Source organism: Cotesia typhae, unplaced genomic scaffold, assembly GCF_013202065.1.
Source record: "Cotesia typhae breed Kobodo isofemale line unplaced genomic scaffold, CoteBio_Ctyphae contig_27, whole genome shotgun sequence".
NCBI lineage: Eukaryota > Metazoa > Arthropoda > Insecta > Hymenoptera > Braconidae > Cotesia > Cotesia typhae.
The window spans coordinates 2214866-2359044 of NW_027423733.1; the positions used below are offsets into that span (position 1 = coordinate 2214866).

General features: G+C 32.4%; 9 protein-coding genes and 1 long non-coding RNA gene across 14 annotated transcripts; 8 read left to right on the top strand and 2 right to left on the bottom strand.

Moving 5' to 3' along the window:
- Nucleotides 1–205: 205 nt before the first annotated feature.
- On the top strand, nt 206–953 carry LOC141525685 (uncharacterized). The gene is made up of 2 exons (XM_074240247.1): nt 206–385; nt 603–953. The coding sequence occupies exons 1-2, from the start codon at nt 206–208 to the stop codon at nt 951–953; spliced, it is 531 nt and encodes a 176-aa protein (XP_074096348.1).
- Nucleotides 954–1018: 65 nt separating this feature from the next.
- On the top strand, nt 1019–5777 carry LOC141525686 (ATP-dependent DNA helicase PIF1-like). Its single transcript, XM_074240248.1, has 5 exons — nt 1019–1037; nt 1125–1646; nt 1815–2192; nt 2253–2435; nt 5569–5777. The coding sequence occupies exons 1-5, from the start codon at nt 1019–1021 to the stop codon at nt 5775–5777; spliced, it is 1311 nt and encodes a 436-aa protein (XP_074096349.1).
- Nucleotides 5778–20970: 15193 nt separating this feature from the next.
- Nucleotides 20971–21468, top strand: LOC141525687 (uncharacterized). Its single transcript, XM_074240249.1, has 2 exons — nt 20971–21030; nt 21151–21468. Exons 1-2 carry the CDS (start codon nt 20971–20973, stop codon nt 21466–21468), a joined length of 378 nt encoding a protein of 125 aa, XP_074096350.1.
- Nucleotides 21469–22751: 1283 nt separating this feature from the next.
- On the bottom strand, nt 22752–25390 carry LOC141525688 (uncharacterized). The gene is made up of 4 exons (XM_074240250.1): nt 25201–25390; nt 24990–25096; nt 24162–24834; nt 22752–22874 (listed from the first exon to the last, which is right to left on the bottom strand). The coding sequence occupies exons 1-4, from the start codon at nt 25388–25390 to the stop codon at nt 22768–22770; spliced, it is 1077 nt and encodes a 358-aa protein (XP_074096351.1). The 3' UTR covers nt 22752–22767.
- Nucleotides 25391–30289: 4899 nt separating this feature from the next.
- Superdeath (Suppressor of ER stress-induced death) lies at nt 30290–47358 on the top strand. 4 transcript variants are annotated; one of them, XM_074240320.1, is made up of 8 exons: nt 30290–30485; nt 31718–32090; nt 32814–33127; nt 43224–43382; nt 43449–43748; nt 43841–45481; nt 46888–46969; nt 47051–47358. In XM_074240320.1, the coding sequence occupies exons 2-8, from the start codon at nt 31731–31733 to the stop codon at nt 47207–47209; spliced, it is 3015 nt and encodes a 1004-aa protein (XP_074096421.1). In that variant the 5' UTR covers nt 30290–30485; nt 31718–31730; the 3' UTR covers nt 47210–47358. The 4 variants fall into 4 exon arrangements, with proteins under 4 accessions (XP_074096421.1, XP_074096420.1, XP_074096418.1 ...); XM_074240319.1 differs by lacking the exon at nt 30290–30485 and adding an exon at nt 30566–30588; XM_074240317.1 differs by lacking the exon at nt 30290–30485 and adding an exon at nt 31152–31243.
- LOC141525733 (uncharacterized) lies at nt 33237–42943 on the top strand. The gene is made up of 3 exons (XR_012478892.1): nt 33237–33758; nt 33837–35677; nt 42804–42943. It is a non-coding gene; the product is annotated as an uncharacterized LOC141525733 (long non-coding RNA).
- A 9292-nt stretch (nt 47359–56650) lies between the features above and the next one.
- Nucleotides 56651–57103, top strand: LOC141525778 (histone H2A). The gene has a single exon (XM_074240402.1). The coding sequence runs from the start codon at nt 56713–56715 to the stop codon at nt 57088–57090; it is 378 nt and encodes a 125-aa protein (XP_074096503.1). The 5' UTR covers nt 56651–56712; the 3' UTR covers nt 57091–57103.
- Nucleotides 57104–57521: 418 nt separating this feature from the next.
- LOC141525777 (uncharacterized) lies at nt 57522–59526 on the bottom strand. Of its 2 annotated transcripts, XR_012478900.1 has the most exons (5): nt 58924–59526; nt 58642–58848; nt 58214–58571; nt 57897–58105; nt 57522–57828 (listed from the first exon to the last, which is right to left on the bottom strand). XR_012478900.1 is itself a non-coding variant. In XM_074240401.1 (4 exons), the coding sequence occupies exons 1-4, from the start codon at nt 58950–58952 to the stop codon at nt 57992–57994; spliced, it is 708 nt and encodes a 235-aa protein (XP_074096502.1). In that variant the 5' UTR covers nt 58953–59526; the 3' UTR covers nt 57522–57991. The 2 variants fall into 2 exon arrangements, 1 of the variants encoding a protein (XP_074096502.1); XM_074240401.1 differs by having other exon boundaries at nt 57522–58105.
- On the top strand, nt 59355–65467 carry LOC141525689 (uncharacterized). Its single transcript, XM_074240251.1, has 7 exons — nt 59355–59386; nt 59468–59532; nt 60035–60230; nt 60337–60688; nt 63013–64075; nt 64195–64613; nt 64687–65467. Exons 1-5 carry the CDS (start codon nt 59355–59357, stop codon nt 63103–63105), a joined length of 738 nt encoding a protein of 245 aa, XP_074096352.1. The 3' UTR covers nt 63106–64075; nt 64195–64613; nt 64687–65467.
- Nucleotides 65468–109542: 44075 nt separating this feature from the next.
- LOC141525818 (uncharacterized) lies at nt 109543–111095 on the top strand. The gene is made up of 2 exons (XM_074240462.1): nt 109543–110177; nt 110235–111095. Exons 1-2 carry the CDS (start codon nt 109908–109910, stop codon nt 110955–110957), a joined length of 993 nt encoding a protein of 330 aa, XP_074096563.1. The 5' UTR covers nt 109543–109907; the 3' UTR covers nt 110958–111095.
- The last annotated feature ends 33084 nt before the right edge of the window (nt 111096–144179 follow it).

Here is a 144179-nt window from a genome sequence, read left to right on the forward strand (position 1 = left end):
TTAAAGGAAACCCAAACAGGAGAAGATGGATCTCCTAAATATCGTCGGCGATCTCCTGAAGATGGTGGAGTAACAACAATAATAAATGGAATTAATATAGACAATCGATGGGTGGTACCGTATAACCCTGTGTCGTACATTCAAAGCTCATATAAATGTTGAAGTTTGCAACTCAGTGAAATCAATTAAATATATTTGTAAATATATGAATAAGGGATCTGATCAAGCAGCATTCACTGTTGGAGATCTTGATGAAGTGACAAAGTATGAAGCAGGACGATACATTAGCACTTCTGAGGCAGTTTGGCGAATTCTGAGTTTTCCTATTCACGAGAGATTCCCTCCAGTTATGCATCTTGCTGTACATTTAGAAAATGGTCAACGAGTTTTTTTTAATGAAAATAATATACTCAATCAGATCAACAATTCCAAAACAACACTTATGGCTTTTTTTGAACTCTGTAAAGTGGACAATTTTGCGAAAAAATTATTATATTGTGAAGTTCCAGCTTATTATGTCTGGAGAAAACACCAGTTTCACAGAAGAAAACAAGGAAAAATTGTGCCAGGTTATTTAGGTATAAAAAAAGATCATGTTTTAGGCAGAGTGTATACTGTCCGTCCTACCAATACTGAATGTTATTACCTCCGTCTTCCATCCAAATGACTTTGGACCGAATGAAGTTCGCGGTCCAGAGTCATTTACGGCTTTAAGAACTATAAAAGATGTAATCTATCCTATATTTCAAGAAGCTTGCAGAGTAATGGGATTGCTCGAAGACGATGCTCATTGGGATCAAACTTTAGCAGAAGTCTCAATTTCTGATTCATCTTACAAAATACGTGAATTGTTTGCTGTTATGTTAGTTTTTTGCCAAGTTGGAGATCCGATTAAATTATGGGATAAATATCGAGATAATTTCACGGACGATATTAAAAGACGAATGAGTTGAATTCGCGAAAACTCTGGTTAGATCTTGATATTGTTTACAATCAATGTTTGATTAATCTTGAAGATATGGTCATTGCTATGTCAGGTAAGACTCTTTTACAATTTGGACTCACTTCACCATCTCGAGAACAAGAATCTGTTATTATTAATCAACAGTATTTAAATTAATTAGCTTATGACACTGCTAAGTTAACCGAAGAAGTGATAAAAAGTGTTCCGATACTGAATAAAGAACAGAAAGAAGCATATGAATCTATATTGAATAGTGTCGTTTCTGATTCTGGACGATTGTTCTTCCTTGATGCTCCTGGTGGAACGGGAAAAACATTCTTGATTAATTTGTTGCTTGCGAAAATTAGAAGTGAAAAAAGTATTGCTATTGCTGTTGCTTCTTCAGGAATTGCGGTTACTTTAATTGACGGAGGCAAAACAGCTCACTCGACATTTAAATTACCTCTTGAAATGAATCATTCTGATAATATTCTATGCAATATTTCTAAGCAGAGTGATATGGCTCACGTTATCAGAGAAGCAAAACTGATAGTATGGGATGAATGCACTATAGCTCACAAAAATGCTATTGAAGCTCTCAACAGAACTCTTAAGGATATAAGAAATAGTGACCGAATAATGGGTGGAATAACTGTTCTTTTAGCTGGTGACTTCAGACAAACTTTACCTGTTGTACCACGAGGTACATGTGCAGATGAAGTCAAAGCCTGTCTCAAATCCTCAGTTTTATAGCCTCATGTTAACGTACTGTCTTTGAAAATTAATATGCGCGTTCATATGTAACATGATGATTTGAGAGCAGAAGAATTTTCAAAGTTACTCATTGATATAGGGAATGGACAAATTTCAGAAGTTTACGGACGAATAAGTATTCCGGATAACCTAGGTGATATTGTTGATGATTTAACTACATTAACTGATAAAATATACCTAGATATCAATAAAATTGGAGTTAATTGCTCTTCATGGCTAAAAGAAAGAGCTATTCTGACTCCAACGAATGATTTAGCAAATAGCATTAACAACTTTCTTCTGGAAAAGCTATCAACTAATCAAATGAAGTATAAATCTATAGATACAGTCGTAGAAATTGATGATGCTGTCCATTATCCTGTCGAGTTCTTACATACACTCAATCCATCCGGAATACCATCTCATATTCTCAATCTTAAAATTGGAACACCAATAATGTTACTGCGCAATTTGAATCTTCCAAAACTATATAACGGTACCAGACTACAAGTGAAAAATTTACATAAAAATATTATTGAAACTACAATTTTAACAGGTAAACATGAAGGAGGATTCGTATTTATTCCAAGAATTCCTTTGGTTCCATCTGTCTACCATTTCAACTTCAAACGTCTACAATTTCCTGTTAGGGTTTGCTATGCTATAACTATCAATAAAGCGCAGGGGCAGAGTTTAAAATTAGCTAGTGTAGATTTGAGACATGATTGTTTTTCTCATGGTCAGTTTTACGTGGCATGCTCAAGAGTCAGTTCACCGGACAACTTGATTATTCTTCAACCAGAAAAAAAGACGAAAAACATTGTTTATAAGGAAGTTTTAAGTTTGTAACTGTATAAAACTGTTAATTTTATTCATTGATAAGTATTGAGTGATTGTTATATTTGTGTTCATTACGAGAAATAAATTTTTGTAAAAAGTAAAAGCTGAGTTTTTTTTGTGGTGTAGGCCTCCTGCGGATTCCGCCACGTTACATAACGGGGACGCATCCCTATACACAGTACTTCATGGGTGATGCGGAAATCTGTGTATGACAAATACATTGACTGGTACTATTTTTCCTGACTAAAAATTTTAAAAATTCACTTCCTTTATCGATAAGAAAATATACATTTTTTTAGTTAATATAAGAAATAAAGATAAAAATTAATAGTGTGCCCAGCGAAGCGGGCGGGTGACTGCTAGTATATATATATATATATATATATATATATATATATATATATATATATATATATATATATATATATATATACATATATATATTTTTTTTCTCTGGTAGTCTGTTTTCCCAGGCATTTTAACGCTCACATCATCACTACTATAAAAATTTTAAATTTTCTGTTGTTCACTTTCAGATAGAGATCGGCCTAGCTTAGATTTAGGTGTTGCTAGAATTCCTACAGTTTCAGATAGGTTTTTTGCAACCTGAACCATGTGTCTTGAACTGTTCATTGTTTCACAAACTTCTCGTTCACTCCATTCTAGTGGAAATAGAATTAAGATTTGAATTTTTTTCAATTTTTGACGTATTCTTATCATTAAACAACTTTTAAACGATTAATTAAGTCATTAAAGTCCGTTAAGGCTAGTTTTAAATCAGACTGAGGACTGATATCAAGACGAGAAAACTTCTTCAAGTTACTGGTAGCTTGGTCAACTTTATTTTGTAAGTATCGATGATTGGACAACTTCATGAATGAAATTAGTGACTCATTTAATAAACGTAACGCATTGTTTACAACTAGTAATTGAGTTTCAATGCTAACTTCAGACTCGGATTTTGGTTGAGATGAAAAAGTCTTACTGCAGTATGGTAAGGATTCTGAAAAAAGTTTGTATTCTGAGGTCAGTAAAAAGAACGAATTTTGAGATCTAGTACGCCCTTGTGGAAAAATTTCTCTGAAATAACTGAAAAAAAATTTCAATAAGTACGAATAATAGTTCATAAAGTTTTTTGTTTTCTTAAAAAGTTCGAAAAAGTCTTATTAAATCTGAAAAACTCTTTATTCGACTTAGAAAGTCAGATTTTTACCAAGATTTCGGACTCTGCCAGAAGAGTTATTCAACGTTATTAAAACTTCTTGTAGGAATCCTTGTGGAAATAATTCTCTGAAAAAGTCAAATTTCCCCTGCAAGTTGGGACTTTCCTAAAGGGTTATTAAAGATTTGATAAGACTTATTCAATTTTACAGTAAAAAGAAGAGAAAGTTTCGTTTTAAAAAATTTACTGGTTAGAATTGGAGAAAATTGAAAATTAAACTATTGAAAGAATTAATGCATGTTTTGTAAAGAATTTTTTTTTCAAATAATATTTTCATCACAAAAATATTTCGATGAACATATAATCGCTCGTAGTTGATCAAGTCAAAACATCAACAGCAAATAAAGTGCATTTGCTAGTAAAGACAGATACTACTCAGAGAGTAAATCAAATCAATATATAATTTGGACTATAACATATATAACTTCACTTTCTAGGTAGGAAAGAATTTTCTAACCATACGCCATCTATAAGAAACTGAAAATACTTCTTTTCTCAGTCAACTTTATTCAGCAAGCTTGTCTAGTTGACAAGTTAAAAATGGTCTAAAATAGAGATACTGCTCTTAAAATTATGTGCGATAGCTCATTGGATCCAACAAAAAAAATTTTGTCAATTAATGATCGCTTTTGTCTCAGATGTCACTATTAATTTAGTAGATTCTTTTATAAGTAAATTATTCATAAATGTCAATTAATTAGTTTGTTACAAGCCTTTTAGTTATGGGAAATTATTTACTTAAAATTATTTGATTAAGTTGAAATAGTAGAAGCAATTGTGTAATTCAGATAGTCAAGGTCATTCTGGAATGTATGTAGTTCGAATAATTAATGAGGCTTGTTAAATTTGTAGAATTTGAAATTTGAAAATTTTTAAAATTAATTCTAGGCCATTGGGTTAAATTTAATTAATTTAGTAAATTTAGTAAATTAATTTATTGGAAAAATTTTTTAATGAATTTAATAGAATAGTGAGTTAATAGAATAAATTAAATTTAGTTGAGAAATTTTGGTAATGAATTAAATTAGTGAATTTGATATTTTGTATTAAAGAATTGTTAAGCGTAAAATTCCAGGAATTTAGATAATTAGCAATTCGGAGGAAATTGAGTAATTAGAGAAAGTGTGTATTAAGTTAGCGTCCGGTGGACGATCGGTTGTATGGAAGTTAGGGAGTTATTTAGAAACGTTGTATAGACGCCCGAGTCGGGGGTACAACGGATTAAGTTAGGAAACCGCTGCGTAGACGCCCGAGTCGGGGGCGCAGTCGGGAATAGGTTTTAACTGGTATTCCGTCAGGTTGACGAGGAAATGTTGATATTTTAAGGTATTCCGTCGGAGTGACGAGGTTTAGAAAATTGGATATTTAGTTGTAAGAATATTTGGTAAGGGCCAGCGTAGGCGAGAGGTTCTCACAATTAAGTTAGTTATAAGTAAATTGTTGGCTATTTGTAATTTGATTGAATAAATCAATTTAATTGTTATAAATTTTTCTCAGTTTTACTTACAGCCCTCTCGGACTTCTCACGACCCTGTCTTTTCCCTCTCATGCTTCCCCGGTTTCTGGGACACCGTGTCTAAAATCCCAGTGGCGCCCTTTCTAAATAGGAAAGGGGTGGCTAACTGGACCTAGGCAAAACACCCTGGTTACAAAGACATAGTTATAAAAACATAATTTAAAGACATTATTAAGATTAAATAAGAATCTAATTAACATGTAATTAAGAATACTTAATTAAAAGTATAAAAATTCTTTTAAAAGTAATACAAATATTGAAAACTTGCAAAATATAATCATAATTAATCTCAAGAATTTCGAAGTTTGAAAAAATTTCATGTCGAAGTAGAAGTCAAAAGTCCGGTGCTGGAAGATGAGGTCCCTAGGGAATGGAAACCGATCGTAGAGAACCCGGAAGATTTGATCGAAGGCTTAAATCAAGCCTGGATGGAGACTGAACGATATTTCACTCACGGCGAAAGTCCTGCAGGGAGAATCGCTGCCGCAGCAGACGTCGTGTAACGATAAAGCTGAGATGCGACGAGTAATTGGTCGAATCTATGACGTCTAGCACTGGAGATTGTTAACTTTATCCACTGACAGTAAGCCACGATCATGAAAAAATACATGAATCATTTTATTAGTACACTCCAAAAAATGCTTGAAGTCTAGTGTCGGTTAAGTTTAAATTATAAGTGATAAATACAAAATTAAATAAAAAGGTAACGATTAATTTCATTATATGTTATTTTATTTATAATTTTTTTCATAAAAAACATAATGATACTAATTAATAATAGCTTTATTATGATTAAACAAAACATAATTACGAAGATTAATTAAGAATCTAATTAAAATGTAATAAAAAATGCTTGAGTGGCGAGATCAGTGATTGCAGTCAACTCTGTGAGAGTGACGCGAGAAAGAGATAATCTCGCTAGTTAATTAAAAAGTATACAAATTTTTTTACGTCATACAAATATTAAGAAGTTTCGAAGCATAATATTAATTCAAAATTTTAGAAAGTAATAAAAAAGTTCAAAGCATGAGAGTAATCTCAAGTAATCAACAATTACGAGAAGAAAACTCGGTGGAAATCGGTCGGTCGGTGGCAAGCAGAACAAACCGAATTTTCTTGAGCCTCTACTTGCTGACTACAATCCAAGCACAAATGAATGTGCAAGCACAACATATTAATAATAATTATTTCTCCATTATTACATAATTCGCATAAAGTTGAAATAACATTATTAATATCACGTCGGAAATGCCCTTCACGAAACGTTGCTGGCTGGTTACAGAAAGGGCACTGGACGGGCCCTTGATTTTACCATGGAGGGGTACACGTCGACGATTGGCAGAGTCAGTTGTGTAGATTGAGCACTATTGACACAAGCGAGTATGGAAACATGGCACACAAACTATTTCCACAGGGGTTAACCCACATATGGAGCAAATCATGCTTTGTTGTTGCAGAGCATCATCTATTGAAATAAAAAAACAAAAAAAATATGGAAAACGATTGACCCTAAAGGCCATCGTTGTAACTTCCCGCTAATTCTATGCTTTTGCGCTCAAAATTCCACTCAATACAATGTTTTTGAGCTCTTCGAGCTCAAAACGTAGTTATTCTAGGATTTTGAGCTCTTCGAGCTCAAAAGTCCAATAAAAGTTTGACGAAACATGATTTTAAAAATTTTCAAACTGCTATAACTTTTAAACGAATCAACCGCTTTCTACGCGGTTGGCGGTGATCGATGTAGTTTTTCAAGCTTTATAGAAAATTTAGAACAGAAAAATTGATTTGATAAAACGTTTCGAAGTTATTACAAAAAAACACTTTTTTCCATTTCTTTTCGTTCACGATATTTCTCGAACGAATCAACCGATTTCGACGCACTTGGCAGCGATCGATGTAGTTTTTCAAGGTTAAGAGCTAAGATTGATCGGTAAAGCTGTTAAAAAGTTATTCCGAAAAAACCACATTTCAAACAAAATTTTTTCTTAGTTTTTTTGAGTTTTTTCAAAATCTACCGGTCAAAATCATTTCAAATTTTTAGGAAATTATAATTTGATAATACTCTTTGGAACGAGACTAGTTTGGTTTGATTCGGTCAAGCCTTTCAAGAGTTCTAAGCTGGTTACATACTTACGTATATATATATATATATATATATATATATATATATATATATATATATATATATATATATATATATATATATATATACACTACTGGAAAAAATTAAGGGATCAAAAAAATTCCAACTTTTTCGGTAGTTTTCAACAGGCCGTAACTTTGAGAGAAATGGTCGTACAGGAAATAAAAAAAAGGAAATTGTAGCTCCAAGTGTCTAGTTTTTGGATTAGAACTTCAAAATTTTGTAGCCTCCGCGGTTTCTGAGTAATCGTAGAAAAACCAGCAACAAAAAAATTCTCAAAATTTTTTAGTTTTTTTTTTTGGTCTACGGGCGTGGAAAAAATTTTTTTAGCTTAACCACCATAAGGATCGGATACTTTGTTCATTTAGCTTTAATTTTTTTTTAAACACCCTGATACGTCCACTCCTCGCTGAGATATCGGTCTTCAAATAAAAAAGGATCTTTTTGTCTTTGATTATCGATATCTCAGCAACCAATGATCGCACAGAAAGTTAAAGGTGGGTTTCAAGAACTTGAATGAATTCCCTTAACGACTGTCCATTGTTTTTTCGAAAAAAATTTTTCTTTCCATCACATGAATTTGAAAATGCAACAAAAAAGGGCTTTTAGTGGTTTTTTGGAAAATCAAGCGCTGGATCGAAAATATTGAGGAAACCACTAATGTTAAGTGTGCCTTTTACAGTTCAATATGTCCACAAAAACCCTACAAAGAATCAAATTAATCCAGCCAGCCGTTTTTTTGTTTCACTTGATCGAATTTTTGAAAAATTAAAGGATCACGTTTTTTGCTCTGAAAAACTCATAATTTTTAAAAATGAGAAAAAAATGGTTTTTTCGAGCTTTTTCCACATTTTTGTTCCAAAAGTGCTTAAATTTTCAAAAAAATTTTCAAAAAAAAAATTTTTTTGGAAAAATTTTTTTAACAAGTTAAGGAAACTCAAAAACCATCGCCCAATGATTTTTATTACCTTTCCACCGCTGCATTCCTTGATTCTACTGATCTCCTTTTAATTAAATTAATAAAAAAGTTAATACCCCCAATCGAATTTCGATTTTTTCATACGCTTTTCGGAGTTTTTTTCTTTTCTTTTGTGAATCCTTAGCAAATCGCTTCATTCAACAGTTTTTTCAAAACTAATCCCTCTGCGCTAAAAAAAATTTTTTTTAATTTTTTGGTCAAAATTGAAAATTACTGACTTTTGATTCTTAATCATGGTTAGACGACATTTATCGGAGGTGGAAGTCGCTCGGTTAGTGACTCTTATCGACGAAGGTTACACTTAACATGCAGTTGCTATCCGGATGGGTGTAAGTCAATCTGTCGTATCTCGAGCATATACCAGATACCAAGAGACGAATCAATATCATCGTCGCCCCGGACAAGGTCGCCATCGAGTCACTAATGCCCGCGATGATCGAACAATTGTTAGAGAAGTTCGACGACAACCTTTCGTCAATGCGAATATTGTCGCTCGAAACTTCCCCAATCGCAGACAACAGCAACAACAACAGCAACAGCGACGACGGCATCAAGTGTGAAACATTTGCTCTCGAACAATCATCAACCGTCTTCGTGAAACTGGGTTACACGCACGACATCCTAATCGTGTACCCCTGTTGACAGCAAGACATCGTCGAGCTCGTTTAGCGTATGCTTACGATAATCGAAATTGGAACTTGTGGGAATGGACAAATGTTTTATTCACTGATGAGTCTCGTTTGAATCTGTATGGCAACGATCGACGTCCTCTCGTTTGGCGCCGTCGTGGAGAACGTTTTCGCCAGAACTTTATCCGTCCAGTCGTTGCCTAAGGCGGTGGATCAGTTATGGTGTGGGGCGGCGTTTCACGAAATTGGAGAACACCTTTGATAATTGTACGCGAAAATTTGACAGCTAGACGTTACATCGACCAAATTTTAAGGCCCATTGTTCTGCGCAGACGACAACATCTGAGGTCGTTCATATTGATGCAAGATAATGCACGTCCACACACAGCCAACATTACCCGGCGCTTCTTTGAGCGGCATGACATCACATTGTTGCGACACCCAGCAATGAGTCGAGATCTCAACCCCATAGAGCACGTTTGGGACATAATGGGCCGTCGGTTGCGCAGAGAGTATCCAAATTTGCAGAACTTAGCTGCTTTGGAACGCGCGCTTCAGCACATTTGGAATACCATTCCGCAGCCTCAAATTACCGTCTGCATAAACATGGCTGAACGTTTGAGAGCCGTTATTGAAAACAGGGGTGGTAATAACCGGTTCTGAACCAACAAAAACCTTCAGAGAAAAATGTGGAAAAAGCTCGAAAAAACAATTTTTTTTCTCATTTTTAAAAATTATGAGTTTTTCAGAGCAAAAAACGTGATCCTTTAATTTTTTCAAAAATTCGATCAAGTGAAACAAAAAAACGGCTGGCTGGATTAATTTGATTCTTTGTAGGGTTTTTGTGGACATATTGAACTGTAAAAGGCACACTTAACATTAGTGGTTTCCTCAATATTTTCGATCCAGCGCTTGATTTTCCAAAAAACCACTAAAAGCCCTTTTTTTGTTGCATTTTCAAATTCATGTGACGGAAAGAAAAAATTTTTTTTCGAAAAAACAATGGACAGTCGTTAAGGAGAATTCATTCAAGTTCTTGAAACCGACGTTTAACTTTCTGTGCGATCATTGGTTGCTGAGATATCGATAATCAAAGATAAAAAGATCCTTTTGCATTTGAAGACCGATATCTCAGCGAGGAGTGGACGTATCAGGGTGTTTAAAACAGAAATTAAAGCTAAATGAACAAAGTATCCGATCCTTATGGTGGTTAAGATGAAAAAATTTTTTCCACGCCCGTAGACCAAAAAAAAAAACTAAAAAAATTTTGAGAATTTTTTTGTTGCTGGTTTTTCTACGATTACTCAGAAACCGCGGAGGCTACAAAATTTTGAAGTTCTAATCCAAAAACTAGACACTTGGAGCTACAATTTCCTTTTTTTTTATTTCCTGTACGACCGTTTCTCTCAAAGTTACGGCCTGTTGAAAACTACCGAAAAATTTGGAATTTTTTTTTGATCCCTTAATTTTTTCCAGTAGTATATATATATATATATATATATATATATATATATATATATATATATATATATATATATATATATATTAGGGTGGGTCAAAAAAATCGAATAATTTATTTTTGATTTTATACTCTGACAAATAGGTTCGTAGACACCTAAAAAGAATTCTCTCCAAGTATAAGCTCTTAATTATAACGGGAAGGTCCTCCGCTTTGCGGGTTTCTATTTTTTTCGAATAATCAGATAAAAAAATTTATATCTCGCTTCCAACTGCTTGGAAAAATATTCCATGGCATAGATTTTGTGAGAAATTGAATGCTTTACAAAAAAGGTCTCTTATGACTTTTTCAAAAACTCAACCGATTAAAAGATATTCATAGTTGAAGTTTGGCTATTTTAAGGAAAATATTCGTTTTTATTATGAATTTTATAAGTCGATGAAAAAAATTATTTCGGATTGCGGAACTCATGATTTTGTAGGAAATTTACTGCTCTACAAAAATGGTCTCTTATGATTTTTTGATTAAGTGAAGCCGTTACGAGATATTCATCGTCAAACATTAACGAATATCAATATTTCCAGTTTTTGATCAATAATTCGATAAATTTTAATTTAAACTATGAGTTTCAGGAAAATTTACATAAATTTGAGTTTCGATCGATAAAGAAATGTTATAATAAGTTAGATAAAGAATTATTGGAATTATCATTGATTTTCCTTGGAGAAATGCCTCAAGAAAAGATTTCTTTCAAACGTCCTGGTGCTGTTCATCATGCTAGATGGATGGCTAAGGCCATTTATAGTTTGAAAATGTATCTATTCAGAGATGAATTCAAACTCTCTCAGAAAGAATTGCATGGTCTTCGTCATTTCTGTATTTTTATAGTCACATTGTATTTAAAAGCTTGGTTTTCATCAACTTCTGCAACAACTGCTGCTTATCATGACTTGCAGTTTATGAAAAATTTATTGGAGTACAAACATATCAATCCTTTGATTTCTTCAGCTACGTGTGAAAAAATGATTTCGCACTTATGGTATTTGAGCGATGAACTTGCCATTTTATCACTGTTTGACGATGGCGTTCCATTAGAAGTAAAAAAAGTATTGTTGAAGCTGTTAATACTCGTGAAGGTACAGATTCTAAAGCTAAAAGATTTGTAATTGCTAAAAAGATTTGAATTCATTGGCGCAGAGAACTCTGAGTGACTTTGTGTCTAAAAAGTCATTAAATCTTTTCAAAATCTTCGATCTACCGTATGACTTTCTTGATGTCGATGTTGAATTATGGCCTACTAATGAGAGTTATCTCGAAAATAAAGAATACTTTCAACAACTAAAAGTTGTCAATGATTCAGCAGAGCGAGCTGTTGCATTAGTCAGTGAATATAATCAATGCTTGACAAAAATGAAGAACAATTCCAGTACTTATTGCAAGTTGTCAAAGAACATCAAAAAACATTCCCAAATTGTAATAAAAGAAATTATTTATAGTAATAGCGTACTGTTATGTTAAAAATATAGACAATTATATTGCAATTGATAATTCAATAAAAATTTATCTATAAAAAAGTTAAATACTGGTTGTTTCTCACTTGATTCAATACTTTTCATATTAAATTTGACAAAGAAATATGTCATTCACTTCAAATTAAACTAATCATTGGCTATATGTCGAAAAAATGCTCTAATTTCTTGTTTTAATGCAATCAAACAAGCTCAAGACTGAAAACAATATTAAAAAAATTGTTTATAACATTTCTTTATCGATCGAAACTCAAATTTATGTAAATTTTCCTGAAACTCATAGTTTAAATTAAAATTTATCGAATTATTGATCAAAAACTGGAAATATTGATATTCGTTAATGTTTGACGATGAATATCTCGTAACGGCTTCACTTAATCAAAAAATCATAAGAGACCATTTTTGTAGAGCAGTAAATTTCCTACAAAATCATGAGTTCCGCAATCCGAAATAATTTTTTTCATCGACTTATAAAATTCATAATAAAAACGAATATTTTCCTTAAAATAGCCAAACTTCAACTATGAATATCTTTTAATCGGTTGAGTTTTTGAAAAAGTCATAAGAGACCTTTTTGTAAAGCATTCAATTTCTCACAAAATCTATGCCACGGAATATTTTTCCAAGCAGTTGGAAGCGAGATATAGATTTTTTTATCTGATTATTCGAAAAAAATAGAAACCCGCAAAGCGGAGGACCTTCCCGTTATAATTAAGAGCTTATACTTGGAGAGAATTCTTTTTAGGTGTCTACGAACCTATTTTTCAGAGTATAAAGTCAAAAATAAATTATTCGATTTTTTTGACCCACCCTAATACATATATAGAATAATACATGACTTTCAATTTAAATAAAAGATAAATAATTATTATTAGTTTATAATATTTTGTTATTAATATTATTAATATTTATTTAAATTAAAAGTTATGTATTATTTGATAAACTAATATGGGTTTGATGTGCTCTCTATCGTCAAATCCAAAAATCTTCTAGCGATATATTTTGAAAATCAATACTCAGTTTTTATTTTTAAATGGTTATATAAAATAATGCATGACTTTTAATTTAAACAAATATTAATTATAAAATTTTAGAAAAACAAAAACTGATTATTGATTATCATAATTAAAAAATCAAAAACCATTACGCCATCTACAGGTGTTGATAAGTATTAATATCAGTAGTAGTGTTGGAAAATTATTTGAATTTAATAACTAACAATAATTAATTCTAATCTTAATTAAATGTGTTAGGATGAAATAATAATAACAATTATAATTCATTTATTTTAGATTTATTGAGTGCTTACAAACCAATCTTTTAAATTATTTACATTTTCCAAGGCACATAAATCAGATAAACGATCATGATAATTACAAAAATGATTGTTACAAATTTTCACACTTTTGAGATAGGGACATTTGAAATTATCGAGATTGTAATTTTATTATTACAATCAATTAAATTTTGAACCCATAACTTTTTCGCGATACCTTTGACATAAATAATTTTTTTATTACAAGTTAAATAATTGAGAACTTCTTTGAGCTTGTAATATGAAGTTGTTCCAGCATTCCAACCGATTCCATGATAATTTCGGATCAGCCAGGTATTCAGATGTTGATAGTTGACTGGTAACACCTTCCAGTGATATGGTGGTTGAAATAGTGTGCATGATAACTCTTCAATATTATCAATATCATGTTGAATTATTATTGAGGCCAACTCCTTAACAATGAAGCGATTATCAGCTCCTCTGAATCCTTGAATGTCTAGAATGATCTCCATTTTTACTGCTCTTGACCACGAAGAGTGACTGAATGATGACTCTTACAATCAATTCAACCTTTTTATAACCCAATCTCTGGATTTTACCCCCACCACTCGATAATCTTATTGGTTAATTATTTTTCTTGATTAATTAATAATAATTTGATTGGTTATTCAAACTATACGGTAGAGTTTTAAACTGCGTAGTAGATGACATCATCAGAGAGGTTTGAGTCTGTTCAAGGTTATGTAATTCTCTTTGTTCTATTTCTGCTGCGTAGAAGGTGACGTCATCGGACAGGTTTGAACCTGTTCAAGGTCGCGTAACTGCACAGTTTTCTTTGTTTTACTTCTAACTGCGCAGTAGATGATGTCATCAAACCGTTTTTGAGGTAGAAGATTGAGGGGTAACTGCGCAGTATCCTCTGGCTATAAAAGCAGCTCGCTGTGAGCGTAGTTCACAACAGTGAAGTACAAGTTTACAGTGTGAAGTACGAGTTTACAGTGAAATATTGTGAAGTACCATAGTAAAATACTGTAGTGACTCTGCTACCCTGGAAGCTGCTACCTGCTGCTGAAATCTGCTGTTGGAATCTGCTATCTGGTCCTGGAATCTGCTACCCGCTGCTGGAATCTGCTATCATCACCAGGATGTACGGGTGCCGTCTACCATTCAGGCAAATGCATGAATTGGAAACTGGGCATAATTATGAGATCACAAACATCAGAATAGTTAGAACACAATTTGGATTCAACGTTGATATATGCTTGGACCACACTTGTTTAATGTTTCTCCCTGCTACATGCAACCAGAAGTTTTGAATAAGCCGCATCTACTTGCAAAGATGAAGAATATTATCAATAATGGTGAAAAAATTTATTTATATTACATCGGTACATCATACAATAAATTTAAATTCATTTACACACCATCTATACCAACTGTGCAATTAATGAAAAAGATTAAATCTATGTAATGTTACTAATATATTTCGTATTTATTATAGTAAGGTTTATAATTAAAAACCCAAAATTATAAAAAAGTATTTCTTTATTTACTATTTTTAATTACATCATGTTTATTTACTATTTTTAATTACATTAAGTTTATTGATTAGTACAGGATCAATAATTTTATTTATTTGTTGTATTCGTCGGCGAAATCGTTCTCCGTCTCTTGCTGCTTGTTCCCATGGTCCTTTCCTCGCTTGTCTGGATGCAAAGTCCCATACATACATGTAATGTATGGTGGGTTTGGGATCAAACTGCACCATTAAGTAAGTTTTCTCACAGTGCTGCTGATGGGATTGTACTCAATTATTCGATCGTGAATTATCAAGCAGTAAGCAGCAGTTTGATTTGGAAACTGTGCTGATGATTCAAATTCCAGGCGTATATCCACAGGTCCAGACTTGATTGACTCGTTCTGCTTGGAACAGTCAATTATATACAGAGGTGCTTTATTCAGAAAATTTTTTTTAGCCAATAGCGGTTCAGCTTCTTTTCCATAGTATGCACTTTAAAAATTTGTGTACATATCATACATCAAGGCATACTGATTATGCACAATGTTGAGGTTCAAATTTCCATATGGATAACTCTGAGAGTTCAAGAACAGCTTAATGTCTCTTATGCTGCAGTGATCAAACTCGCTTGCGTTTTGATTCGATTGATTCTTTCTTGCTGTTTGGAATCCAAGGATAACAAAACGAGGTTTCTCAAGCTGATTTGTTGTTTTGATTACCCAAATATGCTTGTTGGTAGCTGGTAGCAGTGGATACTCATACAATTCCCAAGTCCGGAAACTGATTGGGATAGCTGGATCGGAGGTTATGTAATTCAACACCTCGATTTTTTGCTTGTCAGACATTGTTATATACGGTACAATCCACTCAATTTTTTGAATCGTAATTGAAATATTTTCATTCTCAACGGTAACAACATAAGCATTTTGATCAGTATTTGATCTGATCAGTATCAATTCATGCTTGGCATTCACGATAATTCGTTGATAATCTTCAGCAAATCCAAGAATGAAACTCAGCGGTACTGAGACATCAAAGTAACCGCTATTATCAGTCAGCTCGTTGTCATCTTCATTAACAATCCAACCAGCATTTTCCAGAATATTTTGTTGTCCCGGACTCAGAGAAGCGTATCCGTTCATAACACTGGTGATACCAACATTCTTACATCTATCGATTTCTATGCCATTGAGCTCATAACGTATCTCTTCAAACATATGACAAACAGCCATGTTGACCATCTTCGTAGTAGCACTTACAGCAGTACCATCAGCTTTCCTCATTCTTCCATAAAAATGTAATGTGCTCTTGCTTGAGAGCAAGCACAGATCTTGATGTTGAACAGCAATCCTGATTTCATCACTGTTGTTGAATGTTGATGATGCATATGGCAAGTGTGAATGAGCTTCACAGTGTGCAATAGATTCATCGAAAATAATTGATTTTTTTATATCTAAGATTTCCGCCATGGTATCACACAAGCTAGACAACAAAAATTTATTTTTATCTTGTGAATTTTCCACGTAATTTTAGTCCTAGACTTTTTAGGAACTCTGCGTTTTGACGTGTCAACACTTTCAGAGCTCAATGATGATTGATGATCTTTGGGCATCCTGCAATCCTTTTATACCCGTTACCAGTCTTTGTCTCATATATGATACCCATTACAGGCTTTTTATATGCAGTCTTATCGTGATAGTCTCGCCACGGAAATTTGCTATTCCCCCGTCCTGATCAACAATGCGGAGCCTCAAGTTGTGTATTGCTCGTACGGCGACTGGTAGGTCAATGATGTTTGTTGGCAATTCCACTATCTTATATCGTGCTAGAACCCTCGGGAAAAATTCATGGATTGTGTGATTCTTCTCACCATTGATGTACGATCCAGTAGTTATATTGCACTCGACTCTCAGAGCATTGATTTTCAATATTTTGACTGGTCAATCAGATTTATGTGCTGTGTTAGGTTCAAGCACGCGGTTGGTAAATCCAAGTAATGATCCAATGGAATCTTCAGGTTCAAAATTTATATATTGATCACATTTTATTTCACTTCTCAACTCATTGTTGTTTGCTTTTAAAGTGAAACTTAGTTCAGGTTATGTCTTGTTTATATAAGTTTCAATATCTTTAATTTCATAACTCCTTGTTGGTATAGTTATTTCTTGAAATCTCTTGATTGTACTTCTTTTGGATCTTTTTGATGACACATAAAATTTATTAGCAACAACATCAATATTTGGTATTGAATTAAATGTTAGGAGCTTAACAAGCCCAAGAACATAATTTTTTGTTGGTGATAGCTCAATCGGTGGAAAATAATTTGCCTCCAGTATGGAGGAGTTTCCGGATAGTGTCAAGGTGAATGACTCTGCCATGACTGACGCTTGTTGTCTCGACTCACTTCAATTTATAGTTGTCCAGCCAGGAATTTTAAGCACAAATGTCCACATATGATTGTATCAAAGTCTTGATATCTTTTATGATTGTACTTTACGCGACCTACATCGAGATATTTCATCAAGTCTTATGGGGGTTGTAGATTACCAAAACTGTCAAAGTAAATTACTTGATTATGATTCTTCTTGTATGCAACCCAGTGAGTACCAGGCCCAAGTTTATCATCTAAATTTATTATTGCTGATTCGTTTGTCTTTGGTCCAAATTTTGGTAAATCATTTCTCATGAAAACTCCACGAAAATTTGGAATTTTAAGCAGCTTGACATATTTTAATAAGTCGATGTTAGTCAGTGCTCGATGTGGTAGCTCTACTGGTTTTTTGACTTCTTGCAGCCAGCTCCTTCTGGGTATGGTTTCAGATAAAGTCCCATACCACTGCGGTAAGGTTTGAGGTATAATCCTCTACCTACAGCTATTTCCTCCATCTTCAAGTTGTGATGTTTCTTTGCAGCTAATTGATTTTTGGCTGCGCTGGCATCGTTCACAGCTTTTGCAACACCTGCAGCTCCACCTGTTAGAGCACCAACCGCTGATAACCCTGCAAACAGGGGAATCAAGAATGGAAGTACTCCACTAATCTTTGATGGAACTGGTAGAATACGAGGCAATCGAACGTTTTTCTTCCCACCAACTTTCTTGACAGCTTTGCGGACACCTCCAAGAGCTGTTTTAACTGGATCTCCACCAGGCTGCATGGACGTTTTAGCATCATCAACAATCTGTCTCAGAGCAACATCCTTCTTCTTGGAAGTCTTTCTTTTGACTGTCTTACGCTTCATTGTTTTTCTTTTAATTGTCTTACGCTTGGTAATAGGTTTTTCTTTTTTAAGACCCATACCGAAACGTCTTTTCAACTTCATGATTTTATTCACACTCCAAGCAGCAGCTTTTTCACCAATAGCAGCGTCTCTTGCTTGAAATCGTTGCCACGCTTTCTCAGCAAGGATTTTATCAGCTTCATGACGGGCTTCTAAATTTTCACGATTTTTCGAGTAAGCTATATCGTGTTCCTTACACGCAGCGTCCAGAGGATTTATACCTGGATCACCTCGAGCTAACCTCTTAGCTAACTTTGTACCTGGACCGCAGTACTGGTACCCAGGGATATGGAGTTCAAGTGGGAGCTTATTGATTATGTTGTTGAACAAACCTTTACCACGTCTGCTCTCAGACATGTCAGTCATAAGACTGACTCGCTTATCTATATAAGCCGGTATATATACCTCTTGAGCTCAGAATACAATCAGCAGTCATGGACAACAAACCAAGAGCTCAGTTGCCAGTTATCAATTTTGATCAAATTGTTCAAGGAACCGGTGTGAAACTCAAACGACACGGTGCTTTACTTCCCAACAGTATCCGTGCAGTGTTTTGCGGACCATCAAACTGTGGAAAGACCAACGCTCTACTGTCTCTTATTGTACATCCAAACGGTTTGAGGTTTGAGAATATATATCTTTACTCAAAGTCTCTTAACCAACCAAAGTATCAGTTCCTGGAGACGCTGCTTAAACAGATTGATGGTATTGGATTCTTCACATTCAGTGAACATGAAGCTGTAATCAAGCCTGAAGATGCTAAACCTAACTCCCTGATGATATTTGATGATGTGGCTTGTGAAAAACAGGATCACATCAAGGCTTTCTTCTGCATGGGTCGACACAAGGATGTAGACAGCTTCTATCTCTGTCAAACTTATACACGAATACCTAAGCATGTGATTAGAGATAACGCAAACTTTCTCGTGCTATTCCGTCAAGATGAAATGAATCTGAAGCATATTTATAATGATCATGTCAATACAGATATGTCATACAACTCATTCAGAGATTTATGCTCGGCATGTTGGCATAAATATGGGTTTGTGGTAATAGATAAAGACAGTGAATTGAACAGTGGTAGGTATCGCAAAGGATTCGACTGCTTCATTAGTATAAATTGAGGTACTTTAGAGTGTGATAGTCATACATGCTGTAGACGTTAACCTGTCAACATGAAGCCTGAAGAAATATCAAAGCAGAAAGATATTCTGCATCAGATATCTCAAGCCAGTGATGCCATCCGACGGAAGCACAAGATGTTGAAGTTGGGTAAAGATACAGCTGAGAAAGCTATGGAGGAAATGTTCAAGCCTATTGTGACACCACTCCAGAGTATAGTTGAATCTTCAAAGTTGAAAGGGGAAAATATTAAAAAAGAAGAAAAACCACAGGTTGAAAAACAAGAGGTTGAAAAATCTTTATATGATGATCCAGAAGTATACAACAGTTTAATAACAGATGATGAAAGTTCATTTGATAATACAGCACTTGCTATTACTCAGCCACCACCATCAACAAGTACTCCAGCTCGTAGAAATCCTCTTCTCACTAATTATCTACAACGTTTAAGTAAAAAACATAAAGAAATGCATATGGGTGATTCACCTATTTCATTTGCAAATGATACAATAACTGTCAAAGAAAAAACTTATCCAATAACTCCTGGGTTGTTGGAATTATTATTTAAAAAATCCCCAGAGGATGCACTCATCGCCCCAGATGATAAGAAAAAGTACTTGGACATAATTCAACATACCAACGCTCATAGGAAAAATTATGACCCAAATCGTACCATTTATGATGATACAACAATCAAGTTTAATAAATACATTGCTGATTTTATCACCCAGTTCGGTAAAGGGTTACCAAAATATATGATTGCAAGAAAACAGAGATTACCAATGGACTATGTTCACTGGGATGATCCAAATGAACTAGTTGATCGTTTGCGACTACTTATGGCATCTCAAGCTGCTGGAAATCCAAGTCACACGAATGAAATCATGTCAATTATTGAAGAGCTTAGGGAGGCTGGAGTTATATATTAAAAGCTTCTGGAAAATTAAATCATTCACACGCTGACAGTCAAAGTGTTCACAACCATGAGCATCGATATATTTGGACGTCCACTGGACAATAACTTAGGTCAACGAGGACCAGCTGGTAGAGGTTTCAATGTAACTTCTGATGGAAATTATAACATTGAGAATAAAAGGTTGTGCAATCTCGGTAATCCTTCAAATGAACATGATGCGGCGACAGTACAGTTTGTACTGAGACAGATGTCTGAACTGAATATAAGTATAGACAGTGAACAGAAAAAGATTATTTCACATTTACACTCTGAAATAGTAATACTGAAAGCTGCTGTGGGAAATTTGCAGACGACTATTGAGGAAGTTAAAGCAGTACTTTCCTCTCACCAAAATAATATCAAATATCTCACTGAGAAACTCGATGAACGACAAAAAGACAGTGATAGCTGAAGAGCTTCACAAACCAGCTCGCAGGAACTATAAACGTCGTCATGTTGACATCCGAGGTCTCGATGAGACTTGGCAAGCTGACTTGGTTGAGATGATTCCATATGCGACAGTCAATAAAGGACACAAGTATCTGCTTACAATCATAGACATATTTTCTAAATATGCCTGGGCAGTTCCAATTAAATCAAAAAGTGGTGTAGATGTCACTAGTGCTATGAAGTCTGTACTCCAGCAAGGTCGTGTACCTAAGAATCTCCATGTTGATCAGGGTAAAGAGTTTTACAACAAAGAATTCAAAGATCTGATGAAGCAGTACAAGATAAATCTTTACTCAACATTCAGCAATCTCAAAGCATCCATATGTGAACGTTTCAATAGAACACTCAAGAATAAAATGTGGCGAGAATTTACAGCTCGTGGCAGCTACAAGTGGACTAATATACTTGATGACTTGGTGAATACTTACAACAACACCAAACACAGTACCATCAAAATGAAACCTGTCGATGTTACCGCTGCTCAGGAGAAACAACTGTTGAAAAATATATATCACCCACTGAAAACCAAATCGAAGCAGAAGTTCAAAGTTGGAGACAAAGTCCGAATCAGCAAGTACAAGCATGTTTTTGACAAAGGATACACGCCAAACTGGACAACAGAAATCTTCACAATCAAATCGGTGCAGAATACGAATCCAACGACGTACAAGCTCGTGGACTATCAGGATCAACCAATTGAAGGCGGATTTTACAACGAAGAACTCAGCAAAGTCAAATATCCAGATGTATATCTTGTTGAAAAAGTAATTAGAAAACGTGGACATAAATATTATGTTAAATGGTTAGGCTTTGATACTAAACATAATAGTTGGATCAATAAATCAGATATGTAAAACACAAATTATATTTACATTGTTTTTATTTACAAAACCTTAATACATAAATCCTTGAAAATATATTTACATTATTTTTACTATTACAAAACTTTTTGTCTCTTATTATTATTTTCATCATCTACAAGTTTTCTTTTCTTAAAATCTAAGGAGCCTTTATAACTCCAAGGCACAGTATCAGTGCTTGCCTCAATGAGTTGACGTTTGTCATCAGCCCAACTGAGAGCAAGTTTCTCCTGTTTTATTGTGTGCACTTGATGTTTTTTGCTTTTGATCATGTACTGTTCTTTCTTTAACAGCACATTTTCAAAAAGGCATCTTTTGAAGTCATCAAACATGATAGTCTTCAAGGCTGATCCTCCGATACCCTTTGCCCGTTTCTTAATCCTATCCTTTTCCTTCTCAGGAACATGGATTTCGAAGGCATACAATTTGGCTCTGAGATCCACGAACTCGGACATGATTTTTCCATTGTTCTCATCCTTCATGAGTTCCAGAACCTTTTTGTTAACAAGGGGCATGTTGAAGACATTGTTAGGTGGGTAATCGGAAGTATCAAACCTTGAGATATCCCGTTTGATGTCTTCATAGATGTTGGGTACATTGAATTGGTAAATTAGACTGTCTGTGTCGTGTACAATAATTTAGATGTTTTTGCATATATTTCAAGCACATAATTATAGTGGAAGTCATAAATAAAAGTCTTGGATAAATCTAATATGCTAAAGCCTACATATATTGGTTTGTTGAAGCAGACTCTAGCTTTTTTAAGTTCTACTATAACCATGTCTTCATCGACAATTGTAAGACTGTGGAAGTTAGGTCTACATACTAAATCGGATACATTGTATCGACCTTGCCACTTCGTTCTCAAATATACATATTTATATTTTCTTACATTTTCCATCGTCTTTCCGAAAACTGCGTTATTCATTAATTTATAAAAATTTTTTTCAAACTCATTTTTCGCTCATTTTCGGCAATCAGTATTTTTATCAATGTATGACTTGAGCCAGTCTGACTGCTCAAATTTTAAGACTCGATGTATTTTCTTAAGTTCTAAGCCTAAATCTAAACATTGTTTTAAATTCTTATAATGTATTACATAATTAGACTTATCATACAGAGTTGTTGTTAATTTTTGTTGTTTGCTGCCAGGTGGTACAAAATGTTCTGGGCATAAAGGTAGATCTTTGTGTAGATCATGTAATTTTCAGGATAGTGTAGGTCCACTTCAAGGATGTAGCCTACACTCTCATCATCATTGAAAAACTGATCTACATTGTCTACATTTTCAACCTATTCAAATTTACCCTTGGGTAAAGACGTACTCATCGCTGCGCCATACAAATTATTTACATCGTAGTACATCAGGTATGTTTCGGGGTTGTATGTTTCGTTCCAAACTACTTGAGCAAAAGCATAATCATCATTGGAAATAGTTGAGTTTGTTAATTTAGAATAAAATGATTCCTGGTCAGGTAATTGTCTCTCGTCTAGTCTGTCAATGCTGTCAATGTACTCATACGGGAATACACCCTTACGTATTGCTAATTTAAATTTGTTAGGGTCAGGGTAGTGTAGTCGCGTAATCTGTTTGTCTTTGTCATCAAGGTATGAAGCTAATTTCTCTAAACTGGAGGCCATGAATCTAAAAGAGACAATAAATCTTAGAGAGACTAAAGTATTTTTAACTGATTTTGTGAAAGAAATGTAACGCTCTTTATTGATTGGTAATAATGAAATTTCACCCTCAAATACTGTAGCTAAGGATTTAATTATAAAGTGTGAGTCATAGCCGGATAAATTATGAAAGACAACTGGGATAATGGTAGATTTCTGATAATTAACGTTACATGATTTATGAGCTGCGTTTCTATAGTTACCCGTGAAGTGACAATGATCATAGACTTTATCTGTTGTAGAAGTGATTGGTTTTTCACAGATGTGACACTCAGTTGCCTGATTGTGTCTATCTTGTTGCTCTTTCGTTAAAGGTTTCATTTTAATGGGATTCTTTAGAATTTTTTCAAAGTCCAGAGCTAATGACTCTAATTGTTTAACAAACCAGTTTATGCAATCAGGAGAACGGTTTAATTCAAATTTGGAGAGTGTGTTATCATAGCTGCAATGTACATAGTAAGCAATACTGTGTGGAACATGTTTATTAATTGTCTTTTCATCATCTCCTGGGGGTTCAAGTGTGCATTCTAGATCCGCGTAAACTACAAACGGCACAGTATCTTTAGACTTAAAATCTTTGAATTTCAAAATTTTATTTTTTTCACTGGGAAATTCCATGCGGACTTTGTTAGATATAAAACAATCTACTCGGTGCTCTAAATAACATTTTTCTAATTTGAAATGATTCAAACAACGATCACAAAAGTATAATTTATGTCTACCCAGAGATATTTGACTTGTAATTAATCCAGAAAGATTATGTATCCATGCAAAGTGATAGACAGACTCAATATTATCTAAATTATCAGTATAATTTACACTTTTTTTAATCATTAATAAATGTATTGTTGGTATTTCTGACTCGAAGTTACTTAAATATAATGGGATAATATTACTTTTTTCAGACTTTTTACCCGTGAATTCTGACTCTATACCATATACATTAATGCTAAGGTCATTCATTTTTTCAAATTTTGGTATATCATTAAGTTTGATTGGAAATTGAATACCTTCATAGTTTAATCTGACGCTGAAGTGTCGATAACTTGTAGGATCACCCGGAACCAATACTGGTGAATGCAAGGCAGCGTTGACACACCACAGGAAGCAGAACTCATCATTGTTCTGGATGTTCGTAACCGCATTCTTCTTCTTGACAATATCCTTTGGCAATCTGACGAAGGTGGAGTTTCCAACTTGGGTTGGTGTGAATCGTGACATGGTTACCATCAAGCTGTTCGGTCCAAGCAGACTCCATCCGGAACCCTCATGCTCAAAATCTTCAATTCTTTGAAGTAATTTGTCGTAGACATGTTGACTAAACCAATCCTGAAGAGATGTGGCAGGGAGAATCTCACGGCTTTTGGTGATGAAAGACGTTCGCTCTTCTACATCTTCTTGTTTCCGGAATATGCAAAAGAGTTCAACATTCACTTTCAACCCTGCCAGATCTCTCAAGACACTCTGTACCTTGTTGATGATAATATCCCGTGAGGCTTGGAGAAATGATGCTGGATCTTTGTGACGTTGGTTGATAACACATCCGGTCTGGATGTTACCAGCAAAAGCATTCTCCAAGTCCTTCCATTTGACTCCTTGGTTAAGATCTCCACCAACAACTTGGTTACCGAGTCGCCAAGCAGCGGTGAGCAGTGGATGCAGAAAGTCGTGAGCTTCCATAAACTGAAGTTAACCAACAACATGAGCGACAAGCACGGCTATGTAAGTACTGTACGTAACGCAAACCAACCAATCACTTACTACTAGCATTAAGTAATTCCTAAGAGAATAATTTCCCCGAGCAACAATAACCCAAACCAATAGTAATAGTAACCTACTAGCCTACCTTCTGCTCCAGCACATGATAATTGCTTAGTAGGATTAAATATCACCAGGATAACTTCACCAACAACGAGAAAGAACCGAATTCGCTTGAATCGAGTATCTAGAACAAATCCAGATTAAGTTATTAGGGTTAAATTAAGTAAGAGGCTTGACAAACCTCTTCCGTTCTCACATCCGTTACCGAGTTGATGTGCGCTTGAATACTTCGTCTCACTTGAATTGTTGTTCCAGGATTCAGTAATATTGTGTTGAAGTATTCAATGGTCTCCTCACACACTCGTAAACACCTTTGACGATGTTCATCAGTGAGCTGCTCTCCCAACAGATCAGCATATGAGACTGCAATAGTGTCCACCAAGTTCGTGAGAGCCTCGATGAGGTTATGTTGTGCCATTTTGGAACGAGAATCACTACTGTCTTACACAATATTATAGGTTATGTACACTGTTTATAGGTTATATACACTGTTTATAGGTTATGTACACTGTGTATAGGTTATGTACACTTTTAAAGGTTATGTCACTGTTTATAGATGATGTACACTACACAATAGTTTTTGCACACTGGACAATACTCGCGTACTTCACAACACTGAACTTCACTATATTTTATAACACTGAATACTGTTTAATCACGAGAGATGTACTTCGTTTTTGTGAAGTACGGCTTGAGCGCGCTGCTTTTATAGCCAGAGGATACTACGCAGTTACCCCCCACTCCTCTACCTCAAAAACGGTTTGATGACGTCATCTACTACGCAGTTAAAAATAGAACAAAGAAAACTGCGCAGTTACGCAACCTTGAACAGGCTCAGACCTGTATGATGACGTCATCTACTACGCAGTTAGGAATAAAGCAAAGAGAACTACGCAGTTACCGTGACCTTGAACAGGTTTAGACCTGTTTAGAAGTAGACAGAAACCTCGACAGATGGCGTATCTTCTCGCATGTACTCCTCATACGTACAGTTTGAATATATTAATCTTTTCAGAATATAAACAATGAAATGCACCTGTGATCTAAGCAACTATTATTGATGCTGAGATCACAGGTGCATTTTTTAACAAAAATGCATGAAATCAGAATCAAAATTTGAAATGGCGGAAATCAGACTCAAAATGGCGGATATTATACTTAAAATGACGGCTCGATATAAAAATGGTGGAAATCAGATTCAAAATGGTGGATTCATAACATAAAATGGCTGAAGTCAGATTCAAAATGGCAGATTTCAGATAGCAGATTCAAAATGGCGGAGTCAAAATGGTAGGCAAATAGCGGATAAATTTTAAAAATGGCGGGAAAATGACGGATAGATTTAAATTACAGAATTCAACACCAGCACCACCTATGAAAACAACCGATAAAAACCTCATCCATAACCTCAAAATGTCATACATATCTACCACCGACAACACCCATTGTCGGTAAAAACAGGTCGCCCATATCTACAGACGACATTCACCACAGGACACGAACCCGCAGTCGGTAATGTAGGCCCCCTAGCATGGACGCGAACCGTGAATCTGTTTTACCTTGATTGAGTATCACCCCCTGTTTACCTACTAACACTTTTTTTTTGGATTTCTAAACCACAATAACTATTGAATGAATGAACTGATTTTTACGCGGTTGGCGGCATTCTACGCAGTTTTTTAAGCTTTATAAAGAGTTTCTAAGTTTCAACTGGTCAAAGTAGAAATTTCGGAGAAACTTCAAAAAAAAAAAACACGAACGAATCAACCCATTTCGACCGGATTGGCGGCGATCGACGTGGTTTTGCAAGGTTGAGAGCTGATCAGTTTTTTAAATCGAACGGTTGAGTCGTTTAAATGTTATTCCAAAAAAACCACTTCCAAAAAAATTTTTTTTTCTATTTTTTTTGAGATTTTTCCAAATTGCTCAAAAGCTTTAGAAAGCTTCCCTAACTATTTGTACGATGAGGTTCGTACGCGCGTGTGTGTGTGTGTGTGTAAGTATGTGAACCACTTATAACTTTTGAACGGCTTGATCGATTTCATCGTGGATACTATTTGGACCGATATCTGATTTTATTTTATTGCTTAGACAATATGAATGGCACTATTTCGTAGTTGATACAAAATTTATTTTGGTTGTTTGTACAACTTTATTCAAAAACAGATACACTCCGTAATAGAGTACAAAAATCCTACTCTTTTTGGAACTTATCACTTCAAGGTCAAGTATGTAGAAAAGGAACAATTCTGCGGCCATGCGCCATCTATCAAAGACTTTTCATACTAGTTTCGACGGTGCGGAATATGTGATTTCTCCATGGTGATGCCTTTGTAATTATCTAATGTGTTGTCAGATTATTATTTGGCATAACATTGCATGAAAAATGATAATATCATTAATTTCATATTGTATTTAAAAAATAAATACAAAGAACATAAATTCTAAGAACACTTTCTAATATTATGGGCGTCATTCCCATAATCATAGTTATTGTTTCTACAATCAATATAGGAAATCATCCCATAAATTTATCGTATGACACTTAACAAATTCAACGTAATTAAAAAGTAAATTCATTTAACAAATTAAATTTTCAATTACACAAGAATAAAATAATCGACGAATAAATAGTGACAAAAATAATCAATAAAAATCGCCACGTACGTCGACGAAGCAACTTCAGGCATTCTCTATATTTTTGTTACTCTAAAAATTTTGTAAGTAATTCAAGCTATTGAATTAATTTTTTCTTTAAGAATATTATCTACATATCAAATAAATCGGATAATAATTTTTATAATAAAATTTGTCCCTCTAAATTTCTGGGTTCCTGGTCCAATGGTTGAAACATGCGAAGACCAAAATAAATTTAATTCGTTTTTCTAAATAGGATATAACATTCCTTTCTTAAAATTGCATTCTAAGCAGTAAAAAATTGAGCGTAATATTGCGTCAAAAATTTTATGTTAAATATTTAAATTTTTTTTATCGAGATCTTAGAAACTTGACTCAAAAAGTGTAAAATTTACACATACAAGTGTTAAATATTTAACACAAAATTTTTCGATACAATGACGGAAATTTTCTTATTGTGTGAATCTAATAAGTTTTCCTTTTCATTTTTCGAATGACTTAAGTCCAATTCTTGCAGAAAACTCACTCATGCACTATAATAATATGTTTGGTGCATGTACGCATCACGTCAGTTGATGCAACGTTCATTTATTGCTATAAAGAGCGTTACGACTTAGATTAGCCGTCGTAACCAGTTGTGGTCATCTCGTTATCCGATTATATATATATATATATATATATATATATATATATATGTGATTAGTTTACGAGAATGTGCAGCGCATAAAATAGTTCCCCTACTATAGATATCCTATGTTGTACTCGCTTTATAGTAGAGGCTCTATAATATGTATAGTATAAAGGACATTACATTAGATATGTATAATGATGCATATACAGAAAGTAATAAAAAATTAAGTGGATAATCATGTTAAACTTAAATTTACTTCAATTTATTTTATTTTCTATTTTATTATTTTTAATTGATTACATAAAAAGTATTTGTCGATTTAATATTTATTTTTTTAACTAATTATACAGTTTTATCGTAATGAAAGTATTCTAACGTTATTTTTTGACTAACGGTTAAAGGATTAGCAAATTGATTTATTATGTATACAGCAAATTATTTAAGAAAACACTGAAATAGACACATATCTATAAATATTGAATTTCTTTCATATAATCATGAGTCAATTAAAAATGACATAATTCATGTCACTTTATGTACGTACAAACATCTTATGATGTAGAAATAAGGGTGATGTCTGGGCTTTAATTTGTTAACGTATATATATATATATATATATATATATATATATATATATATATATATATATATATATATATATATATGATTAAAAAACTGTCATGGATAGCGGCGGATATCCTGTTCTTGTAAGAGTACATCAAAATCCTCAATAGGGTAATTTAAGTTGTCTGTCTTCTGTGGTTTAGCAATTTCAATTACATCGTAATTAAATCTATACCCCCATACTCTTCATAATCTATTACATGTTATATTCCAAATGTTTCTTTCATGATAATAGTAACTTTAAAAATGATTAAAATTTTATTTTTCTTCATAATTCTTTATATTTGCAAATTACTATTATCTATTTTGAAAAATCGTCTCAATACTTGAAATTGAAAAGGTACTCGAGTAAGTAGAAATATTCTTACTAGTAAAAGTTTATATTCACTTTAGTTCATTAAATATTTAAAAGCACACTCACAATACGCATAATCTTGTGATTTTTTAAAAGGAAGTAGACACGCCAGAAATAGAAAAGAAAAGAAAGAACGGAAGAGGAAAAAAATTCATTACAAGTTATGTTAATCTCTCGAGCAAGTTGGATTTTCTATGAAAGACTGCACCATTCGATCTGATTTAATATTGAAAGGTTGGATTTATTACTTATGAATTTTGTTAGAGAGCATTAAAAAAAAATACAATATTATTTTGTTAGTTTTAATTGAACATTTAAACAGAATAATTTCATAATTTTTCAGTTAATTTTAAAGTTAGGACTAATGCAATGAATACATTTCTATACATATAAAATTCAACTAATATGAACAGTTATCATATATATATATATATATATATATATATATATATATATATATATATATATATATATATATATATATATATACGCAAACATACACTTACAATAAACTTGCTTGGCCACTATTCAATATTTTATTAAAAAAACGTGACAGTTTAGTTTTATTCATAGTTATAGATCTTGAATTATTATTATCTATAATGGAACCTTGACTCTAAAAATACAAATTCATTTAAAATATTAGTATTTATAGATTTCCTACACGATAAAAACTTTATAAATAATAAATGTAAACTAACATGTAAAGTGAGCACCAGGTTCATTTAATAAGAATAATAAAAAGAAGGACTGCAAACAAGAGATGAATAAAAATAAAAAAGAAATAAGGGACGATTAAGACTCTCGATTGAGCACAAGGAGAATGATATTGGATACCGGAAGGATCAGAAAGTATGTGCTAGGTGGGGAACTGGATAGGCGACAGGATAAACTGTCATACAGTAGGGAGTCGTGTGAAGCCGAAAGAACGTCTTCACTCCTTGCGTTGTGTTGTCACTGTACAGTTTTGTCGCAGCTGTCCACACGAGCGGATAAAGTGATAAGAATTTTAATTTCTATCGAAAAGTGTTAATGATACATTAATTAACTTATAAACTATACTGATGTATTTGTTTTTAAAATATTGTTTAAATTTATAAGAATAGTGTTTTTTTGATAATGAAAAAAAAAACTCTTAACATAGTTCGAATCAAAATTCGATAAATTATTTAATTTTTCTTTACTATCAATCAAGTGACTTATTGACTTATGGTTAAGAACCGCGATTTTTATGGGATTTAATTATATGATTAAGAAATAACTTTCGTGAGTAATTTTATTTTTATTAGCTTATAAATTAATTGAAAACACTTCTTTTTCGATTAATGTTATATAATGTTCTTATTAATTCTTAGATGAAGATGACAAGGTGAATTTTATTTTATATTATAAGCTATGAATAAGTCTTGTGGATAGATTTTTCAATTCACCGTAAGTTCTTGAAGCATTCATGACAACTTCATTGAATTTTAACGGTACAATTTATAGTCGAATCAGTATAATATATTTGTGTTTACAATATATGAATATATATATATATATATATATATATATATATATATATATATATATATATATATATATACTTATTTGAATATTATCTAACGATAAATTGCGTATAAATTCATATTTTTCATCATACAAGTATATCTTGATTAATTTACGGTGCAAATACGATAAAGAAAATACTATACCCATCGTGTCACTCGGTACCATTCTGCATGGATATATATATATATATATATATATATATATATATATATATATATATATATATATATATATATATATATATATATATATATATACAACAACGCCATAAAAGAATTAATTGAAGCCCTGGCTGGCGTCGATGTAGCCCCATGTCGTACAATTACTATCAACGACACAACATGCTTTGTAGTAATTATATTTTGTTTACAAGAATAGCTGATTACAGTATCGCGAATGGGGAATAACACAACGAAAATACACATGACACGTGTTGTTTTTTTTTTTTTCTTGAACATACCGACACATATAAGGTATAGAAAAAAAACTGATATTTTTTCATATTTCAATTGGACGTATGAATTTTTAAATGGTATATAACAATGAAGAGTTATCTCAAAAATTGAGATATGCAAATTATAATTATGCAAATTGATATGTGTTGGATATCTTAATGCGGTATTCAACTTACACCCACATAGACTTAACTAATAGAAAAAGATAATGCATATTTATTTATCTTTTCTCAACATGTACAAGTCAACAAAAAATTACGCAAAAGAGTGGATCAGAATGGTTTTAAATAGAATAATACAACAGAAAAATATATTTTCTTGACATTCATAAATTTTATCGGCTGTTTTATTAAAAATTGATAATTTCTATAAACACAATAGTTAAAAACTTGTATATTTTATTACTATCGTACTTGATTAATGTAGAATTAGCATTAACGCTTAACTTAAAATTAATAGTGATTTATATTTACTTCTGTTTGTATGTTTCAGTTCTTTGAATGCTATGACACAATCTTGTGAGGTGTTAGCTATGATGGATGCACATACTACGACATTTGGTCGTAAGCGCGGTTGCACGATTTCAAAATGCGGAGCATTTTTAATAACAATATTGTTCATACTTGGTATTGTTGCGACAGGATTATTAGTTTACCATTTCGCACCTTGCCTTGATGATGAATCTGTCAAACATACTGATGATTTTGCGGATGGTGCCTTTTTAAATTCTGCAAGAACATTTGCCACAGTCGAAGCGCATAAAAAAAAGATTGATGTTCGTTTACCAAAGTCTGTGGTTCCTGACACTTACGAAATAAAATTAATGCCATTTATTTGGGAAGGAAATTTCACATTTAATGGCGAGGTAATATATTTAGTTAAATTTAAAATGTATTAATCAATATTGATACTGTTCATGAAATTTTCAAATGAGGATCGGCACAATTTTAACGAAATATTGGCCTGATTTTCATTAAAAATAGTAGACATACAGAATTCGTTAATTATTGTCTCAAAATTTTGACATGGAGCGTGTCATACTTGAGTGAAATGGTAATTAAATTAATTATTATGCCAATAAATGTATATAAAATAGGTGAGCATAGGATATACAATTTATCGACTCTTGAATCGAATCCAATTTTTTTTTTTTTTTTTTTTTTTTTTTTTTTCTTAATTAGTATATCAACTACAGTGATTGTAGCGACCAATTTCGTTAATACACTTATTCGAAAAAAAAATCTGGAAAATGGTTGATCCTGCATGCCATCTCTAGAACTTGCTCATGAACTTTACATCTTGTCTTATAAAACAATGCTAAAATATTTTACATCTATTTACCAACCTTATAAAGAATTTAATTTCTAGTTCAGCTGAGGAGAACACCATATTATAAAGTTGTGACGAAAGATGACAAATTCCATACTTTTTTTATTTGGATGGGGAATTAGGGCTGTAATTTATTTAATGTATTATTATTAGGGCCAAGAAGTTGGCGTTTATTCTTTATTCAATTTTTAGGTTAAACATATGAATGCTTATTTAAACAACTGCAAAAGTCCTGGCCCTAATTATCATTTTTTTTTAGGTAACTATTTACGTAAATGTTACAAAGGATACTAAAAATATCACTCTCCATGCAACAGATATGGAAATAAATTATCAATCAACGACATTAAGGGAATATAAATATAATCCTAATTCAAATAACAAGAATATAGGAAAATGGATTAAAATATTTGACCAAACAAATGACACTGCTAGACAATTTCACATTATCCGTAGTAGTGAGACTTTAAAAGCTGGAATGCAGTACGTAATAAAATTAAAATTTGTTGGTTATCTGAATGATTATCTCCAGGGTTTTTACCGGAGTTCTTATACTGAAGGAAATAAAACAAGGTAGTCAGAAGTTCTAATTCTTAGTATATGTGGGTCATACCATACGACATCAATGGATTTAAAAATCACATTCATTTCCTAGCTGAATTTTTGACATCTTTTTGTATGTATCCAAAGACGTTTAAATCTACATTTTTAACCCTTAATTTATAAGAATTTTTAGAACAAAATTTTAGAAGTTGCAAAAAAAAAAAAGTATATCAACGTTAAACAATTAGTATAGTCAAAATATAGCAAAATTTTTTTAAAGTTCCGTCATGAGGACCAATGCTATAGTTAGATTTCTATGAAATCTACTAAAAAAATTTAGAAAAACGGTTGACCCTAAAGGCCATCCCTGCAACTTTCCGCTAATTTCATTCTTAAGCGCTCAAAATTGCACTTAATATGTTTTTAAGCTCTTCGAGATTTAAGGGGGTATTCTAGTGTAGAAATAAAAAAAAATCGTTTTTTTTTTCGATATTTTAAAAGCTTAACCTTTCAAGAATATGTCCTTAAATGGATTAGTCGAATTTTTCATTATTTCCAGAAATATAGCCATTTTAGTGACACGACTTCAATTCAGGCTCAGCTGAAAAGAATCGAACAAAAGGCGTTAGGGATCATCTGTCTACCTGCGGTCCCCACTGTCGTAAATGCCTATACACACTTAAACTTATGTATTATACCCTTTCATTGTAGTCGTACAATAATACATATATATATACAGGGTGATTCAGAATTAGTGTCCGACCAAAAAAATTTGGATAGAAGAGGCGATTTTAAGCACAATTGCAAGAATAAAATTTTTCGAAATTCTCAATATTTTGGGAGTTATTGAGGATTGAAATAGACCAATCAGGGAGCTCGTTACAAATTTAAAGAAAGAAAAAAAGTACAATAAAATTTACCAAAGGAACTTCATAATGAATGATATTATTGACATATTTATTTTAAAAATAATATAAGATATTATTTCTTTTGTTTCGAATAAATAAAAACTTTAATATTTTTATTAGAGAAAATAAAATTATTTCGCGCATTTCCTCGGGCTTACTCGAGTAATACAATTATGGTCTTAAAATTAGTATTGCTGGTTCTCTCACTTATGAGATACTTGTGGAATTTCAGAAATGAAAACTTAATTTTTGGAGTGAATAGCAATTTTCGACCGAGACGCAGCTCCAACTTTTTTTTGGGCTAATGATACGGTAAAATGATGTTATCACTTTTTTGTAGAGAATAATTTTTCCCATAAATCCCACCGATTTACTAGATGAAATGAAGATACTTGTTGAACGTCAGAACACTTAGTAAGATTTTCTACATAACACTCCGTAGGACAATCATCAAGACAACTTGCATGACAATAGGCAGGAGAACCAGCAATACTAATTTTAAGACCATAATTGTATTACTCGAGTAAGCCCGAGGAAATGCGCGAAATAATTTTATTTTCTCTAATAAAAATATTAAAGTTTTTATTTATTCGAAACAAAAGAAATAATATCTTATATTATTTTTAAAATAAATATGTCAATAATATCATTCATTATGAAGTTCCTTTGGTAAATTTTATTGTACTTTTTTTCTTTCTTTAAATTTGTAACGAGCTCCCTGATTGGTCTATTTCAATCCTCAATAACTCCCAAAATATTGAGAATTTCGAAAAATTTTATTCTTGCAATTGTGCTTAAAATCGCCTCTTCTATCCAAATTTTTTTGGTCGGACACTAATTCTGAATCACCCTGTATATATATATATATATATATATATATATATATATATATATATATATATATATATATATATATATATATATATATATATATATATATATAAGTCAAGGTCACCTTAATGATTTTTGAAAGTTTTCTACACTTAGTGTTGAGTTACAGCTAGTTTCCAACAGTTAAATTTTAATTTCCTGCAGCGCAAGATGCACGTGCTCTGAGTAAAAGTGAAATATTTTAGTTAAATATTATATTCATATAAATTATTTTGGTTTGAAAATTTTTTTAGTTGAATTAATTTCATCAATTTTAAAATGGATTAAAAACCCATAAAAGGAAGTGTTTCTTGTGCTGATCGATCGAGAAAAAGAAAATTCAAAGGCAATCGATTTACTACAGAAGAAGATACTAGTTTTACAAGTTCATCAGCAATTAAATTAAGCAAATCTGGTGATGAAAAAGGGATCATTTCCAACAGTTATGGATATTGTATTTTGCGGTATTTTGAGTTTTTTCCGGTTTTTACAGTTATTTCGTCGTTAGTTTTGTGTGCTACGTGCAAGAAAAAAATTAAATTTTATCGGACAGCTCATCGTGGATTGGAATTTAACATTGCAGTACAATGCAACTATTATTGCAGTTTCCATATTTAATGAAGGCTTCATTCCTATTTTGGAAATTATGTCTCTTATGGGGATGGACATTGGTCGGAAGCTTACGCGTTTGCCACTGAACGTGATAATGCCCGGACTAATCGTTCAGAAATCCGAACTTCTAACGCCTTTTGAAGGAGTGAAAGGCCCCATGTACGGAGCAAGAATTGCGGATTGAAGAAATGTAAGTATAAAATGTTATTTTATGGTTGACACCGATCGTAATTTTACCCAAAACTTTAAGTGTACTTTTAAATGTAGTTTTTTTCGAAACTGCATTTTTCAAAACGTTTGGCATGATTTACTCAAGTTCTACTGAAACGATTTACTTAAAATGGTGTGTCTTTTCAATATATGTCTTTATCGTACTAACTATCATTATAACACAATAAAAATTTTTACTATACTTCTCTAAAAAATTAAGCAAGAAAAAAATCGAAATTTTTAGGGGATTTTCAACAGATTAACTTATACAAAAATAGTCGTACAGCAAAAAAAAAGCAAATTGTAGTTCGAAGTAGCTACTTTTTAGATCTAAGTTTGAAAATTTTTTTTTGAAATCTTTTTTTTTAGTAATCTTAAGAAAAACGACCGAAAAACAAATTTTCGATTTTTTTTTTTTTTCAATCTACGGACTTGGAAAAATTTTTTTTGACTTAACCATTATATGAACCGGATAACTTGTATATTCAGCTTTAATTTGGTATTTTTAGAAATCTCGATACGAGAATTTCTCGCTGAGATATCGGTGTTTGAATGAAAAAAGATCATTTTGTCTTTGATTACTAATATCTCCGCAACCAATGGTCACACAGAAAATTTAAAGTTGGTTTCAAAAAAATGAATTAATTTTCTACAAGGATTGGCTTTTGATATTTGAAAAAAAAAATTTTTTTCAATTATTACATGAATTTGAAAAAGCAACCAAAAAAGGGCTTTTTGTGGTCTTTTGGAAAATCTAGTGCCTAATAATGGAAAATCAAAAATATCGCGGGCACCACTAATATTAAGTGTACCTTTTACTGTTCAATACACCCACAAAAATCTTACAAAGTTTCAATTTAATCCAGACAACCCCCCCCCCCCACTTGATTGAATTTTAGAAAAAGTTAAAGGAGCAAGAATTTCACTCTGAAAAAATCATAATTTTTATCAAAAATGAAAAAAAAAATTTGTTTTCTCATTTTTCTATTTATTCTTCATCAGTAATTTGATAAATTTGGGAAAAAAAAATCGAGAAGAGATAATTTTTGAAGTTATACTTCTTTTGGCGCGTTGGAGAAAATTGATGAGGGTGAATTTTTACGATGCGCGCGCACACCGACTCCCAAATTTAACAGTATGAAATTAGTTCTAGGTGGCATGAAAGTCGATAGCTATGTTCAAGTTGTATATTTTAGTATTTTTGTACTTAGAAGTTCTAAGTTAGAATAGAGATGCACGATTCCAAAAGAAAAATCGATCTCGAGAATCGCGATAAATTTTATCGAAAGAATTGATCCTTGATAAAATCGAGTGTGAAAGAATCGATCCACTAATAATCGATCGTTTGAATGAAGGCGTAATTTTCAAGTTTAAAGAATTCCATATCATTATAATGAACTAATTTAAAAATTAATATGGCTTATACTAATGCATTTTCAATTATTAAAATAGACATTTCTTCTAGATTGAAAATAATATTTTATTGCACTTAATAACAGTGAATTATAATTTTTTTACTAAATGCTTTCTAATATTTAAATGAGTTAATTAATTATTAATTAAATTGATTTAATTAAATATTAATACTGCTATTAAATATTAATCAAATAAAAAGTATTATTAGTTAAATGTATATTTTAATAAAAAAATAAATATTTTTTTCTAGTTTCAAAAAGAATAATAAAATTATTAAAAGAAAGTAAAATTAAGTTTTTCTTATTAGAAATATCATTCCGCTGTTGGTAGGGATTTAAGGAACTATATTTGCAGTAAATGGTCAGCACTTAATCGATTTCTGATAGCATTTTCAATATGACTAGCAATAGAAAAAAGTCTTTCACACGGGACAGAAGTTGCAGGAATGATAAAACTGGTGCAGATTTTTTTTTCTCGGTTCAAAACTCAATTACGTTATCATCTTCTTGAGAAGGACTATCGATAAATTTTTTTTTCTAATACGATTATAAAAATTTTCAATGACACAGAATTTATTAGATATTTCACCATATTTATATTTTATTTATATAGTAAATGAGTTAAAAAATTACACTTGTTGATTTGAATAATTTCTATAAGTGGGATTTTTTCTCATTTTAACTGCTACAATTAATTTGTTATAATATTTAAAAAAAATTTTATCTCAATTTTACAATCAAGTTTTTAAATTACTTAAAAAATACTTTCTTTCAAAATTCCCGGTCATCGTCGCCATTTTATTTTTAGACGATCGATTCCGACTCTGAAGAATCGATATGTCGATTCAACTTGCTCTGAAGAATCGAATCGACAACAGGAAAAGATCGATTCTAGTAAGAATCGATTTTGAATCGTGCATCCCTAAGTTAGAACACGTGTTTCGTTACAGTATAATCAAACAGTGTGAATAAATAAACGTTTTGGTGTTTTTATTAAATCAATTTTATACACGACGGTGATAGTATATACTAATAATTTATTAGTATACATGTATATATATATATATATATATATATATATATATATATATATATATATATATATATATATATATATATTGAATATTAGTGATAAAACTGATTTAAATAAACTATTTTGAGTGCATTTATAGATTTAAGGTTGATTGTCGGTATGTATAATTTATTTATATCATTAATCAAAAATTATTACGTTATTATTATTTAAAAAATAATTTTTTTATGTTTTGTTTTATTTCTGATACATTAATAGGTTTTAAGTATAAATAAAAAAAATTAATTTATTTTCTATACATGTTTATATAAACCCTAAATACTGAGTGTTCATACTGTCTTTGATCTTAACTATTCGTTAAATTTGATTTATTGATATTTTAATTATTTTTTTTATATTCTTATTATAACAAATAAATTTTATTAAGTAACTCTAAAAATTACGAGCACTCAGCTTAACATTTATTTATTTATTTAGTTGCTATTTATCACAATGCAAACGATACTACAAATATTATTACTCCTTGCATTAATATGACAGTCAGACAGTCCGAATTTGTAAGTTCATCAAAGTCGACCGTAGGTGAATTTTGTGTAGCGGAGTGTGTAATGGAAGATGGTCATAAAATTGTTTTAGTTGCAATTTATATTTCTCCAAATCAAGAAATTGAAGACATTATTTATTTTTTGAAAAGAACATTATTTCCATTCACAACAATTCGAGCATCTTATATGGGTAAAAATGAGGATAAGTTACCTATGATTTTGAGTGGAGACTTTAATATAAACTTTAATTCAAAGACTTCTGAGCCACTGATAAAATTTTTTAATGACGATTTAAATCTATCAATTAATAATGACACTTCAGTTTCAACAACACGGCATGGCACCACTATTGATGGTGTATTTACAAGGTACTTATCTACAGTTTCAACAAGACTATTTATATCATATTTTAGCTACCACAAACCTCTTGTTACTCACGTCCCTATTCAGTCACTACGAGAAGAATCTACAAGTATAAAATAGTTTATTTAAAATATTTATAAATATATTTAATTCATAGTCATAATGATTGTATATTTTTACTATGTAGTCATATTTTCACGTAAATAAAACGTTTTTCATTTAAATGTAATCTTTTTAATTAATTTTAGTATAATATTTATCGTTAATCACCACTGAATTTTAGTTATTTTTTTTCTATACGCCAAAGAAGTATAACTTCTAATGCGTGTACATGAGTACACACACTCTTTTTTTTTTAATTGGCTAAAAATTAAAAAATGTAGGGATCCACTTTCTTACCGATTTTCCTTTTCAGTACTTTAATTTTCGTAGTCAAAAATTAATTGAATAAATTAATAGTTGATATCCTCAAGGCAAGTGGAATATTTGTTCTACGAATATTGGGACAGTAATGTTTTTGTGCGAGTGTCAACATTGTCTAAAAAAAAAAAAAAAAAAAAAAACAGTTTTTCTTAAAACTAACCTGCTTCCTTGATAATCGAACCAATCAACAGTTTTTCTCAAAACTACGGTATGTTTGAATTTTTAGTAAAGCAAATCAACTGAGTTATTGCAAACTTTAGTCTTTTTTTAATTTTTTTTCATAATGCCTATAGGCGGCATTTATCCGCGCCACAAGTCGCTTAGATCGTATCGTGACTCTAGTGGAAGAAGCGTACAATGACCAACAAATCGGGGATTGTCTGGACATTATATTATCTGTCGTATCTCGCACACATGATCGATATTTGGAAACTGATGATTATCAACGACGAGTTGGCCAATGTCGTCGTATCGCAATAAATCCTCGTGATGACCGAGCAATTGTTTGGCACGTTCGTCAAGAACCTTTCATTCCTGTGAACGTTGTCACCTGGAATTTTCCGAACCGTTGACACTAACAACAATGACAACGACAGCAACAACCGAAAAACATTTCAGTTCAAGCGGTTCGAAATCGTCTTCGTGAGACTACACTGTTAAAAATTTCTATTGTAATTTTACAAAAAATGTATTGGAAGCTAATAGGCAAAACATTCATTTAAAACTACAATCGGGTACAGTAATATTACAAAACATATATACCTTTGTGAGGTTACTAATTTTACAAAACGGTTTTGTAATTTTACAAATATTTTGAAAATTAGCAAAGTTCGCAAAATTACAATACTTTCCTTGAATTTTACTTGAATTGAAATAATAAAAAAGAAAAATTTGACTTAATATTTGTTGTGGTTGATTTTTATGAAGCACTGACTAGATTTTGTACCTCACGTAGACCTAATTTTTACAACTCAGATGATATAATGTGAAAATAATATTTACCCTAATTAAGAATCGAATGCGAGCCGCGCGCTTGCCAGACCGATACCTACAGCCCTACGCCGCACGACCGATAGGTAGTTTAACATCTTATTATTCTTATAAGCTAATCCTATGTGGTGATTAAACATTACGGCTTAGTATTTATTATTTACATTATTTGTTTTATTTAATGCTGTTTATTGATGGAAAATAATTAACTTTTACATTATTTATAATTCATTGAACATTATAAAAATTAAAGTCTAACATATACTCATTCAAATATATAGATTTCGAAATGATCATTTTAGCGTAAGATTAAAATTTATAAAATATAAATGATGCCTCGAATTGATTATTACAAATAAACAACCATAGACTAAAAATTAATAAAAATAAATATGAAGGACATTGTTGTTTTTTGACACATCAGTCTCATTTTTGTAAAACTGAAAAGTATTGTTTTTTAAATTGGAAAACAGTGAAGTAGAATTACAATTCGTGTAATATAATCAAAATTGTCTGGTAACATTACAATGCACTGTGTAATTTTACAATGAAAATTGTAAAAATGAAAAAAAGCTTTTAAAATTTTATATGAGATTATTGTAATGTTTATTTTTTTTTATTTAACATTTTACTTCTGGTAAAAATATTCTATAGAGATGCATAAAGCACCTGTGCATAGACACCAGAAGGAATATAATACATTTATAAAAATTTATACAAAATATTAGAGTAACTTAGTCAGTAGTATACAAAGTAACTTAAGAATAATTTTACTAATTTTTCACAAAATATCGATTAGTATTAATTAAAGTTTAATTGAACTAATCCATCTCGCAATACGTTTTCTTAATCTTTTATTATAATTTAGTTCTTTCAAATTATTTGGAAGTCGATTGAAGTATTTTATTGCTATGTAATTTGCATTTTTGGTACTTATTGTTCTATTAACTTTTGGAAGAGTTATCTGTTTAGACCTGGTATTAGTTATTATCTCAAAATGTAATGTCTGACAATCATAAAAGTAATAATTTAAAGCTTGGACAATAAAACAATTTATTTTGCAGATTTACAATCGGTTTTAAAGCGTTCTCATAGGCACCACCCCATGCAATAATTCCATAGTTTATAACACTTTCAAAAAGACCATGATAAATAATTTTCAGTATCGATGGGTTTAACCAATTACTTAATTTATAAAAGAGGAAAGTAAAGTACTTGACTTTTTTCATTAGTTCGGAAATATGTATGTTCCATTTCATATGGCAATCAAAAACTACCCCCAAATATTTACAACTTTCAACTCTTTTCAACTCTCTATCTTTAATGAACAAATGAAAATTACTAGGTACACTGTCCGTATAACAACCAAAATTAATAAAAGTAGATTTATCAACATTCAGCGTTAGCTGATTGCCTTTTAACCAATGGTCTAGCTTATTTAACCAGTCGGTTAAACGGTCAGCAACGACCAACCAATTACATCCACTACACAGAACTACTGTATCATCAGCATATGATACAAGCGCTTTAGGAGGTAGAATACTAAATATATAATAATTTTTTGTGATTTTACATACAATTATGCCGAATCAGATCACAAATAATGTTTGCAAAATTAATAAGCTTTTTCTTAAAAATTGACGAACGGTTCTGTAATATTACAATGCGTGTTAGGTTTATAAATGAAAATTGTAAAATTACAATACATCTTAGTAGATTTCCTGACAGGTGTTGGAAAATTACATGAGTTGTATTTTATTGTGCATTGCTATACACTGATTTGTAATTCTACTTATTATTTATTTTTTAATGTGATTGTAATTTTACAAAAATTCTTAACAGTGTAGAGTGCGATCAAGAAATGCCGCCCAAGTACCGATGTTATCACTCATGCATCACTGAACCCGTCTGGCTTACGCTCATCGACGATTTTTCCAAGTCCAAGGATTAAAATAAACAACCAAACAAATTTCGAAAAAATTTTTTTTGGTGGTTTTCTTAAGATTACTTAAAAAAAAATTTTAAAAAAAAATTCAGATCTAAAAACTAGACATTTAGAGCTACAATTTGCTTTTTTTTTTCTGTTCGACCATTTTTGTATAAGTTACAGCCTGTTAAAAATCCCCCAAAAGTTTGGATTTTTTTCTTGCTTCTTTAATTTATGTGAGAAGTGTATTTTTAAAAAAAATTCAGAAAGGTCCAAAAAGATTGAAAAAAATGTATCATTTTTTTGGACAGCCGTAATTTAGCAGAGAAAGATTTTTTTCTACTTTTTCTTAGTTAGTACGATAGCAGTGTTTAAATAAATTAATAATCTTTTTTATTTTTTTGTTTCAGATCATTAGAAAGCTTGTAACCGTGACAAGATTGGCGCGCCATTTTTTTGTACTCCCCACTTCAACAATATATAACTTTTTCAGTTTTGTATTGTTTGACTTTTTTTATTTTTTTTTTTTTGTATTCTCAAAACATTAATAAACGTCTGTTAAAAAAATGGATGGTAAAGTATTTTTTGTTTTTTATTTATAGCACCTGAAAAAATACCTCAAATTCGTGCCACTTTTTTTTTTTGAAATTTTAAAAAATTTGTTCTAAAAACATTGTAGAAATTGAGTGTTTAAAATTTACTGTCAAGTGTTTTTCGACACATGCAAAAAGATTTCAGAATTCAACTAAATGAAAAACTTAATTGTTTAAATTTGATGATTGTGTATGGAATGATTAATGTATGAATGTTAAAATTAATTTTAATTAAAGATGGATTGCAACAACACAATTTCAAGCAACTGATGCCCGTCGTGCTTTTCCGTGTTTCGATGAACCAGCACTGAAGGCTAAATTTAAAATTAGTATTGCTCGACCTTCACATATGGTTTCTGTGTCGAATATGCCGCGCATCAGTAAACCTGAACCAGCGTAAGTTGTTTCAATTATCTGAAATAATAGTACCGTTTAACAATTAATAAGGATTTTTTTTTATAGACGTGAAATGGCAACGTATGTATGGGATCATTATGAAAAATCAGTACCGATGTCAACTTATTTGGTTGCTTTTTTAGTTACTGATTTTGATGTACTAAAGACTTCAGATAATTTTTTTGGTGTTTGGGCACGTAAAGAAGCTATAGAACAAGCACGTTACAGTTTGGATATAGGGCCAAAAATACTTAAGTACTATGAAAATTATTTTAAAATAAAATTTCCACTTCAAAAAATAGATATGGTTGCAATACCAGATTTTGCGGCTGGTGCTATGGAAAATTGGGGCTTAATTACTTATAGGTAAACAAGTATATGAATGTTGAAACAAGTATAGGAATGATCATTACATCAAATACAGGTGATAAATTCTTTGTATTCTATTTTTTTCCCAGAGAAACAGCAATGTTGTTTCAAGATGGTATATCAACCAGTAATAGTCAACAACGTGTAGCTACTGTAATAGCTCATGAATTAGCTCATCAGTGGTTTGGGAATTTAGTAACTCCCAGCTGGTGGTCAGATCTTTGGTTAAATGAAGGATTTGCTAGTTACGTGGAGTATATTGGCGTTGATTCCGTGGAGCCGGATTGGAAAATACTTGAACAATTTGTAACTTATGAAGTACAAAATGTATTTAATCTAGATGCATTAGCATCATCACATCCAATATCTATTGAAGTAGGACATCCAGATGAAATAAGCGAAATATTTGATCGTATTTCTTATGGGAAAGGAGCTTCAATAATTCGGATGATGGATCATTTCTTAACAACAAATGTATTTAAACAAGGATTAACTAATTATTTAATAGAAAAAGCTTACGGTAATTCTGAGCAAAATGATCTTTGGAATGCATTAACAGATGAAGCACATAAAAATAATGTATTGCCATTAGAGGTTACCGTTAAAAAAATCATGGATACTTGGACTCTTCAAACAGGTTTTCCAGTTGTTACTGTTATTCGTGACTATAAATCCGGTAGTGCTTATTTAACTCAAGAACGTTTTATTCTTCAAAATAATGCAACTACAGTTACATTGATGGGTACAAATGAAGAAATTAAAGATAAAAATGAAAATGAAGATTTATGGTGGATACCAATAACGTATACTACTGAAGTTATCAAAAATTTTAATAGTACAAAACCGTCAAACTGGATGAATGCTAAATATTCATTGACGCTAAAAAATATTGATGCATCTGATAATCAATGGATTATATTCAATATATTAGAAACCGGATTTTATCGTGTTAATTATGATAAAAAAAATTGGCAATTAATTATAAGGCAGTTAAATGACCATGATAATTATAAAGATATTGCAACAATAAATCGCGGACAGTTAATTGATGATGCGCTTAATTTAGCACGGGCTGGTAGAATTGATTATTCAACGGCTCTTGATGTCACTACATATTTAAGGCATGAAACAGAATATATTCCATGGAAATCAGCTTTGACAGCTCTCAATTACATAGACAATATGTTAAATAAATATCAAGGTTATGACAGATTTAGAGTCTACATTCTTAGACTTTTAGATAATGTTTATCGCAAAGTAGGTTTTAAGGATATGCCTGGAGATCCACAACTAACTGTTTTTACTCGTATTGATATTCTTTTGTGGGCCTGTACATTTGGTCATGATGACTGTGTTCGTAATGCCGTTATGCAATTTCAAAATTGGCGTAATTCACCTGATCCAGATGCGAATAATCCTATTTCACCAAATTTAAAAAGTGTTGTTTACTGTACAGCTATCAAAACAGGTGGGCAAGCTGAATGGGACTTCGCATGGGAACGTTATAGAAAAACAAATGTTGGATCTGAAAAAGATATACTCATGTATGCACTTGGTTGTGCCAGAGAGCCATGGATATTGAGTCGGTATCTTGAATGGGCAACTACGGAAAATTCCGGAATAAGAAAGCAAGATACATCACGTGTATTTAGTGCTGTAGCTAATAATCCTATTGGTCAACCACTTGTTTTTAGTTTTCTGCGAAATCAATGGGCTCGCTTAAAAAAATTGTAAGTTATTTTCTTCTATCTTTACGAATTCTGATTATGATTATTATTAGACTTGTGTTTTGTTAAATCATCCTTTAGCTACAACACAGATAGAAAGTATATTCTGATTCAAGTAAAAAACTCTCTTCCTTGCTTTTTTCATGCTTCATTCGACGCAGTTTTTCAAATTCTATGATATACTTTCAAGCACAAATTGATTAGACCAAAAATTTCGATGTAATCCGAAAAAAACACTTTTTGTCGATTTTTTTCGTCAACGATAACTCACAAACGAATCAACCGATGTCGACCGAGTTGATGGCGATCGACGTGGTTTTTCGATGTTAAGGGCTGATTAGTTTTGGGAATTCATCGGTAAAGCGTTTAAAAGTTATTAAAAAAAAACCACATTTGGAAAAATTTTTTTTCGTAGTTTTTTTGCGATTTCTGAAAATCTACCGGTCCGAATTGGTCAAAACCATATTCAAAATCCCTAGTCACAATCTTTCAATCAAGCCCTTTCGATTGGTGTCAACCGCAAAAGAATCGGTCAAGCCGTTCAAAAGTTCTGAGAGGTTCACACACACACACACACACACACACACACACACACACACACACACACACACACACACACACACACACACATATATATATATATATATATATATATATATATATATATATATATATATATATATATATATATATATATATATATATATATATATATATATATATATATATATATATATATATATATATATATATATATATATATATATATATATATATATATATACACCATCGCAGGAATAGTCAGGAAAGCTTTTTAAGACCTCGAAACGTCGAGATCCGATGAAAACTCGATTTTCGAAAAACGGGGTAAAAATAATAACTCCCCGATTTTTGAAAATCTTCGATTTTTTTAGCGGAAAGTAAAAAAAAATTAAAAAAACGGTTGACTCTAAAGGCCATCCCTACAACTTCTCGCTAATTCCATATTTAACCGCTGAAAATAGCAATAAGTATATTTTTGAGCTCATCGAGCTCAAAAGTGATAGAAGTTTAACAAAACACTGTTATTTAAATTTTTAAATCGCAATTGCTTTCGAATGAATAAACCAATTTTCAAACAGTTGGCAGCATGAAACGGAATTTTTGGAATCATATGAATTACTTTTTTCAAATTTTTTCGATTAAAAAAACCCGACATACTGAAGCCGGACCTTGAATTCGGAAGCTTATAGTTGTAAATGAAGTTCTGCACTTTACTCCTATATCTATATAGAGCTGTAGATATAATAAATTACGTTTTATTTTATTCAGGAATTTTCTAGTGTTCCTAAGCGATATTAAAAAAATTTTTTTGATTAAAATATAATCAAAAACTAATACATTATTTTGTTCTGTTCCATGATCTATAGCAGTGGATCTTCATTGCTAGCAATCAATAATATTGTTAAATCATCAACGAAGAAAATTAATACAAAATATGAACTTAAAGACGTAAGTAATGGATTCGTAGATAAAGATAAAAAACTTGAGAAAAAATTGATTTAATCTACATATTCTTGATCGCACTTACAGTTATTAGATTTTGCCCAAGAACATAGCAGTGAATTGGGTAGTGCTACACGATCTGTCCAACAGTCATTGGAACAAGCTGAAGCAAATATAAGATGGTTAGATAGTAATTACATCATTATCAGAGATTGGTTACTGAAAAATACTGCAGAAGAACAATAGCAACTATGAAAATATAATCAACAATAAAATTTCAAGAGTCTGAGTTGTTTTTATTTTTGTAAATTTTTAACGTGCTTCTACCTGAGAAAAAATTATTTAAATAATTTAATAAAATTATATAAAAATGATTACATGAAATTGTAAAAGAATTTTGGCTATCTATAATAATTATTTACGATTCCACATACGTCTATGAAATTTTTTTTTTCGAAAATAATTATGTTCAGTTCTGTATGCTCATTACTGTTCTGAATCACGCACAGTACCCAATCAATTTTATTCTATTGATTTAAATTTAGAGACAAGAAAAACAAGATTTACATTAGAATTCGATGAAATCCTTCAAAATTGTCTGAAGTATTTAAAAATCAGACTTTTTTATTCGATCGTTGGCTTTATTCGATCGTTGGCTCTGCACTTTTGAGTGAACCTACCTATCTTTAGCTATTTTGATGCATTGAATACGAATCTAAAGTCAGCTTTGCCCACACATCCTTAAAATTTTAAGTAAAACGTAAAAAACCCGGAAAAAGCAAAACACTGCGAAGAACTGCAGTCAAAACAATGAATAAATTTTTGAGGACCCGGATCAAGTATGATTTTTATGTATTTTAATTAACTTAATCTGAATCTAAACGTTAAGTAGCCTCTTGAGCCGTCAAAATTTAGAAAAAATTGCAAAAAACTCAAAACAATTGCAAGAAATCATGGAAAATCTAAATTGTCGAGAAGAAAAAAATTTTTTGGATTCAGATTGAGTATGATTTTTATGTACTTCGTTCCACTGGATTTAACTCTGAAGTTTTCTTGTCTCATTAATGTTTTAAAATTTTAAAGAATCTCAGAAAATAAAAAAAAATCGAGAGAATTGCGGTTGTAAATATCCGAAAAAAAAAACACAGTATCACTGTAAAATATTGCTCCAAGTCCACGTTCATAAAATTCATCTCAATAACATTTGTACTTTACAAAAAAAAATAAGACTCCTTTCAATAATTTTCATTCTCTACAATAAGATGTGTAATACAAAAAAATACTAAGAAACCGTCATAATGTTGAAAAAATTTTTAAAAATTCGTTAAAAATTTAAAGATTAGAAAAAAAAAGACCATTCGGCAGTCGAAATGGAAGTAGATTTCATAATAAATGTAATAAAAATCCAAAAATTAAAAATTACAGAGATATTAATTGTAAAAAATAAAAATTATACAATTCATTATTAAATATTATCAACTTTATTGAAAGAAGTCTTCGAGCTCATAAGTCTTTATTGAAAATACTCTTCGAGCTCATAAGTCTGATAGAAGTTTCACAGAGAACGATTTTTTAAATTTTCAAACCACAACGATAAGTTGTGGATGACGTTTGGTAAAACGAGTGCAACAGCAAATTTCATATATAGCATAGCGGAATAGACCATGATTTGAGACTATACATATAATATGATACTCAAATTGAAGCTTATTTAAAGAGCTTTCAGATAAAATTTACAGAAATTCGATAAGTTATCCCATTCAAAAGTTATACGAGTAAGAAAGTGAAAAAATATGTATTTTTTAATTACTTGACCGATTAAGCTCATTTACGAACTTGACTTCGGTATCTATCTGTAGAATAATTATGTTGAGTTTGGTAAAGATCCGATGTAAATTGGCGACGCTATCGTCGTGAAAAGCCGCGTTATATCTGATATATATGTATATATCTATATATATATATATATATATATATATATATATATATATATATATATATATATATATATATATATATATATATATATATAAACTTTTGAACCATATGCATTTTTCGACTCAGCTCGACGAGTATAGTCGAAATATAGCAAAATTTTTCAAAAGTTCCGTCATGAGGACCAATGCAATAGTTAGATTTCTATGAAATCTACTAAAAATTAGGAAAACGGTTGACCCTGAACGCTATCCCTGTAATTTCCCGCTAATTCTATACCTGGGCGCTTGAAATTGCATTTATGATATTTTTGAGCTCTTCAAGCTCAAGCATACGATTTGTGTATTATTTTTAGTTCTTCGAACACAGAGATAGCTTTTCTATACTTTTGAACTCTTCGAGTTTAAAAGTCTGATAGAAGTTTGATAAAACACTATTTTTTTTAATTTTCAAGCCACAGTAACTTTTGAATGAATGGACCGATTTTCACGCAGTTGGTAGATTTCAATGCAGTTTTTAAAGTCTCATCTAGAATCTCTGAGTCCTAATTTATCGAACTAGAAATTTCGAAGTAATTCCGAAAAAACTTTTTTTTCGGTTTTCTTTCATTCACGATATCTCTCGAACGAATCAACTGGTTTTGACCGGATTGGCAGTGATCGGCGTGATTTTTTAAGGTTAAGACCTAATTAGTTTTTGAACTAGATCGATCGAGCCGTTTAAAAGTTATTTCTAAAAAGCCACTATTAAAAAATTTTTTTTTCAGTTTTTTTGATAATCCTCAAAATCTATCGTTCCGAATCGATCCAAATGGTTTTTAAACTAAGTTCCGGAATAGGTAAATCTGTTCAAAAGTTATAAACGGTTTACATACTTTCACACACACCCACACTCACACATAATGAAATAATAATTTATTAATTACATTTATGCATTTCATAGATTGTCCTACTTATAAATTTCTAAACATAAAAGGATGTTCATTTATCCTGTAACAATTTGGGCGCAATTTTTTACAGTGAAACTGTTTTTTGTCGGATTTCATTTCTTTTTATGAAGTGTAATATTTTTTGTTCGCCTCTTAATTCATTGCACTTGTAGCTTAAAAACTCAAGTGTGCTATATGTTATATCTAGGATACCTTCTACTCTATTGACAATGTATTAAAAAAAAAAAAAATGCCGCTCACTCTGGTGTTTAGACATGCAAGCTTTACGTTATCTTTTTCCAAATGAAGTATCGCGTCTGTTGTAGGATTATCATACGTTCTTGAATTATTTCTAGTTCTGGTTTTATTTCCAATGCTATACAATAGTCGATTAACTGTTACAGTTTTTCGTCGAGTAAAAATACTAGTTCTCTTCCCTTCATATCAATTTTAATTTTTTTACTAGACTAATGAATTCCCGGGACGAAAAATTTAAACTGATTTTGAGCAAAATGATCTGCATTTGAACTTATTAATTTGTATTTAAACTATTAAAACATTTTCATCTCTATTTTATCTACTATTAAAATTATTTTTTATCTGTTTCAAGTCTAAACAACCTTTTAGTAAAATAATTGAGCAGCTATAAATATTTTATGCTATTTCTAATCTAATGAGACTGAAAAGTTTGATCGGTTTTTAGTCTAGTTAATTTGTACTTGGACTTTGTGTATTGTTTTCAAATTCAATATGAAATCTTAAACTTTTTTTGATCTACAATTTTAATTCTAAGTGTTTGAAGGCCAAAAGTCGACTAAGATGGTGACTTATAATTTTGTTGAGTCTTAAGTATCTTATTAAAAATTATTATAAGTCGCATTTATTTAAAAAAATAAATTAATTTATAATATATTCATACGCTCTCTTGTGCTATGAACTGATCGTTGATCATAACCTTACATCTGTCATTTGGGAACTGGGGGGATATGGGATAAATGGAGAGAGGGGACCTTACTCAGTAGGAATTTTTCAGTAACCGAAAGAATAATTCGGACAGCCCGGACCGGGACTCGAACCCGGATTGTTTGGTTATGCGCCAAAGGCTCTACCAGTTAAGCTATCCGAGTCGGTGTCCGTAACTACTATTCAGTCACCTAATAATAATATTAGGTTATTTAGCAAGAATTTTTGTATGGAATTTCAACCTCAAAACTTTTTAGGAAATAAAAAAAGCGAAAACTACAGGACGTTAGAGAAAGAATTGGTGAGAAATTACAAATATTTAGGTTGCTTCATGAACTTTAAACTACACTACATGAATTCTCACGTCGACTACTGTCCTGAAAATCTTGGTAACTATAGCGAAGAACAAGGAAAACAATTTCATCAAGACATAAGTGAAATGAAGGGTAGGTATCAAATAAATTAGAATGTCAACATGATGGAAGATTTTACTTAATGCTAACAAAACACATACCAGGAAAAAACAAAAAACGAAAAGGAAACTCACTACATAGGTCATTTGAAGATAAATCAGTTCAATACAAACGAACAACAGTCTGAAATTCGAAAATGTGGTTTCGTATATTCTTCTTACATGCGATTTTTTACAGATTTAAAAATTTTGACAATTTTTCAATTCTAAAATCATATTTCATCCATGAAAATATACCCAAGTCATGAACAATCATGTTTAATAGATTTTTCTTCATATTTATGACTTCCATTTTCTCGATTTTTTTTTATTTTAAACTTCCCGCTAAGAAAATTGAAAATTTTCGAAAATCGAGAAGTTAATGGTATTATCCCGTTTTTCGAAAATCGAGTTTTCATCGGATCTCAACGTTTCAAGCGCGCGCGAGCGTGTGTGTGTGTGTGTGTGTGTGTTGTGTGGATGTTTGTAAATCTTTCATAACTTTTGAACGACTGGACCGATTTAATCGCGGTTGCCGCCATTTGGAAGAGCTTGACTGACATAGATTTTGAATCTAATTTGGAGCGATTCGGATCGGTAGATTTTGAGAAATCTCAATAAAACCACAAAGAAAAATTTTTTTAATGTTTCATGTAGGACCTACCCGAGCTGAATGACGAGGCCTTTCCTGGCCCAGTACTGGGTAACCAAGCTTGGCGCACAGATATTGGGTAAAGACTCGGTAATCAGCGTTGGCCAATCTAATGATTACCCAAGCCTGAGCCAAGACTAGGCAACCAAGTATTGGCCGGCCCAATGATTATCCGAGCCTGGGTCTACCCGGGTTTGCCATGGAATGACCGAGGCAAGAGAACCCAGCGTTGGGCCAAGACTGGTTCGCCATAGAATGGTCAAGACAAGAGATCCCAGCGCTGGGCCGAGACTGGGCAACCAAACCTTGGTCACTCCAATGATTATTCGAGCCTGAGCCGAGGCTGGAAAGCCTAGCTACGGCCGTTGAATGGCAACCCAGACTTGAGCAAAAATTGAGCGATCTAACTGTCGGCATTTAATGGAAAATCCAAATTTAATTAATTATCAAGTGATAGAATTTTAAACAGTAAATATTTACTGTTTAACGAATAGTTCTTAGCAATTGGTAAAATTTAAAATTCATTATTTAACCAAAAACAAAAGCATATCGTCAAAATCGAAATGGTATAAAGAAAATTAAAATATAACAATTTACAGTTGAATTTTTAATGTTGGGACATTTCTTCGTGACTGGTGGGATATTTGACTCTGAAAATTTATCAATTATAAGCTACAATTATGTGACTGAAATTTGTATTATAGTAAAATGTATCTTATAATATAGAGGAATAACTAATTATATATAATTATAACAACATATACATAGTTATAACAACATCGTTTTATCAAAAACCTCGATTACTTTTTAAGTTTCTCGTAATTATTGTTTGTATATAAAAATACATACATATGTTTGTTCATATAAATACATACATATATAAACTTTTTAACTAATGGCATTTTCTGAATCAGCTTGACGAACTGAGTCAGAAAATAGCAAAATTTTTCAAAAGTTGCGTCATGAGGACAAATGCAATAGTTAGATTTCTACGGAATCTACTAAAAATCATTGACTACATTTCAAATTTTCGACTTACCTATCTTTTCGAGCTCAAAAGTCTGATAAAACTTTGATAGAACACAATTTTTCAAATTTTCAAACTGCAGTCCCGAGAAAAAATATTTATATATAGTTATATATATTTATATATAAATTAGTTATATATGGTTGTAAATGAAAAATGGCCAAATATAATCATATCTAAGCATATATAATTATATATAATTATATATTATTGTATATAATTATATATAACAATATTTAATTAGATATTTATTACATCTAATTAATTATTGGGTTATTTTATGGATAGAGTATTTAATATGGTCCTACGCAATTCTCTGTAACCAATTAAAATACAAAAAAAAAATATCTAGATATAATTTTACGGCTATAATACCAGCGGTCACCCATCCAATTATGGACCATACTCAATGCTGCTTAACTTTGATGATTTCCGTGCGTTTTGAAGTTTCTGTCTGCTGTGCTGCTGTCTTAGATGAAAATAATTCTATGATCTACATAATGTATCATATGAGTTTATTATCAATGTAATATAAAAATTGATTTTATGATATATTTGCATAGTCATAATTCATAATTTATTTATTTTACCGAATCTCATTATAATATAAGACTTCCCTTGTGGAAATAATTCTCAGAAAAAACTCTTGAAAAGTCTTTATAACTCTAAATAAGACTTTTCGAAAGTCTTCACATCCCTAACTAAGTAAAGGAAAGACTTAATAAGTCGTCAAAATTCAGCAAAACTCTTCAAAAGTCAAATTTTCCCTGTAATTTCGGACTTTCTCAAAGAGTTATTAAGACTTGATAAGACTTATTCAGTTTGACAGGAAAAGAAGAGAATATTTCTTTTCAAAATATTACTTATCAGAATTAAAGAAAATTGAAAATAAAACTATAAAAAAGAATTAATGCATGTTTTGTAAAAATTTTTTTAAAATAATATTTTCATCACGAAAATACTTTGATGGGCATCGAATCACTCATAGTTGAGCAAGTCAAAACATCAACAGCAAATGAAATTCACTTGCTGTCGGAAACATATACTACTCAAAGAGTAAATCCAATCGGTATTTAATTTGGACTATCAAATATTTAAGTCAACTTTCTAGGTAGGAGAGAATTTTCTATCCACGCGCCATCTGCTGGAATTAATTGATACTAACCACATTTTAGTTTACGAATTATTTACGAATTTAATTTGAAATATACTAAAGAATTACTGATTGAGATTGTATGGCAAGGTATGATTTTTAAATGATAAGAGTTCAATTGAACTTTATGTTGATGTTTATTTAGAAATCGGAGAGATGGAGTGAATAGTTACAGCTCTCGGGGAGAAGTGAAGTCACAAAGTCTCAACTCTGACTCCTCAGCTTCACTTTCCCCCACTATGGTTACACGTATACACTTATACTATTGCTAGAACTACCCTTATACATAGTGCGTAATATATTATCTTACATGTACTTATATAAACTTACTTTTATATAACACTTATTATTTGCGGCTGCGGCCGGCTTACATATTCATGTACCTGTATTTACCTGGCTTTAAATTCAGCACAGCGACCTAGGGAAACCGCAGAAAACCTGGTCGAGGTACAGACAGTAATGATAACATAATATCAGATCGTTGTTAACAATAATTATCCTTATCTATTATTTATAATTTAATTAACATATATTCATTAGAATCAATTAACGTGTTATAATTTTAAAAGGCTTTTAAAGTATTATCTGCTCAATAAATTATATCAGATGCGGATTTTACTTAAATATTTGCTAATCATTTCTAAATTCAATTTAATACCATTTACTATTCAATTATTCTAATATGTAATTAAATTTTGTCTAAAACCATTGTGACATTAAATCCATACATATATACACATGTTGTAGCGTCTAAATACTCATTATTTATGTTATTTAGTTACTTAAAATAAAGTGGATAAATAAGTTATTATTTATTTATTTGTTGTTAAATTCAGTTGAAGTGCCTTGTTTTTAGAGAGCAAGAGATCGTTGACTTTCCACACGTGTCTTTTATGGCTTTTCTTTTAAGGACTTGAAGTTGTCAATGTGGCAAGGACATGTTCTGTGTTTACTCGAAGATTTTATGGTTTTTCAGAACCTAATACTATATTCCTTTGTATTATTTTCTTGAGATTAAAGTTTCTCTTTCGAAGACACGTGTCCACTCAATGACCAAACTCAGCAATTAAATCAAATAGAAATTCTAAATCTATATAAAATATAAATATAAATTTAAATTATAAATGTAACTAATTAACATATTCAAATTCTGTTTTATCTGACAAGTAGTGTCACCTGCCAGATGCAACCCAAAGCATTATAGTTATTGCGACATAACATATGATTATATAGAAACATTTTTTCTCGGGGTAACTATTGAATAAATGAATTGATTTTTACGCGGTTGACAGTATTCGGCGCAATTTTTTAAGCTCTATAAAGAATCTGTAAGTTTAGTTTGATCGAACCAAGAATTTCGGAGTAATTCTTGAAAACCACTTTTTTCGGTTTTCTTTCGTCAACGATAACTCACGAATGAATGAACTAATTTTGACCAGACCGACGGTGATCAACGTGATTTTTTGATGTTAAGAGTTCATTCGTTTTTGGAATCGATCGGTAAAGCTGTTTGAAAGTTATTCAAAAAAATATCGGAGTAATGTTGACAAAATCCTTGTATCCAAATATTTCGTCGAGGATATCTCTCGAACCAATCAACTGATTTTTAAGTTCTTGGCGGCGATCGACGCAGTTTTTTGAGCTCTAAAAATTATTCTATTTCACCAAAAACGATCCGAAAAGAAATATCGAAGTTATATATGTGAAAAAAACACTTTTTTCGATTTTTTTTTTTTTTTTTCGTTCACGATATCTCTTGAACGAATCAACTGATTTTGACCAGACCGACGGTGATCGACGTGATTTTTTTATGTTAAAAGTTGATTAGATTTTGGAATCGATCGGTCATGCTGTTTGAAAGTTATTCTAAAAAAACCACTTCTGAAAAAGAAGTGTGTGCGTGTAACCTTTACGCGCGATTGAAGTAAGTAAATAAAATTATCAGTTGAAAATTAAGAGAGTAAAGTACCATAAACTTCTTGGATACTAGCAACTCCATCAACATGTCCAAGTAACACAAAATTATAATACAAAAATAATTATAATTGTGAAAAAAGATTTAGCATATATTTAATAATATTTTAACAAATAAATATCTACAAATAATTTCGTTTAAATATCAATTTTTACTTTAATAATTGTTAAGGAAGTACAGAAATGATAGTAAAAATCATACATACATTTAAAAGAGACATTTTCTTTTATAATATATAAGATACTTAAATCAGACTGGAGCACACATAAAAAAATATAATGATGATTTATCATTCATTACGTACTTATTTTATGAATATCGTTAAATATTAATGTTAATTTAGAACTTAAAAAATCATTTCAAATGAGTCTACAACGTTGGCACAAGTTGGACAACTTTTAGGTTCGCATTCACTCGAGCAAGAATGGCTCGCATGTTTTGTACGCACTGTGAACATCCAAACCAATGGTTGCATGGTAAACAAATATGATTTGTAATATTTTGTTCACAAACCAAACAATCTGTGATATGTTCACTGACAATGAATTCTGAAACATAATTTTTTTCTAGATAAAATGATAATAACATCTAAATGATATGTAAAATTTTTTTATGTTAGCTCTGATAACTTTGTGTCGTTCAGTCTTACCTCAAACTTATTAATCATGTCTGGTCGCGGTAAAGGAGGCAAAGTAAAGGGAAAGTCAAAGACTCGTTCAAGCCGTGCTGGTCTACAATTCCCAGTGGGTCGTATTCACCGTATGTTGCGTAAAGGTAACTACGCAGAACGTGTTGGAGCTGGTGCTCCAGTATATCTCGCAGCCGTTATGGAATACTTGGCTGCTGAAGTCTTGGAGTTGGCTGGTAACGCCGCTCGTGACAACAAAAAGACTAGGATCATCCCACGTCATCTTCAATTGGCCATCCGTAACGATGAAGAGTTGAACAAACTTCTCTCTGGAGTCACCATCGCTCAAGGAGGTGTTTTGCCCAACATCCAGGCTGTACTTTTACCCAAGAAAACTGAAAAAAGCAGCTCATAAATTAATAAATCTATCTCCATCCTATAAAAACAAAATGTCTCCATCCTATAACAACAATTCCAATAGGAACTCCGATGATGAAATCATTAACTTGTTGAACTTCAACGGCTCTTCGATTTTTTAGCTCATTTATCACGTGACTGATACAATTTATAAATTGTGGAATACCAAACTAATTATTTTGATATGAATCCCAAGCGCGATGGATGATTTCGTTTTTCAAGGTCTCACGTCTTCTAGAGTGTTCCGTTACTTGATTTCCAATTTGTAAAGATGCATACTCTGTATGCTTCAATTCCTGCAAAATTAAAATTTTTTCTGAAAAAAAAAAAATACAATGAATTAATTCATAAGTACTTGTTATTCAAAATTAGATCAATTAAGTTCGAAGCACAAATAACTTGTGAAATCTCAAATATTTGGATGAGTACCGAATCGGATATTCAACACTTTATTATAGGCTTCAGAGAAGTTGTTAGTTCGAAAAATTCGAAGAAAAACAGAATAAAGCTCCGGTCTTATTTTTCTTATCCATTGATTATGAAAGTACTTCAGCAGCTTTTTAAAATATATTAAAATAACTGGCACAGTCGTACTAACAATCCAGTAAAATGCTAATTCAATATCTTCGGCTGGTAGTAGAGGCAGTACTAATAATTTTTGTAGAAATAATTGACGCGCATCGTTTTCATAGATTCCATTTAGAAGTTTTAACTTCTTTACTCTTATCATAACCGCCTGTAACTATTAATTAATAAGTATTATTGCTTTTAATACATCAAAAAGTATATTTTATTATACAATACCTGACATAGGTGAAAATAACATCGAGTATGAGTTACTCCAAGATAGATTCTCTCAATTGCCGTACCGAGAGCACGTTTAAAGTCAGTGTTTATTGCTAATGGATACAAATGTAGAGCCAAATTAATAAAAAAATATGTGAGTATCGACTCATATGCTGAAGTATGTTTTTTTTTGCATTAAAATCCAACAAAGAGGTATATATAATAACCTATGATGAAAAGATAGATTGTAATATCCATAATTGAATTTATAAAATCAAATTTTATAGTGTTTAAAAATAAAAGTTTGTATGAAAGGGGTTTTCGCATAAACTTACTGAATCTTGAACCAATCCTAAAATTGTCAGCAACTGGCGAAATGCAGGTTTTCTAGGAACCACTTTAAAAGTCGCATCGATATACAATTCGAAAACATTATTTAAAGATCGTAGAAATTCTAAATCAGCATAAATAATAGATTTAGAATGATCATTATCTTCAATAGTTATGACTGTGATATTGGTTAGATTGTGACTCGTGTACATGTTCCATTCGGGCATCTCAATTAGGTTTATATACTGATCAATTGAATTCGGTATCGGGGGTTTTATTTGTCGGCGCCACCTCAACATTTTTGGATAAATATCAACCCATGTGACATGAATAGCTGCTTCATGATGACTCAAAAAAACACAGCTTACAAAAAAATTATTAACTCAATATGATCCTTAATATAAATAGATATAACAGTTTTTTTAATACTTACAGCAAACTAATTTCATCGTAGATAATTCTTAAAGATTTGAAATGATGAGTTGTTACCTCTTCATATAAAGACCTTTCGAAGTTGTAAATTTTTTCTGCATTGCTAACTCTAGCGTGATCATGATTACGAGAAATAATTAGATCACTGTTAATTAGTTTACCTCGAAATTTACAGTTTTTTCTTTCTTTGTATTTACATATCACATACCTATAAATAATAATTATTGACTTTCAAAAAACAGTAAATTAAAATATGGAAGATAATTCAATCATTTTTACTTACATGCCACCAGGAAATGCTTTGGAGCACATGTATTTATATCCATCGATACTTATTTTTATTTACTTACTTTTATTTATGAACAATGTTTAACCCACAGATGACTTTATATTTATATTTATTGGGACAGTCCAAGATATATATAGCATATAAATTAGGGAACTTCTCAACTCACATGATATACCATATTTTCATGGAGCTGACACCAGTAAAGTATTTTGCGGAAATATACACACATCCGACTGAAAAAATAATTATAGAGGGCAGTTTGATTTAAAAGACAAAACACTCTCGGAGTCGAGTGGATATTACGCGTCATTAGTCTATCTTCAGTTTTATTCTGCGATTTCTAGATTGCACATTTAATAATTTTATATTTAATCCTAGTATCTGCTTCTGAAGCTTGGAAACTAAAAAAAAAAATATTATTTACTATGAACAACGAAAGTAATCTTGCTTACGGCATGTATAACATCAAAATTCTTAATTGTTACTATTACAAATTATCTATTTTTAGTTTTATTTATTGAATATTTAAAATTTTCAGGCAAAAATGGCGGAAATACATGGTGGATTCTGATATAGAGTTCAGCGTCGCAATAATAATTACATGTAAGACTTTCATTTTTTTTTACTAATTTTTAAATTCATTTTATGATATTAAAGTTAGCTATCACTTGAACATTTTTTAATTTTATTTAGCAAAAAAATTTGTTCCGAAAAATTATTAATAAAAAATTGTATTTTTAATTTTTAAAATTTTCTGAAAATCAATTTTTTTTTATGCAGTAATTTATTGATTAGAAAATTTTTAGAATTATAAAATATCTGCTAAATTAATTTTCATATTTAATTTTGAATTTATTTTATTATATTAAAGTTAGCTATTATTTTAACATTTTTTAATTTTATTTAGCAGAAAAATTTGTTCCAAAAATTATTAAGAAAAGATTGTATTTTTAATTTTAAAAATTTTCTAAAATTCAATTTTTGTTTTTTTTTTTTTTTTATGCAGTAATTTATTCATTACAAAAATTTTTATGAGTATAAAATATCTGCTAAATTAATTTTCATATTTATTTTAAAATTTTTTGTAATTTATTTAGATTTTTAGTCTGCGCTTACCGTCTTACCAGATTATACACTGGGCGAGCTATTAAAAGTGCCAATGAATTTCGTTTGATTAGAGAGCACAATCACGGACCAAACTTACGTCTTGAAGAAGAAAGAGCCTTCGTGAGACAATTATATGATCGTTGCGAATCTCGGTTAGCAAATACCCGTGATATATACGAGAATTTAAGGGCAACGTATGTTTTTTTTTTTTTTTTTTTTTTTTTTTTTTTTTTTATGGAATTAGAAAGGATAAAAAAATTTCTAATTTTAACTTTAAATGATTAAATTTGTTATTTATAGGTATGCAGATACAAGTAGAACAATATCCTGGCGAAGTCAACAAAAAAACATGCGACGAAGGCAGCATAATTTTATACAAAGCTTACCGAGGGTTCTTTCGTTAACCCATTTTAAATTGTGTCTTGAAAATGATGCCAGATATGACAATATAATTCATCACTCGCATGGTTCTATGCAATTAAGATTTCGTACTCAGAACGTCTTGGGTACTGTTGCAGTTATGGGTGATTCAGAGTTAATGAATAAATTTGATCCTAATTCTACAATGTACATCGGTACAACAAATACTATTTTACCTGCGGGATTAGATGCAAGAGAGACTTTAATAATCGTGCTTTTAAACAGGAATCACGTATGTAATATAAATTTGATCGATTTATTTACAGTAAAAGCTCTTTATTCGCGGGGTATATGTTCCATAAATATGCCGCGAATACAGAAACCGTGAATACGGAATGGTAATTTATATGGGATTATAGGGGATACGTTCCTAGGTGACAAAAAAAACAACAAATATATAAAAAAAATATTTTATTGAAGTTTTTTAAAAATTTTAATTAATTATCTTACGGCTTAGGCAATGGTTTGAAGAATTTTGTAATTTTTTCTTGCTTGGCAGTTTTCAAAAGCTCCTTCAATTCAGACTGATACACAGCAGCCGCATTAGCAACTTGCCTCTTAAAAATAAGACTTCGTTCCATAGATGGATCAATGTTCATAAAGAAATCGCAAAGCTCATTTGCCATTCTTAAGCCTTCACTAAGATTTTTCAAATTAAATGTCACGTTTCCAGTGCTTGTTGAAGCCTCTTCTTCAATGGGCTGTGAATTTAACATTTCCTCCAAGTCGGTTTCAGTCAAATCTTCATCTTGCGATTCAAGCAATTCCTGAATGTCACTTGATTCGATCTGTTCGAACCCATCTCGTCCTATTTCATTCGCGATTTCGGCTATGTTTGCAGTCAAAATTTGAGCTTGCACAGATTCTACGTCATTTTCCGCAGTCACAGCAGGCCACAATTTTTTCCAGCATGACTTCAATGTGTATGGATTCAGTTCTTCCAATGATTCTTTTATGTTTACGATGCATTTTGCTATGTCAAATTTCTTCCAGCATTCCATAACATTCATATCAGGATTGCATTCCATATTATCCAATATAATTTTGAAGGTTCGTCTTATGTAATAGAGCTTAAAGGCCTGGATTATGCCTTGGTCCATAGGTTGAAGCAAAGCCGTCGTGTTGGGAGGTAAAAATGTCACTTTTATATTTGGATGCATAGTTTCAAGTTCGCGAGGATGACCTGGTGCATTGTCCAAAACTAGAAGCGCTTTAAAGTCTAAATTCTGTTTTTTTAAATAAGTTTCAACTTCAGAAACAAAACAATTCCGGAACCAGTCACAAAAAATAGCGCTTGTAACCCACGCTTTCTTATTAGCACGCCAAAACACTGGCAGGTTGTCTTTGTTTTAATTTTTTAAAGCCCGAGGATTAAACGATCTGTAAAGCATCAGTGGCTTTATGACACAATCTCCAGAAGCATTAGAACATAGCAGCAGTGTAACTCTATCCTTTGCTGCCTTAAATCCATGAGCAGACTTTTCGCTTTTAGAAATGAATGTTTTGTTTGGCATTCTCTTCCAAAACAGTGCAGTTTCGTCTGCATTAAATACTTGCTCAGGTTTGTATCCTCCATCAGCTACTAGGTTTGCAAATTCTTCTGTATATCGTCCTGCTGCAGCAGTGTCTGCAGATGCAGCTTCACCAACAATTTTGATGTTATGCAATGATTGTCTCACCTTAAATTTATTGAATCAACCTTCCGATGCTTGAAATCCGCTATCTGTACATTCACCACTAAATCTACCATCAGGTTCTTTAAAATGAGCGTAAAGACGCTTTGCCTTCTCCCGGACCATTGGACCACTCAGGGGAACTCTTTTTTGGTTGCGGTCTTCGATCCATAATGACAACGCCACTTCCATTTTTTCTATTGCTGGATCGCGAACAATTTTCGCTGACAGTGAAGTTGAAGCTACAGACGACCTTATTTTATCTTCGGATTTTTTTATTGATCGTACAGTTGATTCGTTGACATTGAATGAGCGTGATATGGATGCAAATGACTCTCCAAGGCGCAAACGATCAAGCATTTCTATTTTCACTTTAAGCGGTAACACAGATTTTTTTCGTGTCGAAACACGTTTCTCAATTTTTTTAGTTGACATTATAAACTAGGAAGAGTGCAGTAGAGACGTGTTACTCGATCACAATTTTTGTAACGAATGTGAAAGACGAAACAATAAAACACGCAAAGCGGCTTTTACTATAAACGGAACAATAACATTTAAAAATATACTTTATTTATTGAGTAATAAGGTTGCTTTCATTCTGTTTGTTTACATTCTCAAAAACACCGCTCGCGGCGAAGGCGGCTTGTGTCAAAGTCCTCGGCGATATCATTTAACAACATACTTTTGGTTAAGTTGTAATAAGATCTATTTTACTTTTTTATTAGTCTATTTGACAAGGATATTGTGTTGGATACTTGTTGGAATAATTTTATTATTATTATGTATGTACTTATTAGATCCGCGAATAAGGAGCTTTTACTGTATTTAGTTATCTATTATTGTATATATTCTAATTTCTTAAGTAATTTTTTTTAATTCTCAGGCTTTTGGTGTTTCGTGGGCATTTATGCCAGACAGTCTGAAGCTAGTTTTAATGCCGCGTTGGACATTGTATGTTCTCAAATCGCTCCTCTAATGAATCCAACTAAAATTTATTATGACTATGAGCAACGATTGAATGACTCATTGAGAGCAAATATTCCCGGTGCAACTTTAAAAGGAACTTTCCTTGCTTATGCTAACGTAAATTTGTTTTCTTTACGTAAAGATGCAATACCGCATTGTCAATTAAATATTTCTTTTCATCTTTTTTATTATTATTATTTGATCAATATCGCTAGCTGTTTTTATTAACTAGATAAAATTTATAAGCGGCAGGATGGCCGAGCGGGCTAAGTCATTATATTATTAGTTCGTTTGTACATCATGTCGTGAGGCGAGGGTTCGAGCCCCAACGGTTGATTGAATAGTTCCAACGCCAACCGTCGGGGGTCGCTCCGGTAGCCGACTTGTACTGGCATGGATTTTCTCTGTGGTTTTCCCATGTCATTATTCCAACAGTCATTAGAAAGATATGAGGAATAGGGTAAATGCAGTACAGGACGCACAAGTCGGTCCAGAGCCGCAAAAAAATACGCAGTTAATATAAAAATTCGAATGCAGGAAAAAGTTTGAACACAGTAAAAGTGATCCGAATTCATTGTAATAGTGCAGTTCTGATACTGTTCTACAATGTAAAAAAATCATTAACAATAACTAATTAAAATTTAAATTTCAGGTAACGATTCGTCGTGCTACACTATTAAATGTAGACCTAGCAGACGTGAACAATTAAATAATTTTTAAAAAGTAGCTTGCTGTTGCCTTACTTCCTGCAGCCAGTATAGTAATAGGAATTTTGTGGCTTCGTTCAAACATTCCTGGAGAATTTGTACCGATTTTCGAAAATTTATTTGTCTATTATCAGGACAATCTAATTAATTTGCTGGGCCCGGAAAATTTTTCATTTTATAATGATGTCGATTCTTTCAGTGATTCTATGAAAAATCATATTTTTAATTTAAATACCTTATTAAATAACAACAACAGCGTGTGGAATTGCTTAAGTAAGTAAACAATAATATTTATTGTTTCTTCTTCAATTATTATTATTTTTAATACTTGATATATTTATATTACTTTATATATTCTTCTTGATACTTTATATATTATAAATTTATTATAGGAATCTTTGTAAATCAGAGCATTCGCTCTCACAATGATTTCCACGCGTTGGATACCAACGCCGAATAACTTGCACTCCCCGATCACGTCCTCTTCTGTCACTCAAAAAATTACGTCGTGTGTGGAATTTATTCGACAGAAATCAGATGGAATATCAGACGTTCTTCGCCTCCACATCAGAAATTTTAACAACATTCACAAATGATTTGTTACATAACGGTGTAGAGCACTCTCATGACTTTCGACTATTCCAAGATCGTAATGTCCAAATCAATATTGATGCCGATAATGTTAACCATCAACCCCATTTCGTGGGGTCATTGGTATTTGCCGAAGAAACGATTGACAATGTTAGAGCCGTGAATCGTCGTGCTCAACGAGTTAATCTTGCAGGCCAACCGCAAGTTGATGCTATCCAAGGTAATATTTTATCTGTAAATAAGTTGATAAATAAATAAATATGACTAATATAATTTTACTTTTTTATTTGCAGTTTTCGATGCACAAGACAATTTATGTATTTTCTGCGCTGATCGGCCGATCAGTCGATGCTTTTCGCCCTGCGGATACCAAGTAGCTTGCTTGGAATGCACCAAAAATTGGCGAGCTACTGCCGTTGCAGATAGAATTGACTTCACTTGTCCAATTTGTCGAATTGTCATCCGAGAAGTGTCCATCATACCGGCCGCTGCAGCTTAAAGTGTTCTGGTAAAATATACATAGTTACTTATTCTACTGGCATTCTCAATTGAAGTAACTAATAATATTTAACTTATTTTATTATAACTACGATTATTTTACTTCTTAAAAATTTCTGATAATAGTTCTAAATATTCATCCTGAAACAACAAAAAGATGTTGTTTCTTTTTTTTTTCTTTTCTCCTTATAAAAAATTAATATTTAAAATTACTAATAATATCTTCTATGTTTTTTTATTATGTATGATTAATCATCATTTTTGTACTTTTAAAAAAAATTTTAAAGTTCTAATTAATGTTAAAAAAAAAAGAAATATCTTGTTTCTTAAAACTTTTTAATGTATGTAAGCTTACTAATTATATTTGATATGAATATTTTCTCATGATTTTAGAAAAATTATTGTGGCAGCCTACTTTAACCTGCTTTATATTATACTACAAATAAACTGTATTTTTAAAATAGTAAATGATTTATTATTATTATTCCTATGGTTTTTTAAACTTTGATGTAAGTTTCAAAGAGTGATATTTATATTTTGTGTTACTTGGACATGTTGATGGAGTTGCTAGTATCCTAGAAGTTTATGGTACTTTACTCTCTTAATTTTCAACTGATAATTTATATACTTGTTAACTATTAAACTTTTTATTTCTTGAGTCACAAAAGAGAAGGTTCTTTCTATTAGCACCACGATATTTTCTTGCCATCGTTTCCACTGTGTCTTGAATGGCTCAGTTTTGATCCTTCCGATGCTAAACTAGGTACTCAAAATCTACCATATTTTATTGAGCATGGAATATTGTGTAACCGGGGGATTTTAGCCCAGGTCCAGTTAGCTACCCCTTTCCTCTTTAGAAAGGGCGCCACTGGGATTTTAGACACGGTGTCCCAGAAACCGGGGAAGCATGAGAGGGAAAAGACAGGGTCGTGAGAAGTCCGAGAAAGGCTGTAAATAAAACTGAGAAAAAATTATTTATAACAATTAAAGTGATTTATTCAATCAATCTACAAACTTAACAATTTCCTTATAACTAACTTAATTGTGAGAACCTCTCACCTACGTTGGCCCTTGCCAATTTATTCTTACAACTTAAACTAACTTAATCGTGAGAACCTCTCACCTACGTTGGCCCTTGCCAATTCTTCTTACAACTAAATAACCAATTTTCTTAACCTCGTCACTCCGACGGAATATCTCAATATCTTAATTTCCTCGTCAACCTGACGGAATACCAATTAACATTATTTACCTCGTCAACCTGACGGAATACCAATTAAAACCTATTCCCGACTGCGCCCCCGACTCGGGCGTCTACGCAGCGGTTTCCTAACTTAATCCGTTGTACCCCCGACTCGGGCGTCTATACAACGTTTCTAAATAACTCCCTTATTCCATATAAAATCGTCCACCAGACGCTAACTCAATACACACTTTATCCAAATTACTAATTCTCTATATTCCTGAAATTTTACGCTTAACATTTCTTTAATACAAAATACCAAATTCACTAATTTAATTCATTACCAAAATTTCTCAACTAAATTCATTAACAGTTTTCTCAAAAAAATTAATTCACTAAATTCATTGAATTTAGCCCAACGGCCTAGAATTAATTTTACAAAATTACAAATTTCAAATTCTACAAATTTAACAAGCCTCATTAAATATTCAACTTACATATATTCCAAAGTGACCTTGACTATCTAAATTACACAATTGCTTCTACTATTTCAACTTAATCAAATAATTTTAACTAAATAATTTCCCATAACTAAAAGGTTTGTAACAAACTAATTAATTGACAATTATGAATAATTTACTTATAAAAGAATCTACTAAATTAAAAGTGACATCTGAGACAATAGCGATCATTAATTGACAAATTTTATTACAGTTAATTCGGCCTCTCAATTTTCAAATTCAAGCTTGGCCTGAAATAATTGTAATAATAATACCTGACTTAACTTTTACAACTCTCCAAACGTTGAGTGAAGTCCTGGTGGAAACGGGCGAAATCAGCGGCTAGTTGGTCTCTCTCTCTCGTCTCGAATAATCTTTCCGGCTCCAAGTAATGGGTTCCCAATTCCAGATCGTAGATTGACTTCCTTCTTGATGGTCCTGAATCTCGATGACAGAATTTATTACACAGCACTACACTGACTCACTGTTTTGCCAAAAGCCTCACTGTCTCAAAGCGTCACTGGTTCAAAAGCCTGGCTCAAAAGGTGTTACTTGTTCCAAGGGCTGACTCAAAAAGCGTTACTTGTTCCAGGGCCTGACTCAAAAAGCCTCGATGTTTCTTTTGTCGGATCTTTTATAACCCTTGACTCCGAGTTCTCGAACTTTCCTATTGTCAACCCCGCTTCGTTTTTGGGGACAGCAGTGGGGACTTTCGATATGCACGCCCGGTGACAAGTCTGAACTACTTGTCAAAAATCGTACGGTAAGGGAAAACCCTCATTTATCGTGGCGTCAATAAAGTGGTCGATAACGACCATGGGAAGTTCAGTTTTCCCTGTCACAATTGAATATTCAATTACCATAAGTATTAGTTATGTATTATCTGTAATTATTATCATGTATATTGAATTAAATTTATGCGATCAACTAATCAGTTATTTAAAACATAGGCATATATTGGCAAGTGGATCTGTTAAAACGATAAAACAGTTCTACTATGGGATATTGAAAATGGAGTCCCAGATATGAAGCTAGATCAGTTTAACGAAATTGTTGGAGCACTTCAGTGGCATCCGAAGAAATCTTACATGTTACTGGCTGGATCTGAAGACAAGTAGACATTTATTCTCATGATAATTTTTTTTTTTTTAATTAAATAAATAAAAAAAAAATTTTTATTTTAGAACCGCAAAATTATTTGAATGTCGAATGAGCGATACATTCCAAATGTGGGAAACTACTGGAAAAGTTGAATGTGTCTTGTAGAGTCATTTTGAGCCCAATTATTTCTTTATAAGTATTTTAAATTAATAGTCATAGAATAAAAATTTTTAATTTAATTATAAATATCATTATAAATAATTAATCATTGTATTTTTAGTTAAGTACTAAAAATGTAATCATTGAATGCATTGGTATTTGGCAAGGACAGCATTTATGGGAAATAAAAAGTCACGAAACAGAAATAACGGGCTTGTCGCTTAGTTCTTCGTGTTCAGGATTTTTGGTAACCTCATCTGCAGATGGAATAGTTAAAGTATGGGACGCATTGAGCTCGCAGTTATTGGAACCCGTTTGGGAAATAGAAACAAATCTGGGAGCTATTTAGTGTCTTCATTTATCTCCAAATAATCAGTTTACGATCGCTGGCGGTGGTGACCACAAATCTCATAATTTCAAAATCTGGGACCTCACGGAAAATTTGAATGGTAAATATTTAAATTCAAAATTACTATTATTTTCATTATCATCCATAATTCTTAATTATAATATGTATATCAGGAATGTGGACTAGATAGGATATCTAGTCCACATTCCTGATATAGATATTATAATTCAAAATTACTTTTTGATAAAATTAATTAAATTCTATTAACCATTTTTTTTTGTCAAGGAACACTCTCGGTCACAAAGTTTGAGTGAACCGGTCCAAAATGAAGAATCTAATACCGAAAACCCTGAAGAGACGGAAACTGATGAATGAATTAGATTTAAAGGACAAATGTTTAAAAAATTATAACTATGATATGTTTTAATTTCTTTTGTATTAAAGAAAAATTTTATCTTTCTAAAATAGCTGAGTTTAATTTTATTTTTTGAAAATTCCTACTTCTAGTAATAAAAATTTGTACAATATTTTAAATTGAAGAAGCAGTTTTAATTTATGAAAAAATGCGCTTATAATTTTTTAGCGTCTCCAAAGATTAAATTTTTTAAATAAATTTTTATAAAAATTTGTATTTAGCATTAATTAACATTAATTTTTAACAATATTCATAAAATAAGTATGTAATGATTGATAAATCATCGTTATGTTTTTTTTTTCGTGTACTCCAGTCTGATTTAAATATTTTACATTTAAAAAAAAAATCTCTTTTAAATATATGTATGATTTACTGTTAGAATTAGGTAGGGCCTTTTTAAATAAACAATACCAATTAATAGTTAAGAGTATTTATTAATATGTGCATATGTACGTTACCAAAACTCAATCGGAAGTAAGTGGTGGTACAGTTCTCAAATCTCAACTTAAGCAGGGATCATGACATCACATGACCTCCCCACTACTCATGGGGTAAGACGGTTAGGCGTTACTTCCAACACTCCCTCCCGTCTAGCCGTCTTTCACCATTTTACAATGATTCATATAAAATACATAGATTTTCTTATTATCTAAAAGTTACATATCTCTGGCTACTAAGAATGATAATAATTGTTCAATTAATATTACTGAGGCGGAATAATACAATGGCAATCCAGTGAGTCTTTGAGTTTATTTTCCTGAAACAGATTAGTCAATAATTTAACATTGATCTATTTTAGCATTCATTAATTTATCAGTCAAGTATTTGTGTAGGTCAAACGCAAGAGGTTTTGTGAATATATCAGCAATCTGATTCTTTGACGGGATCCATTTAACATCAACAAAATTTCGCGCTACACATTCTTTTACATAATGTTCTCGTATCTCTGTCATATGTCTCAATTTATTACCCCCGCTAGTTTTCGCACATGACGCGGCAGCTTTATTGTCACACCACAATTTTATAGGATAAAATACTCTGTCCAAAATTAACTTAAGTGAATTACTTATAGCTATCAATTCCTGACACGCCTCACTCATTGCTACATATTCTGCTTGATACGTAGACAGTGCTACATATGGTTGTTTACGAGTCCGCCAAGTGATTGTATCACCAAACAATTTTATGATATACCCACAAGTTGTTTGAGATCCTTTACAATCTGCTAAGCTCGCATCAGAGTATGCTTGTATATCATTTCGCTCACCAGTGTACCTTAATCCTAAGGTTCTGGTTCCTTTCAGATATCTGAACACTTTTTCAACCATACGCCAATCGCTTTCGGTTAGATTAATTTGATGTCTACTTAATACATTAACCGCATAGGATATATCTGGTCGAGTTGCCCCGGCCAAATATAGCAAACTACCGATCGCTTCTCTGTAAGGAACGTTTTTAATTGTTTCAGTAGTAATTAACACATCATCATTTATATTTTCTTCTCTCAACTTTATTTCTCTATTAATTACCTGAGTGGTAACCATAGGCGTTCTCTGTGGACTCATATCACTAAAGTTGAATTTTTCTAAGATTCTACTTATATACTTTTCCTGACTAAGAATGATTTCTCGACTTTGTCTATCTCGATGTATTGAAATTCCCAGAAGTTCTTTTGGTTCACCCAAATCACTCATCTCAAATTCCGTTTTAAGTTTTAATTTTACCTCAACCATTTTAGATTTGTCATTAGAAGCTAAGATAATATCATCAACGTATAGTATTAAAATAAGAATCTTTCCGTTTTCACTCCAAATAAATAAACATGGCTCAATTTCATGATTTTTTAATCCTACACTCAATGCCACATCAGTAAATCTCTCATTCCATTTTTTAGGACTAATCCGTAAACCATATGGAGCTCGTTCTAATTTACACACCATAGTTTCCCTAATTTCTTGTGTAACATTCACACCCTCTGGGATTTCCATATAAATTTCCTCATCTATAATGCCATTTAAAAATGCAGTTTTTACATGAAGATAACAAGTCTCTAAATCATATTTATTAATTATAGCAAAAGTAGATCTAATCAAGGGCAATCGAGATACAGGGGCATAGGTTTCTCTGAGATCATAATTATTATTATCTTTGAAACCTCGAATTACTAATCGCGCTTTGTATTTGATTTGATTGTCATTTTCAATTTTCTTTTTGAAAACCCACGTAGGGTCTATGATATTTAATCTTTTACTGTTTTTCATTTTAATAGGTCGGTCAACTAATGTCCACACACTATTTTTATTCATAGAATTAAGCTCATCTCTCACAGCATTTTGCCAAAATTCCCGTTCTTTTGATTTCATAGCATCTTTAAAAGATATTGGATCTTGTTGAATACCCGCTAACATTGGATGACAAATTTTATCCTGGGTTTCACTCATCTCACAATCTATTCTCTCACAAAAAAACTAAGTTAACATCAATTTTATCGTTTACATCAATTATTTCCGAAAAACTATTTTTTTGCTCGACGGGCAGAAAACGTCAACTTTCGGCCCGCTGCGCTAAACGAAGTTGCCATTTTCTGCCTTTGTCGAGCAAAAATATAGCATACACTCCTCGGGAAGTAAATAAGAAAGCCTCAGATCACATGTTTGTTGACCTCGGCTTCGCCTCGGCCAACAATTACATGTGATCTGAGACATTTCTTACTTTACTTCCTTCGGTGTGTAATATACTAATCTTTAATTGAGTTCCCGTTATTAATTTTCGCATCTGTTAAAATATTTTGCTGTTTCTTCGGTCGTCCTCTCTTTCTGTTCGTCTCTCCCTCCAGTTTTAAAAATTCTAACTCATCTTTATTAAATTCAACAAACCACTTCTCTTTATTAACTGATAATTTTTCAACCGGCTAATCTTTCACACCATTTTTATCATACTTATCACCATACACCAGTTTTTCATTAAAACGAGCATCTCTACTTTCATAAAATTTCCCTTCTTCTGGTTTCAAGAACTGATAACCAGTAGGTGTATATCCTACCAAAATTACGCGTCTCCCTTCGAACCTAAAATTAGGACCAGTTTTTCTTTGTACTTTAATATATGCTACGCAACCAAAACGTCTCAATTGATTAATGTCAAAATTGTGATTCGGTGCAAACCTTTGTAAAGGTGTTATCATATCGTTAGACTTGTGAGGTGTTCGGTTGTAAGCATATACAGCAGCACTTAAAGCAAGATCCCACATATTTTCAGGTAATTTCGCATCATACATGTAGGCTCTTACTTTCTTTTGTATCGTTTGATTGAACCTTTCGGCTACTCCGTTGTATTCAGGTGTATCAGGACTTGCTAATTGTTGTTCTGTTCCTAGAGTTTTTAACACCTCGAGCGTGTATCTCCCTGTATACTCAGTACCCTGATCTGTACGTAAATAGCATACTTTCGCGTCTCTATCTAACAAATTTCTTGCACTTCTTACAAAAACCTCAAAACAGTGACCCGTTTCACTTTTTGCTTTCATTGGATATGCCATTGCTAGTCTAGAATAATTATCTACAAAAACTGAAATGAATTTATATCCTTTTGGATGAGATATCGGACTTATAGGCCCCATAGTATCAGAATGAATTATTTGAAGAGGTTCAGTTGCCCGTCGACGAGTTGAGTTGAATGGTTTTTTATTGAATTTCGCAACCATACATACTTCGCAATCTAAAATAGTATCATCGAAAATCGCGGTTCTAAGATTTGCATTTTCTGGAAATTTATTCTGAAGAGCTTTTAAATAACTAATAGACGCATGACCCAACCTTACATGCCAAAGCATAGCCTTTTTATTTTTAGCAAAACTTTTGTAGTTTTCATCGAATGGAGACTTTCTCTGATAATTCAACAATAGGTAATTCATCTATATCATGAAATCTTCTATCCCAGATAGACGTGTCAAAGTTTGAATTTTCATAAACAAATTTATTTTCTTTTTCTACTACGGATTTTACCTTTTCAGATTCTACAACCAAGTCATTGTTATCTACATGTAACTTTTCTACTAGTAACTCATCTCTTTCATTATCATAACATTCTTTATCACCACTAGAATTAATATCGATTTTAACCTCATCTCGTACCTGTTCGACTGTATTTGAATCACTATTCTCTAAAATTTCTTTCGCAGTTACACTCCTCGTTTTATATCTTATTTCATTACAACCATCCGATCTATCTGAAGTTAGATTTGCAATTATTTTTCTATTTATATAGCTATTCCCATCATTACTCTGACTATTATTAATTTCAAATTCTATTATCCAATAAGGTTTGTTATAAACTCCAGTAATAAATGATTCATTTGAAACAGGATCAAAAATGTCAATTTCTTTATTGTCTAGATAAATACTAAATCCCATTTCTGCAAATTTTCTAAGTGATAATAAATTTTCGGACAAAGCTTCTGCATATATAACATTTTCTATTTCGATCTATTTATTATTATTTAATAAAAACTCGACTTTACCCGCTCCCTCCATTTTCAAATCTGCGGATTCGTTTTTATTAGCGCATCTAATTTTACCGTGATCTGATTCATCAAAGGATTTAAATATTATTTTACTATTAGTTAAATGTTCTGTTGCACCCGAATCGGCAAGAAATTTTGTAAATATTTTACTTTGTTCAGAAACATCTTTAAATTTGCAACTATTATCATCAAGATCGGACTGTTGTAAATAATACTGACTATGATTAGTTGGAAGATTCTCAAAAGACATCTTACCTTTATCTTGTTTAGTTTCAGTGAAATTCGCACCTACGTCTTTCTCCTTTGACTTCTGTTGAATCCTCTTATCATTGTTTCGGAAATTTTTATAAGCTCCTCTTCCTCGATTGGATTTGAATCTTTTCGCATCTCCGCCTCTCTCATTATTATTCTTCCGTTTCCAATTTTGTCTTCCGTTATTTTGGAAAACTTTCGACCTCCTAATAGCGTTAGAACGTCCTCTGGCGAAACCACGGCTATACCCTCTACCTCTTTCACCATGTGATTGTTTTGTTTTCTTCAAAGGACAGTCGGCTGCTTTATGGTTGGTCACTTGTCCACACCCATAACATTTTTTCAGTCCTGTCCCTCTCCATGGACAATGAATTGCTATATGACCCAGATCATCACACTCATAACATCTGTCTAAGCAATCACGTCCTTGATGAGCTTGCATTACAGTTCTTGTGGTCTCAGACGCTGTTGCATGGTTTTTGTTAGCTTCTGCTTGTAATATGAAAAGTTTTAATTTTTCATAACTAAGCCCTTGACCTGTCGAAAACATTGTCATGAATTCAACTGATTGAACATCAGGAACGGTAGTCATAATAGCACTATAAAAGGCGTCTTTCTTTTCAAGTTCTGACAGTGGCTTAATACCAGACAAATTTCCGTAATTTCTAACATCTTCAAATTTTTCAATAAAATCTGAAGCTTTTTCTTTATTTGGATAATATTGCATACTATGTAATAGTCTTCCTAGTGTACTTAAAGAATTATTACTTTCAGTTTTCTTAAGGTCTTTAATTGTATTTAAAAGTTCTACCGGATCTTTTATTCCAATAACTTGAGAATGATACTTATGATCTAAATGATTAACTAAAATATCTCGAACTTTGAATTTATGTTTTTCAATAATATCAGTATCAAGATCTCTACGCGGAGCGCTAGTCGGATCAATTACATACAGTAATTCATGAACTCTTAATTCTGATGTAAAAAGATCATAAAAATGTTCAAACTTTGTATTTGGTGTAAGTTTATAATCTCGTTTCATACCCCCATCTTTACTAATAATTTCTACTTTTAATGTTTCTTTAATTTTATTTGCTAAACTGTCAGAATTTTGAAATTCGCTAACACTTCTATCTACTTTTAACTTTTTAAACTCTTGTTGTACTAATTTAGAAACTTGATTTTTCAATTCTCCAAGTTCACTACTAGAAGTACCACCGTTCGATCTGCTCTCATCTCTACCAACTAATTTTTAATAATGCTCATGCATTTTACTGCATTCATTATTCACATCTCTTATTTGATTACGGATCTCATTATTTTTGTCTTCAAGGGTTTTTGTTTATTTAACAAAAACATCTTTTTGTTTATTGAACTCGTCAATAATCAAACCTTGAATTTTTTCCATTTTAGTAACAGCTGCCTGAACACCTAACAGAGATTCCTGGCATTTCTTCATCATATTGGTAGAGGATTCGCAAAATTGCCTCACCAGAGATAACACTTCGTCTTTATTAGTGTTACTCTCTACAATTTGTGAAGCAGTACCAGATAGCGCTTCAATTCCATTATTTTTTGCAACTCCTTGGGATAAGTCTGTTTTGTTTAACAGAGTACTTTCCTTGACACATCTCTTTTTCTTGCATCTCTCTCTCTCTCGGTCTCATCTCCACTCTCAATCGCATCTCTTAATAATGTCTCCTCATCTTCCTGAGACACAGATTTTTGGTCATCATCTCCTGGTGAGACTACCCAAGGACCATCTCCTTCTTGTTTCTCAATCCACTTAATAGCGGCTCTCCACTCGTCCTCGTTCATATTGCTTTTATCTGTTAAACGAATTAATTTTTAATTAATAATATTCTTATACCAGGAGCTATGCCTTAAGCCTGGTTGACTGAACTACAAGTATGGCCAGGTTAAAGCAAGCAGTAATATATATATATATATATATATATATATATATATATATATATATATATATATATATATATAATCCGAATACAAGATCATACATACAACCGCTTCAGTAATTCACGAAGTAAATGAATGCACAGCATCCATCACTAAACATGAATCACAAAGTAAAAACCTTGTATTTATTTTTTTGAACATACAAGTTAATTATTATTCATTATTGTCAAAAATTAATTTTGAATTAGATGACCTTAAATGAGGAAATCCAAATAATTGGATTAATTCTCAATATTTTTATGTACATAAAATTTATGATTTTCAACCAACCTGCTTGATAAGGTACCTCACGCGTTTCAACATGAAATAACACTCTCTCACCACTAATACTTAGTGATATTTCCTCTCCAGGATGGTTTTGTTCAAATTGAAAAACTTTTCTGTATCTTTCTAAGAATTTTTAAATAATTCCTCGTCTCCGATTTCTGCAGATAAATATATATAGCTATTAATATTTTTATTTATTTGTATGCACACAATTAAGAATTGTAACTCTATAAAATTAAAATTTATTTTTCTACATAAGTATCAATAATCAATTTAACTTTTCATAATTTAATCTAATAAATAAACCGCGTCTATTTGGATACAAGTTAAATATTGAAACGTTGGTTTAAATTTCTATTTAAACCAGTTTTAATCTTCGTAAACGTATGAAGTCACTCTCAATATTTTTCTCAAAGTAAACATTGAGTAACAAAGGCGCATCTCAGTCATTTCAAAATATCCAACAACCCAACGATTGTTCAATGCTGTTACCATGTGCGCTTGGCCCCATGTGTAACGTTTCAGGTTACATAGTTCTCAAAAGTAATAAAACTTGGTTTCAACACTTCTATATACAACATATAACATGAACATTTTAACAGGCAAGGAATACTACAATATTCCTTCCTAGTTAACAAATAAAGATTCTGCCAAATTTATTAATTTAAAATTTTCAAATTACGTACGTATTTTTCGCTTCTCAAAAATTCATGCTCATCTCTTAAATATTCTGACACATCTCAAATATAAAAAAAAATTTTCTTTCATATTACTTACGTTGACCGTTGTCATGGTCAAACTTTCCAGCAGAAGACGTTTCTTCTGACATTTCTGCAATTTTTCAAAACTTGAATTGTTCAAAACTTCAAATCTTGATTATTCACTTCAGTTCACTTAAACAGTTCACCTCACGCTAGTCACTTATGTTCTCGAGAACTTCAAAGTTTCTTATTAACCGTAATAATTATTTGTTGCTTAAAATTTTAAAAGTTTTAATTTATTAATTTTGCGCAGTGGACACGTGTAAGGCTCATAATCTGTTAGAATTAGGTAGGGCCTTTTTAAATAAACAATACCAATTAATAGTTAAGAGTATTTATTAATATGTGCATCCGCACGTTACCAAAACTCAATAGGAAGTAAGTGGTGGTACAATTCTCAAATCTCAACTTAAGCAGGGATCATGACATCACATGACCTCCCCACTACTCATGGGGTAAGACGGTTAGGCGTTACTTCCAACATTTACTATCATTTCAGTATTTTTTTTTTAACAATTATCAAAGTTTAAATTGATATTTAAAGGAACAAAAATATTTTTTAATTTTCAGCTAAGAAAATCGAAGATTTTCAAAAATCGGGAAGTTATTGGTTTTACCCCGTTTTGAAAAAATCGAGGTTTCATCAGATCTCGACGTTTTGAGGTCCTAGGAAGCTTCCCTGACTACTCCCGCGATGTTGTCACTATGTCGTGTGTGTGTGTGTGTGTTGAGCTCGAAGAGCTCAAAAACATCATTAGTGCAGTTTTATGCACCTAGGCATGAAATTAGCAGGAAGTTGCACGGATGGCCTTCAGGGTCTACCGTATTCCTAATTTTTTTTTTAATTTTTTAATATTTTTGAGTTTACTAATTATATCTGATATTCCTATAGTTTTTTTTAACTTCAATCTAAGTTTAAACGAATTATATTTAAATAAATAATTTTTTTTTTACATGTTATTCTCATTATATATATATATATATATATATATATATATATATATATATATATATATATATATATATATATATATATTAGGTGCTTTTTTTTTTTGCGACTATTTTTTTTTCGCTCCCATCCCGAAATTTTGTTGGAAATACACCCAAAAAAATTCCCTGAAAGTTTGAGCCCTTAATATTAATATTAAGTACTCCTACACAGCGTGTGAAGATTTCCCATTTGAAATATACGAGAACTTTCATTTTTTTTTTTTTTTAATTTCTATAGCTCAGTGGCATCTCATAGCATCGCTTTGAACATGGACGGGTTTTTTTCAGAATTGAATGCTCTACAAAAGTGTCCATTGTCGCGTCTCATACCGAAGTCGTAACTCATACTGGTGCGGTAGTACGGACCGCCAAACCGAATTTTTCATAGAATTCTTGTTTTTTCACTCATTATCTCATAAACAACAAGACATACAGAAAAAATGTGAATGATAATTTTGTAGGAAATTCAATTCCCTACAAAAAAGGTCCTTACCACCAAATCACTAAGATCGATATTTTCTGAGATATTAGTCATTGAAGTTTACGTAGCATTGAATTTCCACAAAATGTTGAATCAAATCTTAAAAAATATTGATTTTTTTATTCGTATCATAATTATAATTAGTAATTACTTATTGATTAAGTTGCAAATTCAACGAAAAAAATTTTTAATTGTATTTTTCTGAAGTTTTTTTATTTTTAAATAAATTTCTCATTTAAATCACACCATAATATTGGAATTTATCATTTAGTAATTCAATTTTAATGAAATTCTAGCTAAAAATATATTATGTATGATCATTACGAAGAATATGGGATGTTTCTTTGTTGCTGTGTATTGTGATACTGATTAATTACGGTTTATTTTTATTGCTTTTGTAGTACTACTGAGCTTTCACTTGACCTTGAATGCGTTCAACAAATTTCCCCTTTATTTGCAGCGCTTTCTTTGTTTTCGCGTACTAATCCCGCGAGAGTAAGAACAAAGCTTAGTGTGCATTGATCAGTGTGACGCCGTTGTATGTATACTTTGTTAAATTTGAGGTTAGATCGACTTTAACAATCATTAAAATGAGTGAAAAAATTGGTAATAAAACTTGGAATTATTTAATTGGATTTGAAAGAAACCAAATAAATAATAATAAGCTACCTTCGTATCGTGACTTACTGAATTTGTTTATGTATAAACATCAGTCTTTAAAATTAACTATTCGAAATAGTGCTACTAGTGTTATTAACGATACTAATACTATTTGGGCTAGTTTCAAGATTCCAACTATACGTCCTCAGCACAGTCTTGCGAAGTTGGAAAAATTTTATGCCGAATATATAAAAGTGAAGACACATCATAAGAGGGAAAAAAGATCGAAAGCACAAAAACAGAATGTTGAAAAGTTTAACCAAAAACTAGATAAATTGTTCGATATTTCCAATTCCACAATGGTTAAGAATTTGCCAAAAGAGCAGCAACAATTTCTGAATGAGTGTCAAAAGGGAAAAAGCAATCTTCACTCGCCCGTTACTACTTTCTTGCCGGTGGAAACTTTTCATAATAAATCTGATACTGAACAAGAGATAGCAAATGAAGATAATGAGAACAATATAGACGAATTTGGTTAGTTTCTTCTCACATACAACTATAAATTATCAAGCTCAATAATCAATCATTTTTTAATAATCGAAAAAAATTTCTTATAATTTAGACTCATATTTTTTCTACTTACTTGTAAAATATAATTCGCATTAAAATTCTAATTTTCTTAACCTCATTTTCTGAAAATTGAATTCTATATAATTTTTCAATATTTTAAAATTTGTTTCTAGATTCATAACTTTTTTTTCTAATTATTAGTCTATCATTTTTGGTAAAATTTCTATCAAGTAAATCTGAATAAGTGAGATAAATCAAAATTTATTTAATTTAATCGAACGCGCCAAAAGAAGTATAACTTCAAAAAATTTGTTTTCGATTTTTTTGCAGTCGAAAATCCCCACGCTATTAAAAAATTGAAGTCACTGTAACCAATAAATTTAAAATACATATCATTTTATCTTATTTTTATTGGGGAAAATTGACGGAAACTCAATTCAAAGAATATCTTTGCTTCTGAATAACAGAAGCTGAATATAAAATTTGAAAAATGTTTTAATCGATTGGGTTTATTTATTTAATTCTGAAAAAATTGTTTTAGGCATGAAATTATCGCAACATTCGATGCCAGCAAGTTTTTGTAGTCTATCATCAAATTCCAGTGGGTTGAAATGAACATATTCTGATTTTGAGAATGAACTCCTGTACCTCGTAAAAGAAAAAAATCAATATTTTAACTCCAGAACTTGTATCAGCTTTAGATCGCACTGGAACTAGTGATAGAGATGCATTGTTTATCGTTGCAGCTGTTATAGAAAGTCTGGGATTAGATATTGATAAATATAATGTGAGTTATTCTTCTATTCGCAATGCACGTATTTCTAAGAGAGAAGAAATTGTCGATGCAATTAAAAAAGAAGAAATAAACGAATCTTGCGTAGTTCATTGGGATGGAAAAATGCTACCTACAGGACAAGGAACATCAAAAGCAGAACGGCTCTCGATACACATTTCAGGAATAAGTGGCGAAAAATTTTTAGAAGCTCCGTTGCTTTCTGACGGCACAGGTATAAGTCAAGCTTCAGCCGTATTTCAGGCTCTGACGACACGCAATATTTGCGATAATATTAAAGGAATGTGTTTCGATACGACTGCTTCAAACACAGGTAAATTGTCAGATTGTTAAATTACCTTTTCAAACCTACGCTAGTCATAATAATTAAAGGATATAATAAGAAGTCTAAATTTTTGGGTGTTTTTCAACGAGCTGTAACTTCAAATAGAATGATTGTAAAGCAAAAACAAAAAAAAGCAAATAGTAGCTCTAAGTGTCTAGTTTTTAGATACGACCATGACAATTTTTTTATCACGTTTGAGTCTGGAGAAATGCTGAGGAAACTACAAGAAAAAAAATTTTCCAAATTTTTTCTTGTCTAAAAAAAGGTCTACGGGCTTCAAAAATGTTTGTCCATTCTTTCACTCAAAAACGCTTGCAAAAAATTTAATGTCCTTTTATTTGACAGAATTAGAAAGCCTGTGCGATGATTTGCCGCGGAGTTATCGTCAATCAAAGCAAAGAAGTTCTTTTTAACTTTGATAATTAATAACTCTGGGAATAATAGTCGTATGAGAAATTGAAGCAGAGTTTTAAAAACTACACGATATTTTCTATGAGATTCAGAGAATGGCTTTTGACAAAAAAAAATTTTTTTTTAATTGAAAATCCAAATCTCAATGAAAAAAGATTTTTTTTCTTAAGAATCTTTATTTTTTCGATCAAAAAGATTGATTTTTTTAGAAATTTGAAAAAAAAAACAAAAATTTCAAGAAAATAAATAAAAATTGAGAAATTGCTCACAATGGCGATTTTTGCGAAAACAAAAAATTTGAAGCTTCGGGACACTATGGAACAAAAAATCGCAGCACTTTGAATTTTCAAGGGATTTTAGGAGATACTTTAAGGTTAAAAATTACCCATGAAATTTTTCGTTCATCCATTTTATCCAAAGTTATACCAAGTTATCCAAATATCTTTAATTATGCAAATTTTTGTCTTTTTTTCAGTCAAAATTTTCAATTCAGAAAAAATTTTCTCGTCAAAAACAATTCACTGTATCTCATAGAAAATATCGTGTAGTTTTCAAAACCCTTTTTGATTTCACATACGATCATTATTCCCAGAGTTATTATTTATCAAAAGTAAAAAGAACTTTTTTGCTTTGATGACGATAACTCCGCGGCAAATCATCTCACAGGCTTTTTGATTCTGTCAAATAAACGGGCATTAAATTTTCTAAAAGAGCTTTTGAGTAAAAGAATGAAAAAACCTTTTTGAAGCCCGTAGAACTTTTTTTAGACAAGAAAAAATTTGAAAAATTTTTTTTTTATAGTTTCATTAGGATTTCTTCAGACTTAAACGTGATAAAAAATTGTCATGATCGTATCTGAAAACTAGACACTTAGAGCAACTATTTGCTTGTTTTCTGTTTTTGCTCTGCGATCATTTTATTCGGAGTTACAGCTCGTTGAAAAATACCCAAAAATTTAGAATTTTTTTATGTCCCATAATTTTTGTGACTAGTGTATATTTTTATCAACAATTTCAATCAAAACAGATAATGTTTTTTTTTTTTTAAGGTGACACCAAAGATGCTTGTCCTTTACTAGAGAAAAAAATTGGTCGTGATTTATTATACCTTGCTTGTCGTCATCATACGTCAGAGTTGATGTTACGAAATGTAGCAGAGGTTGCTTGGCCAGCCACAAATGGTCCAAATGTACCTATTTTCAAACGATTTAGAGACAATTGGGATAACATTGATAAAGTAGTATATGAAATCGGTTCCAATGATGAACATATTACCGACATTTTGAACGACAAAAAAAAAGACATTCTCGATTTTATTGACAATCAATTAAAGGTATGAATTAATTCAATTTTACATTAATAATTGTGTATTTAAATGATGAACTAGTTTTTGACACATTTTTGTGTGTATTAAGGACTTATAAGTTTTTAATTGATAAATTTCAAATATCTTTTTGCTCGAATATTTTACAAAGTGCATTTTTTCATTAACTTTATTTACAAATTTAACTAATTACATTATCATTCACTATCAAAGAAACCCATTGGTTGCTGATAATGATTACAGTTTTCTCACTTTTTTATTTTTCTTTCTTTTCATATTTTTCAATAAGAATCATCATCCAAGAGACGACTATAAAGAATTACTGGAACTAAGCAGTATCTTTTTAGGTGGTGGAGGTGATAAAGTTCAATTTAAAGCCCCTGGTGCTTGTCACCATGCAAGATGGCTTTCAAGAGCTATTTATTGTTTCAAGATATATTTATTTCGTAAGCAGTTTAAAGTACTAGCGAAAGAAACAGATGCTTTGCGAAAAATTTGTGTTTTTGTTGTATTATTTTACGTGAAAATATGGTTTACTGCTCCATATGAGATAAAAGCTCTAAACTCAGACTTACAATTAGTAAAAGATCTTATCGAACATCGAAAAATTCATCCGGAAATCGCTAATGCAGCTCTTGAAAAATTATTTAAACATCTATTGTATTTGCATGAACAACTTGCTTGCTTGGCGCTGTTTGATAATACAGTATTACCAGAAGAAAAATTGAAAATTGCGAAAAAAAATTAATGGTATTCCCGCTGTAAAGCAATCGAATAAGCATTACTCAGAGCCTTACAAAACAAATACTTCACTCAGTGAAAAAAACATCAGTGATTTTGTGACACCAAATTCAGTTTTCATCTTTAAACAGTTTAACCTTTCATATGAATTTTTAAATTCTGAATTTCATACATGGGAATCAAATTTTGAGTACCAAATATGTTCTGAAACTTTCAAAAAGTTAAAAGTTGTAAATGATACTGCTGAGCGAGGAGTAGCTCTGACTCAAAGATTCAATGAAGCTTTCACCCGCAATGAAGATGAACGACAAAAAGTTTTTCAAACAGTACAGCATCACCGTTCGCAACATAAACTGTGTACTAAATCAACTTACAGCATACAGAAAATGGTGTAAAATATTTAATTTATCGTATTTGATCATACATGTAGTTGAGTTCAAAGTTACATAGACCTGATATAATATAATTTATTTAAAAATAAAAAAACTTCGGAAAAATATAATTAAAAATTTTTTTCGTTGAATTCGCAACTTAATCAATGAGTAATTACTAATTATAATTATGATACGAATAAAAAAATCAATATTTTTTAAGATTTGATTCAACATTTTGTGGAAATTCAATGCTACGTAAACTTCAATGACTAATATCTCAGAAAATATCGATCTTAGTGATTTGGTAAGGACCTTTTTTGTAGAGAATTTAATTTCCTATAAATTTATCGTTTACATTTTTTCTGTATGTCTTGTTGTTTATGAGATAATGAGTGAAAAAACAATAATTCTATGAAAAATTCGGTTTGGCGATCCGTACTACCCCACTAGTATGAGTTACGACTTCGCGACAATGGACACTTTTGTAGAGCATTCAATTCTGAAAAAAATCCGTCCATGGTCAAAGCGATGCTATGAAATGCCACTGAGCTATAGAAATAAAAAAAAAAAATGAAAGTTCTCGTATATTTCAAATGGGAAATCTTCACACGCTGTGTAGGAGGACTTAATATTAATATTAAGGGCTCAAACTTTTAGGGAATTTTTTTGGGTGTATTTCCAACAAAATTTCGGGATGGGAGCGAAAAAAAAAATAGTCGCAAAAAAAAAAAATATATATATATATATATATATATATATATATATATATATATATATATATATATATATATATTTCTAGATATTCTTGAAAATAGTACTATCCTAATCGAACTCGGTCGATATTTAGGCGCCGTAAGGGGAAAGTAGGGGAAAAACCGAATACCCGACGCACTGGAGCATCGACCGGCACTTCGACCTCGTCAGTCATAGTATATACAACACAATTTTTTAATTATTAGGTATTTACTACCGACAAACAAGACACTAGCTGTCGATCCCTCACGTACTAATTATCTTTATATTAATATTATAAATCATATAATATCTAGGTATTCACTACTGATTCTTTGTATCTAGATACTAGCTGTCGATTCATTAGTTTTAAGTGCATTACTGATTCATAACTAAATTTATTATAATCAGTGTAGTTATTATTGTTAATATTTTCTATTTGATTTATCTGAATATATTTATTAATTAAATATACCGGTGTAAATAATTATAATTATTACATAATAATCACCCGCCACCTCGAACTTGCGACCAAGAAGCCATCCAAGGTCACCAAAACACTACTGGAATTTATGTAAGTAAAGTTAGTTATATTGGCCGAGTCTGAGTTCTTTCGCGGGTCTCTACGCAAAAGACAAGTATCAAAGGCTAAAAACTCTCCGGTACCGCAGGTCGTGTTGTCAGAAATTTAGCAGATAAATTTCCTTCACGGTGTTGTCTCATTAATTATAAGAAAATTTATTAGGTCTCCAGCGTATCTGCAAGGCTGAAAGGCTTAATAAGAAAATTTTGATTGTTATATATATATATGTCGGAGGAAGAGTGGTTCGGGCATCGTTAGGGTCCTTTGGATCATTATCAGCCATCTTTATTTATTTTTACAATAATCAAATATAATAAAGACTTTGATTTAAAATATAACGTACACTAACTCGTACAAATAATAAATTTAATTACAAATATTCTACTGCGATTGATATAACAGTTAAAGACGTTTTGGGAATAAGACCGAGAACGAATCCGGGGTCAGCAGGATGTATGCGATCCTTACTTGATCAATGCTCAACGAGAACTACTCTCCCAAGTACCCTAAGTACTTATTCACTCAAAAATTATTTCGACAGCCCTCATTGTCTGTCGATATTTCTAACTATATACTTTTTACTTCTATCCTGTGACCTCGGCTACGTTTGGTGACCATTGTCACTCCGGACTTAAGCCCATCGTTATAACCATAAAAAATATAACTAGCTTAAATCATAAATAATATCTAAATATTCTATGCTTTACGATTTTGCTTAAAATTAACAGACAAACTAAAATATTGGGAATTTCCAATCTCTGGGAAAACCCAGCTCGATATTATCTCCGACATATATATATATATATATATATATATATATATATATATATATATATATATATATATATATATATATATATATATATATATATATATAACTGCGCAAACAGTTACATATAAATTAGAGACAGTATGAACTATTTTGATGTAATACCTGCGGAAAAAATCTTTAAAAAAGTCGAAAATAGAATCTATGATTATTTTTAAAAACATTGGCCTACATTCTGAGAATTTCTATAAAAATAATCTTTTCTGTGAGGTGAACGAGTACTTTATTCAAGTTGTATTATTTGTATTAGATTGTAGCTTTTTAACCAATTTTCGTACGAGCTTGTGGTATCATTAATAATGTTAAAATGATTTGAAATTCAAGTAGTATACACGGAAAAAAAATCCTATGAAAAATTACGATGGTAACATAGTAATCCAGGACTAGACTTTCAGTATGTTGATTTTTACGATGCTGCCGTCTACAGAATACAATTTGAATTATTGAAAATTACGATATTATTTAGTAAATTTTTTTTCCATAAGAGCAAGTGAATAAGGACGCATACTATGTGTTTTAATAAAAAAGAGACAGAGTCCAGTAATTTGCGACGTCACTACCCAAAGATGACCAACTACTGTATGGATAGTCTTATTATGTAACTGAACAGAGAGTATAAATATTCCCTCTGATGGCGTAAGGGGATAAACCTTGAGCCTGTGGCGGAGAGGATACCGGGTTCGACTCCTCGGTGACACAGGATTATTTTTTCGGTGAACTAAATTTCTTTTTCATTTGAGTGATAGAAATTTACGATGTTGCATCGTATAAATTATAATGTTTGAGTTCTGGTCCGGCACTACAATGTTTTATACTAAAAATTACGATGTTACCATCGTAATTTTTCATAGGATTTTCTCTCCGTGTATGATATAACGTTACTTTGAATCTGCTGCCAATTTGACAAGATTGTCTGCAAAGCTCCGGTGACCACTTGCTAAAAAGCATCGTGACCTGTCTTCATGTCCTTCAATTACTGATTTATTTCTTTCAAGACGTCATTTTTTGATTCTTCTCTATGAGTTTTTTTTTTAGTCTTCTGTAAAACAGTAAAGTATAATATATTAAAGCCAAATTTAAAAAAATACTGTTGAAATATACGAATTTATTTTCGATTGATATGGAAAGGTATTCTACTTCTTTTCATTGTTATTAAAATAACAGAATAATTTGGTTTGATTTTTTTAACTACGCACCTTTAAACTTTTGCCATGTTTGGTCTTTTTAGTTGGGAGCTTACTTTTCTTTTTTTCCTTCAAAGGCTCATTCACAATTTGACCGAAAGAAGGAGCAGTTTGACTGAGTATCTGTAAGTAATATTGTGAATACTATCAATGACTTCCATGAACTATGAGACATTCATAAAGAAAAGCAATTATTTTTGCATTAATAAAATAATAAAATATCTATATCGTCTATTTTTGTTACATTTTATCGATCTTGGAATGACGACTAACGATCCATTAGCGTTTCATAATATAGACCTGATATTTTACATGTTATATATCTAAGTTAAGTTGTAAAGTTAAAATTTTTCGTATTAGTCCCGTATATTATTACAGTGTGTTTCATATCAGTTGTGAGAAAACTTCAAATATTTGTGGCTAGAACCGTTCAACACGAGAAAACTGAATAATTGATGATGCGATTTTTTATTGGGAACTTGATTAGTTATATTATGTTCCTAAATACCAAAAATATGACTGATAAGTCTACAATAATTCTTATCTATTTTTTTTTTTTTAGTAGCTACTGAGAAGGTAAAACTTCGTTTTAATTTCAGTGTTGTAAGAAATTTATATATTCTATTGGAGTTTGTTTTATCCTTTTTACATTTGCAAACAGACAAAAATTGATAAATAATTCAAAAAAACCTTGAAATATTTTGAATATTTTATAATTATTATTGTATACTATATTCACTACTTTTTAACGTATAATATCAAATGCTTAACATATTCTCTACACGTCATCGTTATCATAAATTGTTTATTATACACATACGTTTCCTTCCTGAGTGTTACTTTTCTCCATCATAGTTTTGGTTTCACTTCCAAGATAGTTGTTGAGGTCACTCAGCCCACTTGCGATCGGGTCCTTTGCCGCGTTCATTTGTACATCAAGCTTTGTACCTTTATACAAATATACCTCCAGGAATATTTGATTGCGTTTGATCATCTTCATTGGGTCTAGTTATTTCCATCTAAAAATATATAAAGGTAGAATTAAAGTTTTGCAAAAATCAACAATTCAAGTGATTCGATGAAATATTTTCAAGATTTCTCGTCGTTTTTAAATTATGAAAGCGCGAAAATAGTATTTTTTATTCGTTTCTTAGCTTTTTGTCACCTTAAAGGTATTTTCCCGATCAACTAAAAACTTTAAGTAAATCTAATCAAGTATATCAATTTAAAAAAAGAAGACGTTAGGTCGCCGAAATGGAAGTAGATTTCCGAGTATCATTGAAAATTTGTAAAGTTGTGAGAACGAATGCAATAATAAAATTTCATTAAATAGAAAGCTTCACAAAAAGTTTTTCGTCAAAATTGTAAATGTGATAAAAATTAAAGCTTATTTACCGAGCTTTCGGGTGCACTTTATAGAAAATAATATATAAATATACCTATAAATACATACACTCATAAAAAAAAATAACTTGATTCAAGAGAAAAATTGTTGAGCCAAAAATATCATTTTAAAGAGTTTGATAATCTTTAATCAAGTGAATGGTATTTCAATTACGAAACGATTTTAAATAATACTTACTAAAAGTAGCTGCTGGCTGTTATTTTTAGTTTCACTTGAGTTAACTCCGTTTTCATTTTGAAATGCATTTGGAAGAAAATCTGGTGTCACTTTCCAAAACTATGATAGATTTTTCGTTTTCAGTTCTTGGTAATTTTTTAATTTTGTTTAATTCCACTGATTGATCCTACAAACACCAATATAAATTGACATGAAGTACTTTCATACAGTTTCAAAATTTGCCTTACATGAACTGTTTCCAATTGTACTTACATCTTGCACCTGTCCACTGTCAATGTCATGACTTGAATTTATTATTTTTTTTTCGATATTGTTCCTCACTTTATTAGGATTTATTGGATTCTTAAAAAAAAAAAACATATACTCACATTAACTCGCATGCATAATAGGTTTTCATAAATTATAAATTTTACTGATATTTGTGCTTTGATAAAATATGAAAAAGTACACGAACATTTATTTTTTTTTAGCATAACTTATTATGGTAATAAAATTACACCATTTTAGTGAGTATATGTATAATTTTTGCGATTAGTACCTTCATTGCCATTATTTTGACATTATATATTCATGACTATCAATTTGAAGACGCATTTATAATTTTAAAAATTACTAACTAAGAATACTCTTAGTGCTTGACTTAGAAATTTTGTATTTATGCCTTCAATAATATTGATTTTAAATTATTCATTATTATCTTTAATATTATTTAATTATCTTAGTAAAAAGTAAAATAGTATTATAATTGATAATTGCATGTGGAATTTTTACCGTTATCTTTTGAGATTTTTTAACAATACGGTTTTTTTCAGTTTTCTTTTTCTTTGTTTCCTTCAATAACGAAGAATCAGCTTTTCTTTTTTGTAAAATAGTATCAATTATTGCTTATTGTTTAAATCGAATTTGGTTATTATAAACAAATTTTTTTACATATTAGAAAATAACAATATGATTTAAAAATATTCAGTGCTCATTTTTGGGATTTCTAATATATACACATAAAATTAACAACTTACAATAAAATAAATACAACTGACCTGGCTTTTCTTCGGCTTTTTTTCAATCTTCACTAAAGATAGGTCCAATTATTTGTTTAATAACTGCATCGGAAAAAAAGTTACTATCTTTGGAAAACTTTCATCTTCTTTAGTTTTTTCATTTAAAATCGAGTTATGATTTTCTTTATCATTGTTGTCTTGAATTCTTGTCTCTTTATCAATAGCCTGTAGTTAGTATTAAAATATATATTTTTTGTTTGTTAAACTGATTAAAGTCATTGGAAGATTTTTTTTTAAGAAATAATTTAGATATTTATAAAAATATAATTTAATTGACACAGTTGAATTCTTAACAACTTCCTATACATTGAAACACTAGAATTTTTGCTTTCCTGGAAAATCTTAGTTTCCAGGCCACTAAACCTCGCGGATAAGAAATAGTCGCCTGGATTTCGTTTATAATTTTGGTCCACTGCCTTGGGATATTCCGCTCCCGTATTTATGATTGTCTTTTGTTTTAAGAGAGATTTTGATTAGATAGATTATGGGACAGAAGTTACCACGTGTGCCAGTTAAATTTATTTTACTTACTTACAAATGTTACTATGCAGATGGTCCTTCTTCCGTGGTTGTTGTTGTACTTAATTCGATGGAATTATGCAAGGTGAATATTGTAGTGGATAAATTAACTTGATTGGTGACAAAATAGCAACAAACTTAATTTTATTTCACTAACTCAACACTTGAAATAGATTTATGATATTCGGTGACGAAATACAATAGATTTGTAGCAGGAATATTTTACTAATATTCTAGGTTGTCGATAGTTAATTATTTATAATAACGCAATGATAGTTTAACACAAAATAGTAGTAATAATGATAATATAACTTAATAATTAAATAATAGATTTGATAGTTGTTAATAATTTTTGTAGTTTTGGTGAGTAATCACCTAATAGTGGTAATAGTGGTATAGTGGTAAGATGACTTTAGAATCTAGCGAGGTGGTTGACACCGGGGGATAGATCGAAGTGTCGATCACCGCTCAAGTATCGGGGTTTGTGACCGTTTTTCCCCTCCTCGTGCCGTCTTGTGACGTCACGGGACTACCTATTATTTTAGCTAGTGTCGGTAACGAAAATTTCGGGTGGTAGTTCGCCAGGCTGATAAAGTCGGGACATTTTGTAGTGTCTCAACATATTGTCTAATTAAACAGCATTAAGAATGAAAGTAAGATTTGTAATAATTACCGCTATACAATAAGTTATAGATAGTGAGTACAGATGAATCAGTAAGTTATACTGCTTTAATATTACTTAATACATTCATGAGTTCAACCATTTAATTTAATTAACTAGTTTCCGGTTTGAAAAATTTAATAAGAGACTTATTCTTATACATTTAAAATTGTTTAATATAATAATAACTTAAAAGAATGACTTATAATTGTATAAAAGAAGATTATTAATGCAACACTGGATATTAACATGACATAATTAATAATTTCTTTATGTTCCTAAATTTTTAGGGAACAAGCAAATATAATCATTCACTCCAGTCGCAAAGAAACTTACTTTTTTTTCTATAGTTTCAATACCGGTAATTATCATTTCTCCTCCTATACTTGTTACTTGTAAGATATGAAGTAATTGAACGTTTGATTGGAAACTTGTTTGAAAAGGTTGTATTTCATTGCCATAAAGATAACACGTATTATTTAAAGAAAAGACACCGTGAATCTGTACGAATTTTTTCGTATCTAGCAGAACTACTGTGTCGTTAGTTTTTTTAGGACGATTGTAAGCTGTGCTACGGAGCACCATCTTATTATATACACCTATCAAAAACATTAACTGAATGAATATTTAAGGTCTTTAAGGTCTTTTAATGTTTAATTGACGAGTCGCAATTTCCTTTCGTTGTTGAGGCTTTACATAATACATAGTTCTTGGTTTAGTCCACAAAGTCCATAAATGTCGTGATATACCTAATAGAATGCCGTGCATATAATCTCGAGGAAAACCCCACACGCAGTCAAAATGTTTCAACTGTTGCATTGCACAGCTGCCTTTAACGCCGTTTATTGTCTTTCCCAATTGTTCAACTTCTTCAACATCTTTAAGATAACTTTGATTTGTCCGCAACTGTGGACTGTTTGACTGTGGAAACATGATTGTATTACCATTCATTTTATCACAATTAAACCGAAATGAATCATTACTGGTCGATAAATTATTCGAATCACTATCAGACCATAGTTCATCATCTGAGTCGTCGTCGCAATCAGAATCCAGTTTATCATCTGAGACATTGTCATTATCAGTACGTAATTCATCATGAAAAGCACTACATTCATTAGAATATCCAAATGATACTTCACATAGATTGTTTATCGATTGCTGTTCATTAGAATCCGAATAGTCAATCAGATTTTCTTTAGAAACACAAAGCGGGTCTGCTGGACTACTACCGAAATCCATGGTGGATCTTTCTTCGACCGAGTGTTCATGAAGTTCTAATGAAGTAGAAGTAGAGTCAACGGATGACTTAGGAAATTCAGTTGTATTGGGAACTAATGACTCAGTTACTGGAGAATTTGTGTTAGACTTAAAGATGTTCTGAGAATTGCTTACTGTGAATAAAAGAAAACTTATATTTTTTCTTTGCGAGGAATTAATGAATATAACATTTTAGTTTCTCCCAGAATACATGAATACGTTACCTCCTGTAAGAAAAAATTTTTCCTTAAGCTCTCTTATTTTGTTTTTATGGCGGAATCGAGTTAATAGCAATTTTCTTTTGACACTTTTTATCACCTTGTAGCTGGAAGACATGATAATAATTGAATTCATTAAATAAATTAACGTTTTTAATATTTAAAAATATAAGCAATTTTTAATATTACATGACATTGCAATTTGCAGACGAAACAAATTCACTCTACAAAATATTTATTAACGACTGTATGTCATTTGACTGTTAATAAATACTTATTAACTATTAATAAACGTACTTTCCTTCCAAATAAATATTTATTCCTTCCAAATTAATATTTAATGTTAAAACATATTTATTAAAATTTACTAAATTAAATAATTGTCTTCAAATAAATTAAATTATTAACAGTTAATAAATCCTTCTATCAGTTCCATAACCTATTCAATTAATTAAACTAAATTTGTTGCTACTCCAATATCAGCATAAGAGATATAACAATAACGGATAGACTTTTCTGCCATGAGCATCGTAAATGTCGCCAGTCACTATGGGTCTGACGCCCATAGTGACATTGGCGCATCGGCTATAACTATTGTCGATGTTACTATTCCCACCATAGCCAAATCATCTATACTGACGATTTTTATATCTAATCAAAATCTCCTAAACCATACAGTATAGTGCTCACGCTTATAGTGACATAGTGATATCCGCAATGTATTTCTTTCCGTGTACTGCACAACGAAAGCAAACCCTGAGCTTAATTAAAAAAAAGTAATATTAAAAAGACAAATAATAGTTTTGAAATAGATATTTCGGATTGAATCAAAATATTTAGATGTAGAGCATCTCAACCCTTAATAATTTTGAATAAATCTAATGAAAATTCTCAATTATGTGTTGTTTCTGTGTTGGAAAAATCTAATTAAGTTAAAGAAACATCGTTAACGACCGATTCTTTTTTTTTATTACTATCAAAAGACCTCACAAAGTTGCTTCTAAGGTAATATTAGTCAGATTAAAGCTTTTTTGGTTGAATGTAGTATTAGCTCTAAATTTACACCACATAGTCTTAGACATGCTTCAACATCTTCAGGAAAGGTTAAGGTTGTAGATGTGGGAATAATTATGAGTCTAGCTGGTTATTCTAAAAAATCTAATGTTTTTAATACTTTCTGTAATAGATGTATTATTAAGAATAACGATGTTTTTGGAAAAGTAGTTTTATCTTAAGTTTAAAATTATGTTAATAATGTAAAACATTGATTGTATAAAAAATGTTTTATTTTCAATAAATAAAAATATTTTGTTTTTTATTCTAATAATAGAATTTTTATTTCAGTAATTCTTTTAGTACACTCTAAATATCCTACATAGTTTGATCATTTCGAACAAAATATGAGATATAATTATATAATTTTTGATAATAAACCCACCCTTGATATCTTCAAACAATCGGGACACTTATGTCTATCAATAAATATGTATCGCAACAACGATGGTGAATTCCATTTTTTTTAATATATAATTTGAAGTTGGTGAAAAAGTTGGCGTACGTAAACGGTACTACATAGTATAATCTTTTCGAACAAAACTCATCGACATAATTAGGATTGAGCTTTGTATGCAATTTTCTTTCCGCGTAACTCATTTAAAATATTACTTTGATGTAAATTAACAACTTTTTGTGTTGATGATAAATGAGATTAATTTACATCATTGTATTGAGTTCAATTAAAACTAAGAAATGGCGATATTTACCACTAAAATTTTCTACACAAAACTTTTTTGACCCGATAACGGAAATTTTTTTACTGTTCATTGAACATATTAAATTACCGTTGCCGAAAATACACAATTATTAGACAATTAGTAAGAATTATCCATGGTTAGATTACGCAAGTGTGATGGTTGGAATCACATTGGAAGTGAATAAAAGAACAAGCATTCTAAATACCAGCCTTAAAACAGATAAAGGTTTAATACAATTTAATAAGATTCCGTTTGTTGAAATATCTTATATAGTCATTCATAATATTATAAAATTACAAAAAAAAATTTTTTTTGGACTTGTTAACTTTATTTAGCATGCAAATATTACTTTATAGAGTTTTTTTGAGTTGCATTTTGTTCCGATTATACAATATAATTTTTTTATTTTATTTGAATGAACAAATATTGAAACCATAATTTTGTATCTTCATGTGAATGCCTGAGTAATTTTCTTAGTTTACCTTTCACGTTTACGTGTCGACTATTATCACAAACTGTTTTTGTTTAATAATTCATCAATATGCGATGTAGAGTAATATTTATCAATCCAAGTACAATTGCAAATGACACGCAAACCGTTTTACTGTTTTCTTTTATCATATTAGACGGCAAGGTGATAAGTAATAACATATACATCGTACTTGTAAATAGAATGAAAAAAATCTCGAAGGAATACAAAAAAATTGATGATACACGAATAGGAATACTTTATCAAATATTACAAGAGAATTTTTCGCTGGGTACTGCCTGAGGTAAGTATTTTTTTACCAAAAATTGACATTGACTTAAAATTCAATATTTTGTAGTTGGAATAATTGAAAATTCGTCAGACTACTGTTTTAAAAACCATTGTAATATGATTAAATTTTAGCAATTTTTTCATTTTATAAAAGAATTTTTATAGCTTCAAGTATAGAAACAATTCTAAATTTCATCAAATCGATATTCGATCGATTAAAAAATATAATGGCTCTTAAACTTGAAAAACGACGTCAATTGCTGAGAACTGCATCAAAATCGGTTAATGCGGTCAATAGAAACCGTTAACGGAAAATTACAAAAAGAAAAAGAGAGTTTTTTTACATAATTTCGGAAATTTTTTCCCGATCGTCTTTGAAGTGACAAAATAAATATGTGCTTAAAAACTGCGTTAAACACTGTCAATGTCGTAAAAATCGGTCAATTTATTTGTGAAATTTTATTTATTAAAAATTCTAAAAAATCAATAAAATTTTTCAAAAAAGTACGTTTTAAACAACCACTAAATTTTCGAGCTCGAGTTTTTCCGGTTTTTTTCCAACATCCCGCTAAGAAAATTTGAAATTTTTGAAAATTGAGAAGTTATTGGTTTTATCCCGTTTTGCAAAAATCGAATCCTCATCAAATCTCGACATTCTGAGGTCCTAGGAAGTTTCCCTGATTACTCTCGCGAGGTGTGTGTGTGTGTGTGTGTGTGTGTGTGTGTGTGTGTGTGTGTGTGTGTGAACCGCTTATAACTTTCGAACGGCTTGACCGATTTCATCGCAGTTGGTGCCATTCGAAAGGGTTTGACCAAACTTCGATTTAAAATACAATTTGAACAGATTCGAATGGATAGATTTTGAGAAAACTACTAATTTTCAATTTTCTAAGCAAGAAGTTAGAAGGTGTTTTTTCGGAACTACTTCAAAATTCTTAGTTTGATTAATTTAAACTTAAAAGTTCTTTATGATACTTCAAAAACTGCATCGAAAGCCGCCAACCGTGTGAGCCAAACGTTTCATATATTCAGAAGTTCTTGCAGTTTGAAAATTCAAAAAATAGTGGTTTATTGAACTTCTTTCAGACTTTTGAGCTTGAAGAGCTCGAAAGCATAGAACAGCTTACTCTCTGAGTTCAGATAGCTCAAAAAAATTCATTAATCATATTTTTGAGCTCGAGGAGCTCAAGAGCGTCAAGAGTAAAATTTTAAGCGCTTAGACATGGAATTAACGGGAAATTGCAGGAATGGCCTTTAGGGTCAACTGTTTTTCTAATTTTTATTTTATAATTTTTACTCCCTCCAGCAATTTTTTTTCGATCCTTGGGCTGGAAAGTGGCAACTTTCTGGCTGCTGCGTTAAACAAAGTTATGACATTCTGGCTACATTGAGTAGAAAAATAGTACACACACCTTAACCAGTAAGAAGTAAACCCTAAGACTACATGTTTGTCAACCTTGGATTCTCTTCAGCCAACAATTATATGTGATGTGAGACTTTTCTTATTTTACTCGTCTAGGTATGTCATATACTACTTCTGAATCTTAATACCACACTCATTTTTTTTAGGTTTCAATTTTTTCTAAAAAAAAAATTATTATTAAAGTAAAAATAGTTCAATATGTACTTAGCGAACACTTAACCATAGATTTGTTTTTTTTTGAGTATGGAATATAGATAAAAATAATCTCATTTACTAATTTTTTCAGATAAAATCTGAAATATATTATATTATATTCATGGACAGCAGATAGTTACCGACTCGTAAATGAGCTATTAATCGATTCATATGATAATCGCTTACAATATTAGACAGAGAAACAGAATGTTAAGTCAAGTTCACAGGTAAATCAATAACTTCTATTTATAGTTTAAGTTACTAGTTGAAATGCTGCACGAAGTAATAACGGCAAGAAAAATAACAATGATTCAAAAGTTACAATACTTCATAAATTAACTACTCTCATACGCACATTTACGATCTAAAATCGTACATTTTAAAAAATAAAAATATCAAAATTTATTTTCGAGTGAGGAGTGATTTATCATTAGCTATGATTTAGATTGATTATTCTATTATTTTATCCACTGCTATTTCTCACAAAACTTGTAAGAAATTCAATTATCAGCACTTAGAAGACAAAACACTCATCTCCACGTAATCAGTATTGTTAATTTATTTTTTTAGCATTTTCAAACATAGGATAACTGTACTATTTGGGAAAAGGCAATAAATAATAATCATAAAATAATGTGTATAACAATAGTTATTTATTAATATTATTGAGCATGTGGTGTAGATGGTCACACTGTAATATAGTAAAAGCACGTTTTCACCGCAGTCACTTATATTCAGATTCAGATTCAGATTGATTTGATTTATGCCAAAGCCTGCTGGCCAGATTACAAGTTTTACAAAAGTATAAAATTTTATAATACAATAAAAGAGAATTATAACCAATGAATGTAAACTGTAAAAAGCTATCGCTGGAAGCTATCATCGTTATTAACTAATGCTGTAGTGACTAGTAACTTAAAATCTATCTAAGAAGAATAGACACTAAAAATTAATTAAATTTAAGAGATCAAATACATCATTTAATTAAACCATATTCTTATCTTGATTTATCACGATCTAATACTACTAACCATCCAAATTAAACAGATAATCATACAATTTATTTTTGAATTTCTCTAAACTCGCAGCGTCAATGATTTCTGCCGGTAATTCCTCCCACAGATGAATAACTGTAACGACACATGAACATTCGTACTGTGTGGTAGTAAAATTAGGTAATTTGAAATTAATCTTATTTTTCTTAGCTGCTAATCTCTCTGAGCGTCTTATATCATTATCTTCAATAAATAAATCTCGCAGATATTTCGGTTTTCCAATGTTTAACAATTTGAAAAAGTAACATGCAGCAAAGTATAAACGACGACTCTTTATGGACAGCCAACCAAGTTCAAGCCTGTAGGGGGTGACATGCTCATCACGTTTCAAGCTGAAGATAAAGCGTATTGCCGAGTTTAGAGAGCGTTGAAGTTTGCTGTCATTATCAAATGTAGAATTCATTAAGACTATCGAGCAATAATTAATTAGAGGTAGTATAGTTGCTGAGACTAAAAGTTTTTTAATATTAGAAGTATAAATATTCTTACGTAATTTTAAACTATACAATGATGAATTTATTTTGCTGATACTCTTGGATATATGAAGATTCCACGACAAATTACACGATAAATGGAGACCGAGGCACTTAGCAGATTCAGTAAAAGGTAGAGCCACCCCGTCGATAATGACGGGAGGTAGACCTTCTCGTTGCAATGCTTTTACTTTACTATTTGTTCCTAGAAGCATAGCCTTTGTTTTTAAAAGATTAATTTCTAATCCGTTATCTCTGGCCCAATTTATGACAGCTTGGGCATCAGCATTTATCCGAGCTGAAGCTTCTTCCAATTGATACGAGTAAAAGTAAATATATATATACGTATCATCTGCAAACAGGCCATACCGACTAAATACAATATGTTTGGTGACTAGATTTATTAACTATCAGAAATAAAATAGGTCCAAGAACCGAGCCTTGCGGCACACCCGACGTAGTTTTTAAGAATCCAACAGGAAACTCCCGTTCATTTATCACAGACTGACTTCTATTCGTAAGATAAGAGAAGAACCACTTTATCGTTTCAGCAGAGAAGCCTATTTCAACCAGTGCCCTCAAGATAACTTTTGGATCCACGAAGTCAAAGGCTTTAGTTAAATCAAATAGCACTAAAAGTGTCAACTTATTTTCATCCATTGCCTTACTAACGTCATCTACAAGTTTTAACAAAGCTGATTGCGTACCATGGAACTTTCTAAAACCAGACTGATACTTATCAATTAAGTCATTGTTCTCAAGATAATTAATTACTTGATTAGCTATAAGTCGTTCAAATATTTTACTAAGATGCGAAGTGTTGGCTATTGGACGCGTATCAGACGGCGAGTGTGGTGGAGATAATTGATTTAAAGGAATTATATAGATCATCTTCCAATTTTCAGGAAATATACCAGTTTCAAGCGACCTGTTAAAGAGCGATCTGTTATATTGATAAACAGCGTTACTTAAAGTGAAGCTAACGGTATCTGTCAGCTACATTACACTGTAAATCCAAGTGTTTTAAAAATGACTACAAATGGGCATTTAACATAAGAAATTAAAAGTCGTGGAAGTGTTTTAAAAGTGACTACAATGCTTCAAGATAGGAACAGTATACTTTATGTGTGTTTTGTTAAAACACTTGGATTTACAGTGCATACATTTATTTATTTTTATTTTTCTAAGTTACATTAAACATTAATATAAATTTTAAATTCAATTTTTTTATTTCTTATAGGTCGTCTTAAAATATTTTGATTTTTTACATTAACCTTATTATTCATTCTAATTTTTAAACTTCTATTTATTGTTTTGGTCTTATTATCATTATTTCGTATTATTTCCTTTTTATTTTCATTGTCATCAAATACCCGAGAAATTGATAAGATATGATTGTAGTACCTGGAGGTTTGTTAAATTTTATTTGATTCTTCGAAGATCTGCTACTCCTAGTCCTAGGTACTAGTGTATTTTATGTCCACGTGGAAGAATATTAATAATAATTATTATAATTATCATAATTATTATTATAACAAATTATTTTATAATCAATTAAATTTTAATGTTACTCAACGTTGAGAACATTTTAAATTGCAGTGAATGACAACCACTGTGCTCGGGCTTGCGCGCGCCACCACCTCAGTTTCCATAGTGTTTTATCGACCGTGTAATAAAACGTAAACAAATAATTTTTTTTTATTTCAATAATTTTTTACGCGAATATGATGAACTGCAAGGGGTTCATTTTTATTCATTCAGATTCAGAATTTTTCGCCCTTTAATTCAGTTATAATATTAATAGGGCTTTACATTAATATAAATAAGATATTTGAAGAAAATATACCGTGTCTCAGCGACCCGAGTGTTATTTTTTTATTTATTTAAAAAACCCAGGGGAGTTCAGCTTTCTATTTATTATTTTCGTAATCTACGAATTTTTATGCATAAAATGGGACAATAAAATTCCACTAGCAAATTACTTCCCACAACGGTTAAGAGTAAAGTCAGTGGACTACGATCTTCACGTTGCTGTAGTGCCCGCTATCCACTAGACCCTCACGCTACTCTATCTTAGTTCACGCTGTCCCACGAACCCTCACGTTACTACACACGCTGTCCACACAGCGCACGCTGTCCCACGGACTCTCACGTTACTCTAAGAGACTTACCCCGGAGCCGGAAGAGTATACCATGAAACCGAGGTAGACTCTTTACGCACACACAACCACACTATTAATAATTTTCATAATGACAATAATACAATAAATGATTTTCCATTACTAAAATATTTCAATTCTTATGGACTAATCATCATTTCTTAATTCCTATTTATCATTTTTCCTATTTCCTAATTATAATTTTCTTAATTACTAAATTAATGCCGTGTTCTTAATATTCCAACAATAATTGTTTTATACAAGAGTTCTTTGTATCTTGAATTAATCCTATTTTGTCGAATCCAAGAATTTACTAAATTAATTTTAATCCATTTATTTTTAGTCCAAGTTAATTTATTCCGATATTAGAGTAACCTTCATCCTATTTTATTTAATCCACTTTGAACCGTAAAATTTTACCAAATTTTATTTCCCTTGTAAATGTGAAATTTTGACAAAAGTTATTTTGTTGTAAACCGAGATTTTATTTTCGACCTTGAGAAGGTTTTATACTGAGTTTTAACGTGTAAAAAAATGGTTGACTATCTCTCTCAGTCTTGCGTCCTTGTCGCACAACTTTTGATGATTTTATTTTCAAACGAAATTTACAAATATTTTATTCTTCACTTTTGACTAATTAATTTAAATAAACATTTTAACAATTATTATCTAATCATATAATTTTTACTTCTATTTTATTTTCACAATTTAAATTTATTCCAAATTATTGATTGAGCTATTTCCTGATTTTAATTAAATTTTAATTCTGATGATTTTACTGAAACTCTTTACTGAGAGATTTTAATGAATTAATATTAGTGTTGATTGAATTTTCGTCATAAATAATTTTAATTTCTGATAACTCAATTTCAATCTTTCTGCCTTAAGCCACATCTTTAATTTAACGATGACTAATAATTATTATTTTACACACGACATGAGAATCTGAAATTAATAACCCGAAATATGTTCTTAGTATTATTAACCCAGATAGGCCTATGTGTAAAATAGGTAACCTCACTGGGACGAATCATTTTTCCTAAACAAATTAATTGATAACCCGAAATAGGTCCTAATATTATTAATTAACTGTCTTATAAATTTTCTAATCTTAATTCTAAATTTAATTTTAATTCGTAAAACTAGCGATTGTGACCGAACGCGAAATGACGATGACCTTCAGCCAACATAAGGCCTGGCTGACGCCGCGAATCCGAGAAATTAATCAGACATGATTTTTGTACCTGGAGTTATTGCTTTTCCTTAATTTTTATCAGCTATCCCTCGTCGCTGCAACTCCTTGTTGAAATTTTTGTGTACAAATATCTCTTCCGTGAGGTTCTCAATTTTGGCGGCAAAGTCCCAGGCCACCACGTCGCGTCTAATCCTCCTCAGATCCTAATTTCCTGTAACAGCAAGTTGGCATTAGAAATTGTTACGATATGAATCAAATCTAAGCGAGCTGACATATTGGCCTAGCAAGCATTAAATTTGTCAAGTTTTTATCGCCCCGTTCTACTCAGAGCGAGCGAATTAAATATAATTACCTGATTCGAACTTCTCACGAGGTGTTTGGTTCGACCGTTCAGTCACAATAATTTTCCCAAAATTTCTTGGTGCATTTCTTTCTTCCTCTGCTCTCCCCACTCTCACTATACCGACACCTCCACCTTGGGAACTCTCTTACGAGTCTAAAATTATGGCTACGAGGGCTTAAAATTACAGCGGTCTGTGATCCGTCGATAATTCAACGAGTGCGCATAAAAGGGCTCTTAACGGGTAACGATTACTCCGTTACAGTCTGTCTGGTCCTCACACAAGACATCAAAAATGCCTTCAACTGCACGAATTAGGGGGACATGCTAGATGCCTTGGAAGCCAGGAAATCTGGCAATAGTTGATGGCTATCTCGACAAAAGAACGCTAATAGCAGAAACGACGGAAGGCCCACAAGAACATGACATAACAGCTGGCGTGCCGCAAGGTTCAATCATGGAGCCCGACCTATAAAACGCGGACTTTGACGAACTCTGGGAAATCCCGCTGCCAAAACAAGTGCAATTCACGGGCTTCGCGGACGATGTCGCAGCTACGATAGTAATGAACAGTGCTGAAGAGGTAGAACTACTGGTTCGGGAAACCATTGACGCCATTGAAAATTGACTCGAGAAACATAATCTAAAACTCGCCAAGCATAATGCTTGAAATGGTCGTTTTAATACGTCAAAACTGGTTTCCAAAACCCTTCGTCATCAACATGGGCGGGACAACACTGAAATCTACAAGGGCACTGCGTTACTTAGGAGCAGTAATCGACGAAAAGCTGTCTCTTCGAGAACACCTCGAAAACGCTTGCGTGAAAGCTAACAAGACAGTATCAAACCTGTGGAGAATCATGACGAACACGGTGGGACTACAAACCAGAAAAGGAGGGTGCTTCTAGAAGTAGTCCACTCGATATTACTCTACGGAGCGGAGATATGGGCAGATATCCTTAAACAGAAGACCTACCGACCAAGACCAAGATAGCAGCAGTGCAACGATGAGGAGCGCTCAGAGTCACCTGTCCCTACCTCACGGTCTCAGAAGCGGCCGTATTGTTCATAGCAGAAGCTACGCCAATCAACTTACTAGCATTGGAGAGGGTGAAAATCTACGACGCTAAAATAAATGGTGACAACTCTAGCGAGGAAAGAGCAACGATAAAAACGGAAATGCTACATGAGTGACAGGACCGATGGACAACCGAGGAAACAGGCAGATGGACGGTACACCTGATTCCGAACATAAACGCCTGGCTTTCTCGGAAGTACGGAGAAATGATCTTCTTCCCGACTCAGCTATTGACAGGACATGGGCAGTTGAATGCCTATCTTTTCAAGATGGGTCTGCACAGCACACCAACGTGCAAATACTGCCCAGACACAATTGACAACGCCGAGCACACGTTCTTCGAGTGTGATCGGTGGAAGGACTACAGAAACAGCACTGAAGAAACTATTGGCACTACGCTCTTCCCCGAGAGCTTAATAGCCTGCATACTTAGAAAAAAATATAGTTGGTCAGCTGTCGCATCCTGCGCGCAACGCCTTTTAAAAGTAGAAACCGCAGAAAGAGACTAGTACCAGGAGTAGGCGTCGTGAGACGTAACAGGGACTGGATTGAAGTAATGCTTATGCGGTTCCGATTCAGTTATCTTCATACCATCCACTGGGGAAGAGAGAGAGAAGTTCTTTTTAGTGGGTAAAAATCCCACATCATCAACCATAATTTTTCAATGGTAGCAGTCTCTTTAAAAGATTTTTTTCGCTTCTTTACGTAGAAAAAACACACACACACACAGACACACACACATGCCCCACGCAAACATTCTTGTAACCCCACAACATCGAGATCTGATAAAAACTCGATTTTTGCAAAACAGGGTAAACTCAATAACTTCTTGATTTTTTTGAGCGGGAAGTCAAAAATTAAATTTTGCATAAATTAGTTTTTTGTCAATTTTAAAAATTATTATCCGGGCCCTTCAGCGATTACTATATGTTATCATATGCTCTACAAATGATTTCATCAAAATTTAAGCTTTCCATTTCGATTCTACCTCTATAATTTTTTTCAATTTCGAAGTAATCATGAATTCTAATGTGACAAAGTACCTTTAAAATTTCGTAAAATCCTTCTTGTGACTTATGTGTACATAGATAATTTAAAAAATCTAGATATAAATAGCATTGTCACATATATGTTGATAATTAATAATACCGGCACACAAAAAGAAAGTTGTCAATACTTTTGACGGAACTGGCATATCTTTATGAATTTGACCCGCTGAATCCGGATTTAAGGTTTGTCTAACCCGTACACCGTCAAATTTTCGAGAAAACGTTCAGAAACCGAAAAAAATTACGAAAATCGGCAGTTCAGGTGATTTAAAATGATTTAATAACTTTATTTTACCTAAACCAAGCATGATTTTTATTAGTTTCAACCTGCTAAATCTTTATCTGAAGTTCATTTAGACTCTAAGCTATTAAAAGTTTAAGTTAATTCCAAAACTTCCCGAAAAATTGCAAAAAAAAAAAACAATTCCAAGCATTGTCATAATAAAATTTTTTTCAAATTGGATTAATTATGTTCCTCATGTATTTTGATTCGCCAAGTATAAATGCCGAACTTTTATGGTTCAGGCATCTCTAAAAATCTAAATAAATGGCAAAAAAACCCCTGAAAATTAAAATAAATGAAGTTCGTTATGATAAAAATCAATTTTCAAATAAAAATAAGAAATTTTTAACATGTCATCTGATCTTTAAGATATTAATTTTATATTTTTTGACCTAAATCGTTCATTTTTTAATTTTAATTTGTTCTCCGTTTATATCTCACCCTATCATCTTCAAATGACCTACACAACGGGTGTCTCTTTCGCTTACTTTGTAACGGGTTGATTCCGTCCCTTGGTCACTCCTTTATTTAAGTTTCAAATTTAAGGACACCACTGGAATTTTTATCACAGTTTCCAGAACCGGTACAAGCAAGAGAGATATCACAGGATCGAAAGAAGTTATAAAAGATTGACGTAAATAAGAACAATTCAAATTAACATTAATTATAAATTTATTTCGACAATCTTACAGCAATTTAATCTTATTTTAATCCTCACACACACTCTCATACATATAAAAATTCTCCCTATTCCTAACGATACCCTCATATGGAGCGTCTATATCGTAGTTTCTATCATAGTTGCTTATTCCTGACGGTACCCTCATAAGGAGCGTCTATACCGCAGTTTTTACCTAAGTCGCGCTGTCCACAGGACCCTCACGCTCTATGACTCTATATTTGACCCTGGGTGGTCGCCCGAACACCTGCCCAAGGTTCATACCATCCTCAGCCTTTTCGCTGTCGCTCGGACCCTCACTACGGGACTAAGGAACCTGAAGTCGACTAGGACAGAGGAGGATACCATGACACTAGTCGACAACCTGCTAAATCTAACCTCCTCGACAGTCCGTGAACGAGGAGTATATAATGTAAAATATTTTTCCACACACACACACACACACACACACACACACACACACACACACACACACACACACACACACACACACACACACACACACACACACACACACACACACACACACACACACACACACACACACACACACACACACACACACACACACACACACACACACACACACACACACACACACACACACACACACACACACACACACACACACACACACACACACACACACACACACACACACACACACACACACACACACACACACACACACACACACACACACACACACACACACACACACACACACACACACACACACACAATTTAATGAATCAATTTCATCCAAATACACACTTGACTCTAATCTTCTTAATTTACAGTCTTCTTAAAATCCATAATACTTTTTACAACATGACTTCCAGGAAATCAAATTTCCCGGTTCCTAACTTGACTTCGATAAATAATTTAATTAAATTCTGGTTACTTTATAAGTAGTATCACAGCAGCGTTTTATTCAACCAAAATTTTAGATTAATTAAAATTTACTCGAATTCAAACTGCCTGAATAATCGGCTTATGTCTATTTTGAATTCCAGTAAGAATTTGAGACAGTCGTCAACTTGGCTAAATTTTTCCAAGGCTAAATTTTTATATTAATTATTTTTGAAATGATCATACTGGAATTTGACAAATTTATTTATCGAAGTTTTTTTTTTTTTTTTTTTAATTGGTTATTATTTAGAGTCGGTTTTAACTGCTGTGGTCATATCGCCGACTTTAACTGTTGGGAGTGGTACGTTGGAGTCTTTTGCGTTGTGAAAATCTTAAATCTACGCGGCGAGGGTCGAATATCAACCAAGATGGTTTCTAAGACCAGCTTGGGATTCGAACCCACGCCTGGCCGGTGAGCCAGCCGCGAGTGCTCTATAGGCCTTGCGCCTTAGACCACTCGGCTAACATCACCGGTTTTATCGAAGTTTATTGAACAAATTTTATCTATTGATAATTTGACTCTTGTAATTTTTTATAAATTAATGTACTGCTTGACAATTTTAGTTTTCTAATGTAAGAAATTTATTTCCATTGTAATTTTATTTCTAAATTTTGAGAATTTCCCAAAAGTTAATTTTAATTATTAATTTTCACTTTAGATTTTAATTTATCTTAATTGTTGATTTTATTAAATAATGTGAATCTAACTTGGACGAATTTTTTTTTCGTTTTATTTTTAATTTCTAAATTATACAGCCGCTTCGAAAACCGTGCGGTAAGCACGGGCAACCCTGAGAGCGCCTCACCGTGGCACTACTGCCATTTTTTTCCGGTAGGTCTTCTGTTTAAATATGTATGCCCATATAATCCGCTCCATAAAGCAGTACCAAATGGATTGCTTCCAGGAGGACTCTCCTTTTTTTGGCTCTCGGTCCCATTTTGTTGGCCATAATTCTTGCTAGGCTAAACACTGTTTTGCTGGCTTTCCTGTATGCAATGTCTAGATGTTCGCGGAAAGATAGTTTCTCGTCTATCATTACTTCTAGATAGCGTAGCGCCCTTGTTGACGTCAGTGTTGTTCCTCCAGTGTCCACAGCAAATGGTTTTGGGAACCATTTCTGACGTGTCAGAACGACCATCTCGGTTTTGTGCTTGGCAAGTTTCAGGTGGTGCTTATCAAGCCAAGTCTCGACGGCGTCAGTGGTTTCCCTAACGAGTAGTTCGGCCTCTCCTATGCTGTCTACTCTTATCGTGGCCGCAATGTTGTCTCCAAAGCCCGTTAATTCTACTTGCCTTGGGAATGGAATTTCTAGGAACTCGTCGTAGTCCGCGTTCCATAGATCAGGCCCCATTACTGAGCCTTGCGGTACGCCAGCTGTTGTGGTGTATTCTTGTGACCTAAAAATGTAAAGCGTCTAAAATATCTTCCCAATTTGCGCTGTTAAAGGCGTTTTTGACGTGTAGCCTGAGAAGAAAACATACTTTACGAGCTTTGAGGCTACCAGACCATGCTTGTTTTGCTATCTTTATGACTTTCTCGATCGTTTCGACTGTCGAACGACCTTTTCGGAAGCCATATTGGTTGGTGGCAAATCCTCCGGCACATTCGATGTTGTTACGGAGTTTTCCTTGCATGAGCTTCTTGAGTAGTTTTTCAGCAATGTCTAGCATGCCGAGTGGTTTAAACGACGGTGTTACGGGAGTTTTCTTACCTATGTCTAAGAGAACCAACCTTTGCCGCTTTCAGATCGCGGGAAACGTGCCAGTTGCCAAGCATGCATTGTTAGTATTCAGGAGTATGTGGGTATTCCAATGCTACAGTCCTGATCACCGACGTCGGGATGCCATCAGGGCCAGGTGCCTTTCCCGTCGTGAGAGATTTTGCCGCGTGTTGCATCTTCTTAGTTGTAAAAGGTGTTCGTTTACTATCTTTTCCGTAATTTTTTTCCCGCGGTTAGTCTCCCGTGAGCGTCCAAATCGCGAACTACAACTCCAAAAACTGGTTACCCACTCCCCAGGAGACTAGCCGTCACCCTGGGCCTAAAACTCTACCCTGAGAGCGGATGGAGAGTATCCTCTTCGCTCCCACCTACACGGCTTGTGATTACCTACCGGATTTTCGACAGAGGGTCAAAGATCCGGGGAAGTCAAATCTTGTTGAGAGTTCAAAAGGTACTTACCAGTGTTCTAGGCGAACCAAGGTAATGTCCCTCCAGCTGTTATTGGTAGAAGAATATTCCCTCAATAACACTCTGTCACAAGACTTGCTTTCCGATCGCCAATTTTCGCTTTTAACAGTTTTTCAAAAAGTCACTTACAACGAACCAGAATAATCGTTTTTGCCCTCTACACGTTGTTTACAAACTACTAATTTAATTGGCAATTCCCTCATTCTATATCCATTCGGTTCGTCAAATTCTGAGTTTTGAAAATCAAATATCAACAGATTACATACAATTTCAACAGAATACATTCCCATACTAAAATTTGCTCGGGACTTAGAATAATTTCGTTTATAAATATTTCTCTTTTAAATAATAATCGCCATTTCTCTCATTATATAACCATTCGCCGCTTTTCCATACTAACTCGGCTTAGGACTTAGAATAATTTATAAATTGGAAATTTACAATAATTCGTTTCCAAAATTAATTACATTAATTTTCTTTCAATAAATTTTTAAACAACAAAAAAAATATAATCACCAATAATAATCATCGTAGACAAACTAATACTTTTATGATTAACTAATTATTAACTCATCTAGCTATTCAACATTGGTAACTAAACTATTAAACATTAATTGTTTTGAACAACGATATTAACTAACAAAAAAGAAAAAATATATTTCTGAATATTTATAATCAAAACTAAATTAAATATCTAATATTTCCACACGTCGTTAGTGAATAATACTTTTCAATTAGTAATAATAATTAATATAATAATAACACACTCGTAACAATAACTTAAATAAATAAAAATGAATTATAATAAAGTTAAATAATAATTTAGCAGGAAAATACGCCCGTCGAAGTATCAGGAGAACATGAGAAAAGGAGAGTAGGTAGCTGTCGTTGGTCCCCTCCTGGTCCCTTCTTCCGCGCCCTACTCCTCCGCTGTCTCGTACTAGCCATCGGCCCTCTCTCTCCGGCTCAGTCCCTCTTCCCTATTCTAGACCCTTTTTCCGACATCTGGGTCACAGAATTTATGTCCACGTCTGTCTTAACAGAGTTTACCTTGGCCTTCATTTCCTTTAGTATATCAGATAAGTTTGGCCGTCTACTGGTTGGACAAGAACAGCCTTAGTTATTGTCTTTTTCTTCCTGTTTCTTGGAGGCACCCTTACTTGACTGGTTTTGAGTTATAGTGGGGAGGCCGACTGTTTTGTGTTCTTTCTCCTTTTTCTTCCGATTTCGGTCAAATGTAGTCCAGGTGTCCTCCCGGGCTTTTTTTTCTGTGCTGGCTTCTCGATTCTTGAAGAAGGGCTGGGTGTGGACAGCTGCCTTTTCTCGTTGTTGTCCTTTCCTCGCTGTAGTTTTTTTTTTAGGAGTGACCAAGAGTGGCTGTGGTTTTTCGGTCAGGCCCGGAGTTGTTCGGGTCGATGATGCCGACATGCCTAGAGATTTGTTGGCCAGCCTATATGTTGTAGTGATGGAGGTAACCAATTTTCTGATCTCATGGTGGAGATTCTTCTTGTCTTTGATAAAGTCGACTAACTTTTCGATCTTGCTACCAAGCCGCTCCATTGGCAACTGTAGGCCAGTGATAGTCGATGCAGAGTTTTTCCTTCCTCGGTAGGTTTAAATAGTGACGGGAGCGAAAGGTCCTCCACTTTTTGGAGCAAATTTTATCGGCTGACCATCTTCTTTCACCGGGACTATTTTCGTGCCCCCTGTAGCGTTCTTAGATAGTGGAGCCGTAAAGTTAACCCTGCTGTCCGAATAACGGTAAGTTGATAACACCGAGTTCGGGCTAGTTTTGACATTTCCATATCATCTTTTGTAGGTTTTGGTCCACTCCGAGTATTTTCGTACCTCGATACCCAACGTATCTGGCGCGCAGATATATCGGGCATCCCCTATCTGCCACCTTGGGAGGCGCCCGATCCGGAACCCATCAGCTCTTAACATTAAAAAACCACATCGATCGCCACCAAGCCGGTCAAATCAGTTGATTCGTTCGTGAGTTATCGTTGACGAAAAAAATCGAAACAAAGTGTTTTTTTTTCGGATTATACTGAAATTTCGTAGAATTTGAAAAACTGCGTCGAATGCCGCCAACCGCGTGGAAATCGTTTTATTCATTCAAAAGTTATTGCGGTTTGAATATTTAAAAACGTGATTTATTAAACTTCCATCAGAATTTTCAGGGAGCTCAAAAATATACGATAACTATATTTTTGAGCTCGAAGAGCTCAAAAACGTAATAAGTACAATTTTAAGTGCTTAATCACGAAAGTAGCGGGAAGTTGCAGGGATGGCCTTAAGGGTCAACCGTTTTCCTAATTTTTTTTACTTTAATAGTAAAGATTACTATTAAAGATTGACAGTGTCTCGGATAGCTTAACTGGGGAGAGCCTTTGGCGCGTAACCAAACGATCCGGGTTCGATTCCCGGTCTGGGCTGTCCGAATTACTTTTCCGGTTACCGAAAATTCCTACTGAGTGAAGGTCCTCCCCTTCCCCCTTTATCCTTTATTTTCGTAATTCTACTAGTGAAGACACCGACCTTTGCGCCATTCACGCTAAGCGTGTTACCATCATGCCCAAAGATATCCAGTTGGCTCGTCGCATCAGAGGGGAACGTGCTTAATTTTAATCTTAAGCGACCTTTTTAAATTCAAACAAAAGTATTAATTCTACTAGCACTATTCGATTTCGAGTACTTATTTTGATATTTTTGTTACAGCCAAGCAAGACGACCATTAACGCAGCGTATATTGATGCAAATGCGGCGACTGAAAAAAACACAGTACTGTGGTTCAAATTCACCTCTCTATACATCAATATGCCCAATAGTTTATGCAGCCCGCATGTTTGGACTGGCACCTTATGAATTTAAGGATAATAAACTAGTACCGTCAGATACTTATGTGACTTTTACATTTTTTTGGTTCATTGTCTACACGTACTTCATCTGGGGCTATCTTGAAGGCTTCACAAGTTCCGAACAGAACAAAAAAGCAACTCTTACTTACACGGAATCAGCAAAAGTATAAAATAATTCGTTTTCATTACTAATGATATGATTAATTTCTTTCCGTTTTCAGACTGTATCAAATTACATTGTAGCAATAACGGATTTAATAGTATGTATGGTGACAAGAAAACAAATTGCATGGATATGGAATAAAATCCAAGACTATGACCAAGCGATGCGAGATCTTGGATACGCAAGAACTGAAAAAAAAGCCCGCATGTTGACATGGATTATAATAGGATTCAACATAGTACTTTGGGCACTTATAAACAATTTAGGAATGACTGCATTTAACGAAAGTTTTCTTTACAATGCATCATACTTGATAGTGTATGTTGGAGCTGCCACCGCGGTTACTAAATTTTCGGGACTGGTACTAATACTAGGCCAACGGTTCAAGCAATTAAACGAAATCGCTAAAAGCAATATTTACAAGACGCGGTGGATCCACGCAGACCCAATGATTGACGACAAACTCGTTGATTGTTTTCACAGTGAACTCACTACTATTGGAAAAAAACTCAACTATGCGTACAGATGGTCGTTAATACTTTGGTTGGGAAACTTAAGTTTTCACAGTGTTTGTTGTTCTTATTTTGTTATGGATTGGGTACTACAAGGAAACATTTATCCGGATCTTATTAATTGTCTTCTTGCTTGGTTTGCATCTACAGTCACTCAACTTTTCTTAATTGATTACTCATGCCATTATACGTCGAGTGAAGTAAGTAATTTAGATTTAGAAGAGAAAAATTACGCAAACTGTTCTACTTCTCATCATTTTCAAGTTTAGAAATCGAACATTTCTAAATATTTGTAGAGAATTGAACTATTCGGGGAAGTAAACTATAATAGAAACTGAGTTTTTAGTATATTTTCCAACGTTTTTGGAGTATTAGTTCAATTAACATGAAATAAAGTCAAATTTAATTTAAAAAAAACATGGTGATGATATTTCTATAGAGCTAGATAGCTAGATATTTCTTAAGGACCAATGATTTTCGAAAAGTGAGGAATTCAGTAGTTTCATATCGATTTTAAAAAGTTATTCTGACGAGGATGCCTTTTCTATATATATATATATATATATATATATATATATATATATATATATATATATATATATATATATATATATATATATATATATATATATATATATATATATGCGTGCGTGCGTGCGTGCGTGCGTGCGTGTGTGTGTGCGTGTGTGTGTGTGTGTGCGCGTTTTTCCTCAATGAGGCAGGTAATCTTTCAAAGATACCGACGGATGTTAGCAGTAGTGTGAAATTTCCGCCTCCTCCCCTCTCCTTATTCCTCACACTTCATGCGGTAAAGACTGGATAGGGACGCGTTAGCACCATTTCAATCTGGTCCTTGTTGGATTTTGAACGATTATCAGTTTGTCCCAAAAAATGTCCTTACGTTATTTTTTGTTCTCCGCAGTTTTACTTAAAAATACCTGAGAAACCTCCTCCGGAAGATTCCGGGAATTTTAAGGGCCTTATTGTTATTTTTTGTATTTTGCAGTTTTACCTCAAAGCACACGAGATACTTCTTTCGGAAGATTCCAGGGTTTTAACGGCCTTACTGTTATTTTCTGTACTTCGCAGTTTTATCTCGAAGCATGCGTGATACGTCTTTCGGAAGATTCAGGAATTTTAGCAGCACTTACGTTATTTTTTGTACTCCGCAGTTTTACTTCAAAATGTCCAAGAAACCAACTCCGGACGATTCCAGGAATTTTAGCGGCCTCATTGTTAGTTTTTGTGTTCCACAGTTTTATCTGAAATCATCCGAGATAAGCCGTCCGGAAAATTTTAGAATTTTTTGTCGCAGTTTTACGAGTTTTTAACATCATAAAAATAAGCAGAATTTCTTCATTTTGGTCCTAAATAGATGCCAACAATTTTTTTTTTTAATTTTATGGTCCGGATGCTTACTCCTTACTATTTTAAAATGTTCCGCCAACCTTTCGTTCAAAGTTCCGGTCAGTCTCACGGAAGGTTCTTAATCCGGAATCTCTGCGGGATCCCTCAGGTGCAAATTTTTTTTACACGGGATGAAAATCAATTTAGCTGACATTTGATAATTTTAAGAAGTGGTTCCAATAAGTAAATTATGGTCAAAAATAGTTAGAAAACAAATTTATATGTAGAAAATTGAGAAAAATAAAAATGCAATTTCTTGTCAGTAATTCATTGGAACAAATTTATTTGTTAAATAAAATTAAGAGATATTCAAGTGACTGCTAACTTCAACGTCATAGCTGACAACAAAGACTTTTTAAATTACTATAATTCACTTAGTATATATTCATGACTGCAAAATTTTACATTGTATACATTATGGAAATAACATGTCAAAATTAAGTGACGGAAAAAGGGTTTGAGGCAAGCGTCTCGGATAGCTCACCTGGTACAGAGCTTTGCTCGTAATCAAGCGATCCGTGTTCGACTCCCCAGTCTAACGCTAACATATTAATTTTCAAGTCACCTAAGTAGTGAAAAATTTCAATTCTGCTTTTTTTTTAGCCATAAATTACCTATCGATATAAAAAAAGAGTCAAATTCTGATAATCTGCCATATTGATGAGTATTTTTACTCATTTTGTCCAACTCAGCTAAAAATTTACTTCGAAACTCGTACTACAAGATATTGACAAAAGTTAGTCAATTTCCGGCACTAGATTGTATATACGTTGGATAGCATTTTAATGTTTACTTTGAGGAGTGGATGGCTATCAGGGTGATTTCTAATCGGGCTTACATGTTATCTGCCAACGATCGGCATCAGGTGGTAAATTGGCATTGACAATTGTGAGCTAACTGGCCACGTTGCACCTTGAAAGGTTTTGAACTAACTTTTGACGCGTCACCAGATGGCCGACTCTCTTAGGGCCGTGAATTTTTATGTTAGTTATTTTTTTTTTTTTTTGACAAAAATTTATAAGTGTATGAATTTGTAAAGTGTATGAAGTTGTAAAGTGTAATTTTAGGCTAACTATTTAATTAATGACTTCAACGATTGTTTCCTGCCTCTAGTTGTATTTTAATTATGACTACTTATTAAACATGCGATAGAAGTTTTATTAAATTAATGTTCATGTTGAGAACATTTTTGTCTTAAATAATTGAGATTAACGATTTACTCAATTTTATTTCACTGGCTCAAACTTCAAATCCTTAATTACCAATAATCAAATTCTACACATGACATGGAAGTCTGAGATTAATACATCTCACCACATTGTCACCTCCAGTGTTGGAAGCACTATGCAATATATATATATATATATATATATATATATATATATATATATATATATATATATATATATATTGAGATACTACAAAATGTCCCGATTTTCCCTTTCTAGGGAAATTCTTCCACAAGAATTGACATAGGACACAACATCTCGGAACATACCGGGCCAGTAATGGGTCTCGCGGATACGCCAGTAGGTTTTATCGATACCTAAGTGTCCTGATTGAACATCGCAATGGGCTTTCTCGAGTTGTGGCTTGATTTCGGGTTCTGTGAGGACGATTTTCCACGCGGTAATGTCACCTAAAATTTCCTTGACTGCTGTTGAGCGGTAATAATATAGTCGTTCGTCGTCGTACTTCCATTCGGGGTATTTTTCCGGGAATTTTTGGACTACTCGGACTTTTTCATTGTACCATGAAATTTCAGGTTCAGTACTGCTACGATTTTGAATTGCTGAGAGTTCTGTTAATCCAGGATCTTCATAAAGGCGTGATAGAGCGTCTGGGGCTTCGTTTTGGGTTCCTCTGTAATGGATAATGTCCAACTTGTATGCTGATAAGTCAATAGCCCACCTAGCTAAACGACCTGCTGGATCTTTTAAATTGTAGAGCCATTTTAACGCGGAATGGTCAGTATAAACTGTGACTGGGAGACCTTCTACGTATCCACGTAATTTCCGTAAGGCCCAAACTACCGCGAGGCATTCTTTTTCTGTCGTCGTGTAATTAATTTCAGCTTTATTCAGAGGTCTGCTCAGACACATAATTAAATTCTCGCGATCTTCTTTAAAGTCGTACTGAGTGAGAATTGCGCCTAGTCCAGTGTTACTCGCGTCAGTGTACAAGCGATAGGGGCGATCTGGCTCAGGCAGAGCTAATGTGGCTGCTTGTAATAAGGATTTCTTAGTCTCGACAAATGCTTCTTCTTCTACATCAGTCCATTTCCAGTCTACATGCGTGCTTGTTAATTTATTTAAAGGACCTTGGACTTGTGCAATATTTTTAAGGTGTTTGTGATATCAATTTACAAGACCGTTAAATCTACGAAGTTCCTTACGGTTCGTAGGTCGCGGATAATCGGCTAGTGTTTCAATGGCGCTCGAACAGGGACGCTGCCCTCATTAATGAATGTCTTTGTTCCAAAAAAAAATTGTAAAAATTCGTAAATTCATTTCTACTTTAAAAATTCAATACTTTACAGATAGAAAATTGATTAATACGATTAATCGATAGAATTCTCGTCACAAATAACTATAAAATTCTATTAAGATAGCAAAACATTTTTGCTGAAAATTTGAAAAAAAATTCTAAACTTATAAAATTAATCTCTATGTTACGTCCCGGTTTCCTCACAGGTTTGTAGGTAGACGGTAGAACAACTAGAGCTAGCGATAAAGATGTTACGACCTCCAGAGTCGTAAGTAGAAGGTTCTCGAATTAACTCCGAAATAACTAGCTTCGGTGAATTTTATTAATAAATAACTTTATTTAACTGTTTAAAATACACGTTTAATGAATATGATTTGACAACTGCCGTGAAGTACGTAATAGTGATTCGTAACCGTAATTAATAGTCTCACGACAAGTATAAATTATGAAGAGCCTTAAGTGTGAGACGTTAAGATTAAGAAGCCGTAGCAAAAAGACAAGCCTCGAACTACCCGTGCACCCTGCTTATATCCCCGTTGAAGGGCCGCGCTCTGAGGGGAGTAGGGCTGCGTATCAGGCCCCGAATGTCCTATTCTCCTGAGTTGATATGCGTGGCATTTCCGAGTCCGACTCGGATGATCCGCGCTGACTCAACTCCGGAGTCCAGGACACACAGGCGTTCGTTATCATTATTTATTTAGAACATTCCTCGAACGTTCTCGAATATACTTATGTACTCCACGCTAGTTGTCTTACAAAATGAATCATTTACCATTAACATTCTTCGTGAGAAAATGTTAATGTAAACTTAAAAATATTTTGTTTCCTCAGGTGTTGGCTGAGTTTTACTTTTCTTATCATTTTCTATTTCTATATTTAGTATTTAATGTTTAACATTTGGAATTCTTTACTTATCATTTAACATTATATTTATAAAAAAATGAATGTTTATGAAATTATTGTACAATAGTTAGAGTTTAAATTAGCGCGCGTATTTGCTATCAGAGACATCTGCGAATGCAGGTGGGGACGTAACACGTCCCTCCCTCTAGACAAACGTCCCGTTTGTTACATTATCTGTAAATAGTAATGTAGTTATCGTATTACTTTGCATTTATTTTTGTGACATCGATTTGCTTACGATGTACTTTCCAACTAAATCTTTGTCTATTTAAAAATTATTATTATTATTATTATTTTTTTTTTTTTACATGTTTTATCATTTCGAACTGTACCTAAGTGTTTGTACTTACTCGTATTATTTTTAAGTTTTTCTGGAACTTTAATGAGGATATTCTTTTATTTATTTTCACTTATATAATTGATTGTAGTATTACATTTGAATTTACGTACGTCTTTTAAAGTTCTTTAAAGTCCTAAGAACAATAATCTTCTTATTTTTGGAAGAAAATACGTGTACATTTGCGTTATCTTTGTTATCTTTTAAGTTGGTATTTATTCAGCTGTCGTTTGAAACAATTTTTAGTTTTCAATTTATTATGTATTATGTTATTATTTATAATTTTTTTTTTTTAAATTATTATTAGTAGCATTTTAGTAGGTAAACAGGGGGGTGATATTCAATCGATAAAACAGATTTGTGGGTTCATGTCCATGTTAAGATGAGATCTACCTTACCAGTGGTGGGTTCGCGTCCGTGGTAACCATCATATGTAGATATGGGCAACCTGTTTTACCGACAGTATGTGTTACCGGTGGTAGATATGTATGGCATTTTGAGGTTATGGATGAGGTTTTTAACGGTTGTTTTCATAGGTGGTGCTGGTGCTGAATTCTGTAATTTAAATCTATCCGCCATTTTCGAAAATTTATCCGCTATTTTCCTACCAATTTGAATCTGCTATCTGGTGGCTGCTATCCGCCATTTTGGTGACTGCTGCTATCTGAAATATGCCATTTTGAATCTGACTTCAGCCATTTTATGTAATGAATCCGCCATTTTGAATCTGATTTCCACCATTTTTAAATCGAGCCGTCATTTTAAGTATAATATCCACCATTTTGAGTCTGATTTCCGCCATTTCAAATTTTGATTCTGATTTCCTGCATTTTTGTTAAAAAATGCACCTGTGATCTCAGCATCAATAATAGTTGCTTAGATCACAGGTGCATTTCATTGTTTATATTCTGAAAAGATTAATATATTGAAACTGTACGTATGAGGAGTACATGCGAGAAGATACGCCATCTGTCGAGGTTTCTGTCTACTTCTAAACAGGTCTAAACCTGTTCAAGGTCACGGTAACTGCGTAGTTCTCTTTGCTTTATTCCTAACTGCGTAGTAGATGACTCATTCTGTTCTAGAATTTTCTAACTGCGTAGTAGATGACGTCATCATACAGGTCTGAGCCTGTTCAAGGTTGCGTAACTGCGCAGTTTTCTTTGTTCTATTTTTAACTGCGTAGTAGATGACGTCATCAAACCGTTTTTGAGGTAGAGGAGTGGGGGGTAACTGCGTAGTATCCTCTGGCTATAAAAGCAGCGCGCTCAAGCCGTACTTCACAAAAACGAAGTACATCTCTCGTGATTAAACAGTATTCAGTGTTATAAAATATAGTGAAGTTCAGTGTTGTGAAGTACGCGAGTATAGTCCAGTGTACAAAAACTATTGTGTAGTGTACATCATCTATAAACAGTGACATAACCTTTAAAAGTGTACATAACCTATACATAGTGTACATAACCTATAAACAGTGTATATAACCTATAAACAGTGTATATAACCTATAATATTGTGTAAGACAGTAGAGATTCTCGTTCCAAAGTGGCACAACATAACCTCATCGAGGCTCTCAAGAACTTGGTGGACACTATTGCAGTCTCATATGCTGATCTGTTGGGAGAGCAGCTCACTGATGAACATCGTCAAAGGTGTTTACGAGTGTGTGAGGAGACCATTGAATACTTCAACACAATATTACTGGATCCTGGAACAACAATTCAAGTGAGACGAAGTATTCAAGCGCACATCAACCAACTCAACTGGTTTACCGATCAGTTCTCCAGACTCGGTAACCAAGTTGTTGGTGGAGATCTTAACCAAGGAGTCAAATGAAAGGGATAGGGGAAGGGAGAATGCTTTTGCTGGTAACATCCAGACTGGATGTGTTGTCAACCAGTATCACAAAGATCCAGCATCATTTCTCCAGGCCTCACGGGACATCATCATCAACAAGGTACAGAGTGTCTTGAGAGATCTGGCAGGGCTGAAAGTGAATGTTGAACTCTTTTGTACATTCCGGAAACAAGAAGATGTAGAAGAGCGAAAGTCTTTCATCACCAAAAGCCGTGAGATTCTCCCTGCCACATCTCTTCAGGATTGGTTTAGTCAACATGTCTACGAAAAATTACTTCAAAGAATTGAAGATTTTGAGCATGAGGGTTCTGGATGGAGTCTGCTTGGACCGAACAGCATGATGGTAACCATGTCACGATTCACACCAAACCAAGTTGGAAACTCCACCTTCGTCAGATTGCCAAAGGATATTGTCAAGAAGAAGAATGCGGTTACGAACATCCAGAACAATGATGAGTTCTGCTTCCTGTGGTGTGTCAACGCTGCCTTGCATCCACCAGTATTGGTTCCGGGTGATCCTACAAGTTATCGACACTTCAACGTCAGATTAAATTATGAAGGTATTCAATTTCCAATCAAACTTAATGATGTACCAAAATTTGAAAAAATGAATGACCGTAGCATTAATGTATATGGTATAGAGTCAGAATTCACGGGTAAAATGTCTGAAAAAAGTACTATTATCCCATTATATTTAAGTAACTTCGAGTCAGAAATACCAACAATACATTTATTAATGATTAAAAAACTTTTGTGATCGTTGTTTGAATCATTTCAAATTAGAAAAATGTTATTTAGAGCACCGAGAAGATTGTTTTAAATCTAACAAAGTCCGCATGGAATTTCCCAGTGAAAAAAATAAAATTTTGAAATGCAAAGATTTTAAGTCTAAAGATACTGTGCCGTTTGTAGTTTACGCGGATCTAGAATGCACACTTGAACCGCCAGGAGATGATGAAAAGACAATTAATAAACATGTTCCACACAGTATTGCTTACTATGTACATTGCAGCTATGATAACACACTCTCCAAATTTGAATTAAACCGTTCTCCTGATTGCATAAACTGGTTTGTTAAACAATTAGAGTCATTAGCTCTGGACTTTGAAAAAATTCTAAAGAATCCCATTAAAATGAAACCTTTAACGAAAGAGCAACAAGATAGACACAATCAGGCAACTGAGTGTCACATCTGTGAAAAACCAATCACTTCTACAACAGATAAAGTCTATGATCATTGTCACTTCACGGGTAACTATAGAAACGCAGCTCATAAATCATGTAACGTTAATTAGCAGAAATCTACCATTATCCCAGTTGTCTTTCATAATTTATCCGGCTATGACTCACACTTTATAATTAAATCCTTAGCTACAGTATTTGAGGGTGAAATTTCATTATTACCAATCAATAAAGAGCGTTACATTTCTTTCACAAAATCAGTTAAAAATACTTTAGTCTCTCTAAGATTTATTGTCTCTTTTAGATTCATGGCCTCCAGTTTAGAGAAATTAGCTTCATACCTTGATGACAAAGACAAACAGATTACGCGACTACACTACCCTGACCGTAACAAATTTAAATTAGCAATACGTAAGGGTGTATTCCCGTATGAGTACATTGACAGCATTGACAGACTAGACGAGAGACAATTACCTGACCAGAAATCATTTTATTCTAAATTAACAAACTCAACTATTTCCAATGATGATTATGCTTTTGCTCAAGTAGTTTGGAAGGAGTTTAAAATCAACACGCTTGGAGAGTACTCAGATCTATACCTAAAAACAGATGTCCTTCTCTTGGCTGATGTTTTTGAGAATCTTAGACTCAGTTGCTTTAAGACATACAATCTAGATGCTCTACACTTTTATATAGCACCAGGTCTTTCGAACTCGGCAATGTTAAAGCATAGTGAAGTAGAACTTGAACTGTTAACTGATCCTGAGATGCTTCTTTTCATTGAAAAGGGTGTTCGCGGTGGGGTATCGATATGTGCTAATAGACATGCTGAAGCTAACAACCGGTATATGGGCAAAGATTTTAATTCAAACAACCCCGAAACATACCTGATGTACTACGATGTAAATAATTTGTATGGCGCAGCGATGAGTACGTCTTTACCCAAGGGTAAATTTGAATAGGTTGAAAATGTAGACAATGTAGATCAGTTTTTCAATGATGATGAGAGTGTAGGCTACATCCTTGAAGTGGACCTACACTATCCTGAGAAATTACATGATCTACACAAAGATCTACCTTTATGCCCAGAACATTTTGTACCACCTGGCAGCAGACAACAAAAATTAACAACAACTCTGTATGATAAGTCTAATTATGTAATACATTATAAGAATTTAAAACAATGTTTAGATCTAGGCTTAGAACTTAAGAAAATACATCGAGTCTTGAAATTTGAGCAGTCAGACTGGCTCAAGTCATACATTGATAAAAATACTGTTTGCCGAAAATTAGCGAAAAATGAGTTTGAAAAAAATTTTTATAAATTAATGAAATACGCAGTTTTCGGAAAGACGATGGAAAATGTAAGAAAATATAAAGATGTATATTTGAGAACGAAGTGGCAAGGTCGATACAATGTATCCGATTTAGTATGTAGACCTAACTTCCACAGCCTTAAAATTTTCGATGAAGACATGGTTATAGTAGAACTTAAAAAAGCTAGAGTCTGCTTCAACAAACCAATATATGTAGGCTTTAGCATATTAGATTTATCCAAGACTTTTATTTATGACTTCCACTATAATTATGTGCTTGAAATATATGCAAAAACATCTAAATTATTGTACACTGACACAGACAGTCGAATTTACCAATTCAATGTACCCAACATCTATGAAGACATCAAACGTTGCCCCTTGTTAACAAAAAGGTTCTGGGACTCATGAAGGATGAGAACAATGGAAAAATCATGTCCGAGTTCGTGGGTCTCAGAGCCAAATTGTATGCCTTCGAAATCCATGATTCTGAGAAGGAAAAGGATAGGATTAAGAAACGGGCAAAGGGTATCGGAGGATCAGCCTTGAAGACTATCATGTTTGATGACTTCAAAAGATGCCTTTTTGAAAATGTGCTGTTAAAGAAAGAACAGTACATGATCAAAAGCAAAAAACATCAAGTGCACACAATAAAACAGGAGAAACTTGCTCTCAGTTGGGCTGATGACAAACGTCAACTCATTGAGGCAAGCACTGATACTGTGCCTTGGGGTTATAAAGGCTCCTTAGATTTTAAGAAAAGAAAACTTGTAGATGATGAAAATAATAATAAGAGACAAAAAGTTTTGTAATAGTAAAAATAATGTAAATATATTTCCAAGGATTTATGTATTAAGGTTTTGTAAATAAAAACTATGTAAATATAATTTGTGTTTTACATATCTGATTTATTGATCCAACTATTATGTTTAGTATTAAAGCCTAACCATTTAACATAATATTTATTTCCACGTTTTCTAATTACTTTTTCAACAAGATATACATCTGGATATTTGACTTTGCTGAGTTCTTCGTTGTAAAATCCGCCTTCAATTGGTTGATCCTGATAGTCCACGAGCTTGTACGTCGTTGGATTCGTATTCTGCACCGACTTGATCGTGAAGATTTCTGTTGTCCAGTTTGGTGTGTATCCTGTGTCAAAAACATGCTCGTACTTGCTGATTCGGACTTTGTCTCCAACTTTGAACTTCTGCTTCGATTTGGTTTTCAGTGGTTGATATATATTTTTCAACAGTTGTTTCTCCTGAGCAGCGGTAACATCGACAGGTTTCATTTTGATGGTACTGTGTTTGGTGTTGTTGTAAGTATTCACCAAGTCATCAAGTATATCAGTCTACTTGTAGCTGCCACGAGCTGTAAATTCTCGCCACATTTTATTCTTGAGTGTTCTATTGAAACGTTCACATATGGATGCTTTGAGATTGCTGAATGTTGAGTAAAGATTTATCTTGTACTGCTTCATCAGATCTTTGAATTCTTTGTTGTAAAACTCTTTACCCTGATCAACATGGAGATTCTTAGGTACACGACCTTGCTGGAGTACAGACTTCATAGCACTAGTGACATCTACACCACTTTTTGATTTAATTGGAACTGCCCAGGCATATTTAGAAAATATGTCTATGATTGTAAGCAGATACTTGTGTCCTTTATTGACTGTCGCATATGGAATCATCTCAACCAAGTCAGCTTGCCAAGTCTCATCGAGACCTCGGATGTCAACATGACGACGTCTATAGTTCCTGCGAGCTGGTTTGTGAAGCTCTTCAGCTATCACTGTCTTTTTGTCGTTCATCGAGTTTCTCAGTGAGATATTTGATATTATTTTGGTGAGAGGAAAGTACTGCTTTAACTTCCTCAATAGTCGTCTGAAATTTCCCACAGCAGCTTTCAGTATTACTATTTCAGAGTGTAAATGTGAAATAATCTTTTTCTGTTCACTGTCTATACTTTTATTCAGTTCAGACATCTGTCTCAGTACAAACTGCACTGTCGCCGTATCATGTTCATTTGAAGGATTACCGAGATTGCACAACCTTTTATTCTCAATGTTAAAGTTTCCATCAGAAGTTACATTGAAACCTCTACCAGCTGGTCCTCGTTGACCTAAGTTATTGTCCAGTGGACGTCCAAATATATCGATGCTCATGGTTGTGAACACTTTGACTGTCAGCGTGTGAATGATTTAATTTTCCAGAAGCTTTTAATATATAACTCCAGCCTCCCTAAGCTCTTCAATAATTGACATGATTTCATTCGTGTGACTTGGATTTCCAGCAGCTTGAGATGCCATAAGTAGTCGCAAACGATCAACTAGTTCATTTGGATCATCCCAGTAAACATAGTCCATTGGTAATCTCTGTTTTCTTGCAATCATATATTTTGGTAACCCTTTACCGAACTGGGTGATAAAATCAGCAATGTATTTATTAAACTTGATTGTTGTATCTTCATAAATGGTACGATTTGGGTCATAATTTTTCCTATGAGCGTTGGAATGTTGAATTATGTCCAAGTACTTTTTCTTATCATCTGGGGTGATGAGTGCATCCTCTGGTGATTTTTTAAATAATAATTCCAACAACCCAGGAGTTATTGGATAATTTTTTTCTTTGACAGTTATTGTATCATTTGCAAATGAAATAGGTGAATCACCCATATGCATTTCACCACGTTTTCTGCATACACCATATCTCATATCATTATCTTTATGTTTTTTACTTAAACGTTGTAGATAATTAGTGAGAAGAGGATTTCTACGAGCTGGAGTACTTGTTGATGGTGGTGGCTGAGTAGTAGCAAGTGCTGTATTATCAAATGAACTTTCATCATCTGTTATTAAACTGTTGTATACTTCTGGATCATCATATAAAGATTTTTCAACCTCTTGTTTTTCAACCTGTGGTTTTTCTTCTTTTTTAATATTTTCCCCTTTCAACTTTGAAGATTGAACTATACTCTGGAGTGGTGTCACAATAGGCTTGAACATTTCCTCCATAGCTTTCTCAGCTGTATCTTTACCCAACTTCAACATCTTGTGCTTCCGACGGATGGCATCACTGGCTTGAGATATCTGATGCAGAATATATTTCTGCTTTGATATTTCTTCAGGCTTCATGTTGACAGGTTAACGTCTACAGCATGTATGACTATCACACTCTAAAGTACCTCAATTTATACTAATGAAGCAGTCGAATCCTTTGCGATACCTACCACTGTTCAATTCGCTGTCTTTATCTATTACCACAAATCCATATTTATTCCAACATGCCGAGCATAAATCTCTGAATGAGTTGTATGACATATCTGTATTGACATGATCATTATAAATATGCTTCAGATTCATTTCATCTTAACGGAATAGCACGAGAAAGTTTGCGTTATCTCTAATCAGATGCTTACGTATTCGTGTATAAGTTTGACAGAGATAGAAGCTGTCTACATCCTTGTGTCGACCCATGCAGAAGAAAGCCTTGATGTGATCCTGTTTTTCACAAGCCACATCATCAAATATCATCAGGGAGTTAGGTTTAGCATCTTCAGGCTTGATTACAGCTTCATGTTCACTGAATGTGAAGAATCCAATACCATCAATCTGTTTAAGCAGCGTCTCCAGGAACTGATACTTTGGTTGGTTAAGAGACTTTGAGTAAAGATTTATATTCTCAAACCTCAAACCGTTTGGATGTACAATAAGAGACAGTAGAGCGTTGGTTTTTCCACAGTTTGATGGTCCGCAAAACACTGCACGGATACAGTTGGGAAGTAAAGCACCGTGTCGTTTGAGTTTCACACCGGTTCCTTGAACAATTTGATCAAAATTAATAACTGGCAACTGAGCTCTTGGTTTGTTGTCCATGACTGCTGATTGTATTCTGAGCTCAAGAGGTATATATACCGGCTTATATAGATAAGCGAGTCAGTCTTATGACTGACATGTCTGAGAGCAGACGTGGTAAAGGTTTGTTCAACAACATAATCAATAAGCTCCCACTTGAACTCCATATCCCTGGGTACCAGTACTGCGGTCCAGGTACAAAGTTAGCTAAGAGGTTAGCTCGAGGTGATCCAGGTATAAATCCTCTGGACGCTGCGTGTAAGGAACACGATATAGCTTACTCGAAAAATCGTGAAAATTTAGAAGCCCGTCATGAAGCTGATAAAATCCTTGCTGAGAAAGCGTGGCAACGATTTCAAGCAAGAGACGCTGCTATTGGTGAAAAAGCTGCTGCTTGGAGTGTGAATAAAATCATGAAGTTGAAAAGAAGTTTCGGTATGGGTCTAAAAAAGAAAAACCTATTACCAAGCGTAAGACAATTAAAAGAAAAACAATGAAGCGTAAGACAGTCAAAAGAAAGACTTCCAAGAAGAAGGATGTTGCTCTGAGACAGATTGTTGATGATGCTAAAACGTCCATGCAGCCTGGTGGAGATCCAGTTAAAACAGCTCTTGGAGGTGTCCGCAAAGCTGTCAAGAAAGTTGGTGGGAAGAAAAACGTTCGATTGCCTCGTATTCTACCAGTTCCATCAAAGATTAGTGGAGTACTTCCATTCTTGATTCCCCTGTTTGCAGGGTTATCAGCGGTTGGTGCTCTAACAGGTGGAGCTGCAGGTGTTGCAAAAGCTGTGAACGATGCCAGCGCAGCCAAAAATCAATTAGCTGCAAAGAAACATCACAACTTGAAGATGGAGGAAATAGCTGTAGGTAGAGGATTATACCTCAAACCTTACCGCAGTGGTATGGGACTCTATCTGAAACCATACCCAGAAGGAGCTGGCTGCAAGAAGTCAAAAAACCAGTAGAGCTACCACATCGAGCACTGACTAACATCGACTTATTAAAATATGTCAAGCTGCTTAAAATTCCAAATTTTCATGGAGTTTTCATGAGAAATGATTTACCAAAATTTGGACCAAAGACAAACGAATCAGCAATAATAAATTTAGATGATAAACTTGGGCCTGGTACTCACTGGGTTGCATACAAGAAGAATCATAATCACGTAATTTACTTTGACAGTTTTGGTAATCTACAACCCCCACAAGACTTGATGAAATATCTCGATGTAGGTAGCGTAAAGTACAATCATAAAAGATATCAAGACTTTGATACAATCATATGTGGACATTTGTGCTTAAAATTCCTGGCTGGACAACTATAAATTGAAGTGAGTCGAGACAACAAGCGTCAGTCATGGCAGAGTCATTCACCTTGACACTATCCGGAAACTCCTCCATACTGGAGGCAAATTATTTTCCACCGATTGAGCTATCATCAACAAAAAATTATGTTCTTGGGCTTGTTAAGCTCCTAACATTTAATTCAATACCAAATATTGATGTTGGTGCTAATAAATTTTATGTGTCATCAAAAAGATCCAAAAGAAGTACAATCAAGAGATTTCAAGAAATAACTATACCAACAGGGAGTTATGAAATTAAAGATATTGAAACTTATATAAACAAGACATAACCTAAACTAAGTTTCACTTTAAAAGCAAACAACAATGAGTTGAGAAGTGATATAAAATGTGATCAATATATAAATTTTGAACCTGAAGATTCCATTGGATCATTACTTGGATTTACCAACCGCGTGCTTGAACCTAACACAGCACATAAATCTGATTTACCAGTCAAAATATTGAAAATCAATGCTCTGAGAGTCGAGTGCAATATAACTACTGGATCGTACATCAATGGTGAGAAGAATCACACAATCCATGAATTTTTCCCGAGGGTTCCAGCAGGATATAAGATAGTGGAAGTGCCAACAAACATCATTTACCTACCAGTCGCCGTACGAGCAATACACAACTTGAGGCTCCGCATTGTTGATCAGGACGGGGGAATAGCAAATTTCCGTGGCGAGACTATCACGATAAGACTGCATATAAAAAGCCTGTAATGGGTATCATATATGAGACAAAGACTGGTAACGGGTATAAAAGGATTGCAGGATGCCCAAAGATCATCAGTCATCATCGAGCTCTGAAAGTGTTGACACGTCAAAACGCAGAGTTCCTAAAAAGTCTAGGACTAAAATTACGTGGAAAATTCACAAGATAAAAATAAATTTTTGTTGTCTAGCTTGTGTGATACCATGGCGGAAATCTTAGATATTAAAAAATCAATTATTTTCGATGAATCTATTGCACACTGTGAAGCTCATTCACACTTGCCATATGCATCATCAACATTCAACAACAGTGATGAAATCAGGATTACTGTTCAACATCAAGATCTGTGCTTGCTCCCAAGCAAGAGCACATTACATTTTTATGGAAGAATGAGGAAAGCTGATGGTACTGCTGTAAGTGCTACTACGAAGATGGTCAACATGGCTGTTTGTCATATGTTTGAAGAGATACGTTATGAGCTCAATGGCATAGAAATCGATAGATGTAAGAATGTTGGTATCACCAGTGTTATGAAAGGATACGCTTCTCTGAGTCCGGGACAACAAAATATTCTGGAAAATGCTGGTTGGATTGTTAATGAAGATGACAACGAGCTGACTGATAATAGCGGTTACTTTGATGTCTCAGTACCGCTGAGTTTCATTCTTGGATTTGCTGAAGATTATCAACGAATTATCGTGAATGCCAAGCATGAATTGATACTGATCAGATCAAATACTGATCAAAATGCTTATCTTGTTACCGTTGAGAATGAAAATGTTTCAATTACGATTCAAAAAATTGAGTGGATTGTACCGTATATAACAATGTCTGACAAGCAGAAAATCGAGGTGTTGAATTACATAACCTCCGATCCAGCTATCCCAATCAGTTTCCGGACTTGGGAATTGTATGAGTATCCACTGCTACCAGCTACCAACAAGCATATTTGGGTAATCAAAACAACAATTCAGCTTGAGAAACCTCGTTTTGTTATCCTTGGATTCCAAACAGCAAGAAAGAATCAATCGAATCAAAACGCAAGCGAGTTTGATCACTGCAGCATAAGAGACATTAAGCTGTTCTTGAACTCTCAGAGTTATCCATATGGAAATTTGAACCTCAACATTGTGCATAATCAGTATGCCTTGATGTATGATATGTACACAAATTTTCAAAGTGCTTACTATGGAAAAGAAAATTTAATAGAAGCTGAATCGCTATTGGCTAAAAAAAATTTTCTGAATAAAGCACCTCTGTATATAATTGACTGTTCCAAGCAGAACGAGTCAATCAAGTCTGGACCTGTGGATATACGCCTGGAATTTGAATCATCAGCACAGTTTCCAAATCAAACTGCTGCTTACTGCTTGATAATTCACGATCGAATAATTGAGTACAATCCCATCAGCAGCACTGTGAGAAAACTTACTTAATGGTGCAGTTTGATCCCAAACCCACCATACATTACATGTATGTATGGGACTTTGCATCCAGAGAAGCGAGGAAAGGACCATGGGAACAAGCAGCAAGAGACGGAGAACGATTTCGCCGACGAATACAACAAATAAATAAAATTATTGATCCTGTACTAATCAATAAACTTAATGTAATTAAAAATAGTAAATAAACATGATGTAATTAAAAATAGTAAATAAAGAAAAACTTTTTTATAATTTTGGGCTTTTAATTATAAACCTTACTATAATAAGTATAAAAATGTATGATAAATATAAACATAACCTAAAACCATAAGTTAAATGGCGGGAAAGCATAAACATACCCTAAAAATCATAAGTTGAATGTCGGACAGCATAAACATAACCTAAAAAATTGAGATGATATCATCAACTACGCAGTTGAAAATTATACAACCTTGAACAGGCTCAGAACTGTTGGATAGTGTCATATACTACGTAGTTCAAAAATCTACTGTGTACTTTGAATAACCAATCAAATTATCAATTAACCAAGAAGAAATAATTGACCAATAAGATTATCGAGTGGTGGGGGTAAAATCCAGAGATCGGGTTATAAAAAGGTTGAATTGATTGTAAGAGTCATCATTCAGTCACTCTTCGTTGTCAAGAGCAGAGAAATGGAGATCATTCTAGACATTCAAGGATTCAGAGGAGCTGATAATCGCATCATTGTTAAGGAGTTGGCCTCAATAACAATTCAACATGATATTGATAATATTGAAGAGTTGTCATATACACTATTTTAACCACCATATCACTGGAAGGTGTTACCAGCCTACTATCAACGTCTGAATACCTGGCTGATTCGAAATTATCATGGAATCGGTTGGAACGCTGGAACAACTTCATATTACAAGCTCAAAGAAGTTCTTAATTATTTAACTTATGATAAAAAAATTATTTATGTAAAAGGTATCGAGAAAATGTTATGGGTTCAAAATTTAATTGATTGTAATAATAAAATTGTAATCGATCTCGATAATTTCAAATGTCCCTCTCTAAAAAGTATGAAAATTTGTAACAATCATTTTTGTAATTATCATGATCGTTTATCTGATTTATGTGCCTTGGAAAATGTAAAAAATTTAAAAGATTGGTTTGTAAGCACTCAATAAATCTAAAATAAATGAATTATAATTGTTATTATTATTTCATCCTAACACATTTAATTACGAATAGAATTAATTATTGTTAGTCATTAAGTTCAAATACTTTTACAGTACTGCTGTTGGTAGTAATACCCCCATCTATAGATAATTTTAATATATTTAATTTGGATATTCAAATTATTTTACAATCCTGTTACTAATACACTTAAATGGTAGATGTTTTTATTATGAAAATCAATTTTTATGCCCATTATTATTTTCTAACATTTTTTTATTTGTTTGAATTAAAAGTTGTATGTTATTTTATGTAACCATTTGAAAATAAGTATTGATTTTTTTAAAATATTGATTTAAGATTTTTCAATTTAACTAAAGGTGGGCGCTTCAGTCGCATATTAGTTTTTTAAAAAATACATCGATATATAAGATTTTTTTCAATTTAACTAAAGGTGGGCGCTTCAATCGCTTATTAGTTTTTTAAAATGATATTTTTAAAATAAAAATTATTATTATTATTATATTTTTACATCTAAAATTAATCAAATATAATCAACAAGTTTTTTAACTAATTAATTTTTTAACTAATTCATTTTTTAAATCAATAAAATAGTTATAATTTCAAATAGCTATAAGTTGACTCACCCTCTTGAAATGGTGGATATCCGATTGTATAACTGACTGTATAACTGACCATGAAAATTCTCATGTATCAAAATCTATCAAAGTATATACTATTCCTCACATCATTTTTAAAGTGTTAATTAAAATGATATTCAATCAATATTAATATTTAATTAATTTCAAAATAAAGATCTAATTATTAAGTTATAACTAGAAAATTTTTTTAATATTTTTGAATTGGCTGCTTTTACGCGCCAAATGCACCCTCAAAGCAGAATTTTCTGTGATTAAATTTTAATCGAAAAAATTGATGAATTTTGATGAAATTTCGGATTTAGGGATAATGAAAAAATGATTATCATATTTATCCAATAATTTTTACATAACAATGTTTATCAACATTTTTTGTTAACATCAAAAATGTCAACTTGTCAGCTATGTATAGTGTGTACCCAATGAAAGAACCAATCAGCATCATGCGTTTTCGGTCTGATAGCTGCTATTGGAGGATTGTAGGGTCCTCTGGTTTTATAGGAAGAAAGAACTTTCTAGGGTGTTAGTGAAATAAGACAATGCAACTACAATAGAATCAGTTACAACAATAGTTACAACGCATAACGTCGTAAGTGTTTTTTAAAATATTAAAAATATTAAATAAATTCAAATATTGATGATATTAAAATAATTTAAATCCTACTATATATAGTTAATTATAATATATTTCGTAAATGTGAAATTTTTTATATATTTTATATATATATATATATGTTTGTTGGATTTATAGATTAACGAAGCATTCCCAATCAAATATCATCATCAACAACATCAATATTTATAACAAAAGTATTATTTTTTCGTAATAATGGTTTATGTTAAGAAGTTTATACAAAAATTTTATTATTTACATTTTATTTTTTATCTAACTTTGTAGATGGGAAATTTAATAAGTTATGAAATTATTATTCCTATGGAAAGGACTAGGATTGACCCTGATGCATTATGGGATCTGATCATCATCGAACTTGGTCATTTAATTCTAGGTGGTGAAGAATTTCATGATGCAATTATAACCATTAATGGTATAGCAACCTTGCTAACAATCATTCATGAGGGCTTATCTTGGTGGTTTAGGATTCCAGGGGATCAAGAACCATCACCTCAAAGATATGTTTTTTCTGGGGATCTCTTGGTAGAAATGTACCCTGAGCTCTACAATGAATATGTTGTAAAACAACAATTACATGTACCAAGTAAGTTTTTATCTTTCAATAATAATAAATTGATTATTTATAAAATTACCATTAATGATTCTTTATTACAGATTATCCATCGAAAGGTCCTGAATTGTGTTACACCGCATTAGTACCTAACGAATGGTTGCTTGGAGGAACAGAAACAGAAGTTTCAAATTTAATTTACCAAAATCTGAGTCGAAGGATGATGGATAATCAATTAATTAATGGTTCAGAAATTACAATCCGAGGTGTGACAACGGTTTTGTTTATAAGCAATCAATGCTTAGCATGGTAATTTATTAAAAACGGCGACAATGGGGTAAATGATCATGATTATACCCGAATTAATGATTGGATCAATGGATTATTCCGTCGAATGGTAAATTTTCATACTCGACGTCATCAACTTATAGAAGCTATGAATCAAGTCATGAATGTGGAAGATGATGATGGATTTTTTGAAAATTTTTTTTCTGGTGACGAAGATGATGACTAGGATAATATTAATTAATTAAAGTTTTTAATAAAAAATTATATTATTAATTCTTTTTAGTACTTAAAACATAAGAAAGTTTATTAGAAAAACGTTTTTTTAATTTTATAATATTAAATTTTTTACTGGAATAAACATATAAAGTCTTAAATAACTATGATATGATTGATAATTATTAATTAGAAATTCCTTAAACCTCCTCACTCATTACATCTACTCATGATATATACACCGAGAAAAAAATACTTTTGCTCAATTAACAATTTCTTGGCTCAGGAAACTTGCTGATGATAAAATATTTAATTATTAATTTCTGAAGAGAAGAACATCAATATTTTATCTTTGGATGATAGATAAACAAAAGAACAGCTTTATTTAAATTAAGTAAGTAAAAATTATTTTTATTAATTTAACAATTTCTTTAGCTAAGAATATATATTCTTGAAAATTTTCAAGAACATAAATTTGTATCCAGTAAATTTTCTTAATAAAGGAATTTTTCTCAGTGTAAAAAATGTTGATATCAACTATTTTCTTTAATGTCAACTAATATGAAGTTTGAGACGCGCCAGGCATAGGTATATGGCTGAGGAGTGGGAGGCATAGTCTAACAACAGCAGCATACTGTTACCGTTGGATAACACCTTTCACTACTCTCCTAAAGGTGTCACTGTAAAAGGTAGCGGTGGACAGGGAGGTTTGAACCACTCTCATTCCCCGCGATAAATAAACATAGTATATGTGACTGTTGTAAGATGTGTAGAATTTAAATTAAAAAATATAATCCCTGACATATCTACATTAACATTTGAATTATAAATATTGATCTTAAATTTAAAACGATGGATTATAAATAAAAACAATGAATTATTTATATTGATATCCAATATTTTATTGATTAAATAATTCCACTCGTCATTTTTACATCAAGACTAGAATTAATAAATTCAAATTTATTATATTTCCCACCATGATAATGCAGAAACAGATAGTTTGAATCTATTAATTCATTCAAACTCGTCATGAAGTTATCATCTTTTAGATGTTGAATAGTTCTTGATGGTAGATAAATGTTAAATTCATCGTTTACATTAGCAAAAATCCTAGTCCCATACTGAGTTGTAATAGCTTTGATACCGTTAATCTTATATTCTCGATTAAATTCCAACTCCCTCATTTTCTTAACAGGAAGAATCCCAGTAAGACAATTAATCTCGTTTATCTTGGTAAGATCCATGATTGATAACTGTAAAAAATATAATTAATCAGCTGATTAATTAATGATTTAATGAATTAACAATTTGTTATAAATTAATAATTTTTTATTAATGATTGAAATCATATTTTTAAAATAATTTAATTCAAATTTTTTATTAATAATTTAATTAATCGATTAATCAATCAATTAACTAATTAATTAGAAGGTAATTAAAATTAAATGAATATATATACTTACATTTAGTAATATTGAGTGGGACAAAATGTATTTCACCGAGAGCTCGTACTTCACTGGAGATATATACTTCGTTTTTGTGAAGTACGCTCTCAGCGAGCTGCTTATATACTGTTACAGTTACCCCAACTCCACCACCTCAAAACCTGTTTAATGACTTCATCTACTACGCAGTTAGGAATAAAGCAAAGAGAACCACGCAGTTATCGTGACCTTGAACAGGTTCAGACCTGTTTAGAAGTAGACAAAAACCTCGACAGATGGCGTATCTTCTCGCATATACTCCTCATACGTACAGTTTGAATATATTAATCTTTTCAGAATATAAACAATGAAATGCACCTGTGATCTAAGCAACTATTATTGATGCTGAGATGACAGGTGCATTTTTTAACAAAAATGCAGGAAATCAGAATCAAAATTTGAAATGGCGGAAATCAGACTCAAAATGGCGGATATTATACTTAAAATGACGGCTCGATATAAAAATGGTGGAAATCAGATTCAAAATGGCAGATTTCAGATAGCAGCCACCAAAATGGCGGATAGCAGCCACCAGATGGCGGATTCAAAATGGTAGGAAAATAGCGGATAAATTTTTAAAAATGGCGGATAGTAAGATGGCGGCAGCATTCCCCACCAGCGCCACCTATAACCTCGATCAAAACCTCATCCATAACCTCAAAATAACATACATATCCACCGCCGGCAACACCTACTGTCGGTAAAAACAGGTCGCACATATCCACAGATGGTACTTGTCACGAACCTACATTCGGTAACGTAGATCCCAGCTAAGTGGGAACACGAACCCACAAATCTGTTTTACCGACTGAGTATGTACCCCCCTGTTTAACTACTCATTTCTCTTGGCTAAAAAAATTTTACGTACTTTTGGAAAATAAAATCTATGATTATTTACTTAATTTGTACATTTAATTGTTGTTACTTAAATCGGTAATCCCTTGCTATCTCTATAAGGCTTAAATGTTTATTTATTTATTTATTTATTTGATTTTTTTTTTTTTATAAATTTCCTGTAAGAAAAGTATGTCATTATTTTTCTGAAAAAAATTTGTTTCTTGTCGTACTTTGATATATTTTTAGTGATTTTTAGATGTTATATATCTTCTAATTTATTCCTTCTACTGGCACTAATAAACTCTGAATTATCGTATTTATATTATTTTATTTTCTTATTTCTCTTTTGTAATTTTTTTTTGAGAGAAAAAAAAATGAAAAATTTCTTTTTAAATGAATTATTAAGTCTTTATTAACATTATTGAGTCTTTTGAATATATGTGTGTGTGTATAGAGAGAAAGAGGAAAAAAAATATTTTGAAAGAAAGGGTGAGAGAAATATTCCGTTTTTATATATGTGCGACAGTATTTGTTACTTTGTTAACTAAAAAATTTAATTTACTATATCTATATATTTTCTTTAGGGGTCGTATTTTCCTTTGGGAGAGAAAAAAAATTTATTTGTTTGAGAAATAGGAAAGAAAAATTTTATAATTGTATGTTTTAATTATGCCTGTAGTTTCTTGTTATATTTCTTTTATTTTTAAATTTTTTAAATTTTAAAATGTTTTAGGGCATTGCTTTTAATTATTCCATCTTTAAATTATTTTTGTTTAATCTATATAATTTTGTAAAAAAAAATTTATTTAATATATATGTGTAATTATATACTTTTATTTTTCTTGAAAATTTATTTTCTCAGAAAAATGATTCATTTGGGGGAAAGTGGGGGGCAAGGATTCAAATGTTTGGACGTAGAAGAGAGGGTGATTTCTGCGCGTGGTTTCACTCTTTGTTTCGGTTCTTTATTAATGTGCAATTTTTGCTCTGTCACAATGGACTATTTTTATTTTTCCCTGTTTTATTTCTATTTCAATGTCATTTTTATCTGGAAATATTTCGGTAATTTTATAAGGACCTAAATAATTATCATCAAATTTGCCTGTCTTTTGATTTTTGACTAAATAAATGTTTTGACCTATTTTAAAATTTATTGGATGTATATTTTTATCATATCTAATTTTTGATCTTTGTTTTGCTTTTTCTAGATTTTCTCTAGCTTCTTTTTGAGTTTCTAACAGTCTCGTTGCGTGATTTTTGACATAGTCAGCGTACGTAGGTATGTCGTCTAGGTAAGAGAATTCTGACGGTAAATGAGCTTCTTTTCCGAATACTAATTTATAAGGCGTAAATTTTGTACCTTCGTGCACACTAGTATTATATGCTAATGTCGCTTGAGGTAACCATCGGTCCCAATCATTTTTAGTTGTATAATGTTTGATATAGTCTGTTAGAACTTGATGACTTCGTTCTAGCCAACCGTTTGCTTGTGGTCTAAACGCGGTTGTTTTTATTTGTTTAATTTTAAATGTTTTTGCTAAACAAGTCATAACTTTTCCTATAAAAGCTTGACCTTGGTCAGTTAAAATAACTTTTGGACATCCAAATTTACAGATAAAGTGTTCTACTAACGCTTCTGCAATATCTTTAGCAGTCATTGTTATTAATGGTATCGCGAAACAAAATTTTGAAAGATCGTCTTGCATAGTTAGAATATAAGAATAACCATTTGCTGACGTTTTATTTGGAACTACTATATCTAATGCTAATTTATCCCAAATTTGCGCTGATGTATCTGTAATTACCATCGGCTGTTTTGTTTTTATTCTTACTAATTTCCTTTTCTGACAACTTATGCATTTGCGTACAAAGTCTTCTACCTGGATTTTTATATTATCCCAAAAATATTTCTGTCTAATCCTATTGTATGTCTTTGTCACTCCTTTATGACCTGCCATTGGAGTTTTATGATTTTCTAACATGATATTATACCTGTCTTCCACCGGAGGAATTATAATTAAGTCATTACAAATTGTGAATTTAATTTCTGTTCCTGCAAAGATTTTAGTGATAATACTTTTTATTTTAGACCAAACGGTTTCATTTAAGTTACTTCGACCTTGTGAAACGCTAATTGTTTTAATATTACTATTTAATAGATAAGTTTTTAAATTTTTGAAAGATTTTAAATAGTCTATCTCTGTCGGATTATCTTTGCTATTACTTTGTGTTACTAAAGCGATTATCTTCTTTCTAGAAGTACCCATTTTAATGATATCACCCAATTTATATGTACTATTTGGCTTTAACTTATTTAAGTATCCTAATTCTATAAGTTTCTTTCCGATATCGCTATGTACTGTACCGTCTGCATTTACAAAACATAAATAACTATTCTTCTGCATTTCTAAATTATCTTTTGTTTCTAATATATTTTCGTTACTAAAATCGTCTGAAATATTCGAAAAATCTGAGTCTGTTGAATTATCATCCGAAACATTATCATCTTGGGGTGAATCGTCATTATTGTCATCAGGCGGATCGTTGTTGTCATCGCTAGATCGATCGTTGTCGCTGCCATTAGGTTCATCATTGTTAATTTCACCATCGTGTGTTACTAATTTATTTATATTATTAGTCTTTTCTAAAATCGAATCTAACTGTTGCGAATTTATTCGGTTACTAATATCGTTATTTCGTATGTCATCATCGGAATCGTCTATGTATGAAGCGTTTATAGTTTGGTTTGAGTTGTATTGAGTTTCGTTTAATATTTTATTTTCTTTTTCTGGATTTTCTGTATCTGGGATGGGTAAATTAGGATTTTCACGTTCAGTTTGTATGTCGATATTATCGATCTCTTTTTGTTTTTGTGTTTGACTCGATCTACACTAGTCACAAAAATTAAGGGATATAAAAAAAATTCCAAATTTTTTGGTGATTTTCAGCGAGCTGTAACTCCGAGGAAAATGATCGCACAGAAAAAAAAAAAAGCAAATTGTAGCTCCAAGTGTCTAGTTTTTAGATATGACCATGAAAATTTTTGTCATCGTCAGGTCTGGAGAAATCCTAAGAAAACTACTGAAAAAAATTTTTCGAAATTTTTTTCGTCTTAAAAAGGTCTACGGGCTTCAAAAAAATTTTTTCGATTGTTTCGTTTAGAAGCTCTTTTAGTAAATTTAATACCCTTTAATTTGACGTAATCAAAAGCCTGTACGATAATTTGCCGAGGAGTTATCGTCAATCAAAGCAAAAAGTTTTTTTGACTTTGGAAATCAATAACTCTGGAAATAATGACCGTATAGGAAATCGAAGGAGGGTTTTGAAAACTACACAATATTCTCTATAAGAAAACGTAAACCGCTTTTGAAGAAAAAATTTTTTTGAATTGAAAACTCGGACTGAAAAAAGACAAAAATTCGCATAATTAAGGATATTTGGATAACTTGGTATAACTTTGGATAAAATGGATGAACGAAGGATATCGTTGGTAACTTTTTAACTTCAAAGTGTCCCCTAAAATCCCTAAGAAATTCAAAGCGCTGCGATTTTTTGTTCATAGTGCCCAGAAGCTTCAAATTCTGTGTTTTCGCAAAAATCACCATTATGAGCAATTTTGTGATTTTTATTCATTTTTCCATTGAAAAAATTTTTTTCAAAATTCTTTATTTTTCGATCAAAGAGATTGATTTTTCAAGAAATTTGAAAAAAAAAAAAAAAAATTTCAATTTTTTTCGAAAATTTTTTTATCAAAAATTTTTTTTTTAATTTTTTTTTTTTTATCGTCTTCAGAATGCTTCACTATTGTCAAAAAAAATTAACTCAATTTTTTCTGTCCGCTACAACTGCCTTAGTTTTAAATCTCATTTTAAAAATTCAATAAAAACAAATTGATATACCCCCCGCGGAGTTCGGCTTTTCCTCACACAAAACTTGAATTTTACGTTTTCTTTTTAGCCTAAATTCCTTACGTGAATTTTATGTAAGCTTTTCTTTGATAAGCACCTTTTGATATGCCTCGTCGACATTTAGCTGCCACAGATGTGGCTCGCATTGTTACCCTCCTTCAAGAGGGCTACAGTCAGGTGGAAGTAGCAGCTTCTATGGGAGTGAGCCAGTCCGTTATCAGTCGGGCCTATGCCCGATTTAACGCGACTCAAAGTTACGATCGTCGTCCGGGTCAAGGTAGACTACGAATCACTACCGAGCGTGATGATCGAGCTATCATTCGAGAAGCTCGTCGAAACCCTACTGCGCATGCCCACACGATCGCTCATCAATTTCGCAATCGTCGACAACGTCCTCCCCAACAACACATATCGGCATCGACGGTTCGAAATCGCTTTCGAGAGCAAGGACTACGCGCTAGACGCGCAAATCGCGTGCCTATGCTCACTCCACGACATCGCCGAGCCCGATTGGCCTATGCTCATGATCATCACCATTGGGGTCGTAGACAGTGGACCAGTGTATTATGGACTGACGAATCTCGATTTTGTCTTCATGGCAGCGATAGACGATCTCTCGTTTGGCGCCGTCGTGGAGAACGAGATCGGGATGGTTTTACGAGACCAGTTACAGCTTTCAATGGTGGATCAGTCATGGTGTGGGCAGGCGTGTCCTTCAATACCAGAACCCCCGTTGGTCATCGTTCGTGGGACGTTGACTGCCGATAGGTACGTCGACGAAATTCTGGAGCCACACGTCCTGCCTATGCGCACACGCATGGGGGCAAGACGGTTCATTTTGATGCAGGATAATGCTCGTCCTCACACTGCAGTTCGTACGCGAACTTTTCTCCGCGCCAACAACGTAACAACGCTTAATCATCCAGCGATGAGTCCTGATTTGAACCCAATTGAGCATGTTTGGGACATGCTTGGGCGTCGATTGCGGCGAGACTATCCGCAACTGCACAATCTTCATCAGTTGACTCAAGCGTTGTTACGTTGTTGGCAAGGAATTTCGCAACGTGATATTCGACGATGGATCAACATGCAAGAGCGTTTACGAGCTGTGATTCGGAACAGAGGTGGCAATACACGGTACTGAGCAGTTACTGCCGTGCGTACAGAGGTCATTCGGCAGCTGCAAACCGACAAACACGCAGACAAAGACACACACACACGTGTGTGTGTGTGTGTGTGTGTGTGAGAAGCGTAAATCCGACCGAGCAACCTCCACGTGGTACGCTTTGGGTAACGCTAATGCCGGCGGTAAAACAACAGTCGAAAAAAATTGAGAAAATTTCGAAAAAAATTTTCGAAAAAAATTGAAATTTTTTTTTTTCAAATTTCTTGAAAAATCAATCTCTTTGATCGAAAAAATAAAGAATTTTGAAAAAAAAATTTTTTTTCAATGGAAAAATGAATAAAAATCACAAAATTGCTCATAATGGTGATTTTTGCGAAAACACAGAATTTGAAGCTTCTGGGCACTATGAACAAAAAATCGCAGCGCTTTGAATTTCTTAGGGATTTTAGGGGACACTTTGAAGTTAAAAAGTTACCAACGATATCCTTCGTTCATCCATTTTATCCAAAGTTATACCAAGTTATCCAAATATCCTTAATTATGCGAATTTTTGTCTTTTTTCAGTCCGAGTTTTCAATTCAAAAAAATTTTTTCTTCAAAAGCGGTTTACGTTTTCTTATAGAGAATATTGTGTAGTTTTCAAAACCCTCCTTCGATTTCCTATACGGTCATTATTTCCAGAGTTATTGATTTCCAAAGTCAAAAAAACTTTTTGCTTTGATTGACGATAACTCCGCGGCAAATTATCGTACAGGCTTTTTGATTACGTCAAATTAAAGGGTATTAAATTTACTAAAAGAGCTTTTAAACGGAACAATCGAAAAATTTTTTTGAAGCCCGTAGACCTTTTTAAGACGAAAAAAATTTCGAAAAATTTTTTTCAGTAGTTTTCTTAGGATTTCTCCAGACCTGACGATGACAAAAATTTTCATGGTCATATCTAAAAACTAGACACTTGGAGCTACAATTTGCTTTTTTTTTTTTTCTGTGCGATCATTTTCCTCGGAGTTACAGCTCGCTGAAAATCACCAAAAAATTTGGAATTTTTTTTATATCCCTTAATTTTTGTGACTAGTGTATGTGAGTTTGAATCTTTCTGTGAATTTTGTAGAGTTATAGAATTTATATTTTTATTTTCAGTAATATTATTTTCGGCTATTGTTGACAATTTTCTTTTTGTTTTTGTAATCTTATTTGTATTTGAATTTTTATTATTATTATTATTTTTGAGTGCTTTTAACGTTACCATTATGTCTGGTAATTTAATGTTTTTTTGTCTTTTTGCAATTTTCTTGTTAAATTGTTTATTTTGAATTTTCTTTGAAAGAGTCTGTTTTATTTTTGATGTATGTTTATGTGTGTGTGTATGTGTGCTTGTATTATCTGATCCACACGTACATGTTTTGAGTTTTCATTGTCTCGTAGATCTGTGTAATGGTGGAGGGTCATTAGTCTTTACCGTTTGAACTATCTCTTTTCTATCGTCTTTGTTAATGTCTATTTGTTTGTCTGTTATTTTATTTTTAGTCTGTGTAATGAGTGTTGAAGGTATTTTTTCTTCGGATGAATCTACTGTCATTGATTGCATGGCATTAGAAATTTCGTTTATATTTTCTATAGACATGTTATTATTATTATCATTATGAATAAGAGCTTCGAATGTTATGTGTTGAGGGTGATTGTCGCCTTCGTCTGAAGACCACGATACAGCACCTCCCATATCTTCTACTTTTTGTCTGTTTTTTTTATTTGGCGATCTTTGAGTAATTGGGATTGTTTCTATAGGAGATTCTGAACTAATGTCATTTGAATGACTTGAATATATTTTTGAGTCTATTATTTCCGATTCTTCAGTATTCGATTCATCATCTGAACTGTCGATAACTCTAAACGTTGTTTTGCTAATATTTTTATTAATTCTTTTACGCGTACGAAATATTGGAGACGGTGTAAAATCCTCGAACCTTTGGGTTCTCTTATATTGAAGAGGAATAAATCTATTTTTAAATTTATTATCTTTGATTTTTGTATGTACGTTTGGAGTAAATTGTGTAGATGTCGTTGGTATGTCTGTATTTTCTGTAGGTGGTAATGTAGATTCTGTGATTTTTGTATTTTTGGATTTTTGTATTTGGTAATTTTTGGATAATAGATCTTGATTTTGTGAATTAATTATATTTGAAGATTTATTTGAATTTTTATTTATGTATGATAAGTCGAAGTCAGTCATGTCTGATTCTTCGTCGGATAATAAAACTTCATTATTTCTAATGAGTTTCTTTCTTAGCATTAATGCGTCAATTATGTTACCCGATACTGATGATGATGATTCATCAGAATAGGCAGGTAATTTACTTACATTACCTATTGTGGTAAATTTATTTTCTGTATTTGATGATTTTAAATTATTATTTCATTTATCATTTTGTTTATTATTATTTGATGAATTTTTATTTTTATCTGAATTCATTTTGTTATCAGTATTTGTTAAATTTAATTTTAAATTTATGTTTTCGTTTGTATTTGTTATTTTTGAATCCGAATCTAAATTTTTGTGTTTGGATTTCGATTTATCGATAGGGTAGGGAATATACCGTTTTTCGTTTTGGTCGGTGTTTCCACTTATCCTAACTTTATTTGTTCCCTTTGAAAATGACCGTTGATTTACAGGGTAGCTACTCCTATTTCCATCGCGTCTTTCCGAAGGTATTTCGACTGAGGCCCACGGCTCAACCGCCTGATTATCTGTGTCAGGAGAATAATTTTTATTTGAATTTTTATGAACGAATTTATTAGCTATCTGCTTCGTATCGTCAGATTTTTGCCTTTCGACCGAGTTGTTTAGCTCCGCCGCCTGAGTGCTTTCATCAGGTTAAACCACGATTTTATTAGTCGCCTGGATCGTTTTGCCAGTTGAGGACCTTTCGACTGAGTCGTTTAACTCCGCCGCCTGAGTGCTTTCATCAGGTGAAACCACGATTTTATTAGCCATCTGCTTCGTTTTGTCAGAATTTTGCCTTTCGACTGAGTCGTTTAACTCCACCGCCTGAGTGCTTTCATCAGGTGAAACCGCGATTTTATTAGTCTCCTAGTTCTTTTTGCCAGTAAATGAGGTCCTTTCGACTGAGTCGCATAACCCCGCCGTCAGAGTACTAGCCTCCAGTAAAATTTTTGAATTCATAATACTAACCCCGTCGACTGAATTAGCATTAATTTTTGAAAATTGATTTTTATCTTTAGGATTTATTTTTGAATTTTTGTCTGGACTATCTTTTTCTGAGTGGATAGCCACTTTCCGTTTTTTTGTAATTTTGGTCTCAGAGCCTGACGTATCGGTTGTTCTGAGTCTTGCAATCCCCGGTTTGCCCGTGGGTCGCCATTTAAATTTTATTGGATATGCTTCGCGTTTTTCTGATACGGGATTACGAGACAAGGCGTCGGCATTTGTATTTTTCTTACCCGCTTTATATAATACCGTATATTCAAATTCTTTAAGTCGTTCTCTCCACCTCATCACACGAGATGTCGGGTCATTCATTGAGTTTACCCATACTAGAGGTCTGTGATCGGTGACGAGAGTAAATTCTTTACCGTAAATATAGGGCCTAAAAGTTTTCATACCGAACTGAGCTGCAACCATCTCTTTTTCTGTCGTAGAGTAATTTTTCTCGTGTTTATTTAGTACACGAGAGGCTGCTGCTACTATTTTATCTTCACCTATTTTACCCTGAGAAAGAATTGCACCAACTGCGTAGTTAGATGCATCGGTCGTTAAAATAAAAGGTTTTGAAAAATCTGGATATTACAGTATCGGAGCTGTACATAGTTTTTCGCGTAAAGTTTCAAATACTTTCTGGTGTTCAGGAGTCCAGATAAATTTTGCGTTTTTACTTGTAAGATCCGATAATGGCTTAGCTATTTTTGCAAAATCCTTTATGAAACGCCGATAATAACCAGCAAGTCCTAGAAATTCTCTTACTTATGTGGTATTAATGGGTCTTTTGTATTCTTTAATTGCTCTAATTTTCTCGGGGTCAGGTTTGACACCGTCGGCAGAAATGAGATGACCTAAGTAAATGACTTCTTTTCTCAAAAATTCGCATTTATCGGGTTGAAAACTTAAATTGGCTTTACGTAACCGTTCTGCTAGTCTTTCGAATTTAACTGTATGTTCTTCAAGAGAACGAGCATAAATAACAATATCATCTAAATAAACAAATAAGTCTACTCCTTGTAAGCCACGTAAAACTAAATCCATTAATCTTTGAAAGGTTGCTGGTGCATTTTTAAGTCCAAATGGCATTCTGTTAAAGTGATAATGACCACGAGGAGTTGTAAATGCAGTTTTATGTTTATCTTTTTCGTCTACTTTTATTCGATAAAACCCCGATTTTAAGTCAAAAATTGAAAAATAAATTGCACCACCCAATTGATCAAGTATATCATTAATTAGAGGTAATGGGTATGCATCGCCAATAGTTTTCTCATTTAATTTACGATAGTCAATTACTAGTCTGTATTTTATTCTGCCTTGAGAGTCTTTTTTCTTAGGTATGATAAATAAAGGTGAATTGTATGGAGAGGTAGATGGTTCGATAACATCCATTGACAGAAGTTCAGTAATTTGTCTTTCGATTTCCTCTCTGTGTGGAGGAGGATGCCTATATTGTCTAGTGTTTACTGGAATTTCGTCTTTAGTAGGTATGGTATGTGAAGCTACGGATGTTGCCTGCGAATTTTCTCCCGGAATGCTAAAGAGGTCAGCATATTTTTCTACGAGTGAACTTATTTCTTTACGCTCTTCGTCATTCAGATGTTCTAAACGCAAGAGACTTAATACATTATCAACGCAATTTTCCCGGGCCCTGGTACTTTTGTTATCTTGTTGATCTGTTTCATCTTGCGATAAGGAAGTGCTACCTTCTTCACTTGTTTCAAAAGGATACAAGGAGATAATTGGCACTTTTACTTTGACATCTTCGCTAAGAGTATTTATTGCATACAAATGAGCAATGTTAATGAGATCTCTAGGTTATTTAATTTTGTAAATGTTACTGTATTTCGAACTAAATCGATTATGCCGCCTTGTTCGCGTAAAAATTCCATACCGAGTATACCTGAATAGTCTGAAGGAAAGTCGTCTGGGATTACATGAAAATATGTATTTTTGTTAAAAATTTGAATTTGTACTTTACCGAGTGTAATAGCTTCTGAAACTCCGTTTAAATTGTAACAAAATGAGTCATCGATTAAATTTTTATTTTTGACTTCGCTATATTTGATTAAGTTTAAATTACACCCAGTATCTAATAAAACTTTCCCGTAACTCGAAATTATATCTTTTGATTTGATCATAATGGATGTAGGCTTGTAATCCGATGACATTGCGCCTACAAAATATGTTTTTGAGGGTATTCTTATTTTTAGTTCTGGCTCTGGCACTGCTGGGTCAACGCGTTTCCCCCTGAAGTGCCTGGAAGGGGAAACGTTTGTCCGTTTCCCTGGCTTGTTTGTGCCGCCTTTAGTCCAACCTGTTTACCTATGTCATAGCTCTTTTTACGACAAGCCTTTTCTATGTGCCCGAAATTCTTACAGTAATTACATTGGATTTGATTTTTATTATTATTATTATTTGGTACACCATTTTTGTTATAATTACCGTTATAACGAGTATTGTTTTTATGATTATTTTTGTTGTAATAATTACCATTATTGTTGTTATTACCGTAACTTCTAGGTTTTGGGTTCTTCAAGAATCTGCATTCTTCTCTATTATGATTATTTCTCTTACAAAA

Bases quoted from the DNA above. Each gene is read 5' to 3' on its own strand.
- LOC141525777 (XM_074240401.1), bottom strand. From the start codon at position 58,952: ATGTGCTCCAAAGCATTTCCTGGTGGCAT. The intron at 58,572-58,641 runs GTAAGTATTAAA...TTTTTTTGTAAG, and splicing joins TACGATGAAATTAGTTTGCT to CTGTGTTTTTTTGAGTCATC. The intron at 58,106-58,213 runs GTAAGTTTATGC...TTTTCATCATAG, and splicing joins TAGGATTGGTTCAAGATTCA to GTTATTATATATACCTCTTT.
- LOC141525687 (XM_074240249.1), top strand. From the start codon at position 20,971: ATGTGGCGAGAATTTACAGCTCGTGGCAGCTACAAGTGGACTAATATA. The intron at 21,031-21,150 runs GTGAATACTTAC...ACCAAATCGAAG, and splicing joins CTAATATACTTGATGACTTG to CAGAAGTTCAAAGTTGGAGA.
- LOC141525688 (XM_074240250.1), bottom strand. From the start codon at position 25,390: ATGGCACAACATAACCTCATCGAGGCTCTCACGAACTTGGTGGACACT. The intron at 24,835-24,989 runs GTAGGTTACTAT...GGTTAACTTCAG, and splicing joins CTGGAGCAGAAGGTAGGCTA to TTTATGGAAGCTCACGACTT. The intron at 22,875-24,161 runs GTATTCAATTTC...TTGCTCAAGTAG, and splicing joins CGTCAGATTAAACTATGAAG to TTTGGAACGAAACATACAAC.
- LOC141525778 (XM_074240402.1), top strand. From the start codon at position 56,713: ATGTCTGGTCGCGGTAAAGGAGGCAAAGTAAAGGGAAAGTCAAAGACT.
- LOC141525685 (XM_074240247.1), top strand. From the start codon at position 206: ATGAATAAGGGATCTGATCAAGCAGCATTCACTGTTGGAGATCTTGAT. The intron at 386-602 runs GTTTTTTTTAAT...ATCATGTTTTAG, and splicing joins ATTTAGAAAATGGTCAACGA to GCAGAGTGTATACTGTCCGT.
- LOC141525689 (XM_074240251.1), top strand. From the start codon at position 59,355: ATGAACAACGAAAGTAATCTTGCTTACGGCAT. The intron at 59,387-59,467 runs GTATAACATCAA...TAAAATTTTCAG, and splicing joins AGTAATCTTGCTTACGGCAT to GCAAAAATGGCGGAAATACA. The intron at 60,689-63,012 runs GTATGTAATATA...TTTAATTCTCAG, and splicing joins TGCTTTTAAACAGGAATCAC to GCTTTTGGTGTTTCGTGGGC.
- LOC141525686 (XM_074240248.1), top strand. The intron at 1,647-1,814 runs GTACATGTGCAG...GACAAATTTCAG, and splicing joins TTTACCTGTTGTACCACGAG to AAGTTTACGGACGAATAAGT. The intron at 2,436-5,568 runs GTCAGTTTTACG...ATTAATCTCAAG, and splicing joins ACATGATTGTTTTTCTCATG to AATTTCGAAGTTTGAAAAAA.
- Superdeath (XM_074240317.1), top strand. From the start codon at position 31,167: ATGGGGAATAACACAACGAAAATACACATGACACGTGTTGTTTTTTTT. The intron at 43,749-43,840 runs GTAAACAAGTAT...TTTTTTTCCCAG, and splicing joins TGGGGCTTAATTACTTATAG to AGAAACAGCAATGTTGTTTC. The intron at 46,970-47,050 runs GTAAGTAATGGA...TCGCACTTACAG, and splicing joins CAAAATATGAACTTAAAGAC to TTATTAGATTTTGCCCAAGA.
- LOC141525818 (XM_074240462.1), top strand. From the start codon at position 109,908: ATGCAAATGCGGCGACTGAAAAAAACACAGTACTGTGGTTCAAATTCA. The intron at 110,178-110,234 runs GTATAAAATAAT...TTCCGTTTTCAG, and splicing joins CTTACACGGAATCAGCAAAA to ACTGTATCAAATTACATTGT.